Below are 144,179 nucleotides of genomic sequence, written 5' to 3'. Positions count from 1 at the left end.
ACGGAGAGCGTGCTGGAACTCAAACTCAAACTCAAACATGCGTTTAGGTGATAAAAAACAGTGCCGTTCACATGTCTGATGAGGATTCAACACTGTAACACTGTAGAAAGCTCAGAAAACTTGAAATACCATGATAGCACCCCTTTAAATTTATAAACACTTGATTCAACAAGGAATTATTTGATCTTTTTTAAAAGAAATGTTGGTGATCTCCTTTGTTGTTTGTAAAGGATGAGTTTATTACACCTTCAGTGATTATTAATGGAAAATACCTCTAAACACAAACTAGAAGTCTGCAAGCAGTTACTAATTAAACCTTATTCTGGTCATTCAAAGAACCTAATGAATCACAGTCAATGGTGCCTTTTACCACTCTCCAGTATGTCCCTAGATGACTGGTCAATGCCTGACACGTTTCAGTCGTTGGTGTAAAAACTCTCCTTTACCTATTAGTTTAAAACACATGTGGAAGGAAGAATGAATAAGAAAGAGCAATATTGAAAAAGAGAATACACACGTCTTCATCAATATCTCCCTCCTTGTTAAGGTTTAACTGCCTTCTTTAAGGTAAGCCGTTACTCAGAGATAGGGAAGATACTCATTTACCATTTTCTGACAAAGTTTCATTTTTCCAAAGCTTTACTTTTAGGACAAAAACCATCATTGTCTGCAAGAACAAAATGTCCTGTTCTCCTTTACAAACGTCCAAGGCCTGTGAGGAGTTAAGTTTTGAGATCAAAGCGAGCATTTCAACTGTATGGGCACAACTTGCAGCTGCCACTAGAGATATGACTTTGGATGCAGGGGAATTGGCCTTTGGTGGCAGTTGTGGCTTAATGCCTGATGGCCCAGACTGCTCCTTTATGCTGCCAGCAGAAACACTCCTTCTCCACCATGGAGGCACACTGGGAGCAACAGAGGCATTATTTCTGCGTGTAACATGAGGATGAGGATTATGTTGTTGAGGTGTGACACAACAGAGAGGCAAGCCACTGATGAGACTATTAACGCATCTGACATTTCTGGAAGCGTATTTCAGAAGAAAAACAGAAATGGTAATAATTGGATTAGCCTATATTTTGCCCTTGTGAAAATGCTAAATGTATGCAAAGTAAATTAGGGCTGGGAAAAAAAAACTGCTTCTACTGTGTTTCAAATGAGGCACAACTTCTCAAGGGCAATGTCTTTATTTAGTTTAGAGACCCCGGCAGCAGAAAGGATGGTGGAAAGGTTACCAGTCTTATTAATTTCGCCATGAAATCCAAATTAGTATTAAAGATTCTGTTCTGAGTCCAAAATATCTGTAGGCTACACATTTTAAAAGGAGTTATGGCATCAACAAATACAGCTAACGAATTTAGCTCTCATAGGTCAAGAATCGTAAGAGTTATGAATATAAATTCGTAATAAAACTCAACAAAGGCAAAATAATTTCCATCCAGCTGGAATATATGCATCCAAAGAGTTTTTAAGATAATCCTGGTGATGAAAAACTGTGGAGTGAGCTTGTTGTTACTACAATCACCAGACACGTCTTTCATCACAGTGGAAGCTGTCCATGAGTCGAGGTGGGTGTGTGTTCACCCTCTTGACAGTGTGTCATCCAGGCCTGGATGTTGTCTTTCATGGCACATCTGCAGTCACCGGTAAAACTGAATAATTGCTTAACCTAATCAGAAAGGTGTTTTTTAAAGAGAGTTGTATCTCCCCCTGCTGTTACTGTAAATGCACTGTAGCAGAACCAAATCTAACCTCGAAGCAGATTTCTGCTTCTGGATGCCTCACTGTGATTTCAGAACAGTGAAGTTATGCTATAAAACAGATGTCAGTGAACCATGGATGTTTTTTTGAAAAAATAAATATAGACAGTGTTTTAGTTGCAACTCTGTGTGCACTGAATGAATAAATATTATGAAAAATAACATATTTGATGAGTGAACTAAAGGCATCTTTTGTTAAAAACAAAATTTCTAAAGAAGCATTTTATTTAACTTCTTTGATATATTCCTCTTCTCAGGAAAACACATCAGTTCATGTGCAGTCATTTAGTTTATTGAAGATGTAGATGAACTTTCAGCACAGATCATGTTGAAAGTGGTTTAAATGTTCATTTAGTAAAAACTGAGCATGAAGGTAATGAAGAAACGGTGGATACGGAACAGTTTGGTTCAATTCATTCAGAAACTTTCATGATAAATTTATGATAATAATCATGATTTATGTATTTATGTATTTATTTAATCAATTTATAGGATCTCAAATGATGAACAACTGCTCCACATGTCCATGGTTTATCGGGTGGAGATGTCTGTCTGACAGCAACGTTACACATTGCTGCCTCATTTGCTTCTGTGTGTCACTCTGTTGCTTTAAAACACTAGAATCATGCAAAATGAGTTATGAAGCCAATGCAAAAGTTTTGTGTTTCAGTGTAAATAGGAGAAATGTCAGGAACTAACCAAACAGACACTGAAGCAGCATAAATCCTCAGTAGAGTTGTGGCAAAGATCCTTTGATATCTGCGTCGTGAACCCTAACTGTACTGTTTTTCCATCCATCCATCCATCTTTTGCTTTCAAAGCAGGAAAGCCCAGACTTTCATCTCCCACTTCTTCCAACTCCTGGAGGAAGTTGCCCAGGTCATCCAAGAGACACCACCAGCATGTTTTGGACCTTCTGGATGACCAAGCTGTAAACAAGTTCACCCTTATATTCAGACTAGTGACCAGAGAGGATTAGCAGACAGACGTGACGACAACTGAAGAATTTCCATTGCTTTCCAGTGCTGAGAGAGAAACGATGTGAAATTCTCGGTTGAATGCTACGTTTCCATCCAGTACTGCCTGCATGTGCGAGCAGGCTCTCTAACACATTGCTACTGAAATAATGTTGTATCAGCTGGGAATAAAACCATCTTATCAGTGTATGAGGTAAAACTTCAAAAGTCTTTTCAACCAGTTGTGTTTTTTTCTTTCATCTCAGGGGATTTTAGCTGTTTTTAGCCTGTAAAAGCAGAAACAGTTGATCAGTCATACAACGTTGTTTTTATACAGGAGCCAAGAGATACTCTCAAAAAAAGTCCAGATGATTTGATCAAGTCTTTTTTTTTTCTGTAGATGCTGTTCTCACACTTGCTTCACAGCAGGCGGCTTTCTGCTGCGGATGTGCTCTCACCTGCGCACATGCTCAAACATGCAGCGTCTGCAGATGTTTTGAAATATTTGCTGTCATGTTCATACATTGTCCCACCTGCTGATGATCCAGAGAGATTACCAGGGGCCTCTGCAGGAAAAACAGAGATAATTCAGAGCTGCAGATGTTCGCCTCCTTATATGCAGCCCGCTCTGGAATATTTCTGTCTTCTGATCATTTTATTTTCATTTATTTAACCTTTTAATTACCCAGGTAAAATCAGTTGAGAACAAATTCTCATTTACAATGATGACCTGGGCAGGAAAAAAGGAAACAATACAGGCAAATGGAGGAGGGAGCAAGTTTCAATCCTTTGCTGCAGCAACACGAAGCCAATTCTGACCTAAGACAGTCCGGACTTTTGGAACAGAGTAATGAAGTCATTGGATCTGAGATGAAAGTTGCTTTGGGAAAGATGCAAAAGGGTGGAGAAGTATTGGAGCGATTTCCTTAACAGTGTCCTGACGATGAACAAGAGCAGGGATGAAGACGCCGAGTGTGGATGGAGGGCCAGCCAATACATTTATACAAATTACAATAATGAGTAGAATATGGTGCACCAGTGGCAAAGCGAATAAATGAGTAGTAGAGCGCATTCAGGCAGTTGAGGGCACAGTTTGAAGCCATTTTGTAGATGATGTCACCAGAATCCAGCATAGGGTGTATGGTCATTTTCACCAGGATGATTTTAGCAGAGTTTTACGGTATAATATGGAGCCATCAAGGCCTTAAGAAGCTGTTCTTTACTACTATGGACTGAGCTGGATTCACTGTATCCAGTTTAAATAAGAGCAGCACTTTTAGTTTTTTATTCAGTAACAAAACACAAGGAATGAAAATGATCCCATAAGACTAAATATTGGCTGATAATCTCAAATAGTCAGACATTTTAATCGTCAACATTCAGAAGATGTTTTTCCGTAGGCTGTTGTTTGTTCTTTTTTTTCCCAACTTTCCTTAAACTAAACATTTACAGCATTTCCACATCTATATCTAATGTCAGAAGTTTTAAATGGTTATATGCAATAATTTACATTTAAGTCTGTGGCTTTATGATATTAAATTCTAACCTTTAAAATTTTAAAGTTTTGTTGCAAATTAGCTAAATATATGATGAAAATAAAAATGTGCTGAATTTAATTAAGTAAACACATTCCCAATGGGAAGGCATGGGTTCCTTATATTTATTCTGCTACAGTCATTTGTAGACACTTTTATCCAAAGTGACTTACAAACACACTCATAGCCCGAAAGTCACATCGGGGGGCAACCTGTGGTTCAGTGTCTTGCCCAAGGACACTTTGGCACATAGTCAGGAATTGATCTCCCAACTTTCCAGGCGCAAGCCAACTGCTCTTGTATGTATGTATGGAAATGTGGTTAAAACTTATATGCAAAACTGCCATCAAATCTGACAGAAGTAGTAACTAATTCAAAGATAAATTGTGTCATATCTCTGTGACAAGAACCAAAATCCTTATAAATGTACTGGTTACTAATTAATATATTTTATGTCCAAACTTTTGCCATTATAGAGTAAAAAATGGAAATAACAAGAATCTTATTTAAAACAGATGGAATGAACCATCACAAAATTGAAGCTTATGTTTGTATTATTTACAGTAAGAGCATCTGAAGTATGTTAAGTTTTGTAAATCTCTTTGTCTGGATTACGGAAATAATACAGTGTGATGATCGTACTTATTACAGCTGATGGTGATGCAGGTTTATTTTCTCTATACTGTCTAAAATCAAATAAATCCAGAATCCCACCAGTTATCTCCAGTCTGAGCCCTCTGAGATGTTCTGTCTCTCCCGTCCTTTCAGATCGGTCTACTGGATGGGTAATGACACCCTGAGGGTGTCCGCTGCCCTTTTTGCTGAGAACCGTAGAAGACTGTGCCAGGGACTGAAAGCCAAAGACGATGTGGTGCCAAAGTCGGTGGTGGTGCTGCAGGGGGGAGAGCAGAAGCAAAGGTACTGCACAGACACAGACGTTGTAGATAGGTTGTCTTTAGGTTGGTATTTCTTTACCCGTCCATGTCCCCTCTGCATGTCCAGGCTTGGGTCAAACAGGTCAGTTTGGAGATTCGCTGCTGCTCATGATCTCTTCATTCTTACATAAACCTGCAGCCCGTCCTCCCAAGCTGCACAGAAGTCACTTTTTCTGCCACTACAACATAAACAAACAACTGCAGTTTTGTTCAAACATGAATCCTAATAATCAAGGCTTTTCTTCAAACTTATTCGCATTTCTTTTCCTAAATTGATCCAGTCAGTGAACCATCTGATACTTCTCACTTTGTCCCTCTAACGCAACGTCTGACACTGAACTGTGCAGGAGTCTTTCTTCCACTGGACGTTTGGAGTGACTGAGCCTGACTGCTACGGAGCCGTCGATGTCGACTCTGGGAAATCCATCCTTTTTGTTCCTAAACTGCCTGAAAGCTATGCTACTTGGATGGGAGAGTAAGTCACAGTAATCCTCAAAGAGTTGTGTACACTGCCAACACTCATCAGCAGCTAGTCCACGAATGTAAGCTGTAAATGTCATTTTCCCACCTTTACTGCCTGTTTGTATTTAATTTCCAGAAAATGCAGCCAACAACCACTTTAGCTTTTTTTTTTTCCACCACACAAAGCTCTTGTTTTGAGGCATGTTTCAATGCAACTATTAAATATCACTTTTGTAAGGTTCATACAAAGGAAACAACTCCATTAAAAAGAACTGATCACAAATAGTTCGTTACCGGTATGCTGCAGAAAAATAACTGATGAACAAATCTGATTTGTGCATTTTCTTACTTTTTTTTAAAGTGTTTTTTTCAAACAGTAAACTGATGCAGAAGCAGGACTTTGCACAAATGCTGGTCCAAACTCTCTCTTGTCATGATTTAATGCATAATATCAGACAGGTGAGCTTATTGGAGACAGTTTGGAAATGATCTGAACCCATTTAACCGTCTAACATAAAGCCCAGAAATGAACTACTATCTAACATTAATAAGCAAATATCAATTTTCCTCAGAAGCTACATCAATGTCTTATTCATTCTTCTTTTGACCTCTAAGCTTTATTTAGAACATTTACATTTTTATCAAATTAATATTATATTATATTATATTATATTATATTATATTATATTATATTATATTATATTATATTATATTATATTATATTATATTATATTATATTATATTATATTATATTATATTATTAACTAGAAATGAATTGTTGTCAATTATTCAGAGAGTAGTAACAAAGACACCTTTGTTTACACTTATCTTTATTTACATTGTCTGAGTTTTTGTTGTTGGATTCAGTGAGTGGAGCCAAAAGAAAACAGACCTGACGACTGTCTTCTATAAACTACTCACAAAGCCAGAAAGTTTTTGTTTTTTCAGTTTTATACATGTGAGTGTGGATCGTATCCATTTCAGTCATTTTAAAACATCCACCTGCACAAATTTAATTTCCACTTGTGTTTTCTGTCATGAATGGATGCAGACACTCCCCTAAAACTTAGCAACAAACTTTATATTAATTCTTTGTGTTGTAACATAGGTGATATTATATGTTGGGAAGGAAGTAAACAAAAAAACAAAACAAAAAACAAAACAAAAATAAAACAAAAAAACAAAAAGCCTGTAGCACTTCATGCAAGGATCTGCATCCAAGTGGACAGTCCACCAGCATCTCCCTACGATGTCCTCTACTGTTTGATTTCATGCTTGTGTTGTTCTCCCTCATATGTAAGTTGCTTTGGATAAAAGCGTCTGCTAAATGACTGGAGAATAGAAAGAATAGAATAGAATTCATCATTTACAGGAAGACCATGTTTACTGTACAAGTAAACAGGCCTGAAAATGAAAGAAGTGAAAAATATGAGCCATTTTACCGTAAGTGTTAAGTGAAAGAGACACGTATTCAAAACAGAGAGACAAACAACAATTCACACTCACTCCATGGGACAATTTAGAGTAGCAAATCAACCTAACATTTTTTTGTTTTTTGGACGATGGGACAAAGCCGCAGTACCAGGAGACAACCCACAGGGACAACATTCAAACTCCACACAGATAAAAGGCCACCGCTTGTGTCCCCCTCCCACCACCATTACCACCACCACCAGCCGAGGCTCTCCAAAGTCAGAAGAAAAGATCCTTCAGAGGTTTTTTTTTCCAGAAATAATCAGCCAGCCAGCAACCCGAAGTGCATTTGATCACATCATATCAGGGCTTTGGAACACAACTTCTCTCTCACACACACACACACACACTTTTATCTTCAGCAGATAAACACACACACTTTGCACAGTGTACAATGCTGCTTTGAAATTTTCAGGAACATGACAATGATTCAAAGATTTATAGATTATATTTTTCCTGGTTTCTTAAACCGCCCTGTGGAGGCCTGTGAGGCTGTCCTTGTCAGGGGGTGTGGGTTCTTTGGGGCATTTTTCAGGTTCCACCAGAGGGAGCCAGAGGAACCATTTTTCTGGAGGGTATTTTCTCCACAGGTGTGCAGGTCTGCACACCTGTGGAGAATTAGAGATCATCTACCAGCACTATATCTGGAGCTGATTGCCAGTCCTTCGTCGCTTGAGCGTTGAGCCTCTGTGGTAAAACCTAAGCCCTCCAGTGAATTCCTGTATCCTCTAACCTTTGAGAAACTTTACAAATTCTTGTTTTGTTCCCCCAGAGACACTCCTTGTGGACTCTCCCGAGCTACCTGTGATTTCCCTCCCAGCAGCCAATCATCTCCAGCAAACACTCCCTACCAACAACCTGGCATTCTCTCCACTGGCTATCCTCCGGATCCGATCAGCTTGTCGCTGCCTATCTGCCCTCCACCGAAAGGACCCTCACTGGCTCCCACTGCCAACATCCATCCTCTCGGACCTCCTGACACCACCCGAATTCACGGCAACTCCGAAACAAGTAGGACACCTTCACTTCCCTGAGAATTATTCCATCATTTCCATTACTCATAAATCTATCTTTGCAGAAAACCCTGCCTTCGGGTCTTTCCGGAACCATCCCCTCAGTTCACCAAATAAACTTATTCACATTCTCCAGATTGCTTGATCGTGCATGTAGGTCCAACATCTTCACACCATGACAGTCCTGTCACAGAAAATCGTATTTCTTCTGACTCATTGTTTTACAGTCCCACCAGCGCAGTCTTACATAGCCATCACACACAATCCACAGCAACAGTTATTTATATTCACAGGCCCTTTTATTGGGTACATATTTGTATATCAATGACATGTTAACACAAATGGCTTTTAAGCTAATTTCACGTAGTCATGTAGATGCCGAGACAACAAGCTGAAGTTCAAAATGAGCATCAGAATGAGGAAGAAAAGAGGTTTAAGTGACTTTGAACATAATATTCTTATTGACATACAAGCTGGTCTGAGTATCAGAAACTGCTGATCTACTGGGTTTTTCACACAGTACTACAGTACTCTTCACAGAAAATAATCCAACGAGAAAATATCCAGTGAGCAGCAACTGTCTGGACAAAAATGTCTCGTTGATGTCAAACTTTAAAGGAAAATGGGCAAACTGGTTAGCAATGCTAGAAAGGCAACAGGAATTTTAAAAAATCACTGGTTCCAAACAAACTATGCAGAATAAAATCTGAATGGATGATATGTCTAACCTTGATGCAGAAGCAGAAGACTAAACCTGATGAAACTCTTGTCAGCTAGGAACAGGAAACTCACACAGACTCACCAAAATGTTTACAACACATTGTTGAATCTATGCCACCAATAATTAAAGCAGCTCTGAAGGATGTGTACCTAATGTACCGGAGGGTGTATACACCTGTATTTACTTTAAATTGATAACCCATCAACAGGAATCAAAATAGTACAAACATCACAAACACTGTTTTGTTTCTATTCCACTTCATTTCAGTGCTGCGTTGCTATGAAGATGTGTGTGATCTGATAAATGTATTATCAGATCACACATGCGACATGCAGAATGACAATGGAAAGAAATGTAAAAAGGGAACATCCATTCTGACCTTCCTTGCTTTACAGAATATTACATGTGTTTAAAAAAAATACTGATTTTTCTTCACATAATCCTCCCTCTAGACATAAATTGTCCACTTTAGTAAAAAAAAAAAAAAAAAGTGCAATAAACCATAGTAATGATATAAATTATAAACATGAAGGAAGATATTTTTCCTCAATGCATCCATTATCATAAGTAAAGACCGACTATAGAAATGAATAACAAATAAGATAGGATAATTAGGCACTACTTTAATAAGTAACAATCCATCCATACCGTACTGTATGGTATCAGCTTTTTATACTAATCATGGAGGTGGAACCTATGCTAGGCATGGTATACTCTGCACAGGTGGAGAGAGGTTGCCAGTTCATTACAAGGCCCAAATGAAAGTCCAATAAGTTAATCTGAAAAGTGAATTTATATAAATATATTTAAATCAAGCCTCATTCAAATCTAACCTCACAGGATGAAAACTATGTGTATGTATTGCTGCATAGTCAGATAAAAACAAGCCAACATGCAGCATAACCTGCCTGTTCTGTGTTCTATTCATCCACCAGCCTAGACTTCGCTCATTTACACACTACTAACAACTTCCTCACCTGATTCTGCCAGCGTTAGCTGAAATTCTCCTGCGAAAACACTGCTTGTGTTTGTACGTCTGTTGCACCTTGCTGTATGAGTGGCACGTTCTGCATCTGTCAACAGGATCTCTCCTACAGGGCACTTTAAGGAGAAATACGCTGCTGATGAGGTGCAAGGCATCTGTGATGCAATGTGTGTGACTCTCATGTGAGTTTTTTTCTGTGCAGAAATTAAACTTTCGTGTTTAGTCATAGAACTGTGACTGAAATCAAAATGCAACACAGTCTGGAAGAAATAAGAAGTCTTCTCGGCTCGTATCACTAATGCTCATCGTAGAAGATGTGACTAAAGTCATTGTATTGTGTCATCAGCTAAAAATAAAGTTAAATCAACATGCAAGGCCATTTTAAATATGACTTTTGACTCCTGTGTGTGTGTATGTGTGTGTCTGCGAGTGACTGGACATTTAATCCACGTGCATATATTTCCATTCATGGACAGTCTCCATGGGGCAGTCTGTCACATTGTTAGCTGTTATCTGAGAAAATGTGGGCAGTATTTGACTTCACAATAGACGTGACGGACTCCTAACATCATGAGGGCGACTTTCATTTGGAATTTAATTTATAGTTGTAACCTGCAGCTCCATTTGCTTCATTTTAATAGCCAGTTCGGGAAAATACACTCATGTTCAGGCTGAGCTTTCCTGCCTGTTCTGAGAGTTTGGGGAAATGTTTATCAGTGTCGACAGCAGATTCCCAGCGGAGCGATATTCTCGGGTTGACAGCTCTGGAGTTATTTTGGAGACATATTTGAAATAATGAATTCAAAAAGAGCTTTTAGCAGTCAACAAGTTGAAGGGAAGTTTTTTGTTTGGAAACATCTCACATACATACATTTCCATATTTGCACATCATCCCTTGATGACTCATCCAGCTGATACTTGTTGTTTTTTTTTTTTTATTAGGCTATTATTTTGGGGTGGGTGGAAAGGGGGGTGTTTCATCACCTGCATTTCTTAATTAAACACATTTTAAGGATAGATAATCAGTTACTAAGCTGCAGTAAATTAAACACGCACATTTTTACTCACTAAAATTCATTCCCTACTCCACTATAAAAAAAAAGAAACCATTTCTTTACTGTTTTATCAAGTTTCAGTTTCTATTTTATCCATTCAATATATATGAAAAAAAAAAAAAAAAACTCTTCCTCACCCACCCTCCCATCTCCTCTGGTTAGGGTGGTTGGCTGTTCATCTCAAGCTCAGATCCTCTACAGGAGTCCTGGGAGCTTGAGGGTCCGATGCAGTATCTTAGCTGTTCTTAGGACCACGCTTTTCTGGTTGTCAACGCCTGATGTTTTTCCAGGCATCTCTTGGAGCCACTTCTCCTGCATGGGGGACACGGCTCCCAGTACTCCGATGACTGTGGGTACTGCTTCTGCCTTTACTGTCCAGGCCTTCTCCATTTCTTCCTTGGGTCCTTGGTACTTCTCCATATATATATATATATATATATATATATATATATATATATATATATATATATATGTATATATATATGTATATATATGTATATATATATATGTATATATATATATTTTTTTTTTTTTTTTTTTTTTTTTTTTTAAATTATTTCCTTTCAGCACATTGTTGAAGTCCTGTCCAGCCTGAAGCCAGCAGTACTGACAACTGACATTTAATTTGACTGAATACTTTATTACTGATAATAGGACTGATTTCTCAAGATAAAGTTAGGAAGTATGATGAATCTGTCCATCAATCTATATTCTGTGCTCGCCAGAAAACAGGATGCTGGTAAAGCCTCGCCTTAATCTCCTTCCTGCATCTTGCTCTCTGCTTTTCTCCAACTCATTCATGGAAGAACAAAAATATAAACTGGATCCTTTCAGTTTGTTGAATCAGCTGCTGAAGAAAAGTGCAGGCTTTTACACATTTGATTGTTTGTTGCTTTACTGTTTTAAATGTGTTCTGAGAATAACTACAGCCTCCATTTAATAAGCAGTCCTAACATTTCAAGCTCTTAGCAGAGGTGTAATTATTTGTTTATTCCTCTCTTATATTTCCTGGAGCGAGGACAGAACACAGATAGTGGGAACATCAACCGGGAAGCCTCCTTTGAAGGAATTACTTGGTATGTTTAATTGGCATTGGTTTGCATTAACATAATCATACTTTGTTTGAGGAGGTTGGCAATTTTCCATTTATAACCAAAGATAAAGGAGCCTGTTATGCATACTGATTGTAGTTGATTAACCTAGTTTGAATATCATTTGAAGAAAGAAATCTTGCTGTTGCTTGGAAGTTAGTTGGCGCTGTCCTTGGCACTGGTCTTTGTTCTTTTCACAACTGTGTATATTTACCATTTTATCTTCTTTGTCTTGGCCTGGTAACTTCTGAAAAAGTCTCTTAAACTTTGCATAAACTTTTACATCCAGTCATTGTGGAATGGTACGTAAAAAAAATCTGTTATTATATCATCAAGAAATTCCGTTCTAAGAGCTAAATGTTTTTTTAGTAAAATATCCTCATAGACCCTGTCAGTTCCACCTGCCCTGAGAGGTAATTATGCTTCTGAAATCAGAAACAGCGTCTTCTCTTAAGGTTGCGTTATTTTCTTCCTCTGAGTCAGAAATCAGTCTGCATGGAATTAATGGACTCCGTGCTCGCCGGCCCGTCTTTGGCATTAGAGTTTGCACCCTCCAGATGAATTGACATTTCCTGAAATGAGGAGGAATGCTTTTCAGGCACACCTCCCGGGGAGCAGAGCTTGATTGAACTCTCAGTCCCTTTTTCTTGCCACAGCTAATAAGGCGCTCTTTAATGGACTTTTTTATTTATATCAAATTTTTAAAAAGTGTGTTAGTGTGTCTACTGGTTATTGCCACCTGGTGTTATTTGGCAGATTCTATTACTGTACATTTTATAAATTCCCTCCAGCGCCTAACTATCTCATTTACAAATAAAGACTAAAAGAAAAACGGAATAAATTGGCCACCTGCCTGAAATAAAACTTCATATCAAAACTTCTTTTGGGTTAAACCTGTCTAAGCAGATCTACAGTTAAATAAAGTAATTTTTTTTGGCCTTGATCAGTTTAACATGGTTATACATGATATACACAGGCTTGTTCTTTTTAACACAAATATCTAATCAGCCAATCACATGGCAGCAACAAATGCATTTAGTCATGCAGTAATGACCAATACTAGCCGAAGGTCAAATTGAGTATCAGAATAAGAAAAAAGGGAGATTTAAGTGACTTTTAACAATGAGTGGTTCTTCTGAATGTCCAACAAAGAGAAAAACCCTCGTTATTGTACAGGTATTATACAGGTACAATGGCTTACAAAAGTATTTTTATACCTCTTGAGCTTTTCCACATTTTGACACATTACATGCCACAAACATAAATATATTTATTGGAATTTTGTGTGAAAGACCATAAAATATATTTATGTATGTGACGTGTATTGTGTCAAAATGTGTCAAAGTTCAATGGTATGATTACTTTTGCAAGCCATTGTATACTGTATCTGAAACCACAACACTTTCAACCTTGAAGCAGATTAGCTAAAGCAACGGGTGACGCCTGTCAGCCAAGAACAGGAAACTGAGGCTAAAGTTCACTTAGGACGTTGTCTGGTGATGAGTCTGATGAGTCTTGATTTTAGCTGCCACATTCAAATGGTGGGTCACACTGGTGTAAACAACATGAGAGCATGGATACTTTGCCTTGCACCAATGGTTCAGGATGGTGGCATTGGTGTAATGGTGTGGTTTTCTTTGCACAGTTTGGACTGTACCAATTTCTGTTTAAATACCAAAGCGTCCTTTTGTGACTACAATGTACCATCTTCTGATGCTCCATCGAGCTAAAATCATCTCCAACTGGTTTCTTCAACATAATAATGAGTTCAGTGTACTCCAGTGGCCTCCACATTCACCAGATCCCAATCCAATGGAGCAGCTTTGGGATGTGGTGGAATGGGAGATTCTCATGGATGTACAGCAACTGTGTGATGCTTCATATCAATATGGAACAAAATCTCTGAGGAATGTTTCCATCACCTTGTTGAATTGGAAAGCAGCTCTGAAAGTAAAAGGGGTCCAACCCAGTACTAAGAAGTTGTACTTTACATGTTCAGAGACTGTTCCAAACCCCAGCTTGCTTATTGTTCGAGCTGTGTTCGCAGACTAAAATGGAGCTGGGGTGGCAGGTAGCTCAACTGGTTGAGCCTCCCTGTGTACAGAGGCTGCAGTCAACCCTGGCTCCTGTCCTGACCTGTCTCAGTCTCAGGCTCAACCTTCCTGTCTAATTCGATCAAGAATATTGGTTATTTTAAAAGTTGAACTCTGACAACCCTGGAGGAAAGTGATCATAGTCACATAATCCTCATTAGTGTCGTGTTAGGCCAGTTATTAAAATGACTAATTTTAGTCAATGATATCTAAAGTTTATTAACATATTTCAAATAGAGACAAGATAAAAGCATTTCCACTGTCTGAATGGAAAAGGGATCTGGCTTTCTTCCAATTCCAAATTCTGGACCAAGGACAGAAAAGTACATTTTTTAATGACAACAATGCAGATATACAACTGGGAGTACAAAAACATCCACAAACCCAAAGGTCCAAAAAAAGTTTCTAATGTGTTGGTAGACTGACACTTGCACACAACACACCAAAGGAGACCACTGATGATTATTTTCACACTACATGGATATGCATACCTCTTCACTCTGTGTAGGAAACAGTAACTGAAAAACTCTCCACCTTGAACTGAATAATCCTTTGTATCACTCCATCCGCATCACTGCGCTTACTCAATAACTGAGACTGTGTGCATATCAGTAATTCGACTCATACCCTTCTGTGACTTACATCCAGAAAAACAGTGTATAAGCTTTCAATGACATCTGGAATCCATTTCTAATCCACCTTGATTTAAAGCAGACATCTGAGGCTGATGCTACGAAAACATTTCCATAAACTCACAAAGAAAAGAAACAAAAAAAAACACGGAGATTTGAAAAGGGGGGAATTTATTATAATTATCATAATTATTCATTTTTATGATGATCATAATCCTTTTACTTTTGTATTATTACATACAATGGTGTACTGGTAGCAGCAGAGGTTCTTTCTATTCTATTCTATTCTATTCTATTCTATTCTATTCTATTCTATTCTATTCCATTCTATTTTATTCTATTCTATTCTAATACTTTATTTATAAGAATGCTATTACAGAGTCCACCAGATTATATATTATCTAATGAATGAATAGAGAAATGATCTCAGAAACACACGTCTTAACTCATTTTAACTCTGTGCACGATTTCATCTCTCGTGTTTGTTCTGTCATTGATTTATTGCTCTGTAGCCATTGTTCCCACATCCTGTGTTAAAATGTTTTGTATTTGCTTTTTTCTCTCTTCTTTTCCTTTTTTGAGAAAGGAGCTAAATTATCACTGTGGTTTTTCAGACGGGTAGCCAATCTATTTAAACACTGCGGACTCGTACAAAACCATTCTTGCTGAAACCAACATGGATTCTACGGGCAAATTTATTGCAAAACACTCCTTTTATGCTGGGGAAAGACCATTTCACTTGTCACGAGCCAAGTCTGTAAGTATACTTAATGAGCAGAACTTGATAAGCTTCACCTCTCAAGGACCAAACCCCCTCCCCCACACACCCCCACCTAGCCAACCTTTATGTTACATTGTTGTTTTTGTTTTGCTTTTTAGTCTGCTTTTTTCCAAGGTGGAGAATTATATTGATGCTTTAATGTCAGATAGTTTATTTTTATTTTCATACAGGTTTCTGAAATAAGACTTTGGAGTAAGGGGAATTTCTTCTTCTCTGCTTTAATTTTGGCAAAAAATCTTGGTGTTGCTGGCTTTTGAAAGATTGAGTCAGTTTAGACAAATGATTGACAGCTAACATTTGCTGCACTTTTCTAGTCTTGCTGGCTGTACTTTAAACTACAAGCAAGCATCACATAACCGTTTTATAATTTTTATTCATTGTTATGCACTCTGTACAATTTTAAAGCCTTCAGTGCCTTTGCTTTAATCATAGGGTAAGTATCTTGCTCAATAACACCTACATACTGTATAAGTACAGCTGGTTTAAACTGGGAATCAAATACTCAACAAAGAATTACAGCAAAGCTTGGCAGCTAAAGTCTCATGCTGCATCTAGACCAAGCGGCAATCTCCGGCGGTTAAAAGTGCATAGAACTGCAGTTCCCCCTTCATCCACTAGGGGCTCCAAGACAGAGCAAATCCCCATAGACTCCCATGTTAAAAAGGCCAACTTCACAGCAGAAATAAAAAGGTTTACAGCCTGGTTCAAAAATCCATTTTCAGTTTATAGGTCAGGTTTACCTTCATGACATCTGTGGGGGGAGTGAATTTTTTCTAGCTCACCCGTTTTAAAGTAATTTAATCTCTAAATTCTGCATATTTAGGGGCGTGTCCTTTTGATTGACAGGTACCGATCTCCGGCTTCAAGTATGAAGAACATAGAACAACTGCAGTTCTTAGCCAGTTAACAACGTGACTTAGCTTTAGCCCGCTTACCTCCATTACCTGGTTAGCTCCTGATTGTTGCACATCACCTCAGAGGTCGATAACTGCCATAGATAAAACCAGTAAAAACCAAAAGACAAAAACCCCTCAACCTTTTGGTTAAGCTCTGAAAGAGGCTTTTGTTTCTTTAGTCTTTCTTTACTACACAAGAGAAAGGGATGCAGCACCCCTATCTGATTTGATTACTTCAGATTACATGATTACATTCTAAATATAGCTAGCAGCATCAAAGTGGCTGAAGATCATCTTTGCTAATCACTCCCTGACCTTTTGTCTCGCGGTTATGTTTACAGAGTACCTCTTCTTGTTAGTGGAGTCATCTGAGTCCAGCATCTGCGTTGGGGTTTAGTTGTTGTTTTCTTTTTGTTCAGCTCTTCTTAAATTACCATTTCGTTTTCATTCCCACCAGGGGCAACATTTCCACTGTCATATATTATTGTCATCCTGGGGCTCCAAATGACAAGACAATTTGAAGATGGAGATGTGATAAAAAGCTGGAATTGCATGCTGACTTATTCAAAACTTGCTAGAGATTAAAAAAAAAAAAAAAAAAGAAAAGAAAGAAAAAAGGAAAACACCTTCATTATTACATCCTTTATGTAGTCTTTTTTTTTTTTTTTTTTTTTAAAGTGAACTTTCATGTTCATGCCAAGGTGAAAAGATAAGAAATCGTATCTGAATGCAGGACAGCAAAGGCAGTTTAAGGAACTCCTGAGTTGTAGAGATGAGACTGTGGTAAAAACATCTGATAATCCACTGGGAGAATATTGAGACGCCAAGAAAAGAAAATTACATGAAAATGATAAAAGAGTCAACTTGTATCATTTCCTGCAACAAAGAGTGTATGTACAGTAGAAACTAGCTGCAAAATAAGCAGCAAGGGAAGCAATCAGCTAAAGGAACTGGATGTGATGGACAGGAAGGGAGCAGTGCAGAGTGTTAAAAGGGATAAATCTACAAAATAAAAATGGAAAAAAGGACCAGTGACTATGGAACAGACAGAAATCCAACAAAAAACCAAACTGGAACCCACTAAACAAGACACATGCATGTGTCATCCATGTACGCTCCTCCAGAAGCACAAGTACACACGAGACACAAACCCAGTGTTATTTGGAAATAAATTAGACCTCATCAGGTCTGCGGTTCTGTCCCCTGCAGTCTGACATCAGTGGAGAATATGACTGCTACCCTAAAGACACCCTGGCTCCTTCCTGGCCAACAGCAAGCTCATTCCAGACCAAAGGGTCCTAAAATCCATGGCTGCCATCAAACCAGGTTATCATCAGCATTAAAGTATTAAAAATTCTCTGCCCCAATGGAACAAACACAGCACAGAATGAGCTGTTTAATATCAGACTGAATTTTTCTTCTATTTAACATTATTCTTCAGATACTTTCTACTTCAATGTAGCTTTCCACACCGTTCACATGTTTCTCAGCCTGCTTAATCACTTGGAATACCTTTCCAACCATGTACAGAAAGCAGACAACAAAGTCTCATACTTACCATAATGCAGCCGCCTCTCTATAGACAAATGAGACTTCCTCAGAAAGTCCCTGGAGATAAATGGCTTTGCTTTGAATTTGTTTAACATGCACAGCGGCCAAAACAATCAGGCTGCAGCTGCTCTGCAGGGCAGGTGCTAAAAGAAAAATAGTAAGCTTTCATTCCTTTACAGCAGGGTTATTCAGCTCGGTCCCATGAGGGCCGAAGTCCTGCAGCTTATTAGCCTATCCCTGCTTCAACACACCTAACCAAGGCGACTAGCCCTGCTTTGGGGCTTCTTTTTTTTTTTTCTTCTTTTTTTTTTTTTGCTCTTCTGTAGAAAGTAAAAACAGTTTATCTAATATGTGACTTGTTTTAGGGCCCAAGATTTTCCTAAAATCAAAATAAAATAAATAAGGAATTATTCAGACTTTAGTGTCTCCCAGGTCATCTGATATTTTAGTAACTCATTAGTTTTGTCTTAATGGAGACAATAGGGCTGTTTTCAGCATCATCACCATGAAAATGCCTCCTCAGAAGAATGTATAGAAAGACTAAATGGATCCATGTCCAGAAACATGTGGAGCACCATACCTATGGCTGAAACCACACCAGAGGACTTCCACTCGATTCTGATTGTCCTTATAAACATTTAAATATAATTTAAAAGACTATCTGGTTTTTCTATATTATAATAACTAGAAAGTCTAGTTGTAGGATGAATTTTACATTTGACTTTGATAATCTCTGAATGTAGTGTCAAATTTACGGTATATTGTGGCTAAATAATACATTGACAAAGCAACACGCTGAATATTGATCATTTTTACTCTGTCAACTTGCACAACATCAACATTGAACAGACATAAATAAATGCAAGACTTAAAAGTAGGTCAAGTACAGGTGTAATAAAGAGGACTGCTTTCCATTTGAAATTCAGCAGATTTGCATGACAGAGGGGGAAATAGCACTTATTTATACACATGAGTTTAGCACCATTCAGGTATTTGTTTTTATATTGCAAACATTGTAGCTGTGTCCAAACTTTTGGCTGCTACCGTATAGTGTTTTTGCTGTTTAAAAGCAGAAACTAATTTACCAAAATGATGTCAGGAGAGTCTCTAATCATTTACATTGACAGAATATCAGTGAAAAGACAATGTAAAACCAGAGATGTTTAAAGTAGAAGTACAAGTAAAAATAAAGTAGAAGTCCTGCCATGTTTTTGGATCTACCTCTGCATTTAGAGCAGACGTTTTCATTAACGGGCTCATCTACCTTGCAGTGGCGCTGAGCTGATTATATTCACCTGGTTTAGTGACTGGTTGGAAAGAGCTGCTGGACAGGACGTCTACTGTCTACTTCTACTTTCTCCTTCTACTTTCTACATCTCTGTGTGAAACAAATCATTTGTCTTAGAAGGTGTGAAGTGGACCAACATAATGAAGGTCTACATGGGCTCAGTCTGCACGCCCCACTGCTAGGCTTCGATGTGCACGATGTGGGAGGTTACCCTGTGGTGAAAACACTTAAATTCACTGTAGTCTGAAGTTTGGGCTAAAACAGTGAAGGCACTGAGACATTAGAAGATGGAAACTCTCTCCTGTTTGTTGAATATTGATGCGTCATCAATAATACAGGCACCGTTGGAGCAGTAGTGAGAGGGGAACATAGCGAGGTCAAGCTGCAGGAACAAGTTCAGGAAGAGGCCAGTAGAGAGGGGAAGATGAAGTGTCTGAACTCTGAATGCAGATGATTCATGCTGTGGTCGGGGAATTTACAACACAGTTTTGACATGTTTGTAAGGAATTGATACCCCACAGTGTCTAAGATTTCACTGCCATTTTTTTCTTTAGACCAGCATTTAGAAAATATTGATTTTACTCAGTAATGATTAAACAAGCTTCAACAATGTTCACAATACTTTATATGTTGCTTGAGGTCTGTCAGTCAGTCATTTTTTAACTGCTAGTCCAGTTAAGGGTCGCAGGGAAGCTGTAGCCTATCCCAGTAATCATTGGGCGAGAGGCAGGGTACACCCTGGACGGGTCGCCAGTCCATGACAGGGCCAACACAGAGAGACAAAAAACCACTCACACTCACACAACCAATATTCACACCCAAAATTTAGAGTAACCAGTTCACCTAACATGCATGTCTTCAGTCGGTGGGAGGAGGCCAGAGTGCCCAGAGAGAACACGCTCACTCCACACAGAAAGGCCACTGTTTATTATCAGGGTAATAATGGGGGCACATTTAAGAATGCTCTTTTTTTAAGTAACTAAAAGGTTACTTTTAACAAGTACCCATTATTTTCAGGTTTAAGTAATCAATAGTTACTATAGTGAACAAAAGCAACTGTAGCTAGTTACTTTTTTAGTAACTAGCACAACACTAGCACAACACTGCAAATAAATAAAGTGCTTTGATCAGAAGGTATCTTGATGCAACAGGTTGATCAGCTCAGACCCAACTTTAGACAACTGATCCATATCTGTATTAGCAGGCCAACCATAAGCTGCACATGTTCTTGCATTAATATTTTAAAAAAAAAGTATAAATATGACCTTTACTATGTTCAGATGGCTCAGTTTATCAGTTGTAGCTAAAACATAATTAGCCGTTTACATCAACAAGTAAACACTTTGCTTGTTTTTACTGAAATAATAACCTTTCATGAGCAGAGCTGAAATGAATCCCCGGAGCTTTTCAATTGGCTATCGGAAATTTATGTTGTGGTCTTTTCCAGAAAATAAAAAGAAAAAAACTATTGTCCAAAAATGTAAAAACGATTAGATGTTTTTTAAATTGGTCCTTTGCAGCCAAAAGCATTGTGTGGTTGCAATGTCCTGAAGCCCGAAAATGCATAAGACAATGCATATGCATGCATCCACTTCCAATTTTAGTGAGAAACAAAGCAGCCCAGATCAAGAAGAGGAGGAACAAAGGGTTAACATGGACAAGTTTTTGGAAGAAAAAAAACTGTCCACATTGACAGAAAACACTGACACATACACACCTTTACAATAATTTATACAATAATTACCAGGAAGTTTTGTACATCTGATACAAAAAGGTAAAAGAAACAAACCCTTGTGTTTTGCAGAATCCCAATTGGTTCAAACACGTGTATGTGGAGACTCTGTCTCCTACCTATTGTCATAATGATCCAACCAATCGTGTGCCTTTGCCCTTTAAAACCAGTCTACAGGTCAGTAATGAGAACCTGAGGGTGTCTGCTGCTCTCTCTGCAGAGACCTGCAAATGGCTCTGACAGGAGCTGAAAGCCTGAGGTAGAGCTGTCCCATCTTCTTCCTTATATAATAACTTAACCAGAGTTGAACAACTTTGCACTTCTTTGTAACTACAAAAATCATCCTCATGAAGCTGCTCGCTGATTCTTTCGTGTCTCAGTCTGACAGCTACAGAACCCTCAATGTGGCCAAAAGCAGTTAAAAGCAACCTAAAGAAGGAGCCGAAAGGATTTTATGCACAGTCACATCCAAGAACATTTCTGCATTTAAGTTTAGGTTTGTCTTCTCTATGTGATCCTTATTTTTCCAGCTGTAAAATAACCTTTATTTCTGTTTAAAGGATATTTCCAAAGGTAAACATAGTTAATAAGGTATCAAATATCTGTCAGTTTGTCTGAGTTGATCATTACAGCCACTGTGGTGTTACTGTGTTTTTCTGTGGAACTTTGTTATATCATCACGGCATCACTGGCTGCTTCAAATATTCCTTTTATTAGCAGCTTATAGCAAACATTGGATGAATCACAAGATGAATATGTTCGAACAAGAAGCAGCATTGTATTAATTTAAGTGATGTACCCATTTTCAATGTACTACGAATACTTTAAATATTGAACATAGCTGTTACATGTACACAAGTTGTGAATATAATATTTCCAAAAAATACCTATAAAAGTGATGCACTCCTTATTGGAGTTTAAAGCATGTACATGTCAATATGCCTGCATCCTTTAAGGCTGGTAATAATTTAAGTGCTATTGATTTTAGTTTGGCCCAACAGCTCAGAGGCTGGCAGTTTACACAGCATTAAAGTCATATATTTGCAGTACAGTCACACGGATTCTCAGCTATCTGGAGGTGTGCAGTGATAAACACTAAATCAGCAAGAACCTCAGGCTTGTCTCATTGATGTTTTCTCCTGTGTAAACACTTTGCTCAACACTCCAGCAGTTTACCTCACAGTTAACAAACTTTAAAGGAACGCAACGGCCAGGAAGACAGCTATATTAAGTTGGTAAAATCCTAAAAATAAAGTCAACCAATCAGTTATTTGTTCTATCTAGTAGAGAAGCCACACCTTATCTGTGCAGATATAATTTATTTAAGTCTGTTATACTCCTGCTGAAACATCACTCTGCTAAATAACCTTCAAATTGTTTTGACTCTGTCGCCATCACATGGCTAGTTTAGGAATTACATCAAAGAACACTGCATATCACTGAAACATTTAGCGGGGAAAAAATGCTTTCATTCAAATAATAAAAACTACTTAAACAGCAGGTGTGTTGTATGCGAGAATATACTACTTCCTGGTTTCAAAAAAGAAAATATCCAATTTATGGTGTTATCCATCTGTTGATTGTTAACAAGTTATTTATTTGTGGTTTAGAAATCAGTCATCTGGCAAAAGTTCTGGTGTGAATATTGTTTCCTCTTGCTTATCACTCCCCCTTAGGTATTTTGAAAGAAGAAGTCAATGAACTGTAAGAGAACAATGCTCTTTTACGCTCTGAATACATAGTTCAATATATCAGGATCAAAAGCTATTTTGAGTCAGATGCTCATCACATGTCAAAATGGAAACTTGTGGACGTAATAGTGTGGAGAGAATTTAGAGAAGTTCCAATGGTGATAAGAGCTGACATCCTATTTTCAAAGTGTTTGTTTGAATAAAGACTCCCTTCACGTATAATACAGCAATAAAAGTTGTTAAACCATTAGTTATGTTTTGTTGGTGGTGGTGGTGATGTTTTAGGGTACACCCTGACAGGTTGCCAATAAGTTAAATAACAACTAGTAATAATTAACCTGTTCATATAGGGATTTTTAAAAATGAAAAACATGGAAATTGCTGAATCGGTAGTAATTCATTGCATGATTTAACAATTATTTAACATTTAACATCTTTTTTTCCCTGTAGTACGTCATTAAGCAGTTGAAGTCTGGAAAATGAGACTATGATCATTAGAGGTAAGTGGGGCACACTACAAAGTATTTGCATGAAAGCACTGTGAAACTTGAAGGCATCGTTCCACTTGCACGGCTGTCAAAAACTATCAAAGTGAATTGTGTGCTGCAGTGTGGTGATGAAAGATGAAGGACAAAATTTATATATTTTTAAAAAAATAAATAAAATAAAGCCAGTTAGAGTGAAAATCCTACAGACAATGTACATGTTTCCACAGATCACTGTTTTATATTTACTTTTTTTTTTTTTTTTTTTTTTTAATTTTAGTACCATTTTGTATCACCCATAGACTATCTCTCCAGTCCTCCTCCAAACACCCACTTCACCCATTTCCAGATGTTGTCTGTAACTGGACAGTTGCATCATCAGAGATCTGTGGTAAATGCATTACCTTGATTTTACTAATTCACTTTTTTATTAGCATGAAATTTTAATCATATCAACCTTTAAGTCAATATGAATAAAAACACACATTAAAAGATATTCGTAAAAAAACAGGGAGACACTGAAGTGGTGGGAAACAAACCAGCAACCCAGAGAAACCCACAGAAAACTACTTAAACTCTAGAATTTATTAGCCTGCAGTTATTTGTGAAAGAGACAGCTCTGCAAGTCTTCTGAACCCTGTTTCTCTTTTGAAGCTGATATGTCCTGAAAACGTGAAGGCAGCAAAGCGCCAGATCAGCTGATGTAGCGGTATAAGCTCACGTGACTCCAGCAGCACATGACAGTCTGAACCCAGGCATCGTCATGGCTGCAACACCACGGTGAGTTCACTTTAGCGGCAACACTTGAAAACGTTATATTAGTTAAAGTTATGTAGATAATGGATGTATATTTATTACAACAGCCGCCATGTACGGATATTTTTAAGCGGAGCGCGAGCCTTGTTGCTAAGTTACGTGATTTACGTGATGTGTGGATTTGTCTCATGCAGGAAATTTGATCTCACTATTATTCATCTCAGGACAGTTTAAACATATTTTATGCGCCAATTTCAACTTCTTCAAACAGAAACACATGAGTTATAGGCAACAGTTTATTGCTATGCAGTTTAATGACCCGAAAATAAGCTAATGTTGAATTACTGGTGCGTTTACTGTACGTTTCTTCTTTATCTTTAACATTCCTGCGTTACAATGGATTATGGATTTATCTCCTTCTAAAAGTTACTGCTGGTCTATGACATAAATAACCATGTGATGCATCACTTCTTTTTTCTTTATTAATGCAAATGATTGAGTGTGAGATGAAAAATAGAAAAACAGTAGATTTCATGTTCAAATTTTCTTTGTCCTTGTGGATAAGATGAAGTACAAACCACGATCAGCCCAAAATAGGTCTTTTTCTGCCTTAAAATAACTAGGATCACAAAGCTGAAACTTCTTATATGTCTTTACTTTTACCGTGTCAACCTTCAAGACATTTTCATGCATTGAAATCTACAAACTACTTAAGTTAAAAGTTTGTTTTGTCGTGAAACAAGAAAAATCTTTTGCTTGCTGTAAACATGACTTGAGGTAAACCAGGCAGTAATTATGATAAAACTTTTATTGTTTTCTGGTAATTACTACTTAAACACATGCAATAATAAACTATTTAATCTCCCAGAATAATGTGAGTTGTCAGCATGTACAGACTGATCTCTGCCAAAGAGGAACCGATTACAACAACTAAGACAGAGACACTGCAGAATATTATGTAATCTTGTTTCACGTATACTCAAAACTTTGCCTTCCAAATTAGCAGTTTAATTAGTAACTTGAAGACCCTGTTTTACATTTCAGTTTATTTTTATGGACTAAAACTGGAATGTGTGTGTTGTTACACAGTATAGTGTGTGTGTGTGTGTTAGAGGTATCTATCCCATCTATGACACAGTTAACTCTGTGTACTCAGCTAACAGTGAGTAATATAGAAATCCTCAAGCCATAAAAGTGTGTGAGGTTATGGATTAACCTTTGCTTCAGCCAAAGTGGAATTAGACATGTTGTGTTTTCTTTATCTTATCTGTAGAGCCAGGGACTGAAATTTCTATCAGAGACCTGTCCTTTACAAGCTTGACTATCTCATGTCAGACCTGCGTCTTAACAGAGGCAAAGCTGTGGTTCACTCACCTCTTCAGACGGAAATCTACTGAACGAATACTGAGGATTACTTTCAGACTGGCTTAAATATTTTATTTTTTTTTTTAAAAAGGTGGGGGGGGGGGTCTTTACCTGGTTTGGAGCAAATACACTTGACTGTGTGTATCATCAGCTGTTAAAACAAACTGGATTGTTTCTGGATTCCTGCTGCAGCTGAATAACTTTGCTTAAGAAGTTCTTTGTAACAAGTTACAATCTGTGCTTTTTTTTTTTTCCATTTCAGCAGGTTTGATCATGTTCATTCTCTAAGATGACCCTGGTTAACCTGTGAAAAGCAGAACATCAACAATGACTTTCATGTCGTGTTTGTGCTTTTCAGTTTATTTCCTTTGCTGAAGCCAAACCTTTGTCTGGTAGAATATTTGACAACAGCAAAAACACAGATGTTACATGTGCCAGATAACTAAAGGCTGACACGCAAATACTTCTGTTGTGTTTTCACATCTTATGGGCATGTGGCACGCATCTTGTGTTGTTGCAAAGTTTCACGGCCCACCCGAGGCCTGGCGCGCACACTGCATCTTTTCTCGTTCTGTTTGTGCTTTGACTTGACCTCAGTAATTACTTCCTATCTTTTTCCTCTGTTTTTTTTTTTTCTTCACTGAAATTAAGTCTGTAGTTTTACACATCCTGTATATAGGACACACTATTGATAAGGATAATTTAAGAGTACGGTAAATGTGCACCTTGTTGAGACCATAAAGTCCAGTGAAAGTCACCATTATACTGTGTCTGGAGTTGACAGATATCCAGTTTGACTTTTCATGGGATCATTTAGTCTTCTCACTCTTCACAAAAACAAACTGTCACTCCATCATCAGCATATAAAAATCACATCAGCAGTGTGCAAATTCCTCTGTAAACCAGTTTGCATTAAAAAAAACAAGTCATGTGGTTGGATAAAGTTTACATGCAGCTTTTAGGCCACAATGCAGGAGAGCGGGTTTGTCTTGCAGCTTGTGGGAATGTGGAACATTTCACTGGTAGATGTTGGGATGCTGCAAATTTCTAGGAGCAAAGCTCTTAATGTGTTTGACTTTAAAAGAAAAAAATAATTAGTTTTTTTTAAAGTTGAGCCCCAAGACATAATTAAACACAGTAAACCACTATAATATGCAGAAGCTCAAGGTTTTTTCATGAACTTTAAGCCACCCACCCCACCAACCCCCCCATCTGCTTCTGAAATGACAACTAAAAGCCTTATACTGGCTAATTAAAGCTAATACTTTTAAGTTTATCTACGAGGTACTTCCATGGTCATTACTGTCTTTTTCCTCCTTTTCCTGAGCTGAATTTAAATTTTAAGACTTTTAAAAGATGGAAATAAAAAGAAAATCTTGTTGAAAATATGACACCAGGTGTCTTTTTAATGTCAAAGCAGTTTTTTTCAGCAGAAATAAAAGTTTTTATCGAACGTGACTGGTCCCAGTTGTTGCAGTTCTGGTGATGCAGACATGTTCGTTGATATCATCTCAATTCCAGTGAATCCAGAATCCCACCAGTTATCTCCAGTCTGAGCCCTCTGAGATGTTCTGTCTCTCCCGTCCTTTCAGATCGGTCTACTGGATGGGTAATGACACCCTGAGGGTGTCCGCTGCCCTTTTTGCTGAGAACCGTAGAAGACTGTGCCAGGGACTGAAAGCCAAAGACGATGTGGTGCCAAAGTCGGTGGTGGTGCTGCAGGGGGGAGAGCAGAAGCAGAGGTACTGCACGGACACGGACGTTGTCTTCAGGCAGGTGAGTTGTCTGTAGGCTGGCAATTCTTTACCTGTCCACGTACGTTTATGTCCCCTCTACATGTCCTGGCTCAGTCTCCTCTGTTTGTTGTGTCTGATCTGTTGGGGGGGGAAAGCAGCCAGAAGATGTTTGATCAGAGTAGATAAAACCTCAACAGTTTCATGATCTCTTCATTCTTACATAAACCTGCAGCCCGTCCTCCCAAGCTGCACAGAAGTCACTTTTTCTGCCACTACAACATAAACAAACAACTGCAGTTTTGTTCAAACATGAATCCTAATAATCAAGGCTTTTCTTTAAACTTATTCACGTTTCTTTTCCTAAATGGATCCAGTCAGTGAACCATCTGATACTTCTCACTTTGTCCCTCTAACGCAACGTCTGACACTGAACTGTGCAGGAGTCTTTCTTCCACTGGACGTTTGGAGTGACTGAGCCTGACTGCTACGGAGCCGTCGATGTCGACTCTGGGAAATCCATCCTTTTTGTTCCTAAACTGCCTGAAAGCTATGCTACTTGGATGGGAGAGTAAGTCACAGTAATCCTCAAAGAGTTGTGTACACTGCCAACACTCATCAGCAGCTAGTCCACGAATGTAAGCTGTAAATGTCATTTTCCCACCTTTACTGCCTGTTTGTATTTAATTTCCAGAAAATGCAGCCAACAACCACTTTAGCTTTTTTCCACCACACAAAGCTCTTGTTTTGAAGCATGTTTCACACGATGATTCTAAAAACCTATTTCTTAGTTTATTTGTCATAGACAGTTCAAAGTTAGAGGACATGCAGAACCACTGATAAGTTGTATATTAAGTATATAAGAAGCTAATTCACAACTCCCATCCCTTTTGTAACATTTACGGAAAGGAAACAGTTCCATTAAATATGCAGATATCGACAGCTGATATGGGCCTGCTGCAGAGAAGTTGCTGATAAACAGTTCGGAGTTGTGTATTTTCCTGCTTTCTTTAAAGCTAGCAGTAAACTGATGCAGAAGCAGGGCGTTGCACATAAACTGGTCAGACCCTATTATCATGAAGCTCTGTGCAAGATGAGATGAATCAACTTATAGGACAAAATGATCTGGAGATAATCTGAACCTTTTTCATGCTTTTTTTTTCTCCTATAATATCTAAACTTCAATTCTCTGAAATTTAATTTTAATTTTAAAATCAGTTTAAGAAGTTTATGAAATCCTATTCATGTTATTACTCCAGTTTTAGTTGCTTTTTCCAGATAACTAAAAATGACTATAAAGCTGATTTCCACACAAGTCTGGCTGCATTTGAATGTGAATACAATTAATTAAAGCAGCTTTATGTTAAAAACTAAAGTCCAAATAAGAGGAACTTCACAATGTGCGGCCTTTACCCGGTTATCATCTTCGTCCAAAGTCTTTCTCAGCTCCAGTGTGATGACTGCAGGTACTGGTCAGAGTCCTCTGCCAGCTGCAAGTTCCTTGCCGATAAGCTTTACTGCTTTCCTAGTTTATTTTGTTATGATTCTGGATACATTATATTTAATCATTTATAAAGAATTATTGTCAGTGTGTACCCTCAGTCACCATCTTCAGTTTCCACAGTATTGTTTTTTCCAGACTTTGTCCAGAATTTTCCCGTTTTCTGGCAAAATAAAACCTGCTAAACATTATTTGCACCTGATTCTGCAGACTTTATCTTAAATGTATGTTAATTTCATTTGGTTATTTAAGTTTTTCTTCTTGCATCTGTCGACAGTATCTTTCCAAAAGAGCACTTTAAGGAGAAATATGCTGTTGATGAGGTGCATTACACCTGTGACGTAAGTCTGTGTTTGTTTTTTACAGCCACTCTCATGCGACCTTTTCTGTGCAGTAATTGAACCTTCATGGCGAGTCGTAGAGCTGTGATTCACATCAGAAGACATTAGTGCCTCCGTATAACATATTAATGAAGGACGTTATAGCATGACCTTATTCAAAAGTAAATGTGATTAACGTCCTTGTTTTTGCAGATAATATCATCTCATCATTTTAATAATGGATTCATGTAGAAATAAACATGCGTTTAAATTTGAACCAATCTTTTGTGTGTCTGCATGTGATTGGACATTTGGTGCATGTATTTCCACAAGTCTCCACGAGGCTGTTTGTCACGTTGTTGGCTGTTATCTGAGAAAATGTGGGCCGTGTTTGACTTCACTGTGAATAACTGTGACAGACAGAAAGAAGATCAACGGGGGGGCCACTTTCATTTGGAATTTAATTTGAAGTTGTAACCTGCAGCTCCATTTGCTCCATATAATAGCCAGTTTGGGAAAATACGCTCATGTTCAGGCTTGACTGCCTGTTCTGAGAGTTTGGGGAAATGTTTATCAGTGTCGACAGCAGATTCCCAGCAGAGCGATACTCTCGGGTTGACGGCTCAGGGCCGATGTTGGAGACAAATTTACTATAATGAAGGCAAAAAGCGCTTTTAGCATGCAACAAGTCAAGCTGCAGCTTATGCATTTTATTTTATTTTATTTTATTGACATCTGTTTTGAGACGTTATTTTAATAAACACATTTTCAACAGTAACCCTTAATTGGACTGTAGGATTAAGAAACTGAGTCTAACAGTATCTTAACTCTGTGGGATTAAATCCAAAACATTCAGGGATGTTATCATCTCACACTCTCGTCCACTAAAGCTAAGAGCAGATGTTGGTAAAATGATGTTGTCAGCTGCCTGTAGGGACACAGAAGTTGAGTATTTTCTTCTTGTCAAAACCACAACATGAATTATTCTGACAGTTTTTCTTTTAATATTCCCTTTTAGAGAGATGTGGCTGCATACACACTTTTCCATCTGCTAAGCTAAATAACCTGCTGCACACACTTATTGGGATGATTGAAATTGAACCCTTCAAAGCCCAACGGGACATGTTTGATACACTTCTCTTCTGAGCAGAAGAGAAGTTTTAATATCTACCAGGAAGAAAAAGACTAATGGCATGTCACATAGTTATAATGCAAGATACATGGTAAGCCTTTATGACTTAACATTTTAGTTTTGCAGGACTAGTATTGTAACGGTAACCAAACTACAACCAAAAGTCCGTCTAGTTCATTTAAAACGTTTAGATTTAATGTCCTACGTGGTGTTTTTCCTGTTATATTGCATATTAGTATTAAATTACAACATGTGGTCGCTGAACACCATATCAGAGATCTGTTATGTATCTCAGGCTGTTGGGAGAGGAGTAAGAACATCTCGCGAGTCGTCCAGTGTGATGCTCTTTACAGACAGCTGGAAATCTGGCATAAATGAAAGCTGCTGCTGTAACTCCTCTAATTGTTTCCTTTGTGCACTCCTGCAGATTGTTGATGTCCTGTCCAACCTGAAACCAGCCTTCCTCCTTACACTGGTAACCTAACTGATACCTACTGACAGCTGATGAGGTTGAAATTTGTTAGATTTACCTGATCACAGCGTTATGCTTTGAGAGAATTTACCTATATAAGCAGAACATTTCAAGCTTTTCAAGCAGAGGTGTAATTATTTGTTTATTCCTCTTATTTTTCCTGCAGCGAGGACAGAACACAGATAGTGGGAGCATCAGCCGGGAAGCCTCCTTTGAAGGAATTAGTCGGTATGTTTAGTCTGCAGTGACATAACCATACTTTGTTTGAGGATGTTGGTTAATTTTCCATTTATAACCAAAGATAAATGAGCTTGTTCTGCATACTGAGTGGAGCTGATTCACCTTGTTTAAATATCATTTAATGAAGAAAAACATCTTGCTATTGCTTGTAAGGGGACATGTTTGCTCTTTTCTATCTCTTTATCTTGACTGTAGTTTTTTTTTTTCTCTCTCAGTGATTCTTACCTGCTTCTGTGAGGTCTGCTGTAGTTTGTACAAACCGTTTGCAGCACACTGCATTTCGTCTAAGTAATGTTTCACCTTCTTGTTTCTTTTTAATCAGCTTCCAAGTGAACAACAGCCTTTTACATCCAGTCATTGTGGAATGGTATGTAAAAAAAGAAAATCTATAATATTATGATGAAAGTCCAGTCTAAGAGCTAAATGTTTTTTTAGTAAAATATCCTCATAGACCCTGTCAGTTCCACCTGCCCTGGGAGGTAATTATGCTTCTGAAATCAGAAACAGCGTCTTCTCTTAAGGTTGCGTTATTTTCTTCCTCTGAGTCAGAAATCAGTCTGCATGGAATTAATGGACTCCGTGCTCACCGGCCCGTCTTTGGCATTAAAGTTTGCACCCTCCAGATGAATTGACATTTCCTGAAATGAGGAGGAATGCTTTTCAGGCACACCTCCCGGGGAGCAGAGCTTGATTGAACTCTCTGCCTCTTCTTCTTGCCACAGCTAATAAGGCACTCTTTAATGGACTTTTTTTATTGATATTATTTTTTTAAAAAGTGTGTTTAGTGTTTCTACTAGTTAGTGCCGCCTGGTAGATTCTGATATTGTACAAATGCTCTGTTGTCTTTAGTGCCTTGACATTTCAGAGGTTTATACATAAAGCGCAGTATGAACCAGGTGCCTGCTTTGAATGAACAAAGACTACAGTCACTTTAATAATACTACATATTCCAGAGATAAATCTGAATTTCCTATCTATTGAAGTCATCAGAGCACAGATTTTACATGTTTGTTGTTCTGAGCCACTGTGTTAGTAATGAAAGAATCTGCTGGTTACTTATTGTTGTGTTTGTGGTTGCAGTCGTCTCATTAAGACTGATATGGAGCTGGAGGTCCTGCGCTACACTAACCGGATTTCCAGTGAAGCTCACAAAATGGTAAGATCCTCCATGCTGAGACGGACCACTTGTAAGGATTTATAAACATCTATGTTATAAATAAAGAGAAATATCAAAATTGCAGATGAGTTTAATGTCTCTGAAATGGTGTGGAAATGCTGTAAATGCATTAATACATGTGGAACATATACGATTGCAAAATTTTTTAGTTCACATCTGAGTACTGTCTGAGTTTTTTTATATAAACACACATTCATTTTGGTGCAGTGAGGGACTTGACTTCTGTTGGAGTTTAATGCACAGATGAACCCTGATGATGATTTTGTGACAGTGTCTAACTTCATTTTACCCAATTAAATTTAAGTTCCTTGAGTCATTATTGTGATTTTTCTGCTCAGTTTATTGTAAACTTTATTAAATTAAAAAAAAAAAAATCTTTTTCATGCCACAACATGTATTTGTTACATTCCTGCAGTTGAAAGGAAAAACAAAATGCTTCTTATTGTGTGTGTGTGTGTGTGTGTGTGTGTGTGTGTGTGTGTGTGTGTGTGTGTGTGTGTGTGTGTGTGTGTGTGTGTGTGTGTGTGTGTGTGTGTGTGTGTGTGTGTACTTACACAGCATTTACCTTTGCACGTGTGTCGGTTAAGTTGACAGCATCCAGTTTAGACTTTTGCTATGATGAAAATGGAAACTACGTCGCCAGATGGAGTTATATTAATGATGTTTCAAAGGCCGAGCGGATCTTGGTTTTTCAGTTCATTCTTGTTAACTTGCTATCAGATTGATGGAGACTAAATGTTGAACACTGAGATTAATTTCTAATGAATTCATGACAGTTCTACCCAGTGCTGTCATACTTTCTCTCATCATTCCACCCCTTTTCCCTGCAGATCATGAAGCATGTGAAACCTGGACAGAAAGAATATGAAATGGAGAGGTAAGCTGTGTGATTTAGTGTTCGGACATCTAGAGTCACATTTAGTAATAAACATGGAAACACAGCGTCTCACAACTCTTGTATTGTTCTCAAACACACAATATTTAAATGCTGAAGTGAACAGAATTTCTTCCTACCTTGTAATTTGGGTTGACATTCAGTTGATATGACGCTAACGACTAAATCAGTGTCTGGTCAGATTCATTTCACACTTTTCTAGTTTGGTTGGTTACGTACTACACAGTTCCATTTAGCACTTCTCTTTCTAATCAATATCTTTGGTTGGTACAGTTTTGTTTTTTTGTGTTTCTCCTGGTTGCCAGAGGACACTTCAACATACTGGTTCAAGCCAGGAATCACACTGCTTTTTGTCTTGCTAAAAAATAATGACCGCAGCTCAGTCTTGCGTTCTTAAGAGAAGCGAGCAGCAGGTGATTCTCGACTGGCAGTGGGGATTACAGAATGCTGGGTTGAATGGAAACAGTGGAAATGTCATGACTCCCACTCCCGCTGCTACAACAGTTTTATTATTCTATCAGAAACACATCAGTCAGGTTGCACTTTGAAGTCGGTTGGTGTGTTAAATCATTTCCTTTGCTTCAAACATCCACAATGCCACTGACAGAAAAACAGCCGTACTCCATTCTGTATTTATTGGGGGGGAAAAAAAGAGAGAAACTAAGATTAAAGGTAAAAGACCCCTTAAACCCTTCATACTATCAGTTCTGTGTTTACTGAAAGTCACTTTCTGTTTTACAGTCTTTTCCAGCATTATTGCTACACCAAGGGAGGGATGCGCCACACCTCATATACCTGCATCTGTGGAACGTAAGATTTCATCAGTCCATGTTTAACCTGTTTACCATCTGACTTGGTGTCTTTATGATTACTTTCTTTATTAAGCTACCAGACCAGCTTTGCTAATCGCTTCCTGACATTTTTCTATAAAGGTCATGTTTACTGAGCACCTGTCGGTGGACATGAATAATAATAATAATATGCTTAAAATATGAGTTTGAAACATGAGACTGGGTTCATATTTACTCCCACTTCTCTGATGTTTTTGAGATTTTTAATAATTCATTACTTTGTTTTCCAATAGGGGCACTAATTCCTCTGTTCTCCACTATGGTCATGCTGGGGCTCCAAATGACAAGTTGATTGAAGATGGAGACATGTGGTGAGTCATTTTATAACTTTAGGACATCATGGGCTGTTGTTGTTTTTATTTATAATTTTTTTCTATTAAAAATATTATTAGTGATCTATAGTCAATGAGATCAAATAGCCTTTTCATATGTTGTTGTTGTTTGTTTTTTGTTTTTTTTTTTCTTTAATGTGTTTTTGTAAAATGTATTTCCATCTATTCCTGCTCCACCAGAAAATGAAAGCCAAAGCATTTAATCAGTTGTGCTGTTCTGCCCCCTGCAGTCTGTTTGACATGGGTGGAGAGTACTACTGCTACGGCTCAGACATCACCTGTTCTTTCCCAGCCAACGGCAAGTTCACTACCGATCAAAGGGCCATCTATGAGGCTGTCCTCAAATCTTCCCTTGCCGTCATGGCCGCCATCAGACCAGGTGATCATCATCACTTTAAAGACACATAACTTACATATTAAAAACTCTGTGATGAAAACTAGTGAAAATATGATGCTCCTCTATATTTGTTCTTCACATGTGCCCAACTAAACAATAACATGAGATCATGAAGTAATGGTCATAAAGCCCTTTAGTGTTGGGGGGCTTTTTGCATGATTATATGAGCAGAACCAGTATGACCAGTTTGTTACTGCAAACGGATCAGAAATCCCAACAGTGGAGCTTTTGCAGAGGAAACAGAAACTTTAACTGTACTGAAATGAACTTTGCTGATCTTGTTTTGTTGAACACCCCCCACATTTCACACCCTCCCTCCGCCACAGACGCTGTTTTGAAATGAAAATGGTTATCGCATCAAAGAATAATCGAAGATCTGCGTCTTCGTAACGTTGCTGCTGCAGTGAAACCAGAAGCTTGCTGGCGAAACATTTAACACAAGCTGCAAATATCATTACTACGTATGCTTAGAAAACTGTTAGCATGAGGCTCCTGTGAATATAAACTTGATCTGTTATGAAGGTGATATTACTGGTTTAAAAGCAGAGGGGGTGTCTGTGTCCCACAGACCAGACTGGCAGCTGGTTCCACTGGAGAACAGTCTGAAGACTTCTGGAAACACGTAGACTTCCAGTTGGTCTCTTTTTACTCTATTTTTAAGAGAAACAAAAATTTACTTTAATCATTATTACTTTATTCCAGTATTCCATACTGTAGGTGAAAAATCAGAGTTGCAATTTTCTTTCTTTTTTTTTTTTTTTTTTTAAATTTTTTTAACTTTTGTCCAACCCACTTCCGCTACATGTTCACTTTTCATTGCTGCTGTAAAAGCTGATTGTTTGCGTTCTTGCTGTGAAGCACAGATCTAAATGGCCGGTGATATTTCGTTTGAAAAGTTGTTAACAATAAAGGGGAGAAAACAGATCATTTGTTTTTGAAGGTGTGAAGTGGACCGCCATGCACCGCCTCGCTGACAAGGTTCACCTGGAGGAACTTGTGAAGATTGGCATCCTGCAGGGCAGCGTGGAGGACATGATGAAAGTCCACTTGGGCTCAGTCTTCATGCCCCACGGCCTCGGACACCTGCTGGGCATCGATGTGCACGATGTGGGAGGTTACCCTGAGGTGAGAACACTTTAGTGTAGTCTGGAGTTTGGGCTAAAACAGTAAAGAGATTGAGGCAGTAAGAAGATGGAAACACACTTCTGCTTGTTGAATATTTGTGCATCAACAACTAGAAAAGCAGTCAGAGATGCAAACCTCCGCCAAGCACAATGTTAAAAACTTCCTGGATCCAAACAGTGATCCGGATCATCACCAAAATCAAATCAGTTCTTCCTTTTCACATTTCCAACAACTCCTGAAAATAACAGGAAAATCCGTCCATAACTTTTTGAGTTATCTTGAACACAAACCGATAAACGGTGGGTCAACTTAACCTCCTTAGCGGAGGAAATATCACAGAGCAGAAGTGAGAGGGGAACATGGCGAGGTCAAGCTCCAGGAACAAGTTCAGGATGACCGCAGCAGAGAGGGGAAGGTGAAGTGTGTGTATGTGTGTGTGTGTGTGAACTCTGAATGCAGATGATTCATGCTGAGGTCTGTGAATTCAGTGTAAAGGCTGGGAACTGGTGACTTCTAGTTTCCAGTGAAGCTGCTGAATTTTCACTTAAAGTGCAGCTTTTAGTGAACAGAGACGGCGTCTCTGTCAAGCTTTCCAGACCGTTTTACCTTTTCTTGTCCAGATGGATTCACTTTATCACCGAACCTCAAGTCTCACCTGAAAGCTTAAAAGCTAAGTCTTTATCTTGTGCCTTAACGCAACCTGCAACCTGCCAGCATGATTTCTGATTCATTCTTGTTTTCAGGTGATTTAATCTTTATCAGAACTGGTTATAAAAGCTCCTGATGTGATGTGTTGAAGGGGGTTGAGCGCATTAACGAGCCTGGACTGCAGAGCCTTCGCATGGGCCGTCTGGTGCAGGAGAGGATGGTCCTCACCGTGGAGCCTGGCATATATTTCATCAACCACCTGCTGGACCAGGCCCTGGCCAACCCCGCTCAGAGCTGCTTCATCAACAACCAAGTGCTGGCTCGCTTCCGAGGCTTCGGAGGGGTCAGTGTGCTCCAGCTACTTTATTTGGACTTATTTGTGGTATCGTATTGAACAGGAGGCAAACTGTTCTGAGTCCACTTTATAATCCAACTTGCAAGGTGCATAAAAGCCAAATGTGCAAACTGATAAGAGCTGTGAAGATTAACTACACAGTTTGCTTTTTTTTTTGCTAACTAAAACCATTTTGCTTTTTCTGTTTTAGACAGAAAGAATTTACGCAGCTTTATACGTGTTTGATTGTAGATGAAGAGAAGTCTTTTGATATCTACAAGGGGAAGTGACAAAGAGAATTGTGCATTAACACTTTATAGAAAATTCATAAAGGAGAATAGAAAGTGCTTTTCTGCTGCATGTTTTACATCAACTGAGCCGGCTTGCCTCCTGCTGTGTTTTCGGCTGTTTCACTGACCACTGTGTCCCGTGTGTGCAGGTCCGCATTGAGGATGACATAGCGGTGACAGCAGACGGCATAGAGCTGCTGACCTGTGTCCCTCGCACCGTGGAAGAGATTGAGGCTTTCATGGCTGATTCTGCAAAATCCTTCAGCCCAGTTGTCAGTTCCCAAAAGTGAAAAATGATGACGAACGTCCGTAAAAGCTGAGCTGTATGCTGCGGTCTCATTAACTATCACATCCGCATCAACAAAACTGATCATGATCAAATATTACACGCAGTAAGTACAACATTATGCAGCTTTCATACTGATTTCATTATTATCCGAACACCTCTAACGCACACACCAGACCCATTCATTCATCATCCAAACCATTTAGTCCCATTGAGGGTCGCTGGGGAGCTGGAGCGTATCCCAATAATCATCAGGCGAGAGGCGGTCGCCAGTCCATCACAGGGCCAACACAGAGAGACGAACAACCGTTCATGCATAGAGTCACTGATATGCGTTTCTTTGGATGATCTGCGTGGTGGGTAGTGGTTAGCACTGTGTCTTTTCAGCAAGAAGGTCGCTGGTTCGATCCTCAGCTGGGGGAGGGCTCAAACGGTGACCTTTCTGTGTGCAGTTTTCATGTCCTCCCCATGTATGCGTGTGTTCTCTCCGGGTTCTCCAGCTTCCTTCCACACACCAGGCTGCAATTACACCTTATCAGAAAAGTAATTTTTTAAAAGGATTTAAAAAAAAAAAAATCATACATGGTTTCTTTGTAAACTTTTATTCTGGCAACACTAATAAAACTTTTTGATTTTCAACTGTGTGCAGGTGCAGATTTTGTTTCTTTGCTCTTCATGAGTTACTAAAGTATTACGAGAGTGGACTCACAAAAAAATGACACCTTCATCCTCAAAACACTTTTAACCTGGAGGCAGTTCTGGATGAAATGATGGCAAAGCAACACGGAGAAACTTCTAGAATATGATAATCACATTTCACAGAAACCTGTAGTGCAGTCAGATTAAATGATGAAGACTTCTGATGAGTTGTATCTATCAGCTATAGAAACAGGCTTGTTGGAAACCATCCCCACAGTATGGTGCGGCCACCACCGTGCTTCACTGTGGGGAGGGTGTACATTGCTTGGTATTAGTCTTCATTGGTTTAATCTCTAATGTGAAAACAAAACATGAGGCCATAAATCATAGTGTTGTGCATTCATCCTTATTAAAACATGGGTCAGTCATGATTTAGTAGATAGTCAAGACTGTTCTTGACAAAGTTCTGGCAGATACAATAAGAAGACAAGAAAAAATCAGTAATGGTAGATACAGCAAAAACAAGTAATAAAATCAGCATGTGTAAAGGTGTCAAGGCCAAAGACAACAGATGGGTTTTAGATCAAGGCAGAAAAGAGTCCTGTATAATGTGGAGTGGCACTGAAATGATGGTAAATGCACAGTCTCTGAACTCAGAAGGGTTTCTGGTATTTGAGGTAAACTTAACATCTAAGGTTCTTTTTTTTTTTTTTTTTTTTGGTGCAGAGTTCACTTCTTGGATTCAATCAGTTCCATTTTGCATTTAAACTTCTGCAAATAAACCAGACTTTCTGAACAAACTAGGATGTGAATGAGAAGGGCTGGTGTGAATGCACCCTTTAGAGTCCCAAAGTCAAGTCCAAGTCTCGCCAGGTTTGCCATCTGTTGCCTGCAGAGGGCTGTTGTGGGGCTAAAAGAGGTTTGTATTTGTTTGCCAAAAAACAGTGAAAGTCCTTTTCTGTGTTCTGATGTCCTGCTAGTTTACACCTTCATGCATTTGCTCCAATCAACAGACAAGTTTAACATTTGATGAATAATTTTGCATTTCTCAAATGTTAGAAATCACTTCCCTTAATTTTGACATTTGATTTTTAAAGTTCTCTAGAAATTTTTATAATGGATCTCTTTCAAAGCAGAACTGGAGCTTTAAAATAATCAGCATTCATGACGTAGCAATGAGATTTTTCACATCTTTTTAAAGATTTTTTTTGTGCCATATTCTGGTTCCTGCTGCCTCAATGACTATTGCTCAGCTGCTCTAATGTCCTATATTGTGAAAGTCTTTGAAAGCCTGTTACTGGCTTATTAAGTCTTAGCATTTCTCTTTAGCCTCTCCCTGAGCCGTCACCTTATCGTGGTGGAGGGGTTTGTGCGTCCCGAAGATCCTAGCAGCTATGTTGTCGGGGGCTTTATGCCCCTGGTAGGGTCACCCATGGCAAACAGGTGTCTAGGGGAGGGACCAGACCAAGCACGGCTCATAGACCCCTATGACGATGACAAACCTGGGCAGAAATGTTCCCTTGCCCGGACGCGGGTTACCAGGACCCCCCTCTGGAGCCAGGCCTGGAGGCGGGGTACGAGAGCGAGCGTCTGGTGGCCGGGCCTTCGCCCATGGGGCCCGGTCGGGCTCAGCCCGAAAGGGTTACATGGGCCCCACCTCCCGTGGGCTCACCATCTGCGGGAGGAGCCGTAGGGGTCGGGTGCAATGTGAGCTGGGCGGCAGCAAGGGGCGGGGACCCTGGCGGTCTGATCCCCGGCTGCAGAAGCTGGCTCTAGGGACGTGGAATGTCACCTCTCTGGTGGGGAAGGAGCCTGAGCTTGTGCGCGAGGTTGAGCGGTTCCGACTAGATATAGTTGGACTCACCTCGACGCATGGCTTGGGCTCTGGAACCAGTACCCTCGAGAGGGGCTGGACCTTCTTCCACTCTGGAGTTGCTCATGGTGAGAGGCGCCGAGCAGGTGTGGGCATTCTCATCAGCCCCCAGCTTGGTGCCTGCACGTTGGGGTTTACCCTGGTGGATGAAAGGGTAGTTTCCCTCCGCCTCCGTTGGGGGGACGGGTCCTGACTGTTGTCTGTGCTTATGCGCCGAACAGTAGTTCAGAGTACCCACCCTTTCTGGAGTCCTTGGAGGGAGTGCTGGAGGGTGCTCCTTCTGGGGACTCCATTGTTCTGCTGGGGGACTTCAATGCTCACGTGGGCAATGACAGTGAGACCTGGAGGGGAGTGATTGGGAGGCATGGTCCCCCCCCTCTGAACCCAAATGGTGTTTTGTTATTGGACTTCTGTGCTCGTCATGGATTGTCTATAACGAACACCATGTTCCAGCATAAGAGTGTCCATATGTACACCTGGCATCAGGATTCCCTGGGCCGCAGTTCAATGATCGACTTTGTAGTCGTATCGTCGGACCTGCGGCCACATGCCTTGGACACTCGGGTGAAGAGGGGGGCGGAGCTGTCAACTGATCACCACCTGGTGGTGAGTTGGCTCAGATGGTGGGGGAGGAAGCCGGTCAGAGCTGGCAGGCCCAAACGTGTTGTGAGGATCTGCTGGGAACGTCTGGCTGAGTCCCCTGTCAGAGCGAGCTTCAACTCCCACCTTCAGCAGAGCTTCGAACATGTCCCGGGTGAGGCGGGGGACATTGAGTCCGAATGGGCTGTGTTCCGTGCCTCTATTGCTGAGGCGGCCAGCCGGAGCTGTGGCTGCAAGGTCGTTGGTGCCTGTCGTGGCGGTAATCCCAGGACTCGTTGGTGGACACCAGCAGTGAGGGATGCTGTCAAGCTGAAGAAGGAGTCCTATCGGGCCTTCTTGGCCTGTGGGACTCTGGAGGCAGCTGATGGGTACCAACGGGCTAAGCGGCATGCGGCTTCGGCCGTTGCCGAGGCAAAAACTCGGGCATGGGAGGAGTTCGGCGAGGCCATGGAGAAAGACTTCCGGATGGCTTCGAGGAGATTCTGGTCCACCATCCGGCGGCTCAGGGGGGGGAAGCAGTGCTCCATCAATACTGTGTACAGTGGAGATGGGGAGCTGCTGACCTCAACTCGGGACGTTGTGGGTCGGTGGAGGGAATACTTCGAAGACCTCCTCAATCCTACCAACACGGCTTCCCATGAGGGAGCAGAGCTGGTGGACTCAGGGGTGGACTCTCCTATCTCTGGGGCTGAAGTCGCTGAGGTGGTCAAAAAGCTCCTTGGCGGCAAGGCCCCGGGGGTGGATGAGATCCGCCCAGAGTTCCTTAAGGCTCTGGATGCTGTGGGGCTGTCCTGGCTGACACGCCTCTGCAGCATCGCGTGGACATCGGGGGCAGTACCGCTGGATTGGCAGACTGGGGTGGTGGTCCCCCTTTTTAAGAAGGGGGACCGGAGGGTGTGTTCCAATTACAGGGGAATCACACTCCTCAGCCTCCCTGGTAAGGTCTATTCAGGGGTCCTGGAGAGGAGGGTCCGCCGGATAGTCGAATCCCGGATTGAGGAGGAGCAGTGTGGTTTTCGTCCTGGTCGCGGAACAGTGGACCAGCTCTATACCCTCTCTGGGGTCCTGGAGGGGGCATGGGAGTTTGCCCAACCAGTCTACATGTGCTTTGTGGACCTGGAGAAGGCATTCGACCGTGTCCCCCGGGGGCTCCTGTGGGGGGTACTCCGGGAGTATGGGGTACCCCCTTGTACGAGCTGTCCGGTCCCTGTACGACAGGTGTCAGAGCTTGGTCCGCATTGCCGGTAGTAAGTCGGATTCGTTTCCGGTGAGGGTTGGACTCCGCCAAGGCTGCCCTTTATCACCGATTCTGTTCATAACTTATATGGACAGAATTTCTAGGCGCAGCCGAGGGGTTGAGGGGATCCGACTTGGTGGCCTCAGGATTGGGTCCCTGCTTTTTGCAGATGACGTGGTCCTGTTGGCTTCGTCTGGTCGTGATCTCCAGCTCTCGCTTGAGCAATTCGCGGCCGAGTGTGAAGCGGCTGGGATGAGAATCAGCACCTCAAAATCTGAGACCATGGTCCTCAGCCGGAATAGGGTGGATTGCCCTCTCCGGGTCGGGAGTGAGGTCCTGCCTCAAGTGGAGGAGTTTAAATATCTCGGGGTCTTGTTCACGAGTGAGGGAAGGATGGAGCGTGAGATCGACAGACGGATCGGTGCGGCGTCTGCAGTAATGCGGGCTCTGCGCCGGTCTGTCGTGGTGAAGAAGGAGCTGAGCCAGAAGGCGAAGCTCTCGATTTACCAGTCGATCTACGTTCCTACCCTCACCTATGGTCATGAGCTGTGGGTCGTGACCGAAAGAACGAGATCTCGTATACAGGCGGCTGAAATGAGTTTCCTCTGCAGGGTGGCCGGGCTCTCCCTTAGAGATAGGGTGAGGAGCTTGGTCATCCGGGAGGGGCTCAGAGTAGAGCCGCTGCTCCTTCGCATCGAGAGGAACCAGTTGAGGTGGCTCGGGCATCTGGTCAGGATGCCTCCTGGACGCCTCCCTGGTGAGGTGTTCCAGGCACGTCCCTCGGGGAGGAGACCCCGGGGAAGACCCAGGACACGCTGGAGGGATTACATCTCTCGGCTGGCCTGGGAACGCCTCGGGATCCCCCCCGCAGAGTTGGCAAATGTGGCTGGGGAGAGGGAAGTCTGGGCTTCCCTGCTTAGGTTGCTGCCCCCGCGACCCGACCCCGGATAAGCGGCAGAAGATGGATGGATGGTTGGATTTCTCTTTAGATTTAACACTTTAAACTTCCAGGACCACTGAGTCCTGTCAGCTGTACTCATACTCTGATGACCGTGCAAGTAGTGTGAAAAGAAAAGAGATGATGGTGGATTATTCGAATGACGTGGAGTAAGCAAATATAAAAAACAAAACACATACAAAAGCTGTGAGCAGCTTATTGAGTTTCCAACCTGTCAATATGCCAGGATCCTCCGAGGCTTATGGCACTTTAAGTGCTATTGATCGAAACGTCATACAACAGCTGAGAGGCTCACAGGTAACACAACAGTAAAGTCATATATTTGTAATACGGTCACACGGATGCTCAGCAGTGAAAACAAAATCAGTTCCTGAGTGTTTTCTCATTGATGTCGTCTTCTGAGTCAACAGCTTTGAAAGAGCAAAACACTGAAAAAGACACCGAGAAATGTTTCTATATAATAAGGTAAATTAACATTTAAATGAATATAACTAAAACATTTGACCACTTAGTTACATGCAGTGTTTTGTGTGTGGGAGGAGATACACCTGCATGGTCCAGTCTTTACTAAGGTATTCAGACATACTAAAACATCCCTGATGGATGTGTTTTGACAGATGCTTTACTGGCATGAATATAAGTAATTAGTTAAGTTAGTGCTTTTACAGGGATACACTTCTACCTACCAGTCTTTTTTCTTTGTTAATAAGTGATAAATTCCTGCCCAACAGATGAATTATCAAGCATTAGTTTGGGGTGTGAAAACTGAATCATTTGCAATGATATTTTTGCTTCATGCTCTTTTTACAGAGACAACCAGTTGACTGTTTGATCATTTATCAATGTTCATAAATAATACTCAAAATCTCACCAAACAGAGTTGGACACTCAGTGCATGTGGAGAAGAAAAACTGAACTATAAAGCACCATAGTACGTAAAAGTTGTATTTATCACATTTTCAAAGCGAGAAAAAAAACATTTAGTTGTTTGAATAAAGACTCAGTTTAGTTTAAACAGAGCAATAAACACTGGATTAAGAGGTTGTATGTATATCCAGTAGCCTGTAGTTACAAATAAGAGCAGCAGATTAATAGTTATGCATCAGCTGTAGGTGCCAGTAATGAGTTTACACACGTCTCCGTTCAGATGTCCTGCAGCTCTTTTCTACATGTAAACCAAACAGACTATCAGGAGCCTCAAAAGACAAAAGCTGCTCTGATGAATTTCCTTTTTATCAAAACTTCTTCCTACATCTGCCCTCTGTGTTAAATTATGTACCAGCCAGTAATAAATGCATCACTTCTGAAGGCATTGTAAATGATAAACTAAGTAGTCTTGCATGATAAAATGCTTGGCATCCTCCCCCCCGTACATCATGAAGTCTAAAGAAACAGAGTGATGATGATGAGAAGGGAAAGCATGGAAGTGATGTGAAACGATGCATTGATGTCAGGGAACCATCAAAGTGAATGGGATGCTGCCGTTTAAAGATTTAGGGGCTGAATACATTTTTAAAGAACGGGGTTGATTAGAAGACAATAAAAATCCTCGGAAATAGCTGGATCTTTGATGTGTGTTGCATTTGAGGAAATCTGTGCAATGTGAACTTTGTGAGGATATTGGTGGTGTGTCATATTTATTTAGAACTGAAACATCTCCAGAAGTTTTCTTTTCTCTTTCTGTATATATGAGTGTATATATGTGTGTATATGATGGGAGTGGGGAGGTTACATATGTAAAGCACTTTGTGCTATGTTTTTAATATATGAAAAGTGCCTTATGCATAAAATTTGATTGATAAGTAATATTAGGCCGTTCCAAAATTCTCTTAAGAGTTGATGAGATTCAGCCGGTTTCTCCATTTTTAACTTCTCTTCATTGGTTTCCTCTTAAATCTGGATTATAATGTTAAAGTTTTCTCCTAAAATATCCATCATTTGATGACCAGGCTGCATTGTAAAGCTCATAGCTCCATATTTTCCTAACAGAGAGCTAAAATAGAGAATGTTAGACAGAGCCGTCAGTGATCAGACGTTGCTTTTACAGAACCAGCTGTGAGTTTGGGTTTAAGAGGCAGTGAATGTTTACCTTTATGTTCAGGCTTGAAACTTTCATTTTAAATAAAGCTAATAGTTACGTCTGACATTGATAAAGCTGAGCAGTCCTAATCTTTATGCTTCTACAGGCTGCAGGGAAGCATTCACTGAGCAACTTTCTGCGTTCTTCAGTTGCCTCTACATCCAACATGATTAACTTGTGTTTCTCTTTATTATTTTACCTGGTGTTCCAGCTTTTTGGTGGTCCTTTTGCCCCTTTCCTGTCCTTTCTTCCTTAACCAGTAAAGGTATATGGCTGTTCTTCCTGGATTTGTTCCTGGCGTTTCCTGTTAATGGGGAGTTTTTCCTCACCACCAGCTGGTGAATACTCTGGACAGGAAATTAGATAACACCAAAGGGTTAATGTAATCTTTTCTTTTTTTTTTTAAACAAGACTTTTTTTATGAATTAGCTTCATGTGAGCACTGTTATAATTAACTAAACTAATGCTGACTTGTCTTACAATTCATTTGATTTAATAAGCTTATGACTGGATTACTGTTTATTGGATCATAATGGGACTGACTGGACTGTATCTTTAAAATAGCCTTGAGATGACTGTTATTGGGAATTATCCATTATCCAAACTGCTTAGTCCGATGAATGGTCGCGGGGAAGCTGGAGCCAATCCCAGCAGTCTTTGGGCGAAAGGCAGGGTGTTATTGGGAATTGACACAAAATAAACAAATTTAATTATTTCAATGAATTAAATATAGACTTTTCAGTTGCATCTAGTATGCAGACTGAAAGCAAATATTTTCTAGAGAGAAATTGTGAAATATTTCTCCCCAGAATCCGGTTTTTCAATGGATTTGGATGTAAAATATGGATAAGCACAACATTTTAAGAACTATCATTAAGAATTTTTGTGTGTAAAACACCTAACGTGTGTTTTGCAGCAGGTGACAGAATGTTGACAAGAAAGCGCCTTAACTGCATGTGAATGTTCAGGACAGTCTTCCTCTCGTGTCTGTTGTATCTGTGGTATACAACATGCTGAGACACTCGGCACATGTCCTATAAGACACTTGGGACATGTGCACATATTTATGAGAAATGACAGAAGGTTGCTGTGGTGCAGCGCTTGTGACATTGTCGGCGATAACCTGAGAAAATGTTGACAGTTTGGCTGCTGCCTGTTATGTGCTCAAGTCTAAAAGTGTTCAATTATTCACAAAATCTCTGGGGAACATTCATTTAAATTTTTATTTAAATTCATAACCTGCAGCTCTGTTTGCTTCATTTTAAAGCCATTTGGAAAAAAAAAAACACACACACACACACACACACTCATGCGTAGGCAGCGCTTCACTGCCTGTTCTAAATTGTTTGGGGGAAATGTTTATTTGTGTTAAAATCAGATTCCCAAAGGAGCAATATTCATGGGCTGACAGCTCTGGAGGGATTTTGTTGACAAGCATGTTAACAGATTTAAAATAATATATTCACAACCCGGTTAGAAACAGATTTTTGACTGCCAACAAATTGAGGGGAATATGTACTCCAAATCATTTCAGGTTCCAATATTTTGTCATTTCCTTATTCACACTTTAACCTGGAGTAATTGTTAAATAGCAAGGTAGTATAATTTGTATTAAAATATTCCCAGGAAAGATCACATTAGGTTAGTGTGAGATTAACTTCCTGAATGGATTTTTTAACCTTACTTATTATACATATACGTAAAAAGTAATCGTGCATCTGCAGTCAGAAATGAGTTATTTCTACTGGTTGTGTTATTTTCTTCCCTGAACCAGAAATGAGTCTTCATGGATTTAATGGACTCCGTGCTCGCCTGGCTGTCTTTGGCATTAGTTTGTACCTTCCAGATGAATTGACATTTTGTGAAATGAGGAGGAATGCTTTACAGGCACACCTCCTGAGGATTGAACCTTCTGCCCCTTCATCTTGCCACGGCTAAAAAAGCACTTTTTAATCCATGTTTTTTAAATTTGCATTTATGTTTCTGTTGGTTATCACTCCTTTCTATGATGTGCTATATTCCATGATGGTATGAATTAGCAACTTCTCCTGTTCTGAGGCATTAAGGATGTTTTCAGATAAAGGAAAAAGATTCAAATCTGTTACCTGCCAAAACTTAAATTTCCATTTTAGTTCAGGAAGGTTGAATTTGCAATTGCTTTAAGTATGGTTGGAAACTTTGTTGTGGACTGAAACTGTTTAATTCATCCATCCATCCTTTAGCTGGTTAATCCAGTTCAAGAGTTGCAGAGGGGAGTTTGAGGCCTATCCAACCTGCTCTGTTAGTTGAGAAGAGGGGCACAAAATGGACAAATTGCCAGTCAATCACAAGGCAGCACAAAGACAAATGAGGAAAAGCCATCTGGAGTCTAAACAGGCCACACATGCTGGAGAGCCAGAAAAGCCCCAGACAGGGGGCTTTTATCAATTATAGATAAAATTTCTTAAATTGTTGCTGAAGAATCTTTTCACTTGCCTTCTATTTTGGTCAATTAATGACACCAAAAACTAGACAGATTCATTTCAAAATAGACTCAAATTCACCCAAATAAGACTGATATTGCATCATCCCATTTTAACAGTCCATCCATCCGTCTGTCCATCCATCCAGCCATCCATTATATTCTTAACCACTGAGTCCATTTCAGGGTTGCAGGAAGCTGGATCTTAATCTCAGCGACCATTGGGCGAGAGGCAGGGTACACTCTGGACAGGTCACCAGTCCATTGCAGCATTTTAACGGTCATCTCATTAAAACTGATGTGAAGTTGTGTAACTCCAACAGGATGTCCAGTGGAACCGATAAAAGCACTAGATCACTATCAATAAGACAGACCGTATGTAGAAAAGCTCAAGATGGTCTTTGACCTCGATGACAGAAAACGTAATTTTCCCATTTAGCTGAAAATCGGCTTCTTTTAATGGTGTAAAATAGTTATTTAAAACCAAAGGAAATGACATGAGCTGCTGTTTGCATGTTTTTAATGTGAAATTAAAAAGTAAACGGAAAAATATTTTATGAATGTGAATGAAAAGTGTCCCACACAAACCTTGCTGTACGGGGAGCATTCTGTCCTGTGCTGCTCTCTGACCCGCCTTGTCTCTTTTGGTCTTAGCAGCTGTTGTTTCTGAAGTCTCATACAGGTGAGCAGGGAGGATCAAATGCATGTCAATGTCATTCTTCACAAAAAAACACAATACAGTTAGTTACATGGAAACAAGGCATAAAAATGTGTGACTTTGTTGAGAGTTCCTGCCACTCCTGGGAAAATTACTCTGATTTTATAGAATTTGATCATTCATAAAGGAGCTCTTTGTGCTTCCTTCAGTTTAGATCAAAACTGCCACAAAAATAAAGTCTGATCAACTGAGTGTAAAATGTTTAACCGACACAGAAAGTCGAAGATAGCAGCTGTCAGTTTCAGGAATCTTCCTCACTGGATCAAACGTCTCATCTTGTTTAGTGTTGTGCTTTCTTACCTCCTCCTCCTCTTCATCATCAGTGCTTTGCTCTGTATGTCAAGATCCAATCGCATTGGCGGCTTCATCGTTTTCTGTGATCTGGCAAACACCACACTCACAGAATACATCACGTTTAGCTGACCCACATGCACGTTGTCTAATACACAAACCTTGGTGGTCTCTGTGGGGGCCGTTGGATACTTGGAGCAGCAGGTTTTTGCTGAGGAAGAGGAGGAAATTTTGGCCTGCTCTTTTGGCTTTACTCCTGCAGCTGCAGGCTGAAACCATCTGGCGACTCCTCTGATTAATTGATGAACATTTAAATACAAATTTTTTAAAAAAGATATGACAAAGTCTCATATTTAGGAATATATTCAGTATTTATATGTTTGGGTTTTTTTTGCTATGAGCAAAATGGACAAAGTGCTCGGAGTGTAATCCATGTGAAGGAGAGAGCCAGAGAGAAAAAGAGAGAAAAAAATGAATTACAAAATTTGCTCCAACCTGCTTCCTGAAGGACATTTTAGTCATTTTAGTGGAGTGGGCACCCCCACATCAGCATGCCGCTGACAAATGTCTTACATACTGTGCTGGAAAAACAGAGCGCACGCAGGGTGGGGGCCCCATATTTCTGTCAGTCAATCACAACACACACTGCTTCCAAATAAAAGGCATTTCACTCAAAGTGTTGTTTATATACTTGTCTAGTCAAATTCATTTTATTTTTTTGTATGATATATGTGAAATTGTGGGGAAAAAGTCCTTAAATGCATTTTTATTTCAGTTGGGTAAACACAACATGTTCAGTGTGACATACGAATTGTATTTAATATAAACTAAAGGAGTATATGTGTACATGTATGTATTCTTACATAACATGTAGCAAACATGTTTAACATGTTTCTTTACAACACCTGTAATGTTTTTTTTGTTTTTTGTTTTTTAATGTAAAGTACTTCGTACACAAAATGCACTATATGGTATAGGTTTGCACTATACAGATAAACTTGCCTTGCCTTATTGTAAAAGTGGGACCAAAGATTTTATGCCACGACATTTGTAACGAGAAAAGCATGGCCCAAGGCCTTTAAAAAGTGTCTGGATCCAAATGGTGATCCAGATCACCACCAAAATCAAATCCGTTCTTCCTTTTCACATTTCCAACAAGTCCTGAAAATTTCATGAAAATGAGTCCATAACCTTTTGAGTTATCTTGAACACAAAACAGATAAACGCCAGCAAAAACCTAACCTCCTTGATGGAGGTAATTGTGCCTTTAGCTTCACAGATGTACTGTACATTCAGCAAACGCATGTGTTCATGATTTCTGCATATGTGCTCAGTGTCCGTGGGGGCACAAGCGGCACATGGGTGCAGTCGTCTGCTCCTATTACTCTGGGATATCCAGTTTCGAAAAGAAAAAAATTGTTTGATCTTGTTAAATGGATGTGTGGATACCTATAATCAGCCATCTGACGACACATGGCATTTAGGATTTAGATAGCACATCTGAAAAAGAGGTTCGGGAGAGCCAAGCTGTGACAGCTCCTGTAAACTGGAATTACCCATGCAAAACAAATGCTGACTTGTAAGCAGCTGTGTCATTGCAGCTCCAAATCCACACTGAGTTCCTCCAGTCGCTTCAAGATGCTGGATGAGGGATATGTTTTTATTATCCTTGTCTTGTTCATACTACAATATGAACACAAGGATTAAAAAATGCATTCTCTGTGTCTCTTTACTTCATTTAGATGTGTCCTTATCACCACAGAAATGTACCCATGTGTGTGTAATTACACGTACAGACTGTTTGCACCTCCTTTTGAAACATTTTAAATATAGGCATAGTTTCTATGAGCAGAATTGTTCTCAGGTTTGACAGATCACATTGCAGGTGCTAAATTAATATATTTAGATTTTCTCCTCCCAACACACGCAAAACAGTGTGCAAATGCCCCATATTGAATATTCATTGTGGCAGATGTGCTAACTGAATGCAGATGTGCTATTATGCATCTTTAAAAGACGCAGCCTTCAGTGTGTGTTGTTAGTAAATCAGTTTGCACTTTTTTGTGTGTGTAATGAGTTTGCACACGTTTTAGTACACACAAACAATTAATAGATCCAGCCCTAAATGTTAAAAAGCTTTGTCATATGTCCCACAACGCGCTGAGCTGGCATATCCAGGCCTGCAGTGCGAGTCTTCGCACATGTAATAAGCATCAGAACACGACAGGTTAGCTTTACAAGAGTCAAATTTTTTAATCTAACCACCAGTTAAAGTTTTATCTTCAGAATTTAAACCACAGAATACTATCAGATAATAATGTTTTAAAACAGCTATGTTGTATAGATGGCTGCCTTTAACCTCATTACTATGTAGAGATTTTAAGATTCTCATGGTTCTTGTTAGATGTCGATGGACAGAGTAAAACTGGAGATTTGGTCGTTTGAATCAGACAGTACAAAATGTTTATCTGAGACTTGCATTTGGAAGTGATGGATGATCAGACTCTTTCCATTTTCGACATTGAAGAATGAATGTTATTTATAGATAAAAAATAAAAAAAATGGTCTGATAAACTGTGCCAGCTGTCGTGGGAAATGTTTCCATTAGAAAGCTGTAAAAAAAACAATAAAACAAACTCAATTGATTTTTATTTTATTTAATAAGTAATGTTGTTTTATGGACAATGTGTAATTTCTGGGTCCAGAGTGGGAAATAAAGTCCTTTTTACTCCATTTTCAATAAACATTGAAGCTAAGCTAATACTCCTGGATTAACCAAGACCAAGGGTGAGGTGATGAGGTGGTCAGAGGGTTGTCAAAACTTTTCTTTCTTTCGTAAATTTTACTTAATTTACCTTGCAGGTCCTCCAAAACATAAACATTTAACTTACAGTTAAGTTATGAACCAGTGTGGCTACATAAATTCAGATTGTACCTTAGGGGAAAATGTCCTACCCTTTTTCTGACAGTGATGCGGTTGACAAAAACAGTTTTTTTGCTCACAGCACACTGGTAATGTTGCACTATTACTTCTTTCTGTTCATTTTTCTGTTACAGAGTGCTGACAGATATTCCTAACACAGCAGAGAATTTGCCACACTTTCTTGTGTCTATATGTATAATAAAAATATCCTTTACCAAGACGCTATTTGAGTCTTTCAGACCTATAGACACATTTCCCCTGCTGGGCTTATTGACTGACTGAACCTGGCAGGAGAACCCCTGATGTGGACTCTGGAAATCCAGCCAAAGCTGCCTGAAAGCCATGCAAGATGGATGGAGGAGCGAGTAACAAGTCTTCAAATATGTGCCCACTACTATGAGCTACAACTTACAGAAAGGACCAAGATGTTGTACAGGTCAACATTGTGTTGGCGTTTGGCTACTGAGAGGAGGGTATTAGTCAAATCACATTCTTGACCTCTGCATCTGATCTCTTATCAGTCTGTACAGAAACATGTTTATTTGTTGTATACACCATTTAGATTCTTTAACAGCTATATTGCAGGTCTGCGGTAAAAATAAAAAAATCCACAAATTTAGAAACAAATAAAGAAAAAAATTCACCAACTTATTCATACTTGTTTTTTCTCATTAATTCTTGTTGCTTCTGTGAATTTTCTATCAAATTTAGTTCCGAATCAACATGCAGTTAAACAGCATTTCCTGGTTAAACTATTTTTGCACTGATAAATGACTTCGTTGAGTTGCAGGTAGTGTATACTATGTTTGATGTATGAGAGGAACTACACCTGTTCAGTGCTTGTTTGTGAGGACATGCAGTTGTGCTCATATGTATTCATACCATTTCATTAAAGAAAAAAAATGAATTTACAACAGTCACTCCAATAACTGGAGACTTGAAAAAGGAACAATAAGTAAAAAATTGCAAAAATATAATTTAGTAATATAAGACACTGTTTTTTCATTTAACTGAGTTGAAGAAAGAAAAAAAAACAAACAAACAAATTGGTCCTGGATAAGTTAGAGCACTTTTGTGTTGAACAGTGGGACAAAATACCTGTCAACAGATGCAGAAGTCTGACTGAGAGGAACAGAAAACACCTGACTGGAGCAGAAACATTAAAGGATTGTTCAACAAAATATTAGTTTATGAATAATGTAAAATGTAATAAATTATCTTATGTGTGCTTTTTAAAAAAAATATTTCTATTGAACCAGAATTAGAAAATAATGTAATGATTTTTGTAAAAAAAATTTATTTATTATCACTTTAGTCAATTTCAGCTTATTTTACAGGCAGCTGTTTTTTTTTCCTTCTTTAATGAAAGGGTATGAATAAATATGAGCACAACTGTAAATGCTGTAGACTATGTCGCCATCACATGGCCATTTTAGGAATTGCACAACAGTAAACCGCATGATGCGGAAGCAACGTGTAAGAGACACTTAATTTGTAAAATATTAGTATTTAGTACATAGAATAGTACTAAAAACGGTGGGAAAAAACAATAAAGAGGAAACAAAAATCATACAAACTTGAAAATATCAGAAATAATATACTATAACTTCTCTGGTGACAGTGAACATCATCATCATTGTATCTATGAAGGTTGGTTCTTCAGTACATCAGAGACACCATGAGCCAGCAGACCCACAGAGGATACTATATCCACCACCCTCTACTGTACACACAAATACCTGCACAGCTCCTTTACCTAGAATAATCTTTGCCATTCTACTAAAAGGCTCTCACCTGCATCTCCATCAATGACCTGGAGGTGAGAAATGCAAGACGATAAGTCTTTTCTGACATCATTGCTAAGTTTATAGACTAACCCATCTTTCTGTGTCAGTAAACCCTGAACATGTTATTCAATCAGATCTATAATGAGCTTCTCTCTTTTTTTTACTGACAAAAATCATAAAATCAGGCAGTCAGTGCTTTCATGCCTGAGGCAGGACATATGTCATCACTGTGTCCACTCAGGAGACATAAACACCCCAACACGTTACTCCAATTAGTCCTAAAAACCTGGAGGAGATCATTTGCCACTTGAAATCCATTTCTTGATACTCTGCCAACAGGGTTTTTCCTAAATATTTGAGAATGCAAGGCCTCAGATATTTTACAGATTGTACACACATCTCTGCGCTCCAGTGTCTTCCTTTAGACCCTAAAAACAGCTGTTATCATTCATGAAGATATCAAACCCTTCCCTCCCTCAGTAAAATGATAAGAAAAGCTGTCTTTCAACAACATTATAACGTCTTGGCACTAACTAACAGATGTGATATCTACCAATCAGGTCATCAGCCACACCACAGCACAGAGGTTGCACACAGGTTGCTCTAGTTCAGGTCTTCAATGGTATCCGCTTCAACACAGATAGCAGAACCATTTCGGTCCTTGTACAACTGGATCTCACTGCTATGTTTGACATGGTCAACTATTAACACCCCACTGGGTAGGAACAGGAACTGTGCAGATGGACACTACTGTCCAAAGATGTTTCTGAGATCATGTTTTGTACACAGATTAGACTTTTCCTAGTTTACCTATGCTGGAATGGAGGTCTGATGTACAGGAAAGATGCATCTGCGGCCATTTTGCTGCAAAGGAGTAAAAACAAACTACATTTGCACTGAGGCAACAGTTCGCAGGTTTTTCTGACTCACTGATGACAGAAATAGGGTTTATAATTTTCTAACATAAATAACTGATCAGTTGTAACGTGTTTGCTCTGCTTGATTAATTGGATTCTCTGTCTACGTTTAACACTTAAGCGATATCTTACCTTTATTTAGTTGCAATACCGCCTTTATCCTCTAGATGGATGACATGAAACACCAACTTTTCATCATCTGAAGGACTTACAAGAAAAAGCTGTAGTTTAGAGCAGAAACTGAGTGTAATTATGTTTATTATTATAACTCTCTGGAAAAAATTAGCTGATCAATATCTGAACTCTAAAAGAAAATTCACACGATTCAGTCATAAGTCTGCTGCTTTACTTTCACCTTTCTCGACTGCTTGTGGAATGGGAATGGCTCTCTGTACAAGAGTATTAATCAACTAAACATTTGAGATTTTCCTGAACATAAACACCAATACACATACAGTACTTGTAGATCAGAGGTAAGTTTGTAGTACTTGGAGGGAATTCATAACAGCTAAAATACAACAAATATTTGAGTGTTTCTGGATGACGTTTTGTACAGAGCTGAAAATAGCTGTTGTATGACAGAAAAAGATAGATCATAAACAAAAATTTGACCATGAACGCAAACCTTTGGAACACTATAACAAACTAATAGCTGAGGAATACTGTTATTACATGGGAATATTCTACATGTACTTATGGATTAACAGGGGGGGGGTACAGTTGTGGAATGATCATATCCCACATGGGGGAACAAAGGAAAAAGAAAAAGGTTTCTGAGCATCTGCTTCTGCCATCCAGCAGGCTATGAGGCCTACATTCAGTTCAGAGGTTATGATTGGTTCAGAGGCGGCGTAGCCAAGAAAGAAGCCGCCAGTGGCCGATAAACCAGCGTCCTCCCTGAGGAGCCACATGCATAAATAAAGAGAACTTTTTTTTCTCTTCATTTTCTGTGCGGGGACTAAAAACTATTAAAAAGCAAAACGACCTTTATCATTCATTCTGTCTCACTGTCACACACACACATACATACACATACAAATATATTACATAAGCTGCTTTTACACGTCATGGTTGCATAGAAAGGAAAACAGGTGGTTTGACGAAAAGGCATCATTAAAATTCAGATTTCTCTTTGCGACTCATGATGAATGACGGATACATAACATTATCAGCACCTTGGAAGGGTTAATGCACAGTATTGGTGGAGTATTTAAAAAACGGTTATGTGCTGTTAAGGTTACATCTCTTTGGTAGATGTGAAACATTTGATTATTGGTGAAACATCCACTTCATATGACATCATGCCATATGAATCTGAGTATTGTGGTGTAGAAAACCATACAAGAAAATATACTTTGTATATAAAAGGTTCACAAATGTTTTGCTGGTGCTCTCCTCTTTGTAATCCTCAGGAACCCTTACAGGTTAAAATAAGCTGCAAACTGTTTCCATGAAGCAAAGGACCGAAAAAGTGTTCAGGATCCCCGTTTGCTTCTGATTCCCTCCATTTCACCACAACTTCGTCCAGCAACAGGATTCATGTCACCAACAATTCATGGCGGTTATTTGTCTCCAAGTTAACCAACAAAAATATTCCTTCTTCACGTTCCATCCTTGGCAACCTAAATAAACATCCAATCCAGGCATGGTTCTGCCAGTCTAGTTTTTTCAGGCTGGCCAAGGGCCAGAGTGCCTTCTGAGGGTATCAAGTCTGGCCCAACATGGAGCTGCGGGACCCTGGTACAGAGTGCTAGCTGCGGCCGCGGTGGACGCTCTGTTTGTGAGCCCCTCGTGAACATGAAGCGCAGCATGTTGTCTTGTAGTAATCATACACACAGAGGCGAGCCTGGACCACCACGTTGCAGTTGAAGTACTTGTCTCTGCAGTTCTCATCTGCAATGAAAAAGGAAGTTTGATCTTACGTCATTGGTTTCCAGCAAATACATGCAAAGGTTTGTGCAACAGTCTTGAGCCACCAGTAAGCCTTGATATTTCACTCCCAAGAGGCCAAAATGTCTGGTAATACTTTAAAGTGGTCTCCAGCAAATGTTTTCAAGACTTTTTCAAGGTCTTTAAAGTTTTTCTTTGGACTTTGGCAGCTTATTTTCAGACAATTTTCAGGAAAACAAATTTTCTAGCATGCTGAGACAGTTAACGCTAACCTACAACTCATTAACACAGATGCATCTGACCCTTCTGCTAGCTATCAGTTGACCTGACTTGTAAAAAATATTTTGTCTTTTATCGTGCATTTTCATTCATGTTTAAATATTTGTTTAAACAAACCTGTTTTCTTTTATTTTGGCAACATATAAATAAATCAGAAGGTGACTCAGAAACTGTGCACAAGGATTAAAACAAGAAAGAGTAAGAATAAAGGACAGTGGAGCGTTGCTGTGAAGTGGGACATTCCAGCCTGCATGTTTGTGATGATGCTAAAATCATCTGGAAACACTCTCAATCAGTAGTATTCCAGACAACATGACAAAGGTTGACTGACCTATGTGAGGTATGCAGGGCTCTGGATTGCAGTCCTCCCTCTCAACTGGTCTCAGCTGCTCATCACAGCCCTCGCTGGACTGCATGTCGTCAGACAGGCAACGCACCTCCCGCACACGGAAACCTCCCTCACATGTTTTTGAGCACTGCAAAGGCATGAGTGATAGCAGTCAGCCCATAATAAAGAAAGCTCTCCTATCAAGGTGGTTTATACTGCTGTTATTGTTACTACTGTAGGTTACACAGGGGGGCCCAAAGATTAACTAGGTTGTGAATTTTTATAGTAAAACAATACTTGGACTATAAACTGAATCCAGAAAGTTACTTTTCCAAAACCTTCCCTCTTTCCTTTCCTGGAGATTCTACATATTTGTAAGCAGGTACATTTACAGATAGAACGTTGCACTCTTCTGAGAGATTTATTTACACATTAGGTTCACTTATAAAGCTAATTTTCTAAAGATCTAAATACTGATAGCAGAGTGAGTTGCATATCTTACTCACAGCGCTCCAGTCAGTGTGGTACCACTTGGCTCCACAGGCTTTGAGGCTGCAGCTCTGCTGACTGAGCGGCCGGTTCAGAGATGAGCACTCATACGGCGGCATCACCGTGACTCCTTCATCTGACTTCATTAAACATACCACTGACCTCTGCTGGCTCCCTGTGCCACACTCTGCGGAGCACTGGGTCACATAAATCAATAGCATTTGAGTGCAGTTATAAAAACACTAAACAGAGACACTGTAGATACTGTAATATCCCAGGTGTCCTGTCGTCCTCATACCTGAGTCCAGGGGCCTGTGAACCACTCGATGCGGTTCTCACATGGGCCGTTGTTGCAGACCTGAGAGTCTGCGGGCCGCTCACTGCCACATCCTTCCAGAGGGAGGCTGCTGATGTGGTTGGTCAGGCAGAGAACTCCCCGAGTACGTACACCCATCCCACATTCAGCAGAGCACTGTGGGGCAAAGGGCAGTAAACTATGGTGTTTTACTGAACAGCAACCTGCCAACCAAAATATGGTATATATATATATATATATATATATATATATATATATGTATTATATATATATATATATATATATACACACACATATAGATCATATATACATATAGATACATATATCTATATGTATATATGGCAAATTCAATTAAATTCAGTTTTGTTTGTGCATCACAAATTCACATCAAATTCACCAAAAGGTTCCTTTACAGACACAGTCCATTTCTCTACCATCCAATGGTAAAAACAAGAATTTATTGAAACAAGTCAGTTATATGAGTCCCATTAGTCCAATGAATAAAAAGTATTTATGCTAGTCAAATAATAAATATTATTTGCCTATCAAACATAACCAAAGGATTGCAAAAGCAGTTTCTTCAAGTTTGAAAGCTTGAAAGGTAAAACTGTTTCGAACTTCTTTCTAAATAATAGCTAAATAATAAGCAAATATGCCATAATCCCTTTAAACAGGCACCACAGTTTGATTAAAATGGGAAAATATAAGAAATGCTGTTTTTTAAGCTGTTTTTGGTGTTTGGATATTTAAAGTCTGAAATAACTTTAGAGTCAATTGCTTCCCCTCCCTATCAGTACCACTGTTTTCTAATGCTGTTAAACCATGTTAAATAAGCAATCAACTAAATGCAATTAACTAATTCTGTTTTCATTAAACTTAGCTAAAGTAGCTTAATGACAGCTTTGCAGTCCGATCAGTTCTGCTACAGTCATCCAGTTCTTACCTAAAGGCAGGAAAACATTGTGGCAACATCTCCGGCTGTTTCCTGTACAGGTTATCTGCTGTATCATAATTCAGTCTCTTTTTGAGTTCATTTCCATTTCTTACCCTCTGATCTGATCTGTTGTATCTTTATTTCTAGTAATACCTTGTTTCATTCATAATCCTGAATAGACACTTTATCAATGAATTCAAACCTATAGTGAACAATAAGGACCACTGTTGTTAGCAGTGAATGAAAGTTACTGTCTCCTACCCTGTTTCCCCACTCTGTGTAGAACCAGCTCTTGGCACAGGCTCCCATGTCGCAGTTCTCCACATCAACGGGCCGCAGATTCATGTTGCACTCCTCATCTGGAACAAAGTCGCCCACATTGCTCACGCAGCGCACCTCTCTTGACCTCTGACCCAGCCCACATGGCACAGAGCACTATGGAGACATGGCCTACTTGGTTAACTCTGCACTGTGTAGGTTGGTACTTTTAAAAGGTCTCTCAAGAGCATATCCTCAAGCTTTAGTTAGTGCACAAGAATTTGAGAAAAACACAATGCAATCCCAAATGCAAACAAGTTGGTAATCTGCAGAAGGCAAAAAAACCAAAACACAATGATTGATGCATTTCATAGAACAAAATCTTACTTACAATTAAACATAAAGAACGTGTCAAATATTTAAAGTAAAACATTCTTCTATTTCTTTTAAAATAAAAGCTCATCTTGAAGTTGTGCATTATATGTTAAAAGGAAAAGTTAGGGATGGGGGGAGCTAAGGGCTAGACAAGGAACATCTGGAGCAACATGTTTTAATAAAGTTCATTAACCGTCAGCATGATAGGATGATTGGGGATAAAAAAAGAGCACCTTTGAGAGGAAAAGTCTCTCAAAGGAGCACAGAGAAACATTTATCAAGGCTTATCAATCTGAAAAAATGATTGTCTACAAATTGTGGAGCAATTTTTGCATAATGTTTCCCAACTAATGAAGACTAAATATTTCATCATCTATAGTAAATGATACAGTTAATCTGGAGACATCAGCATTGAATACTTATGTTCATCAGTCCTTCAGGCAGCACTGCATAAAAATAAACACAATTCTCAACTGGAAACCACTGCAGAGCTCATAACATGTTTAGAAATCCCTGTCCATGAGCACATTTCACCGAACAATCCATAAATGCAGACAAAAGCTTACACCATTATCAAGCATTTTAAGCTTGAAAAACTGCTTGATGGAAAAACTAAGCAATAATGTAAACATTAGGGCTGTGACAATATGCTTTTGTCCTGATTCGATTCGATTCCGATGTTTTGGGTGCCGGTTCGATTTAAATTGCGATTCTCAAAATTCTTCAATATTGATGATTTTTGCAAATTAAAAACAATTTTATTTTTTTTTTTTATAAAACTTCTTTTTGCTCGTAATTTTTCTTGATTTCAATGAGGAAAAAACAACACAGTAGCCAGATCATCGTTCTGCTGCTATAACGCCCAAGACGATAAGTAAAAAGTTCAATAAAAACAATTAAAATGACAAAAAATTTATAGTGGATTAATTTTATTTATTTAAAATTTGTGAAGAAAAAAATCCCGATTTCCGATTTTTCGATTCGATTTTCCAACCCCTAGTAAACATGATACATGAATACCACTTTCTCTGGATCAAAGCTCATTTAAAATGGCCTGAGGCAAACTGGAAAACTGGTCAGATAAATCTGGCTGCATAGTGTCTATGAAACTGGCAACTTGAACACGGGAACTGATCTATCAATGCTGAGTGGTAAACCAAGCAACTATACTCTGATCCAGGTAACGTCCTTGTCAGGAAAGGCTTTGCATATTTCAGCAAGACAATGTCAAACCTCATACTACATCTACTGCAACAGCCTGACTTTGTAGCAGCAGAGTGGGGGTGCAGAGCTGGTCTGGTTGCAGTACAGATCCCTCACCTACTGAAAATAAACATCGCAACATGAAATGCCAAGAACAACAAAGGAAACCTCGGACTGTTGAGCAGCGAGCTAGCTGTACCAAACGAGAAGGAGACGGGGTTTCACATCTTGTTACAGCCAGCAAATTCAAAATGAGCTAATATTTTAAATGAATATATTAATTTGATAAGATTTCTGTGTTCAATTATCACTAAAAATATTGCTTGTTAATACTCGCAAATTATCGCAACTTGTTTTTACACAACCTTTTTAGGACCTAACAAAAAAAAAAAAACGAGAACTTTTGTTGCTGACATCGACGATAACACATAATTGTAAACATTATATGGAACTTTTTGTTTTTGTTTGTTTTTTTAAGATGCTGTATTATGATGCCAAAGCTGTATAATTAATGATAACAACATAAAAATGAAGCCTGTGATTGAGTCACTCACAGCGGTCCAATCGGAGCGGATCTGCCACTCACTGCAGATCTTTAGCTGGCAGGTACTGGCTGTTTCGGGACGCTCCAGGTGTCGGCAGCGGCTTGTGTGGACATTGAGGGTGCGATTGGCGTAAACCTGGCGACACAGGACCTGCCGGTGCTGCATGCCCAAGCCACAGGTCTTGCTGCACTCTGACCATTCTCCAATATCCCAGCTGCTCATGTAAAAACACAATGATGTTGAATTCTTTACGTTGTTTTTGTAATTAGCTGCTTGTAACGTTATGTATGTGAGGGACAGAAGGAGATAACATACAGGGAAGTCTTTGTGTTCTTACACACAAAACTGACTGAAAATTCAGTAAGATGTAAAGAAAGTTGAAGAAAACAAACACAAAACAAGAACCAGCATTAGATCAGAAACACTGAGGTCAGATGAACATTTCACAGAAAGGATTGCAAAACGTGTATAATTCAGATACACAATAGTCTTCATCACCGCTCTCTGCCAGTTTTAATGCTAGGGTACAGATTTACTTTGCCACAGCTTGCAATCAAAAAATTGTTTCCTAAATACCACTTTGAAAACTATAAAGTTAGGCTGATTTTTTTAATAGGAAGTCCTTTCATTTTGCTGTAATCAGAAATTTGGATAAAATGTGATGAGTGATCCTCACAAGGCGGGACAGGGCTGCAGGTTGCAGGCCTCCTCCTGCGGAGATGGTCGGCTGCTGCTGTCACACAAACCGTCCGACACCTGGATATGGCTCAGCCGATGGACGCAGTGAAAGACTGAATATCTGACACCTGACAAGCAAATATTTGATTTTGACTCAGTATAAACTGTCCAGTTATACAGCAGACAAACATCTGAATCTTTTGTTTTAGTGTAGTATTGCACAAATGGATCAAAATCATGTGTGTTTGCATCTTATATTGTTAAAGCAATATTACATTCCTTTCGAGCATTTTCCTTCGCTATGAATTTCACACAAACAAATGCCGTCAAACCTTTTCCGCAGGAAGCGCTGCATTCAGTTGCACCAGTCAGTTTCCAGTTGTACTCTTTCTCACGTCTGGGTGGTTGTACTGCAGGTACCTGGTTGTCAGGGAGATGAGGTGGATATATTCCTCCACCTGCTGGATGAGAGTTTGCCTGTTGAGTGTTGCTGCGCTACTTGTAACCCTTGACAGAATGGTAAGGCAAATTACAGTGTGATTTTAGTGTAATGTGGTAACAGTAATAAGGATCAACCAGAAGACCTAGATTCGATTGGGAGCCAAAGAATTGAGCAGCAATAATGAGCAACACAAAGTTAACATTGAGTAGCAACTAGTGTATTCTCTTATGAACATGGGCCAATGGCCATTAAGAGATAGTAACATTAAAATTAACCCCAAAATAAAATAATTAGACAACCCTGGTGTGCGTGCACAAAACATACAAAAAAAATATTGTTCGTTGGCCCTTATGAGAGCGGGATTGTTGCAGGTGCACCTGGTCTTGACAATTAGTCAAAATGTAATATCTTGAATGTGTGGGAAAGTGTTTGTGGTTATCTTTTCCCATGGGTCCATCGGCTCGCCATCTGAATCCCGTCCAGTGACTTGGGCTCTTTTGTCCACTCCAAAAAACCTGACCATTGCTCTGTGATTAAGGCGGAGCATGTCGCCCTCTGTGCCTGACACAGTTCACAATTGACATTATGGAACTAGCCGACCTAACTCGTCTCGATGTCTAGTTGCTCGACTCTGGCTTGCAGCAGATATGGAAACAGCAGTTATTTCCCTGCCTAACACAAGATTTCTCTTATTTTTTCCGAGTCCTCTAAGCATGCAGATTTCTCTCAATCTTGTGGTTGAAGCATGGGAAAAAGGACGGAGAAAATAGCGCGCAGAGCCTCACTCCTGAGCTTACAGGCCACTGGAATTGCGTAGTCTCTGATTGGTTGTTGAGGAATAGGTATCCCCACGTGGGATTAAGTGAACTGAGTGATGCCTTCAGGGGCATGAGGATATTTAAAACTTTAACAATACAGTGAAAGAACAAAAATAAGCACTCGCTCTTTTATTAAAAGTTTTCTTCACCTGGGCTATACCCATTTCCATCACGCTATTTACAACTTTCCCTGAGGCCGATACACAAAATTCAGACTCACAGTAATATAACACAAGAATCACAAGCGGGTAAAGTTCAGATCTGCTGACGAGTAGGGAGGATGGGGTTGACTGTCACACTTTTACTTTAATTCCAATTCTCAAGAATTGGTAGCTACAGCTGGATTCATTTCAAAGTGTTATGGAAACCTAAAGTGTTAAGTCAAAGTTAAGGGACTTTTCACTTTTCAATATAAATCTGTTCCAAAGATCTGTACTGCCAAATACAACATGGGCTTTTATTACAACCACCCCCATTGCGGGTTGGTTGTAACAGTGCTATTTCAATGAGAAAATAAGCAACAAAAAGTTTTAAAAATTGTATATTTTAGTTCAAGTCAACATGCATTTTTAGCTAGAAGTTGAGCTAGCAGCATAAACATTAGCCTAGCAAAGAAAAAAGACTATTAGCTAGTAGCTCACCCTGTTGGTTATAAAATAGTAAAAAATGTTACATTTTAAACCATTGAGTAAAAGACTTAGAAGACAAATGCAGAAAAGTTACATTTTAATGTAAAAAAAATATAAAATGTCCACTTATCTCAATGTCAAGAGTCAAAATGCTAAATTAGCTAATTAGCTAATCTATGCCCACAATAAGGTAAAATTTAGTACAACTATATTTAAACAAACCTCTGTAGTGGTTGAGATGTGGCCATTTTTACAACCAATCCTGTTCTCTCCTACTTTAAACACTTGTAGATGTAGAAGCAAAATAACAACAAATGTAAATGAGATTGGAACCCTTCCTGCTCAAAGAAGATTTATTAAGCTAACTCATCTTTATCTCCACCAAGCTTTAACTTTTAATCATGCTGCAATGATAATTTGTTTATAAAGCTCTGAATTGTTTGGCAGAAAAATTCATTCAGGATCTTCTGGGTTATATGAACCAACCAGATCCATCAGGGTCAAATCTACTTTTTCTTCCAAGAGTAGAACTAAACTAGCCTGCCAAGCCAGACTCTCTCGCTGTACCAGCGTAGTCTACGGAGTCACACTCGCATCAGCAGATTTCTAGGGCCAGACAAGGAAGCGCGAAATAAACCGATCTGAAAAATGGCGGACATGACGTCAGTAAAGTGGCCGTCTACAATCTCCGGAAGTGTTCAGTAGAGCGAACACAAAATAAGAAAATAAACATGGCGTACAGTACAAAAGACTTAAATGACTTGTGTCATTTTTGCTGTAAAGACTTGAGGCTACATGGCGTTACTGGCAACTCAGTGTTGCTTTTTGAACCTAATCGTAAGTCAGAAACTACGGCAAAAAGAAACCAACTCCCACTACGCCCATGTGTCATCTTGAATGTTTTGAGGAATATGTGGTGACGCAAGGCAAGAGGCAAGACTCATCAGTTTGTTTCAGACCGATGCGAATCTCCGAGGGGAAGGACTCCAGACGGAGTCGCTCTGTAATGAATATATAGAGCACTCCAGTCTAGAGTATCAGGCTAGAACTAAGCATGGCGAAGCAGCGATCAGGTCCGCACCTGTGGAACAGACTCCCAGAAAACTGCAGGTCTGCGGAAACTCTCAGCTGTTTTATATTAAGGTTAAAAACTTTATTTCCTGCCTTTTATTAAAGTATTTCCTCACACTGCTCTCTGGGCCGCACCGTAATGCTTTTAATGTTTTAGTTACAGCACTCTGAACTGTCTGGTACATGAAATGTGCTATAGAAACAAACTTGCCAAAATGTGAACTTATTATTTTAGCTTTAGACAGCATATTTTCATCAACATTTATTTAATTATTTCAACTAAAGAAATTAGCTAATACTATCCTCAACAAGTAATCTAACATGTAAATTTACGTTCTTTAACTTATTTTCCTCCAGTCAGAAGTTTAATTTTTAGATCTCCCATTTGTCAGTGAATGCACCATCCATTTTTCTATGACCCTTTAATCCAATGCAACGACACGGACACTGTCGCCTAACCTAGCTGCTTTCAGGTGTAAGGCAGGGTACACCTCGAGATGCAGCTCTGTGATTTGATCAGTTTGGTGTTTGAAAGTGTGAGCTTGTTTTCTGTGTGCTCGTATAATCTCTCATGCTACATATCCTCTCTCTAATATCCCAATGCGCTTCAAGGGATTTTGAGAGTTGTCTAACAGTAATTTTTTCTGATAAGTGGTTCTATTTTACCTTCTGGTTCCTGAGTGGTGACTTTTTGCTCAGAGGGAAGAATGTACTCATAGTGAACACCAGGGTTTGGCTGCTGGAAGATCACCTATAGAAAAGTGGAGCAGACATTGTAAACAAATTTAAAATAATCAGTTTTTTATAAAATAATTTCCCATTCAACATGTTATATCTGAGAAAGTCATTTCTATATTAATAAGTGACCTACTAGCAATAATTTTGATGTTAAATCAGATTTTTTTTAAACTCACGTAAACATCCAGGATTTCATTGGTGGGCCCTTCAGCAAGGAAGGATTCCCCAGCTGTGCTACTGATCTCGTTGGGTCTGCGGTACGTGAACATGGTCCCCCCACCCTCGTACTTCCCGGGTCGGTCAATGGCCCAGTTTCCATTAATAATGGATCTCCCTGAACGGCTTCGCAGAGCTGGAAAAGACAGAAGGAACAACCACACAATGTATACTTGCAACTCTGAACTCAAGCGAGGAGGGAAATGTTGCACATGATTACCATTCCATGTAAAACCATGCTAACATGAAGACATCTGCTGTAACAGGGAAAAAGCTTTGTCACTGAAACGTCTTATAGCTAACGGAGAAAGTGCTGTCACACACTTTAAAAGGAATGTCTTTTACTGAGGTGAGAATTGGTTTGCGCTGGCAAATCTTTCATACAAACCAAATCTTCCTTCCAACCAAACCTTCCAAGATGTTTTCCACTGATTTCATGGACTTCAACGCAAAAGTCCATTAGAAAAGCATTAGGAGTGTAACATTAGACAGGCTTGTAAAAGAGTGTTTGGACAACTAAAAGCACTATTAGACATGTACAATGTAGAACAGATGCCTACCGAGGAGAAAAATATAGTGAAAATACTGCATGTGATTAAAATGTGGAATTTTGCAACCTCTCAATCTGGATTTTCTGAAATATTCCTCTTATTCAGTCCAAAAGGATGTTCCACAGTTTTGTTACCAGAAAAATCAAAAGGGATTCTTTTGATGGCATTATTTGTTTGTACAAATACAATGACTGTGTGAAGAAATGTTGCAAATTAACAAAAGTACAACACTTTTGTGTAGTTGAGATGTAGACGGTAACGACTGAACTCTTCCTGCTGTTTTTAATTAAAAAGAACAGTGAGGTTTTCCTCTAATGAAAGCATGTTTTTGCACCTTCCTCTGGAGGTGCAGCCGTCAACTGGATTTGGGGGATGTCAGTGCCGTCCCCCTCCTGCTCTGAATCTACTGCTGAGTTGGGACGTGGTGCTCATTAAACAATGTCTGACATTCCAACAGTCACTTTGAAAAATAACCTACTACTGTGTCCCACTGTTTAAGTTTTGCAAAAAAACAACATTATTATTTATGTACAGTGTTTCTAAAAAGCTCCACTGAAAGGTTGCATCACATTAAGGACTAGCAGAGCCAAACTGCAGACTGGACAAATCAAGAACAAAATAACTATCTGCTGATTTGCCTTTCAATCACCTAAATGTAATCAATTCTCGCAAAAAGCGGCTCCCCGCCCAGCTCGGCTTTATAGCTGTCACACGTCAACTTAACAAATGAAAAACTCTTCTTATATTCAGCATTTATTAATAAAATCTTTGGTGGCTTCTCATGAGCTCTCTTCTTACATTTAATCTGTAATGCAATACTGCTTGTGGTGGATGGAGATTCCAAGTTTTCTACGTATATTTTGGGCTGGGATTTAAGCAGAACTTTGAGGAAGGGTGCAACTAATGAATCTGTGAGCCCAGGTGGAAAATAAAATGCTCTATTTACACAGAGACATGAAAATTAGCTGTTAGAGGAGACCCGTTCTCCAACACTGTCAGGCTTCATAGTTACAGTAACGCTGGACACACTTTCCAGTTAATGTGAGTGTTACTATAGATGGCAACTGGGGCATTACCATAGTGTTCTCACATTAAACCACCACGTAAAACACCCTGTTCTAAAGAAAACTGACACATATTAAAATGCCACTATCGTAGTACTGCCACATCACTGTCAGCTTACAAATAGTGATCCAGATTTATTCTGACAAATGCTGCTTTCCATTATAAGTATGACTGCATCTTTCCAGCACTTCGTTTCCAGTAGCTGTGGGCGGGATCAGCTGTTCATCAACCCAGTGTGCATGTGATGAAAACACAACCTCAGTGTGTGTTATTCAGAATGACTGAGAATTGAGCAATTGTTCAGTTTAAACAGTAAATATATAATAGTAGTGAGTTGGAATGTATTTGTATGCATGATACAACAATGTGGGGATTTTGACTGTTTACATACAGTTGTTTAGTTGACATACTACATTTTTTAATATTCTGACAATCATATTGATTTCCAAATAATGTGAACAAAAACAAAAAGTAATGATTTGCCAATTTCATATATATTTCATTCACAGCAGAAAAGCAATGTTTAATGATCCGCTTGTCCCTTTGAAGGGGTCACCACAGCAAATCATTACACTGGTGAATTGGCACGTTTTACACCAGACACCCCTGCTGACGCAACCCTCTCCATTTATCTGGACTTGGGACCAACCCTCGTATCCTGGCAGCAGGACTCGAACCGCAGACCATCAGGTCACAAGACAAGCAGCCCAACCATCTCATGTGGTTCATCACCAATTCTTCAGTTTGTAAACATTTTAGAAGTGTTTTTTTTGTCCTCTGGGAGAGAAATATTGTAACTTTCATTGTCTGATACAGTTTAAGTTTAGTTTATTTGAAAGCGGACAATGCTATTTTATAAAACATGTGATTACACATGGTTAAAAAAGCCAAAATAGGCTAAAAGGTGAGTTTTCATCTGTTGTGGTAATAATTTAGCTGCTTAGAAGTCCTGGGTAATCTTTGTCATGTTTTGAGTTTCACGATGCACCAAAGGTTTTGACTGGTTGTAGATTGTGACTGCGATGTAGAGAGCAGTCAGGCCAGTCCAGCACCTGGACATTTCTTGTATTAGATCCACTACTGGTATAGCTTTGTCTTTTAATCACATACTCTGCTGAAATTGATGGGATATTTATTAAAAACTCACAATGTTACATTAACAAAAGTCCTTTTAAACTTCTTTTGCTGATTCTTCATCCCTTGCTCATCATTCTTTGTCAGAGACTCCACCTCTCTAAGGTGCTCTTTATGTTTTTGACTTAATGCCATTTAACTAAATTCATTTCAAATTCTGCTGTTTCTTTTTAGGGCTGTTGCTTACTTTTCCAAACTTTTGTGCCATGTTGCCCCCATTATATTTAAGATGAGCTTAGATTATTAATGAAATAGTAAAATGTTTCACTTTCAAGTGGTAAATTTACTTTGTACCACTCAAAGTTCTTTATCACTGCACGTCATATTTACCCATTCTCACACACACACACACAAACACACACACACACACACACACACACACACACACTTCTATAATTTATATAGTAAGTGCTTTCATCAGTTTTCTATCTTTACTTATAAATGCCATATTGGTTTATATTCAAAATAATGGTTGCATTTTGTTTTTGTAAACACCTTTCAAACTTTTAAACACTGATTTATAGTTCATTTAAGCATGTGTAAGTAGAATAAGAAAAAAAAGAGATTGCACATGTGTGTCATAAAGTTTTACACGTTCTTTCTGAAACAAAGGAAACCTGTGCCGTCCGTTACTTCGGCATCAGTGTTTGCCTTTCCAGTCAGGACCAGTTTGCTTGACATTTACCTGAAAATCTGGAGAGTGTAGTAATTATGAAGCACCCCTGCATTCATGTAGAGTTACAGTAAATGGTACTTGGACTCTACTCAAACTACTCAACATGTAGCATGTAGTGCATGAGCAGCTTCAAGTGGATTCTGGAAACAGTGAACACAAGTGATTGAGTGTATAAGCAGAAAATCACTGGGACCACAGGTGGACGTGAGTTTTGAAATATAAAACTACGAGCTGCAGGTACAGCAGAAGCTTTCAGGTGAGTTAAATAGAGACAGACTGACACCAACATAAGAGTATGACAGTGATATAAAACATTAGAAAGTAAACTAGTACTGAGCAGGAAAACCACCAGTTCCAGCGCTCTTATTGATTCAGTTTTCTCAGCAATGCAATTAAGGAATGTTGTTTTTTTTATCAGCCCACCTAGGTAGTTTCTGCTCTTCATCATCTCTGTCACGTTGATCTTGATGGCTCCCTCTGGGATCTCCACTATCTTGTGGTAGCCAATATTGGTTAAACTGTGTTTGAACACTCCTGAGACCAGCTTGCAGGTTGTGTTGTCGCCTCCACAAACGCCACACTTGTCCATCACCTTCCCTGATCCGAGATACTCATCACAGCCTGGACTCTGTGGAACAAAGACGGAGTGAATGAAAGAGGAAGGACTGATTAATGAGTTTTACCAAAGAGAAAACACCAGATCAAAGTATGCTCAAAACATGTTCAATAAAACAGTTTAGGGTTTAGGAAATTTGTGAAAGTACATGATCTATTCTAGAAATAACTAATTAGACTTAAAAGAATATATTTTCATGAAGGGCAGCCAAGTTCAGCTCCATAAATCCACATCATTGAGTTCATCAGCAGAGTAACTAATTTGCTAGGATCTTATTACTTTCCAGAAGGCAACTTTTCGGTGTGACATGCCTTTGAAATGAACCCAGATTTTCCTTCCTATTTCTCTAGGGTGTAAGTTTTCCGTGTCACATTAGTGGTAATAAATTACAGGAAACCTGGACACAGTAAAAATAGAACAGTGAACATCAGCAGTTCATAAATTCACTCAAACCAGCAGTAAAAGCTGCGCACCGTGAAAACAGGTGGCCCGGGAGCCAGAACTAGTTGCAACGTGCTGCCATACACTCAAACGCTGCGCTACAAGTCACTGCAGTGCTAAGGTAAGTCTAAAATAGAGCGTGTTTTCTCTCACCTGGCTTTAATGTAGGGCCACTAATTGCAGCTGACACATCCCTCTAACTCTGCTTTAACACAAACATACTCCCTGCAGAGATAATGTGAGATCAGGGATACTAGCATCAATAAGAAAATCAGGAATATTTCATTCAGAAGTCCTTAAACAGCATAGACTAACACCTAAATGCTGACCTATCCATGTGGTCATAAGGTACTAAACCTAAAAATGGTCTAAAAAAATTTACAGGAAGTGTGTAATAAGTCATTAAAAATCTGGCCATCTCAAGGGATTTTGCAAGTCTCAGGCAGCTATAAATCTACCACTGCAGGGCTGTGACAAGACAGACACATAGCAGTAAGAGGATAAACAGGTGGAGAAAGGTACAGTAAGGGGATGAAAGGAGGGAGAAAGAAGAGGTGGAAGCAGAAAAGGTGGACTCAGCTAGTTAGGGCGAACTGAGGAGGCCAGTCTGGCTCCATAGCAGCTCACTCTGCTCACGGCCATAACACAAACGCAGCCAAAACAAACATGAAGCGACTGCTGCCATGCGGGAAACGGTAAGTGATGGAAGAAGAGGAAGGCAAGCTAAGCGGGGCTGAGAAAAATTAAATAAACAAATAAAGCTGTTGAACACTTGTGAGGTCAGAGTTTAATGACGATGCAGCGCAGCTCGGAGCTGGATGAAGCTGGGATCACAGCCACTAAACACGAACCCAATGATACCGAGGGACGCTCTGCTACCACTCATGATCTCACTTTACAGATCAGGAGATGTAAAAATCAGCTAAGAGGCTAATAGCCTCTCCTTCAGAGGTACGGTACATCTACAATTAAGAGACAAATAAAAGGAGGACTTTCTGCTGACATGATTCTCAATGAGGACCCTCTCATGTGTATCCACTTTCACCATAACTGCCTTCATCCAAAAACAGCACAAATAGCTGTTTCACCCCCAAATATGGGTCTTTGGATGGAGAAATGTTTCGATAAAAAGACATTAATGCACAAGTGGAGACATGGAAGTGCAGCTTTGAAACAAAATCAAAAAACATCAAAGTAAATTCTTCTGACTTTGCATACAAAAACATAGGATCTTTGTTCGTCTGAGAAGAGAACAGCCAAGAGATTTTACTCCAACTGTGCCGCAAGTGTTCGAAAGTTAAACGGCTTCTTGATTTCTAGTGATTTGGGCAGCTGCATCATTAAAATCTGCAAACTTTGAAGACAGCCCTGCAGGCACATGCTGTAGAATGCACTAAGCTTGTAATCTGTCCCTAAATAATCTCACAGATTGTCACATCTACCCTCCTGGCTGTCTCAGACAAATGTGACCTTAACTGTGAACCCATCAAAATGAGGTGTTGTTGGTGTCGGGACACATGAGCGCATGCAGCTACAGCTACAGTTCAGAACATTGCTGGCTCTTTCCTGCACAGCTCAATTTAAGTGTGGCTGAAAAGGCCGCTTCGTTTCTTCAGACGGAGACCACAGCCATGCCTTTTTTTCACCCTCTCTCTGTGGGTGGTTTGTGCCATGTGGTGAAGGAAATCGTCCTGTTTTCAGTGGAAATAAAACTGGATTTTTATAATGTCACAACAGCACACCTTCATCTGGAAATGGTTTACGTGTGTCAGGATGGAGGATCCGTCTCCCAGTCAACTTGTGAACCTTGAAAACAACATCGTCTTAAAGCAAATCCTGATGGTATTTTCCCACACAATGTGGATGCGTTAAACTCAAGAGTTTCAGTAAAAAGCTTAACTTGCACACAGTAAAGCCACAGGCACTCATCACTGGAGATTTCTTGTCTTCCCAGAAAACACAAGAAGACATAAACAACAAGACAAAGTCGCAGTGAGGGCAGAGGTTTAGTCTATTTCTCATTGAAGAACAAGCTTGACCTCAGATGCCTTTCGTTCAGTGATGGAAAACTTGTGTAACAAAGAGCTAAAACAGAAGAAAGTCTGAGACATTGGCAGCCTAAACCTTAGTGCTCAGTGTTATGGTTATTTATCTGTCAAATTAACTGCTCGTCATAAGTTCCAGGGACCCTTTTTTTATGTTGTTACAGCAATAATTTGTTACTTTTTACCAGTCGGCACAACGAAATTAATTCCAGTACAACCCGTCCAAGAATTATACATACAACATATATGTGACATAAACAGAATCAGGCAGCCACGAAAGCAGGGCACATTTTTATGCAGAATGAGGAAAAGATGACATGCCACTCAGTTGCCCCTTTGTAAGGCACACTTTGCCAGTATCAAGGTGGACCCACCTTTACCTTGAGAACAAACTATAATTCATGATGAAAATCTTCCCGCCACATCCCAAATCTGCTCCATAGGACTGAGATCTGGTGGCTGTGGAGGCCACTGAGTCCAGAGAAGTCATTATCATGTTGAAGAATGGATGAATTGAGCTTTCTAGCATGGTGCATCATCCTGCTGGAAGTAGCCTCAGAAGATGCTACACCGGGGTCATAAAGGGATGGACATGGTCAGCACGATACTCAGGCAGGCTTCGGTGTTCAAACCACGCCATAATGGAACTTAGAGAACCACCGTGTGCCAAGAAGATATGACTTACAAGACTACACCCCCAGCATCCTGAGCCGTTTCCACAAAGCAGGACGGATCTTGGCTTTTTATGTTGTTTCCACTTAATTCTGACTCTACCATATGAACGTACTGAAAAGGAGACTCGTCAGACTAGGCAGCATTATTCCATTATTAACTGCCTAGTTTGGGTGAGTCTATGTCAGGCGTCCTCAACCCTGGTCCACGAGGGCCAGTGTGTGTCCTGCAGGTTTTCCAAGTGTCCCTGCTGCAACGCACCTGATTCAAATCAGTGTGTGTTTAACAGAGCTTGTCTGAGTTTGAGTCAGGTGTGTTCCAGCAGGGACACTTGGAAAACCTGCAGGACAGTGGCACCCAAGAACCAGGACTGAGGATCCCTGGTCTATCTGAATTCTTGCCACAGTTTCCTGTTCTTGGCTGACAGGGGTGGGACCCAGTGTGCTGTTCTGCTGCTGCAGCCCATCTGCTTCAATCCTGCAGGTGTTGCGTGCTCAGAGAGAAATGCCATTCTGCATAACTTGGTTGAAACCAGTGCTTACTACTGCATTTCTATCATATGCAACCAGTCAGGCTATTCTCCTTTGACACCAACAAAGCTTCGAAGCTGGATATTTTCTCTGTTTTGGACCATAAACAGAGAAACCACTGGCTGCTATTTTTGTTAACAAGCAAGTCAACAGGCATACATGATACAATGGCTGTAAGAGTTTATCTGTTTTTTCCTTCCTTCACTTTCATGCCTTCATGACATTTAAACCATGATTTGGTCATGTTCAGCCCTATTTTTTATTTTTACAAACAAAACAGTATTTAAGACCATTAATAAAGGACATTTTGTCTCATAATTTCCCACAAGTTAGAAAAAAATCATTTTGCTGCAGGTGTACAACATAAAACTTGTCAAAATATCTGCCTCTTTATTGTGTTTAATGCTTTAATTATGTTCAGCATCTGATGATGGGCACTTTGGCTCTTCATGCTGGCATCAGACACGTAACAAACCATTTAATGGAGTCTCTTATGTAAACAACAGCTGTCTGGAAATGGTGCTGCTGAACTACTAAAGCACCGTGGCCTTAAGAGAAAGAGGGCTTAGGGTCTAAACACTGCAGAGTTGACAGGATTATTTATGATATTTTAACCACTATTAAGTTGAAACTGATCATTTTTGTGGCAAGGTGAAATATTTCAAGCACAATAAAAGAGGTGGGAGTGCCAACATGAAATACTTTGTGTTGTTGATCAGGGTGTCAATATCATATTAAACTTTATGATTCTGAACCCAATTTAAATCCCATTTAAATATCATCTCAGGTGCTGGATGCCCTGCTAAGGTCTGGCAACAGAAGAAGCTTGTATATCCATCACTACAGCTTGGTTGGTAAAATCAAATACATCACGTCACAAAACTGACAGTGACACAATTTACAGTACAATTTTCTAATCTAAGGTCTGAAAGTCATTAGAATATAAGGAACAGACATCTGCCAGAAGTCTGTGCAGCACGGCGAGCCTGAGCATTCATGCAACAACATGGTGATTACTAAGATACTAAACAGCTAGGACAAACAAGCTACTTGGCACAATATGAAGACATCCATACTGAAGACTTTTTCCAACCACAACACAGCCACAGAATGGTGAGGTCAAAGAAAATTACAGCATCTAGAGATTCATGATCTCACAGTGCGGATGACAATAATTAAGTGACATTGATAACATTATATTGTATTTCCCATGATAAATTGTACTAACCAGACAGTATCAACTGTGCACCAGATTTATATATCAAAGTTAAGAATGATGTTAAACAGGAACTAAAAAATGCATTTTTAAAAGAACAAGATTAATTTGAAAAGAAATAGAAAAGTCTTCCTTTCATATTTTGATTGATTTATTGATTTATTAAATCTTTTTGGCTTTTACATGAAAAACTAAAAGTACTTGTGTCTTTCTTGTATTTATCAAATACGTTCATTTAAAGATACCTAACCAATGCCAGATAAACAGATATAAACTTAGCTTATTCAGCTGCTGACTTTAGTTGTGAGGTTCTGGTACCTACATTGCTGACTATCTGGTGCCTGATTGGCACAGTTTAGTATTAGCTGAAAAAAAAAAAGACATTTTTTCATGGAATCCACATAATCAATTCTGCTGCTCGTCGCATTTTCCGTACAAATGTTGCACTATTTACATGAGAAATAACTAAGACCAGGAGTCATTTTTAAAACAAAGAAATAATCCACCAAACATTTTTTGTGCCATGTAATATCAATGTTAAACAAATCTGAAGAACTGTTTAAAGTGGAACTATTATGTGCATTTCAGGCTAATTTATTTTTATTTCTAAGACCAGAAGGGCTGGGATTGATCAAGTTATTGCCACAAATCGCTTTATTTACTTCAGACCGACCCTCTCCGTGGGCTGTCAGATCAGCCTGTGGGCAAAACGAGTGGATTGAGACTCTTCCGCATTAAGCCCCGCCTCCCGCCACTGTGCTACATTGGGAGCGCGCACCGCACCTGCTTTCGCCGTCATTGTAACATCTCATAAACAGAAGGATTAGGCTCAAATAAACTCAATAAAATAAACAAAATACAATATCAACACATAGCATACAGCCCTACATGTTAGAACCTGAATCAGACCCTGAAAACAAAGTGGAAAACAGCAACCCACAGCAACGAGTGCAGCAGGATGTCTCTCTTTGGTAAACTCACCAGCCATCGTTGGAAATAACTTTATCCGACGTTTTCCATCCACCTGATGTATTTGTACATGCCCTTGTTAACCAGTAGAAGGTAAGCAATCACCGAACCTCATCCCCCGGGACGTCACAAGGATTTCCAAGTAGAAAAAACTCTCTAAAACGATGGGTTTTTCATCACCATGGAAACCGAACAGAGAGCGCGCTGGAACTCAAACTCAAACTCAAACATGCGTTTAGGTGATAAAAAAAAACAGTGTCGTTCACATGTCTGATGAGGATTCAACACTGTAACACTGTAGAAAGCTCAGAAAACTTGAAATACCATAATAGGACCCCTTTACCATTGCATGATGAAGTGAAATCAGCCATCAAAACTAAGACTTAAGTTTTCTGCTTTCAATCTCTGAAGCAACACCAAGACTCTCAAAGGGTTAAGGGTCAGACAGTCCATATGTTCCAAATAGACTGAAGCATAGACAGAGAAGGGCTTTACAGCTTTTGTGGGTGCTGCTGGAAACTGATTAGACGAACAGAGGCTAACAGAACTAGCCAAGCTGCTGCTAGCTGCCTGAAAGAGAGCATGCGTGTTAGCTGCATGCAGTTGGGACCCAGCCTGGCCAGGGAAACGTGCACTAGCCGCTGCAATACGACTAATATAGAACAGAATACTATGGCTAAAGTCAGAAATATATGATTTTGAAGAGCACATATTTTTAGAGGATTGACACTGCTGGAGTGGAACTGCAATGTTATTTTTTACTACTATGTTCTAATATATGTCAAATATTAATAACTAGAGGTGGGAAAATTGAATAGAAAAATCGTATATCGGGATTTTTTGCTTCACAAATTTAAAATGGATTTTTTTTGTAAAAAAAAAGAATTTTTTCAAATAAATAAAAAATAATTCATTATAAAATTTTTGTCATTTTTATTGTTTTCATTGATCTTTTTACTTTTAGGGTATTATATCAGCAGAATGATGGTTTAGCCCCTGTGTTGTTTTTTTCTAATTGAAATCAAGAAAAATGAAGAGTATAAAACTATTTTGTATATCGTTTTTTTGTTTCTAATCTACAAAAATTAGCAACATCAAAGAATTGTAAGAATAACAATATAAATCAAATCTACACCCAAAAAATCAGAATCAAATCGAATTGGGACAAAAGCGTATCGTCACAGCCCTACTAATAACACTATAATCATCATTAAAATAATGATTTGCACAGCTTGATCAGTATGTTAAAAGTATTGCTGTAGAAATTGTTACCATCTGTGCAAAAGCTGCACATACGTACATGCAATAAAAATTTAGGGGCAGTGAATAATTGTTTGTGGCAAGTGTGAGATATTTACGTCATTGCTTAACAGTAAACACGCACAATGTCATGATAGAGTTACAAAGAAGCTTAACATCTTCCCCAAAAGCTCTGGCACGAAGTTACACTTGCTTTGCATTCATAAAGCTTTTATTCTCATAGAGGGCCTGGTTTGTGGCTCCACACTAGGAATGTAAACATAAAATGTTATTATCATGCTTAAATTAAGAGCAGTGGTAGATGCAACACGCAGGCTTTTAACTTCAGCTCCAGCAGTGTATTGGCGGAGAGAAAACGTCTTGGTGTTGTAACTTCTCAAAGCAGAAGAGTGTTCAACTGTTTATGAACGCTGTTACTTTTGTAGAAGTTCAGTGTTTTCTGACATTCAACACAATGTTGTGTTTTTGGCCATCAGTAATATCAGGAGTCAAGAGCGCTTGTCACACAGATCAGAAGTCAGAGAGAGTTCACTGAGATCCTGTTGTTAGCTATACATACAGTGGGAATTTATCAATGCATTTTGTAACTTCAGGAAGCTTTTCCATGGAGTCATTGAGGGGGTTTTCTTTAGCTTTCCTTGATTTTCAATGCAGGAACGGGGGGGCTACTTCCAGGGTAGAAATTTCAACTCCCAAATTTGCTGTTATATAGATTACATGGAACCCAATGTTCACTTAGGGATTTTATCTACTTTGTTTGATCTGTACAGAGGCTGCACAGTGGTATAGTGGTTAGAACTGTGGCCTCACAGCAAGAAGGTCACTGGTTTGAGCCTCAGCTGGGGGGAGGTTTGAACAGTGGCCTTTCTGTGTGGAGTTTGCATGTTCTCCCTGTGTATGCGTGGATTCTTTACAGGTACTCTGGCTTCCTCCCACTATCCAAAGACATGCATGTTTGGTTGAGTGGGTATTTTAATTTGTCCCTGAGGAGTGAGAGTGAATGGTTGTTTGTCTCTCTGTGATGGACTGGCAACCTGTCCAGGGTGTACGCTGCATCTTGCCTGTTAATTGGTGGGATAAGATAAGAAAATTAACATTTTGGACAACTCTTTTATCAACTTCAGTTGTTTTTTTTACAAATAAACTTGACTTGCTTTCAGGGCGGGGCCTGCAGCACTGATCAGTCATGATTTTTAGACTTTTATTTCCATATCTCAGTCTCTATGTCATATTGAATTTGCACCACAGATAATAAAATGACTGTAACTTGTACTGCAGGAATGCATTGACTTTTTTTTCACTTTGACTAAATTTCATTTAAACTTAGTCATCCATGTTTATTCTGTCAGTTTAGAAGATCCAGCAGTACAAGGACTGAGAAAAGACTAAATCTGTGCAATAAAACACAAACTATTAAATCCTTTTTCACGTTATTTTTTATTCTAGAGAACAACTGAGTTCAGTATCTCAGAATTCAGCTAGATGTTGACAGTAAATGTGAAAGTTCAAAACTACAAAGACAGCTAAAAAAGTGAAGGCATCAGTCTGTGTTTAACGCGGTTGCTGTCAACTGGTGTTTTGGCTGCTAAGATGGAAAAATCTGAGACTGACAGACACATCCTGACTTAGAGCAGCAGACTACTCAGCCTGCTGCATCCACTCCGTCAGCAGCATCAGCAGCATCCGCATGTGGGCTGCAGTTCTGGCTCATACTTCCAAGCTATATCGTCTAAAACAGAAACCTGATCTCCACATTTTGTTCTACATGAAAAATTTGCATCTGTCTGACTCCTCCATCGATCCCTGGCATTCATATCACTGCCTGTTTGTGGTTTCTTAGTTTCAAAATCTCACAAAGTAGAAATGCTTACAGATCTACGAGGAAGTAGTAAATTCCATTCAAGTGCTTTCTTTTCAGTTCAGGAGAATTACTTCTTGAAAGTTTGGCATAAAAATTTATACATTTAAATGTAAAACATTTGTGGAATCAGTCTAAAGCAGCTGGACATCTCTCTAGACACAGTATGCATCCCAGCATTTTTTTTTTATAGCAGTTTGGGTTACAAATGACAACTCTGAGACCTTACTGTCTTACCACAATAACTCCCATGGCTACATGTTGCAGAGCCAAATGCTATGAAAAAAAGGAATGAAACGGGGGTTATGAATTAAAGGATGTTTTCTTAGTCTGGAGACGTTGCAGTGGTTTTAGTCTTAAGCCACATGAATCCACATTGGACTCCCACCAGAACCTTATAACCTGTGTCTTGGCAGTTTCCCACTCAGCTTTTCTCCAAGCCACGAAGAAAAAAAAAACGAAGCAAAAAGAACAATACTGTGAGACATGGACTGCTTCAAAACATGTTTACGCTGTTTCTCTACATACTACCACAATTACACTCCTGTAAACAAACTGTAGTTCAGTAATATATTGAAGGTTTTTATGCAAAAACAAACAAAAACAAAATCTTTAAGTAAAACTCTGGGAAGTATGACTAGGATATGAATGATTTCTACTACTAATGTAAAACTGTATCATGGGATAGAAGCAGTGCAGTATTTCAAAACCTATTTATGAGCATAAGGTTAAAGAGGGCTGTTTGATGCGCATGTTGGGGATTTCTTCAGCTCTTTATACATAGAGAGGTTGTAAAGTTCATTGGCAAATGGCCAATGAAGTTATCATGATTAGTTCAGCTGTGACACTCAAGCTCATCTGGAAATGCTATATAGTCCGAACTTGGCTTCCAGGATGAGAATACAGCATCATTCCAACAACAAAGAATTTACAGTGGAAGTAACCTCAAGATGTGATGCTGTGTCTGGAAATGACATTACTAAGATTTTACAATCACGCGAACAAAAAAGGAGCTCCAATAAGAATATTTCAATCTATAACTTAAATTTATATACGTAGTTCCATTCTGTAGCAAATCGTTCTCAAAAGACATTTTTAATATGAGGGAAAGAGAATAATTCTCCTTGAGCTACACTTAATGACAGGTTTTAAGATTAGATTTAGATGAATATTAAATGGAATCAGTTCACGTTGCGGTTACCACGGCTACGAGCATCTGCCTCCCACATGCTGGGATGCGGTGTAACTGTAACTGGTTTTAATGAGCAGGCGTAGGACACACTGCTTTTACTTCAGTCAGCACTTCAAACACATCTGTGTCTATGCAAGTAACACCGCCATTGAGTTTCCATGTGACATCCTGACTAATGAAGTGACTGAAACACCCACTATGCCTCATTTTGTTCTTTTAGCCATTTCCAGCTCTTCTGTTTCTTTTTTTATTGTCAGCATCAAAAACTTAAATCTGTTATTTGTTAAATGGTTTAAACCTTTATTTAACAAACAGGTTCAAATAAACCATTTGCAATGTTTTCACAAACCAACTTTATTGTGATAGATTCCAAAACAACAAGGGTGTTAAACTCCAGTCCTTCCAGCAGGTTTTTGTTGTTTCTCTCTACCAACAAAGCTGTTTCACATCAAATGGATCGAGCAGTTTCTTGTCAACTATTTATGAATTTCAGTCAGGTGTGTTGGAGCATGTAGACAACAAAAACCTGCAGGATACCCGCCCTCGAAGACTGGAGTTTGACATCAGTGCACAACAGATAGATAAATTGATTGCAGGTAAGGGTGCCAATATTAGGTATAAAAGGATCATCCACCAATTCAACCAATTTTCTGATGCAAAGCTGGGCTGTGAGTAAACTCTTTGTGCCAAGTTCTTATGAGAATTAACAATCAAAATGAGATCTCTTTCGTGGCTGAAAACTAAACTTATCTGGAGCCCTCAGACGACATTACACTAGAAACTGTCATACCACAATGATCAATATAGAACAAAGTTCTTTTGGATCGACAGAAAGATGGTTACCATTTGTCATGTGACCAGACAAGTTTATGTTTCAGGGTCAGAACATCAGGTTCTATAAGCTAAAGATGAGAAGAAGAACATCCAGACCATGAAAGGTGCAAATGTCAGTGTTTGTGGTTGTATGGGGGTGAGTCAGAGTTCATGGTATGAATTACTTGCATAACTTTGAGGGTACCATATTCATGTTGGAAGTTTGGAGACATATGCCACCTTCATAAAATCTAAGTGGTTATTTTAAGAGGACAATGCCAGACCTGATTCTGCAGGACAGACTGTGTACTGTCATGACTTCATAGGTGAGTGTGTGGTTGACCGGCCTGTCTGCACTTTACATCTGTCTCCTGTTGAAAATATTTATCAGGTTATAAGCAGGAGAATTAGAAAACAACTGCAAAACTGCAGTATTTATCATCCTAAGTTCCCAGATGAAAAAAAAGTGTAATTAAATGGGCAGATGACAGATGGCGATTACACAGGAGTATGTCACAGCTTGTTTAAATTATATAAACCAATGGATTTAATTAATATGTACTGGTACTGAAATTTAACAAATTTGCATATTAGATTTAACTAATTTTGCGTTTTAAAAGAAACTTCCCAACTCTTGAAAAGAGTGTTTATGAATTTGACTCAATCTTATAAAACTGATTAACATGTGTTAATGATGATGATAAAGACAGTATTTCACCACATGTTATCAAACATTAAACAATTACCAGCTTTATTGTGTATTCACAGAATGGAGTGTGTGACTATCAAATCATAACTTATACATTGCTTCAAGATTTCACTTGTGGCTGTGGCACAATGGGAGGACTAACTATAGACTGACTATGGCGTCTAACCACAAAGACAAACCCAGTTTTGGTTTTCAGTTCCCAAAATGAATCATTGTTTAAATCTAAGGATCTTAAACCAAAACAAGAGCACAGAAAAAGCAGAGCTAGCAGCAGGAAATAGAAGAGCTTTCTAAAGGTGTAAATATTTTACTTTAGTTTGTGATAAAAGCAAAAGACCAAATCATAGTGAGGTTTGGTCAGGCGGTTTCTGCATGTTGCCCTCCAAGATCCAAGCACAAGCGTTTGCAGCTTTGTAAGTAATGCCGGCAACAGTGGCAAGACCTTTGATCCCAACAGTAAAAAGAGGCCTCATCCAGCCCACAAACTGCCCTCACAGCCGCGAGCAAATGCCACTGCGTCTTCGTTAAAGGCTACTATGCTTGTAAAACACTCACAAATAGCTTGGAGTGTGGTGAATCTTTAGCCATTAAAACGTTAGGAGTTTCTCCTGACATTACTGATCTGATTTGGACGGACCATTTTGGGAACAGGATGACAGACCAGCCTCTGCAAGGTGGTGAGTTTAATTCCCACAGGGAGTAAAGTAACATCAAGGGTTGTGTCGACTGTTGTTGCATCTATTTTCTCTTTTTGCAACAATATTCCATCATGCTCCTGAAATGAAATGGAATTAGATTAAATTATTCAAGATACAAAAAAATCTAAATTTATTTTAATAAAGAGCTACATTTGTCTAAGTTATATTAAATATATTGGCAACTATATTTACTTGACATTGAAAAAATCTGTTTTATTCCAGCTGTTAGCTGCCATGTATTATGAGTACTGATTACATTATCAAAATGTGAAAGGCAAGTAGTTTAAAGTCCTATAAAGCCATGACAGACATCTTCATCAAGACCTTGGCACTTCATATTCCGGTTTATATGATTAACTTTAGCTACTTCGCATCAGTCCCATTAATCTTCGGCAAACACCGGTCATCTGAAGCCCAGCTGAGCCTCAAACAGCAACAAGATATTTCAGATCTTCACTGTATCTCTAATACAGTTCCAAGTACATCTTTATGGTCCCAGGACAGGCTTAAGTCTCCAAGCCTTGCACTAGATGAGAAATATAATCCCACAAGCAGTCAGTGAATGTGCTGTGGAAAAATAAACAGCTCAGAGAGCAAGCAAAGCCACAGTGAAAACAGCAATACTGTAAATACTTCCACTCAGCAGATGGACCGCAGGATCACAGAGCTGCAGCAGTCCTCCAAGTTACTGAGTGACACTGCCCAGCGCTGCTTACGACCACAAGAAACAGATTGGAAAGGAGGCTCGCTGGCTGTTTACATAGGACTAACTTTAATACCTGCATTACAGAAACAGGAAAAATTCTCTTTTATTTTGCATGTGACATCAGGAATGTCAAAACTTCACTGTTCACTTTTCCAGACAAACTCAAACTGAGCAGCGCATCACATCAAGTGACTCTTACAGAGATTTATCATCATTTGGAAGCCCCACTCTCCCCCAGGTTCCTCCTGGACCCAGCAGAGGTGATCCTACCTGTGACCGCGTCTTCCCCTGCACACGCATGTGGAGGCAGACAAGCAGCAGAAGAGCCAGTCCTGACAGCATTCTCTCATGTGGGAAATGTTCGACCAGTCACACAGGCTTCCACACCAGTCTGGTGGCTGCTCCTGTCAGTCTCTGTTGCTCAAAGAAAGTCAGAAGAGCCCTATAACTCCAGAAGCAATCTCTATGAGCTCTCCGTGTAAACTGAGCTGGGGGAAGTGCAGCGAGGGGAGAAGAGGGGGATTTTTTTTTTTTAGAGGAGAGACACCGAGAGGTAGCAAATGAATTGGAGGGAGGGAAACCAGGCAGAGTGAAATGAGGCAGCCACTACTCACACTGACTTGGAAGTCAGTGAGGAAGTTTGGGGGAATGTTTTCAGTGTGACAAATAAGTGAGGAAGGAAACTCTACAGAGAGTAAAATGATGAGCTAAGCATAACCACTACAGTCAAAACTATGCTATAAGAAATACAAACCCTGACGTGGAAAATGTTCCAGACGAAAAGCAGACTTTTGTTCACAAACAACAAATCAGAAAAAATATATTCAATGTTCAGCTTGAAACAGAAGCTGCCCAGCTACATGCTAAAAGAACAACTGTTGCAGCCAAAAATACCTGACTCATCATAGTGGGACTTCACTATTGTTTCCACAAAATTAAATCCTAACCCACTGGGGCTGACTGGGGCTTCATCCTTGCATGTCACAGTTGGTTTTCTCATGACATACTGACGGGCTTAGGACACTGGGGACATTGTGGCTGGGCCAGGTTGTACAGAATGAGCATTCTGCAAAGACAGCCTGGAATAAGCATACAGTGAGATAATTGAAAAAAAGTGGAGTGCTGATAATTACTTTCAAAGTTACATCATTTGCTTAGCTAACTCCATGTGGCATTCAAGTCTCAGATGATGTCAGTAAACACCAGGTGTGGAAAAACCTTGTAGGCTGCAACACCAACAAACATCACAATGAGGACTGCAGAGTTCTTCATACAAGTTAGCCTAAAGGTTTTTGATCATTTCAAATGAGTTCTGGATAAATAAGAAATGTTTATATTTCCAGGAGAGCAACATTAATGCAATTGGAGAAAACTGAAAGACTATGGCACCAGAAGAAACTTCTTGATTAAAGGCCAGAACCATCACAGAAGTAACAAAAAGGTCAAAAAGTTACCCTAAAAGTCCTGCAAAGCTCCGTAGCAAACACTGGAGTATTTTTCTAATGGAACCACTTGAATTTGTACTATATAAATACAGTCTGGATGGAAAAGTGACTACAAATAAAGAAAATAAAATATCTTCAGAGTTAAACAGAATGCAGTCATGAAAATATCCAACAATGTGGAAGAAGGTATTCTGATCAAACATACATCACTGCAACTGGAACCACCGACCAAAAAAATGCTGTTCAAATCCAGCCCCCTCAACGCCCTGTCAAAAACCATCTCCACAGTGAAGCATGGTGGTGGCAGCATCATGCTGTGGAGACAATGTTCCTATATCTGGACCTGGGAACTTGATCTGAATGATGGGATCTGCTAAATACAGCAAATCCACTTGAGAACAACAACAGTATGAAAGTTAACCTTTCATTACAACAACAACCCTTAGCATACTGCTATAATCACACTAAAGTATTTTAATGTAAGATATGCAACTGTCCTTGACTGGTCAAGCAAAGTTCAGACCTCTGCCTGAATGAAAATCTGAAGGATGACTTAGAAAATTAAATACATCCAATTTACAGAGATGGAGCAGTTTTGCCTTTAAAAAGAAAGACACAAATCTCAATTATTTTTATTAAATATCCTAATAAACTTGCATTTTTAACTCATCCTAAATTGTTCTTTGAAAAGTTTGCACTTCATGGGGTTTTATTTAAACGCACACTTAAAGTTTCGTGGGTTTTTTTGTTGTTTTTTGCATGTTGCAGTGTTGATCAAATTGTACAAAACCCAACAAAGAACCAAAAATATCTGTTTGTTGCCATGTTCCTCGAAGCATTGAATGTAACAAAGGACCGGCAACATCGGGTTACTGAGGTATTTTAGAGCTAAAATTTGTTACATCGTGGAATAAAAGGTTGACTTTAGGTGAAGTTATTTAAGGAAGACACGACCTCAAACACACATACATCTAAAATAAATGTCTGGCAGTCAGTTTGGTAAGATGGCAGATTATGATCATTTTGCATATTTTGAGATTGTACTGTTCTTTTTCTCTAAAAGTAGTTCAGATGTTTGCTTTCTGTTCTGTTTTACCCATTGTGCTAAAATTTAGAAAGTCACAAACTGTTGCTCTTCAGACTACAAACTCCATCCTTACTAAACTGTCTAGACCAGCGGTGGGCAACTCCGGACCTCGAGAGTCCTGCAAGTGTTAGGAGTTTTCCTGCTGCAACACACCTGACTCAAATTAATGTTTCATCAGCAGACTAGTTTAATTAGAGTTTAATGTCAAGCTCTGCACTACTCTGCTAACTAAGTCTGATGTGCTGCAGCACGGAAACACCAATGTCTTCCAAGACTGCGACTCTCATGGACCAGCGTTGCCCGCCACTTGGCTCGACTTTCAAGAGCCTTTTGGGAGCCTAAAGCCTGAAGAGAAAGCAGAAGAAGAGAGAAGACACATGGTAACTCTTAATCTTCAATTATATAATTCATCTGCTGTGTCATGATGTGATGTTTTATGTGTTTTCTAAGTTCTGGTTTCCTGTTTTATTTTGTAGTTTTCCCTGTTCAGTTCCCTTGTGTCTTGCTTCCTGTTTTCCCTGCAGTTCATTAGCTCACCTGGTTTTCATCATTTATTTAGACTGACACAGAACAAGACACAGGTCTTGTTCTGTGTCAGTCTGGATTTATAACCATGGTTTCCATTCTTGTTGCTGGTTCATTTTGTTAGCTTCATGTTCCTGCTTCTCCATGTTAATTTGCGTTCAGTTTAGTTTTTTTGGGATTAAAAATGTCTTTTTTTCTGCATCCCTGGCTCCCGTCTCTGCATTTTGAGTCCACACCTCCATGCGCCGTGACATGCTGTTGTTGTCTTCCTAATAAAGCTTTTAGACGCTCTGTATGTCGCAATAAGTCAATTAATTGACCGATAAGGAAAAAAGTGCACAATAAGTTTGCCGGGCGCAATAATTTTTATTTGTCTTTCTTTTCTCTCCTGAGTGGCACCTTTCTTTTAAGACCATATTAACTAAACACGGCAATACAACAAACTTCCTTCTGCACATCAACTGCAGTTTTTTCCAGCTGGGAAAAAAAAGATCTTAACAAACAGGCTAGATCCATCTTACCGACAGTCCACTATTAAATTAATTGATTAAATACAAACAGGACAGTTTAATATGGTATGCACGCAACAGCGTGATTGGTAAGGCGATGCTGCCCTTTAATATTGTTAAAAAGGCAACATTTTGAATAATGTTGCAAACATTTTACAGCCAGCATTAATCGTCTGGATGAACATACATGTTACAAAAAGCAATTCCACAACTTTACAAATGTCATGACAAAGTGAAGGCAATCAAACACATTCAGTTTTACTATTCCACCTCTGATCAAGTCCAAAGATGTCCCCTTATATGAACTTTACTATACTCCATGTAACTGTGTTACATGGTGTTTAGAGACCATATGTTCCAGGGCTGCTTATTTATTTATTTTGACTGAAATGGAGATCTCGATTATTTAACACAATTATCTAGCATTTTTAAACAACGCTGCACGTCGTGGTGTTCTCGACTCTGTCTCGCGCATTACAACCATCTAATGCACAGTTCCTAGTTGTTTAATCCACTTTTACCGCTTTTATAGAAACTATTTAATGTTGCCCTGTACGTACGTTTAATGCCAAACAACCACTGTCAGGCTACAGCACGTTTCTCTTATTCACCTGTTAAAAGACGGCTGATTTGAACCAGCTGATTAACAGGTTGCTATGGTAACGCCCCGTAACGGATAACCACATTCCCAAAACCCTTGGAGAAGTCCTGATCTGTTTCAGCAGACTGGGGACTGGATGAGCATAAAAACTAGTCACACATCAAGCTAAATGTTCGTTAGAAATCAAAGTATGTTGATCTTTGTAAGGGTGAACTTGCACTATTTATGGCTTTATTGTTATTTTAGTTTAAAATCGTCTCAAAATGACAACAATAATCACTTAGCGCAATATTATCGTTTATCGCAATCATTTCTGAGACAATTAATCGCATGGCAAAACTTGTTACCATGACAGGCCTATTAGACGCCATCAGAAAGGTGTTAAATTTATGACATGGTTTGACTCTGAGCAGCAGGGGTCTCAGAGTCCTTACACACACCTAATCAGAATCACAAGAGCACGTGCAAATTCATGCAGGATTTACATTTAGCAATCACATGTACATTCTGGTAAGATATTCTTTAGACACAGGATATCTAAGCAGCTCCTCACACAGCGTCATACCTATACAGCTCTTATATTGCTTTTAAACAAGACCAGACGTCCAGCGAGCAATGACCACCCATTGGGAGCTCCGGACCACTGCCATTCCAAACAGATAAGGCATAAAATGTGCATAACTGTCCCGTCACAACTGACAGCCACCCAGATAGAAGCCAATCACTGTCAGCTGCCGTCTGTCTGACTACGGCCCGGTGTGACCACTCTGCACTAAAAATGCAACCTCATTTCCCTCATAAATCTGTACGGGAAGCCAGCACAGTTGGACATGATGCTCTGAAAACATGCTCCAGTGCAGAGCTTAGCGTGCAGCCGCCTAACTCATCATACATGACATCAAACTCTCAGTCCTTCTTATGAGGCATTCATTCATGTTAGCATGTCATCTGTCACCATCTTTGTCAACTTCAAAGAACTGTTGAAAAGTTGCATTCTCTCTAATCTCCTGCTTGACCCCACGTGTTGGCTGAATGTGTGTTGCTCATGTTATCACGAGTCAGCATGTAGTAAGAAACACATTCACACAAAACGGCTGAGGCACAAGTTGTAAACAAAGGATTTGACACTGAATGAGCATTTAAACCTAAATGAAACATACAGATCAATCCACACAGCAAATACAATATATCATTTAACAATTTGGGGTAAACATCCTTTGGCTCAGCAAAGGAAAAATGTTTGTGCTGATGCCAGCATTTAAAAGGTAGCCCAGCTGTGGTTTAGCTGAGATGCCAGAATATGTTCAGGAAATGGACGTTTAGACACTTTGAGCTTCCTGCGGTTGTGCTGTCATGTAGCAACATGTAATTTACTGTTACTGGTTAGCTAAACACATTGAGTGTTAGTTAAAAGATGAGGAATGTATATTTTATCGAATTAAATTTCACATTTTTCTCAAGCACAGTAGGAGACTGTTGTAAACCTGCAGTATGTTTACAGCAGTTTATTACAGTCAACGGAGATCCCATCAAATGCAGACGCATTGCTTTCTAGCTTAAAAGAGACGCCGTGAACTCCGTTAAACACTCCCCTGTCCTTCCAAGAAAGACTTTATGAGCTGTAACAGAGCCCAGCTGAGGTGTGGGGTGCAAGACAAGTGTCTGACCCCCCTAAATGCAGAGAGCTTCATCCTGTTGAAGACTCGCAGGTCACAGTGAGCCAGTAAGGCCGATGTGGGCCGCTGAGAGCCAGTAGGGGAGGACACCAGCGTCTTCTAAGATCTAGGAAGTCGAAGCCAAATGAATACATCAATCTGTCATCTCCTTCACAACTTCACATCCATTTGTCTTAAATGTCTTCCAACTAGAGTTGCTACATTCAGGCCTGAATGTAGCAACTGACCCAACAACGTCTGTTTCAGATCCATGGGGGGGGCTGCGACTCTATATCTGAACCTGACCTTTGAAGCCCTGTGGACGAAACCTTGAGGTATCGGCGTCTCTAGGAACAACTTGTTTGCTTTACGAGTAAATATACTGGAGCTCCATAAGGCACCAGTAAAGAACTTCTGTTGTGCAAAGTTAACAGAGGTCATAAAGTTTTGCTTAACAACAATAAGTGCATTTAGCCATGATCCCTGTGAGGTAGAAGCAGACGCAGCAGAGCTTCCTGAAGACGAGCAGGACCTTTGCATCATTTGTTCCTCATATCTTTCACTGCTGAATTAGAAGTGCATGTAGCTTTTTTTGCTCAATCTTTAATGCCCTGTGATCATTTTTGCTGCATCAATTTAAATAAGTTTAAATAAATAATTATTCTTCCTATGAAACTGGAAAGAACTGTCACATTTAATCAGTTTAAGGATCATTCTTTTATCAAAGCAAATAATATTGTTTTTACTTTTCTAATGCAAGTTTTTAAAATAGTTGTTAAATCTTTAGACACAAAGAGAAAATCATGTTGCAATAGAAGTCACTTAATATTATATTTTGAGGGGTTTCTGAGGCAGTATGAAAAAAAAAAAAAAAACAATTACCAGTTCAAGTTAGATGCATTTTGTTTTATGTCAACACAAATCAAGTAAACATATAAAGCTAAAAGAATAAGTCAGCAGACAGATTACTGTGCTTTTCATCTGTAAAACAGTTGCTGTAGCAACACCACCAGAAGCTGGTTCAGAGATGCATAAAGATGTTTGTGGTAAGGTTGTCACACACAATACCTGAACAGGCTGTAAGACAGTTGGGATGCATTAAACAGCTCCCAACAATGATTTCTTTCCTCTTTACAAAATATCAAGACATCTCAGAGTTAAACTTGAATTATTGAGGTTCAACTGATTAAGAAGTGAAATCCTTTTTCACAAATCAACGCAAATAATCCAGATGCAGGTTTTTGAGTTTATATTCTTTTATATGGGTTGATATTTTTCATGATGGGAGGATATTACATGTAGGATGAAAGGCAAGGAACATGAGTTACCATGCTGATGGGCCCCAGTAAGACGTGAAGCAGCTTCATAGATAACTCCGGGTTAACATCTTCGTCATTCAGGCATCTGACTTTTCCCCATCAGAAAATATTCAGAAATGAAATGAAAAATCAGACAACAAAAGCCCAGATCTGTTGAGCAGCTACAATCCTGCATCCTGCAAGAACGGGACCGTCATCTCCTCAACACCACAACTGGTCTCCTCACTTCCCAGATGTTTACAGACAGTCACTAAAAGAGCAGGATAAATGGTAAAATGGTAAAAAATGACTCTGTTCCAGCTGGTTTGAGACGTGTCACTGCCATCAAATTCAAAATGAGCAAATACTTTCCACGAAATAGTAAAATGTCTGTTGTTAACATCTGATGTTTATTTTCTCTTTCAGGGATAAAATATGGATTTATGACATTTGCAAATCATAGCATTTTATATACATTTTACACAGTGTCCAAACTTTTTGGGAATTCGGCTTGTTGACATATGACTCATGACGATAAATCATTTCAGAGAACTAAACTCAACGCATTTGTGTTCTGCAAGCAGTTTCTATTTAGTTTAAACAAATAAAACAAAGAAGTAAAAGTATTTACTCAAGAGGCAAACTTTGGGAAGTTTCTTTTACCACTTAAAATGGCCAAAAACAGACAGGGATGCATTATATCAAGTACAAATGATTAGCACATTAGCCTGTCATCTTCAAGCGGAAGACTTAGAATTACTTTGCTATTCACTGTAGATCCAATAGTTGTTTAAGGTGGTCAGGGAGAACTATAAATTCTTATTAATCTAGGAAAAAGAAGAGATAGAAAAAATCCTTTTTTTGCTTTTTTTTGTCCAGTTGCAGGTGATAAAAGGAAGCTTTTTTTTTTAGCCACCGGCTCTTGAAGTTGAAGTTTTAGGACTTCTCACCCTCACTTTGTAAATAGAGACAAAAATGGAGCCAAATTCAGTCATAGATTAATGTTACGATCACAAAATACTCATCTTATCTGTTTCTGGAAGTGCATCGGCTGTGGGAAGGCTCTACTGACATGAACACATAACCATCTGCCGTGAGTAATGATGAACACCCTGTGAGCCTGCAGCTGGAGCTGAGATTGAGCTATCTTCTCCAGTCTGTGCCAGGCAGGCTGTATATCAGTGCACTCATCCTCCTTTTAACAAGTCTGCCTGTCCACCACAGCAGGGAATGCACAAAACAGATGCAGCTGACAGAGGACGGACGTGAGGAGTGGTCTTGGCTGTTGTTTGGGTCCAAGCTGCTCCCTGTGTGCTGGGAAATATTACCAGTAAGAGATGGAGGCTGCGTCTGAGGAATCAGGGTAGCATGCAGTGGGTCAGATGTACCCCCATTTCAAGTTTTATGTTCATGGGAAATTAATCATGGTCATTCTGATATGTGTTGTATCACTGGAGGAAGACTTCTCCTCAACTGGATCCACCGTCGCCGGCAGGGAAGTGTGTGGTGAGAGGTCCCCCTTTAAAAACACACACACACAGCCCTCTCAAATGCACATCCTTGGCATAAAAGGAGAGATGTCACAGCTGAGTGGACTTCCCACCATAAAGGGATCTTTCTTTCACAGTTTGTGTGACACATTTTTCAGTGTCTCAGAGTCGACTTTTCCAATGTGTACATGTACACGTGCAAATAATAGCAAAACTAACTGATCCCTAAAATTCACAGCTATAGGTAGATCAATTATTTAACTAAATGGTGCGGTGTTTCCCTTCTTAGTTTGAGGCTTGGGAGATGTTTTTGCGGGACAATGTAGTTGTTTCAACCAAAAATAATCACATATTAATAGCAGAAGTTTATGTGTCAGATGAGTCCCAGTCAGGTCCATATGCAGGTGGACTCTGACACAAGTTTTGTTATTTCACCTTTCTACCAAAACATACTCAAGATACAGTTATTTAGTCAATATGGGCTTAAAGTGCAGACTCAGTTTTAATTTGAGGGATATATACGTCAAAAGACAGAGGAAAGGAATTACAGCTCTTCAATATTTTGCAGTCTCTTTTTCAAGGGGCCAAAACTGATTAGACAGTTATCTCTATAGCTATTTTATGGACTTAAAGGGATATTCCCTTATCAAGCCATCATCAATTAAGCAGATAAACGTTCTGGAGTTGATTCCAGATGTGGCATTTGCATTTGGAAGCAGATGCTGTGAACCTACAACATGCAGTGAAAGGAGTTCTGATGAATGTGAAACACACCATCCTTGAGCTGGAAAGAAAGAAATCCATGAAAAAGGTTGGGGTGTCCATGAAAGAGAACAGATGTTTGTAGGATCCTTTGGGTAGTGATGAAAACCCAACATCCACATGAGAAAACTCTCCAGGAAGCAGGTGTATCAGTATCTAAATCTACCATAAAGACAAGCATTCAGGAGGGGAAGATACAGAGGCTTCACCACAATGTACCAACAATTACTCAGCAGGAAGACTAAAAAGTTCCCATTCGACCTGACCAAAATCCTTTTTTAGGTGTTTTTTGGACAGATGAAACTAACTTTTATCAGAATGATGTGAGGACAAAAGCATGAAGAGGGGGTGGGCAGAAAAACCCACAATTTTTTTTTTTTTTTTTTTCAGCTTCATGTCACATGGCAATATCAATAATCTTCATAGTGAATTAGGGATAAAAAAAATTGTTGACAAAACATCTTTTAGAGACAAAAAGCAGAGCCCAATAAATCGCCAGTTTGTCTGCAAATGCACGAGGAAATCTGTGTGATTTATAAACAAATGCACTTTAATGACATTATTTGAAAGAATTTCAATACTTCTATCTCTACAGTAGGCGGCACGGTGGCACAGTGGTTCGCACTGTGGCCTCACTGCAAGAAGGTTGCTGGTTTGATCCTTGGCTGGGGGGCAGGGATGGAGTGTGGCCTTTCTGTGTGGAGTTTGCATGTTCTCCCCGTGTATGCGTGGGTTCTCTCCGGGTTCTCCGGCTTCCTCCCACCGTACAAAGACATGCATGTTAGGTTAATCGGGTACTCTAAACTGCCCCTAGGAGTGAATAGGAGTGTGAGTGGTTGTTTGTCTCTGTGTGGCGAGATGTCCAGGGTGTACCAGCCGCCTTTCGCCCAGGGACAGCTGAGATAGGCTCCAGCTTCCCCGCAACCCTTCATTGGATTAAGCGGTTAGGAAAATGAATATATGAATATCTCTACAATACAGAATATCATGAAATAGCTCAAGGAATCTGTGGAAATGAAAGGACAAAGGGGTCAAACCTAAACAAATATCAGTGATCTCCAATCCTAAATACGAAGAAGAACAAATGTTCTTAATCCATAGTTAATATGAACCAATGAGCAAACGATGACTGTAAGAAACGGTTGTCAAGAATATAAAGTTATGATTGCAAATCCCTCTTCATGGTTTACTTTGCAAAAAAAGAAGCTTTCCTGAACTTAATCCATAAGTTTTTTCTTTTTTTTAGGAAAAACATGCCATGAGTTCTACACGAGAAAAAAGGCCAACCAGACCAGCAAAGAGTCTAAAAGCTGTGAACGAACGATGCTGGCTTCATGGCATCATCTTTCACAGACGTGCCCACGTCTTTGCCAAAAAAGTTTGTTCTGCTCACATTACAGAGACACGTCCACAGAGGAGGAGAGCACACACGGACACGCTCAGACTTGAGCGTGTCCGTGTGACACAGAAATACAATATTCCTGTACTGTTCCACCCTTCAGGACATATTTGCAGGAAGAACAAGACTAACACCTGAAACTTTTGGTTGGTCAGTCTCCTCAAAGTCAGGATGTCCACGACACTGCAAATGTTCATGTTAATAAGAGGACGGACAGCGTGTGAACTGGGCAGAAAGTGGGGTCACTCACTGAAGACGAACGCTTCAAACATTTCATTCAGGATTATGATATGATAACAGATATTAAACAAATGACAAACTTTCAGAGTTGCACATATTCAGCAGAAATGGGAATATCACCATCAATCTCACCAAGGTCTTTTAAGCCTACTTAAAAATGTAAAGTAGCCTTTCTGTACTGCACCTGACGTGTTCTGACCTGTTGGATTTGCTAAGTTTGATAAACCGGTTGGACACTTATCTATGATTTAATGAGGAATCAGTGTCTGGTGCAGCTCCAGGTCAGCAATGCTTGACAGTGAGTGTGTAATCAGCTTGTCCAGAAGCAGTGTGTCACAGAAACTCTGATGCATTTTGGTGTGGGATAAGTTGTAGCTGACAGGGATTTCACCTTAAAGTCTTTATTACATTTATTTTTCACATTTATATTACTGTTCCAAAACCAAAACAACTTTCTGCCAGAAGACTTAAAGCTAACTGAGAAGACGATGCTCCCGGAAGCAGACCTTTTTTTTTTTTCCCCATTGTGGTATCGCCATGACAACCACAGAAACTTGACTGTTTGTGCCAACCTTTGAGCTAGAGCATAATCTTCATCTCGGCTTGTCTCTGTTCTTGCTGTCATATAAGAACAGAAGAGAGCAGCCGTTCCTTCTGTAATGCCAAGTTTATGAAAAAATATGTTAAAAACATGTGGTGAGATGTCGTCTCGTATGCTGTTGAAACTTGACTTCAAAAAGGATTTTAGTGAGCCTGTTAACAGCGCTTGTACTGCAAAGTATCAAACACACAGTGAGTGAAAATAATTGCGGTACTTCATCATCTACAGAGCAGCTGCCTGGCTGAGCGGAGAGCAACACTGAAACAGAGCTCGCATTGTGCACCGTGCAGCCAGAGAGGACACAGCAGGTTAGTCACAGACAAGCTTACCACACCTGAGCTGGAAGAGGCAATCAACTGTGATGCTACTCAGAATCAGCTTGAAATGTGGTCCAACCTGTTCTTAGAAAATACTTCTTTATATCTCTGAGCTGTATTATAGAAATGTGGTACAGTTATTATCATGTTATTATTAAGACATGACTGAGCAGAGGCCACCAGACCAGCTGGTGATTCACTGATCCGCACCAGTTATTAGCAACACCTCAAACCTTCACGTTTTCCTGTGGTTTTTTCCTTCTGCATGCTGCTGCAGACCCAGCTGATGAATGACTTCACCTCCCTCTGACGTAGTCCTTTTCCTAATCTCTCTGTTTGCAGGATGTATTCTACATGCTGTGATGTGAATCTGCAGGCTGCACTTACAAAAAACCTGCAGTTTAAATAAAATATGTGTTTTTGACTTGTTTATACAGGATGGATCGGCTTATTTGTCCACGTTCTTGGAGCTGTCGTTGCTCTGCAACATCCAGGGGCTGAGAAACCAAACTTTAGAATTTTTTCCATCACGACTCAGCAGATGACAGCTCTGCTTCACTTCACGCCATTCTGTACATGCACCGTGGCTGATAAAGCAAATAAACGCAACATAACATCATAGGAGGAAGCAAGGCCCAAAAACAGAGAAAGTAACAGTGTGAGACGTGAGACATGAGTCAAATGAGCACAGTGTAGCGCCCTCTGAGGGATACTTCCAGCAGGATAATGCACCATGTCACAAAGCTCACATCATCTCCAACTGGCTTCTTGAACATGACAATAAGTTCAATGTACTCCCAGTATCTCCACAGTCACCAGATCTCAGTCCAGTAGAGATGTGGTGGAATGGAAGATTCCCATAGTGGATGTGCATCTAACAAATCTGTAGCAGCTGTGTGATGCGATCATGTGAATATGGAGCAAAATAACAGAGGAATGCTTGAAACACTAAGCTGAATCTAAAGCATAACCTGACAGCAGCAAGGTGTGCTACAACTCCTTTACAAGCTGGTTCAGGAAAAGGGATTTTCAGCTCTTACAGACCAATAACCATTCGGCAACTTCCCGATTCATCAGAGATTAGTTCCATCATTGATAATAATTCAGTCTCTCAGACTCTGAGAATACAAAAGCTTCTTTATTAAATCTTGTGTTTGAGACGAAACTTCAGGTGGATTACTGTGCATGAGAAACGCACACACGGGTGATCGGATTATAATAAACTGCTCTCTCTCCAACATGTTTCTGAGAGTTGATCAAAAGAGCAATAAGATTAAGCAAGCAGACAAAATTCAAAGCCAGTCATAAGCTGACCCACACAGCGACAGCATCCTGCTCTGGTGAAAGAGAGCAGCTCCAAACTGACTTTCACTTCCTCACCTCACAAACCCTCCCTAAAGGCTGTGCTGCCCTCTGCTGGTCACTGCCCGACGGGCATCAGTATCGTTTGCCCCTGCTACAAAGAAATCATCCAACATCCAAACTGCACAGCTGAAGCTGCTTCTCTTTCCGTAAAAAAAGATAATATTCACTTCAGGGAAAGCAATCATCTGAACATACAAATGAACATAAGATGCAACGACAAGAGCAGTTTGAGGGAAATAAAGCTCAGTTGACATTTTTTTTGGGGCAACACACGATGCAAAAGAAAGCTTTATATATTCAGATGTTGCCTTGATGTTAAAAACAAAGTGTTTGCGGCCTACCATGCATTTTCCTGCCAGACAAAGAGAAGTGTCGTTCTTTCCACACGGAGTCCCGTCGATCACCCGTTCTGAGTGCTGCACGTAGAATCTGAAGCCTTTGGCCCTGCAGTTGAGTTCACAAATCTGCTCTCCTGGAACTGAAAGGAGACCAAGCAGCTTGAGACATCTGCATATTGTGAGAATATGCTGGTGATAGCAAAAAGTAAACAAATTTACAAAATGACAGCCATGAAATAAAGTGAGCGTTCATCTTTATGTTGGCATTTTACTGTGATTATGTGGCTAAATACAAAGACGTTTTTATATTAACCATGAGTTTATTATTCACAAAAGATGAAAACATGAAGCACTTTTGTAGAAAACGGTTTAAAAGATGCACATATAACGTTGTAGGTTTGTCAACAAAGGTTGTAACACAAAAATAAAAATCAATTTACCGCCAAAATAAAGTACGCGATTCCTCAAAACAGCGGGCAGCATTGTTTAGCATGTTACTCATTCTGTCAGTATGCACGGCGTGTTTCTCAGCCACTTAGCTCTTTTCTTCTAAATACAATATCAGTCAATCAAAATGCAAACAAAGCAGAGAAGAAACACAATAACTTAGAAGTAACCTGAATTCTGCATCATCAACTTGTAAAAAAAAAATGCTTGATGCTTTTTATCAGAAACAAAACATTCAGTTTAATGTTTGAGAGACGACAAGGTAAGCGCCAAAATGTTGAACTCTTCTCCGTTCTGTTCATATGGAGTCAAATTATTCAGGTTTAACCTCTTTGTCTGGGATGATTTTATCTTCAAAGTCGGCATTGTCTGTCAGTAAAGGCTGCAGCAGTCCGACAATGCTCAATACACATCTGTTAGACGTGATATCGTTCTTTCCATTCGGCAAATGCCAAACCATCAAATCATCATGACTGTTGCCTGGATACCGCAGGTGAGAAGGATCAGAGTTTGTATGAATGAGCTTTCAGGCTCTGTGAAAGTTTAGTTACCAGTAATTTCTGTGTGACTTCTTGTGTTTCACATGTCTGATAGATTTTAGTAGGCATGCCTGTACCAGTGCCAGTGTTTTTAATTTTTAAAAAAAAATAAATAAATAAAGTCTTTAACAGAAGACATTCATCGGTTTTACTAAAACTTTTTGAACCCTGTTGGTTTTACCATTTTAGTACCTATCAATCCTGAAGAAATTATGTCATTTATGTGAATAAAACTGCTTATTCTGAACTGCGTCACGTGAATAAATGTCTAAACAGAAACCCACAAACCTCCCTCTGTCTGGTCTTTTCTACCAGCACCTCCAGAAGGACCCTGATGCGCTCCCAAGTCAGCCAAGAGATAAATATCTCTCCACTGAGTCCTGGGTGGTTGCTTCAGGAATGTCCCACTGTCCATGGCGGTGTCTGCAAGGTATTCTGACCAAACATCTAAACCATCTTTCAGTGCAGAGGAGCAGCAACGCTATTCTGAGCGACTTCTGATCAGAAAGTATCCTAAGATTTAACATCAATGCCCCTCTGGAGGAAGCTCATTTCTGCTACTGTTTACAATTTGACTTATCAATCACTACACAGCAGCTTTAAGGTGAAAGTTGGATGTAAAAGTGTAGATTTTGCTTTTTGGATCATTTCTCTGTTAACCTCAACCAACCGGTGAAACCGCTGCATACAGTTGTGCTCATATTTATTCATACCCTTTCATTAAAGAAGGAAAAAAAACAGCTGCCTGTAAAATAAGCTGAAATTGACTAAAGTAATAATAAATAAATATTTTATGAAAATCATGACTTTTTTCTAATTCTGGTTCAATAGAAATATTTTTTAAAAAAGCAAATAAATAAGATAATTTATTGCATATTACATCACTCATAAACTAATATTTAGTTGAACAATCCTTTAATGTTTCCACTCCAGTCAGGTGTTTTCTGTTCCTCTCAGTCAGACTTCTGCACCTGTTGACAGGTATTTTGTCCCACTGTTCAACAGAAAAGTGCTCTAATTTGTCCAATTTGTTTTTTTATTTCTTTCTTCAACTCAATTAAATGAAAAAACAGTGTCTTATATTACTAAATTATATTTTTGCAAAATTTTAGTTATTGTTATTTTTTTAAGTCTCCAGTTATTTGAGTGACTGTTGTAAATGAAAGGGTATGAATACATATGAGTACAACTGTAGGTGCAAACTTTCGCTCGCGACTAAGAACCAGATATGATTACTTTCCTCCATTTGAGGCGACAAGTTACACCTAACATAGATTAGGTTATTCCATTCTTGTTCATGTGCACATGTAGAATCTAAGTGGACACAAGCACACTGCTTACCATCATTAAAAGGTTCCCACTCGTACAGTCTGCCCATGAAAGGCTGCTTGTTGTAAGAGGAACACTGAACCGCTCGGATGTGTTTGCTTGATGGAGGACAGGCCTGAGGATCAACCAGAGAAACACAAACACATGCATTTATTTTCCATTAAGATGTAAATCTGAGCCTGTCTATCTGCAACGGCAACAGCCTCCTGCTGCCACGGCCTGTAGCCTCTGAAAGACTGCTGCTGTCAATCACTGATGTTTTAATGGTTTCCACCCCTCGACTTGAAGTCATCCTTACTTGACAAAAGGTGTTAAATTCCAACATTTGTGGGAGCTCTGCGGTGAAATTCAACCTCCTTTAAGTCTCTTTATATATCCTTTGTCTAAACAAGCATTGGGTCTGCTTGACTTTGCTTGAATGTCTGTGTCAGGGAGACAATATACAGACCCAAACACGGTTTTTTCATTTTTAATGCACACATTCCATAACCTTGGCTCAGATAAACACAGCTCATCCTCACACTTGGTAAATGTACCCAAGTCAGGAGCTTCAGCATCATTTGTAGGCTTAAGTTGCAATGAAACAGCATGCGGCCGTGTTATGATTCTTACTCTAAAAAAGCATATCTATTCAACAAAGTGCACAGGATTAACATAATGTAAGACATTTAAATTCCAAGCAGAGTTACAATAAAAAAAAAAAAGAGCAAGAATCATCTAAGAAAACTGCAAAGCTGAGTGGAGATTAAGACAAAACACTTGTAAAAAAAGCATCAATTTATGCTGGATGACTACATGCACATTAGGGCTGTGACGATACGCTTTTGTCCTGATTCGATTCCGATTTTCTGGGTGCCAATTCGATTTAAATTGCGATTCTCACAATCTTTGACATTGCTGATTTTTCTAGATTAAAAACAACATAAATGTGTAAAACTTCTTTTTTGCTCATCATTTTTCTTGATTTCAATGAGGAAAAAACAACCCAGTAGCCAGACCATCTTTCTGCTGCTATAATGCCAAACAACACAAGTAAAAAGATAAACAAAAACAATAAAAAATAACAAAAATGTTATAATGGATTATTTTTATTTGTTTGAAAAAAAAAAGATTTTTTTAACAAAAAATCTATTTTAAAATTGAGGCAAAAAAATCTCAATTTTCAATTTTTTGATTTGATTTTCCCACCCCTAGTGCACACGGGTGTATTGAGACCAGCACTGCTTAAAACACACATTTTAAGCAACAATTGACTAGCAGAAAAAGGCCTATTATTTCTTCACTCTTAAATGGGTCGTTAAAACCTCTGATGACTCAACAGTTGAGGAAATAGCTTGTCTCTTGTTCCACCACTGGGTGCTGACGGCGCTACAGCGAGTAAACGCATCACAAATAGATTCAAGCACATTTTTCCATTTTTCACAAATATGTCCAGATTCGCAAACAAGCATCAGACTGATTTTCTGGCTTTAAAGAAAATAATTGACACTGCTAAGCGCATGTAACCAAGAAGAAATCACAGACTTGCATACATTACTGTTGCAGATCCTGTAGCGAGCATGCTCCCCTGAGCAGAAGGAAGAAGGCAGCGGGTTGTAAGGTCTCTCCTGGTGCTGCTGAAAGCCGGAGTTCTGGCTGCCCGACTGCCCCGCTTGCTGAAACCCAGCCTGGTTTGCTGAGGTAGGCTGGTAAAGTGGGGCCCAGACTTGGTTTTTTCTGGGCTGATGAGCTCTTGGGTGCACGTTGGGTCTGCTGAAACGATGGAGTTTGTTGAAGTTGTTAAGGCTGCCTGACCTGTGGGCATTGTGGCCTCCAGCAGTGGGGTGGTGGGACGTAGCCGCGGCTGAGCGTCTCTGCCTGTTGCGGCGAGGTGTCTCAGAGCCCTGGCCTCTATCTGTCTGCAGGGAGGCAACAAAAGGTGCTCTTCCATAACCGTACCTCCCTGGGATCATTTGAGCACCCCTCCTGGAAACACAAAGACACAGCTAACAAGAATACAACACTGAACATCCACCTGCCGATACAGCAGAAATCATTCATTCATTCATTTTCTGAACCGCTTAATCCAATTCAGGGTTGCGGGGAAGCTGGAGCCTATCCCAGCTGGCTTTGGGTGACAGGCAGGGTACACCCTGGACAGCTTGCCAGTCCATTGCAGGGCCACACAGAGACGAACACACTCACTCCTATGGGCAATTTAGAGTAACCAATTAACCTAGCATGCATGTCTTTGGATGGTGGGAGGAAGCCGGAGAACCCAGAGAGAACCCACGCATACACGGGGAGAACATGCAGACTCCACACAGAAAGGCCACTGACCAAACCCCTCCCCAGCCAAGGATCAAACCAGTGACCTTCTTGCTGTGAGGCCACAGTGCTAACCACTGTGCCACCGTGCAGCCACAGCAGAAATCATTTACATTTTATAAATATAGTTGTTAAATGTGGAAGTTTACGGTCTTTCATCTGAGCTACAACTAGTGAGAAGCACCAGCGTGCCACCAGTTGAATTCTGGGAGTTTCTGTCGTTATTTAGCGTCTTAGAGTCCAACTCAAACAACTCCTCCAACGTTCAGCTGTCAGTTCTATTTGTAGAAAAAAAAGAAAAGAAAAAAAAAAGCACAACAGGAAGCAGGTCACAAAGCTGCCAAGCACAAGCCGAGCCTTTGACTCCAACCATAAAGGACTGACTTTCCCCTGGGAGGGCAGTCAGACTGCCCACAGCGTCGGCTCCAAAGTGTCACTACAACATCAGGCTGCTCAGTATGTAGCGCAGTTGCTGCTAAATGGAAGAAAAATACTGTATGATCCTCAGATGACATTGTCATTTCATTGATAGTTACTTCACTGTTATTTCCATCTATCTGTCTTTAGAAAGCTACGATGTTATTAAATCACGACAGATCATTCCAGCGTCGAAATTAAGAGATAGGAAATGTTTATGGTAGGGCTGTGACGATATGCTTTTTTCCCGATTCGATTCCAATGTTTTGGGTGCCGATTCGATTTAAATTGCGATTCTCAAAATTCTTCAATATTGATGATTTTTGTAGATTAAAAACAAAATGTTTTTTATAAAACTTCTTTTTGCTAGTAATTTTTCTTGTTTTCAGTGAGGAAAAAACAACACAGTTGCCAGATCATCATTCTGCTGCTATAACGCCCAAGAAGAAAAGTAAAAAGATCAATAAAACCAATGAAAATGACAAAAAATTTATAGTGGATTAATTTTATTTATTTGAAAAAAAAAAAAAATCAATTTTTTAACAAAAAAAATCGATTTTAAAATTGTGAAGAAAAAAATCCTGATTTCCGATTTTTCGATTTGATTTTCCCACCCCTAGTTTATGGCGTCATATAGTGCTTAGCTCATGGGGATGGGATGTATAGGTGTACCAGTACCAGAGACATGCTGATGTGTAATCATACTTTATCGGCTATTGCTGTTTTTTTCATTGTGAGCTAGTAAAAAAGTGTGTTTTAATGTGTTGACTGCAGCACGTCGCAGATGGGTGTTTATTCAGCACAATGAGACGGCCAAGTTTACAGATTCCCCTAAAATAAAAACAAAGATCCTTCTTCATGCCTCTGTTTGCACTTAGAGCAATTATTTTCAACTATGATAAACTGAAAAGAAGTAAAACTGCGGTGCCCCCCCCCCCCCCCCCCCCCCCCCGCCCCGTCACCCTACAGTTGTAATGGTGGTTGTGTCTGGCAGTTATTGTACTGACATCTTGTGACATCCTCTTTCCACTGAAATCTCCTCTTATTAGAAAATAGGACATAATTTTACTCCTGACCACAGTCAGCAGACTGTTTGTGGCTCATATCTCTGTGCAGCCTGATCTCCCGTACCTCCGCTGATCAGGTCTGATCTGCTTCTGCCTCCTCTGCTCTCCGCTGCTGCTGTGGTTAAAGGCTCCATCGTGATGCAGAGAAGCTGCAGGCTTCAGGGCTGAGATGACGTAGCTTGGCTGTTGCGGCTGAACACCGGCTCCTCTGGAGGGGGACGGAGTGTGCACAGGCAAACAGGGCCTGATCTGTTCCTGTACTCCTTTTCCACAAGTCTGGGAGCAGGATGACCAGGGTCTCCAGGTGCCCCAGGAGCCCTGAACTTCTCCCCGCTCGGACCGGAACTCCTGTTGAGCCCTCTGAGGAACCTGCGTGGAGACAGAACAGGCTCAGTCGGTGGCACCACTGATAGGGCAGCTAGCTGTGAAATGCACGACTGATAAAAAAGCCTCCATCAAGAAGAGTCTCATCTCTGCAAATCACTGCCTTGTAACGGCGGTGACGTCATCTCCTTACAGCCCCCACCAAAATAAACGTGCGTCCACAGTAAAGCCTTATTTTGGCTGATTACTCTGTCTGTTAGTGGCTTGTCCCCCCTGTTGGATATCTGAAGTTCTCACTGCAGACTCGTCCCCTTTGCATGAGCTGCAATCACTGCACTCTCTGTTTGAGGAAACTGCCAGCAGGAACCACTTTGTCTCCAAACACATGGCATACAAGCACATAGTAAAAACTCAGCTGCCGTTGACTTTCAGTGGATGGCAGGAGAACATAGAAGCAGCGGGGAGAGTTTGGCATGAAGCTCCTCTGCTGTCAGTCAGCCTGGGCAGCTATTCAGAGCAACCCCCCCCCCCCCCCTCCGTCCTCCGCCTCAGCCTCATCTACTGCTTCAGCTTTTGTAACTCAATGCCACTGTCATCTCCGGGTCAGCAACAGGTCACACAGCTGGACTCCGAGTGGAAACACGTGGAGCCGACTTGCAGCGGTGACGCCTTCACACGCGGGATTGTTATCTGCCTGTCGGGACCTTCCACTGCTTTCTTTCATGTGGATCCTGCGGCTGCAGGGTTCAAGAGGTAGTTTGCCGACACCTGACATCTGCCCTTTTCTGTTTTGCTGGAATCATCAGAAGCTTTCACTGTCCCCCCCACCCCTTGGCGTGGTTTCTCGCCACTGGGAGCAGTGTTCGGTTAAGCTGACCCTTCACACAATCTTTGGAGATGAGAATCTGCTCGCTTTTGCCAACAATGCAATTAAACTGGCAAAACAAACTAAAGAAAAATCACGCAAAATATAAGAGGTCAGCTGGAATAAATAAGGAAGTCGTGTCAGAAAGGTGTTTTTATTCTCTCTAGTTGCTGCTCAACTCCAGCTTTACCTTCCTGTGGTCTGCTGTGTGCTGGCCGTCCAGCAAGCGTGACCAAGACAGCAGCAGCAGAAGAGAAACTCTGCGAACAAACAGAAATGGGGATGCTAAAAACACTCTTTTGTCTTTCAGTGTTGATGCATGCAAAGAGAATTTAGGGGGAAATAAACGAATCAAAGCAGAGAGTATTCATTTACCTGACAATCCAGCAACAGGCTTCCTGCATGGTCACTTGTTCTTCACAGGTGGACACTTTGGGTGCAAAGACAGAAGTTTATATCAGTGTCATTTATCTATTTGCAAAATCACATTTACATCATTCTCCATGTCATGAGCATTGATTTGATTAACCTTTGAAGACAGTAATGGACTTTTTATCCTTTCAGGAAATGTTTCCCTCCTTGTTCGTCATATTTCCCCCATATGATTATTTTTTCGTTTGATGAACTTCCAAATTTCACTTTCATTTTCATTTTTTCTTATATGTTACCAGGATTAAAGCATAAAATATTTTTCTCCCAAAAAAAAAAAAAATACAATAAAAACATTTTTTCTGACTTTTTTTTTTTTTACTCAAAACGCTAACTCACCTTCAGTCCTAATCAGAACAGACCAAATCATTAATTATTCAAATTGTAATCAAGAATATGGAAAATAGTAGATTTTTAAGATGTTTTTCTTTTTATTAAGACAGCTACACCATGCCATTAACTAACATTTAAAGTGTTAAAATAATTTGAATTATTACATGTTTGGTACTTGTGATAAGAACTAAAGTTGATGATGAGATCCAAACAAAAAATGCCAGAAAAATATTAATCACTAATTTCACTAATGACAGGAAAGAGTAACTTATAAATGTGACACTTAAAAATAAACTAAGACTGCATTAAAATCAGTTATTTTGCTAATTTTAGATATATGTATGACTCATTTTTAAATAAAAACCTCCATCCACCAAGATCTATGTAAAATAGTGGATATTTTTTTTATTCTTTTAATAAAAAATTAAAAAAAGTGACATCCCGCCATTGAATTGTCATTTTAAAGGTTAAAATAACTTTAATAATTATATCTTTATATGTTTTAAACGGGACTGAGGTGGACTGAAAGATCTGAGACCAAAATGTGCTAAAAAAAAAAACACATTTAGTGTTTTTGCAGCAGTCATTGGAGAACATTTTTGTCCCCTGATGACCTGAAAAGGCAGTAAATTAAAGCTACCCACAAAGGTTCATAGATTTTTTTTTTTTTTAAATTGTCCACCAAATCACTCTGCCTGACAATCCCATAAACACTGACCCCAGAAAAAAGAAGTCAAATACTTCTGCCCACTTGACCATGTGAGTTGACCTCTGACTTCTTTGGACCTTAATGAGCAACCACCCCCCATGCTGAAACCCCCTCCCTAAACGACAGCAGGTCTGTGGTCCAGCGAGAGGAGTCCTCTCACCTTTCACCTCCCAACATATAACTCTGCCCCGCTTTGCAACTTTACACAAAGTTAACAGAGCCAAACAATAATGGTCCAAAACTCTGAGGAAAGCTGGTTCCATTAGCTCTACAATTCCTCTCTCTTAATATTTAAATGTTTGGAAACATTTATTATCATCACCACAAAGGTGAAAGAACGCTGACAGACAGCAAAAGTCCACATATCAGCATGTCTACTTACCTGCAGGCTGCTGAAGTGTGTGTGTGGGGGGAAGTATTTGCAGCTTCACTCTGCTTTTACCAGCGTGTCCGATCCAAGCGCAGGGAGTGGAAACATGAATCCAGGCAGAAACGCAGAATTTCTCCCTCTGCAGACTTGTTGCTGAGCCATGTAGATCAGTTCATCCAGACGCAGCGCTCCCTGCTCGGCATGGTCATTCCTCGCCTCGCGGTTCTGCTTTTACGCGCAAAAACACCGCGGAGAGGAGGACGGAAAACACCCTCCGCTGCGCCCCCTGCAGCACCCCACTGCTTTCACTCCGCGCGTGGGCTGTCATGCAAATGCGAAGATGAGAGTCTAGTAGTTCTCTGCAGGTTGGGTAGCAGGGCGCGTGGATAAATGTCTGCGCGTAAAAGACAACTTGCCGCGTGTTGAGTTTTTCTGGAGTTCATGCAGTGACTTCCTGACATTCCCTCTCTTTCCCTCAGCGACATGCCCACGTTGAACATCAGGAACCCAGAGGAGAAAATATCCTTTGTGCTCTCAGTGGAACTGTTTGACATCCGCCAGTCACAGCAGCAACTGGGAGATTTCAGACTACAGATCATCCAGTTAACCAACCAGTATCAATATAAAAAGTCATTCAAATTATTTTTTTTTCCTCTTAAATCTTTGAGACAGCCATGACCAGGTGTAAATAAAAAAAATCTAAATCTGAATAAACTACAAGACTTAGGCTTGCATCAATGTATATGTTCTGAGATGAGAATCGTATTTGATTCATGATTCTAGTTCATTTAATGACTTAACTGTGTACTAATAAACTGAAATGAAAGGAAGAAATACTTTATTACTCTAAAGAGGGAAAGTCGGTATTGTAGCAGATAATTAGAGGAGGTTTTGTTCCGGAAGCTGATGGCTGCTGGCAGGAATGATCTTCTGTATATTTCTGTCTAACAGCGGACCTGAAGAAGCCTCTCACTGAACACACTTTGCTGTTTCTTCACTGTATTGGACATCAATGAAATGAATGAATGAAAGGAAAAATACTTTCTTAATCCCAAAGGGAAATTCAATAAGACAGCTAATCATAAATTCATAAACTGTTGATGATTTCTCTGTGGATGAATGTGATAACCTGAACATTCAGATCATTAGTTAATATTACTTTATTGTTGCTTAGAAGCATAGAAAGTCACATAAATAGAAAACAAGACCATCAACAATAGAAAAAGATAGAAAATAAAGCTGTATTTGTGCAGTCGGGTGCAGTACTTTTGCTGCTGTTTAAGTCTGTTAAAAGACGTGTTGAGTGTGATGTGTGTGCGTTTGTGTGTGATAACAGCTTGACAATATCCACCAAACCGGTCCATAAAAAATATTTAAGGCCTCAAGTAGAAGGAAAATTAAAAAAAAAAACCTCAGGAGTGTCTTCTGAACTGTTAAGACGTTTTCTCAAGGCTCCGATGTGTTTTTATATCTTTCTGTGAACAATACTCGTGAGAAATACTGTTGTTTACTTTGATTGAACACAATTTGTCAGTAAACATACAGATAAAAGCTTCATTATACTCTAATAAAATGAAAATGCAGCAGAATCAGCTGGAGCATCTGTGTTAGTCCACTGTAGGTAAGGTAATATCATACTCTTCCACAGTGGGATGGAGAAATTGATACCATTCAGGAATTTGCCTTTAATTCCAGTGTTTCCAAACCTCTTACTGGGAAACGAGCATTTAATTAAAGTATTTTTAATGAGCTGAACTTAAAGATTACACACTGATGAATGCTTGAGAAGAGCATGTTGGAGAGCAGAGAGCAGCTCCTGCTGTCTGAAACAGGATGGCAAAAAATAATAAAAATTAAAAACCAGAAAAAAATAATTATACTATTGTAAATTGATTAACTTTACCAGCAAAAAATTATTTTTAGAGGCTGTCTTGTTTTTTATTTGTATTTTTTTTTTGCTAAGCAAGGCCACAATAAACAGGACACCGAGTTCATTCCAGAAGAAACTAATAGTCGGTCCTGTGAGGTGGAATGAACTGGCAGCATTTCTCTCCCATACACACAATCTATCAGAGGCTTTTTGTCCACATCAACACTGCAGCATTTAAACGTGTGTTTTTGTTTATTGTTTCATCATTCACCAAAAACAGATTATCTATCTAGATTGTATTACCTGTGCCAGTTAATCCACTTTGTTGTCTTCAGTCATACTTTGTACATTTACTTTAACCTCATCTGTATACTATGACTCACAGTGACGCTAGTTAATGATCGGATAACGATAGCTGAATGAGTTAACATGTGGGCTCTTTGTAAAAATAATTCTGGAAAACACGGATTTACTGAAACTGGGAGGTATGTTGACCCAAAACCAGTGGCTCCAACAGATATTTAATGTTCCTTTGACAACAAAATGGAAGGAGTTTGGGAACTAGAGACAAGCTGCTGTAGTTTTGAAAGTGACATGTTTTCCATTGTTGCTTGATGTGTTTCAGCTGCTGGATTCCAAAAACTAATCCGATTATGATTTGCCAGATTTCACAATCTTTCTGTTTTGCTTCAGTCCCTGTTAAATGAGTTTCAATCAGCCTTTCTGATTCTTGTTTATTGCTGTTTGTGGGTGGTGACTGGTTGTGTTTGCTGATGGCTGTTTTCAGAAGCCAACAGAAGTTTTGGACAGAATCCCGGCTGCTTTTAACGCGACGCTGCCTTTTTCTTCTGCATACAAGCGTTTCCCTGGAGTCTTCCAAGTGTTGTAGAGGTTTGTTGTGTCTAACGAAGTGACATCTAGAGGCATGCCTTGCAAACTGCAAATGAATAATACCAATTTACAGTGCTCTTCAAAGCTGAGCCATGAAAAAGTAAAAGCAAAAGCTTCAGTCTGGAGTAAGTGTTTGGTTTGTCCTTTCTAGGCTACTGTAGTTACATAGAAAAACACAGAGGAGACATGCAGTATCTTTGAATATGACCTGCTTAAAGTAATGCAAACAAAATCATATTTTTCTAGACAAACATAAACATACCTGTGATATTAAATCACCTTCATTGACACGGCTGTATTTTTATCATATGTAGCAAAAGTTACATTCAATAACAGACTAAAACATAATCTTTAATACATAATCATGTTGCTTTCCAAATGCAAACTTACAAATTAGCTGTGAGATTTTCCCCTAATGGTTTTATTTTTCTGAACACATGACGTAACCTTTCTTTTTGCCCACATGAAAGACTGCTTAACTTTCACCAAGTGATTGATTATGAGTTATGAATGGCCAAGACAATCTGACTTTATGTATTCAGCTGCTGCCTCAGCCACATGGAGCTGAGTAAAGACTGCTGTCAGTGCTCCGTCTCTGTGTCTGCATGCCGTCACTAGTCCCGGACTTCTGTCAGTCCTTTTGGGACTAAACATCTCTTGCAGTGTTGGCAGCTGTAGTCCCATAAACTGTCAAAGTGTGTCAGCACAAAGCAGTGGCGCTATCAAAGTTGTTGAAAAGAAACCAGCTGAAGCTTACTGGCAGCAGAAGCTTGCACCAAGTAGTTTCCTGCTAAAGCAAAACATCAATTCTTGAACGTACAACAGTCCCAAAACCTCATGCAGGGTTGGAATCACAGGAAATGCACTGAATTGTTCTTTTTTTTTTTAATATAAAACTGATGGTAGATTTAAGGTAAAAATCACTCAGGATGAGGAATGAATTCAGGTTTCTCGAAATAAGTTCACCAGCTAGAGTTTTGAAACGAACGCGAACAGTCAGAAAAACAAATCTACTGACGGGAAAGACAAAAGTTCATCGAGCAAATCACTCGGTGATTGTGACAGTTTGACATCAAACACCTGTGAGCAAGGCACTGATCTCCAGTGGTGCGGATGACATGGGACAGCAGTGCCTGTCAAGTGTGTGTGGAGCATTTGGCACGCCATCTCCCTGCAGTCACTCCTCTGGGTTGCTTCTGTGCTCTCTGCTAACCTGCCTGATTAGAAAAAGGGTTAAAGCGTTTTTGTAGGATGGGTTTAATGAGGAAACACGTGAGAAACAGGTGAAGCCTCTACACCTTCAGGGACATTCCAGTCTTCAGAATTCACACCACTTAGAGGACCCTTCATCATTTTTAGACCTTACTCACACTCACACACCAACACACAGGAGAGCAGCGGCCCACGAAGTGCTGATAACGCTGTCTTCCAAAGTGAATGTCGAGGTTGATTCATGTTCATTCACAGGAGAATGCTTGAACATGAGATGAAGCTAACCTGACTGGAGGCCTGAAAGACACAACTAATTCTCTCCTGTAGTAACATTTAAGATAAAAACAACCGCTCAAACTAAGACATTTGTTAATGCAGAATCTTTTAATACTAAGTACAATACAGAAAATCAGTGGTAAACAAAAAGAAATTGTCCTTTTTGTGCCTCTTTCTTTCTTAAGTCAGGCAGGACACAGTGAGAGGATAATGGATGAGACTGATTACCGGACAGAAAAATCATTCAAGTCTCCAGAAAAGAGACACTGGTCATTTTCAGCTGATGATTGTGACACTACAAGGAGTCATTAAGAAGTCTTTTAAAGTGCAGAGGATGCTCAGTAGCCATGACGATGCACAACAAGTCGATAAGTTCCTCGAACTTTTTTCCAATTACGATTCGGCTCTCGACTCTGAAGAATCAAACTGTTTATTTTCAGAGAAAAAAAACCTACATTCGGTTTAAGATGTCGATGGATTGACAATGCTTCAGACATCTTTAACATAGTCTACATCCATCTGAAGAAAGAGCCTCCATCTGATAACCAATCAAATCACTTGGTGATGACATGTTATAGATGGAGACTGAAATGGGAAAAGCAGTGGGAAGCAACATCCAGCATGTGTGCATGTGTATGTGGTCTATGAGTGAACCTTTGGTCCTTTTCACTTGGTCTCAGAGAGCTTTGCTAAACTGGCTTGGCGGAAGGCCGCTCGGTCCCTCATCTCCAACACACAGTCTCTCACCATCTCTGCAAACATGGACGGCCAGAGTTTGTGTAAAGCCTCGCCCTTCAGATTAGTGTCTGACGCCCTTTGGACCAACTCCTGGAGGTACTGCTCTATCATGGCAGCGCGCTCCGATGACTCCACAGCACCCTCCTGTAAAGGAGAGAACGATGTTCATGATGTTTCAACAGCAGCTGAGAAAAATAGTGTGACAGTTATGGAAATAGACTGCTTTTCCAAACTAGCTCCAACACAGACACCCTCACATCATCCTCTAGAATCCCCTGCTTAAGCTACAATATCATGTATTACACTGCTGATTTCTGTGGACAGCAGCAGTTTTCTCTGTACTGTGTTTTCATATTCATTTACATATGGTAGATGACACCCAAAGCTTCTTTGCTCAGCAGATAAGACATTCTCCGTCATATGTTTGGCCTCATCTTTCACTTTACTTAGCTTTTGCTGAAAAGATTATTCTGGCAAATTTGCTGTCAGTATTCCTAACTTGGATGCAAATATGGTGAATTTGAGCCACTAATATTCATATAAATAATTGCAGAAAATAAAACATTCTGTTTAAATAAATATTTGGTCATAAAATTCAAACCAGATAAAACCCCCTGTTAAAAGCAAGCAATCAAAGTGAAAGCAGTGACCTGCACAGGGAGAGGAGTAGTAAGAGTGATGAATGTCATGCCTAACACAGACTAGTGTCCCATCTGCACCAACTTGTCAGTTCCTTCAATTCAACCTCAGAGGATAGAAGTAAGTTCCTTCCATTTAAAGCAGGATGAAACTGCATTAGTGTCATTGCCCTAGTAGCTTTAAGATTTATCCTCCCAGCTGCTGAGTGAGCCATGTTCAATCCCATTTATGCACTGCAGTGGAATTAAAGAATAAGCGAAGATTTAAGTAATGCATTAGAGCAAGTGTAATCATCTTAGTTGTGTTTGAGAACCCCCAATTGTGTGGTTTATACTGAATGTGATTACTACCAGTGTGGAAGATCCAGTTCTTCCATTTGCAGAGTACAGAGATTATTGGAGGTGGTAAACACTGTTGTTACAGTATATGTGTGGAATTTGCATGTTTGTCCTGTACATATGTAAGGTTCTTTGTGGATACTCAAGCTTCTTCACACAATAAGAATATGAATGTTGGACATTTTTAAATTGATTTTAAATTAATTGAGTGTTTGAGCCAGTGATGGACTGGCGAGGTGTCCCGGGTGTACCCGGCCTTTCGCCCAAAGACAGCTGGGATAGGCTCCAGCGTCCCTGCAACCCTTCATCTGACTACGCAGTTAGGATAATGAATGAATGAGTCTGTGAGCATGATGGTTTGACTCCACTGTGCGGAGCAAACTCATTTTACTGGAAACCACAGAACAATGTAAAATTAAATAACATGCAGTGTTGATTGGTTGCAGTGTTGTTGGTTCATCTGTCCAAACATCTGTAATGACTAATGACTGTTTGATAACACCTCTGAGATCCAGTGTCACACATCGAAATTTTTACTGCTAGAAAAGGTGTGATGATTCCTCTGACTCGGCATAATGATCCCTGTGTTAATGAAGTTAATCATCAATGGTCACTAGAGCTTATTTAAGCCAACATTAACACTTATCTCTGCTTCTTTGAATATACAGTGTGACCTACATTACAGCTGCAACGTAATCTGCACATAATCTGCACCTCAACAAGATCTTGAAGGCTGGTCTGAAGACAGATGTGGATGTTTAAATTTGAATTCAATCTTGATGAAGTTTCTGTCACAACTGGTTTAGTAAAACCTTTGTAAAACAAAAATAAGAGTAACCTCAGGGCTCTCTGCACTGCAGTCCCTGCTTGGGTAGTTAAACAGCGCTCTGCTCAGGCCTTCTCCTAGGAGCTTCCCATTATCCCGCAGCTCCTCGGGACTCAGCCCTGCCCGCCGGCCGCGCCCCTCCAACAGGAACTGCAGCTGCCGCTTCCTTCAGGGTGTAGACAGAGATGGGAGCAGAGTGAGTATGACAGAGAGAAGATAAACTCAGACAGCTGAGGGAGAAAGACGGGCAGCAACTAAGTGAAACCAGCACAATAAGAGAAAAGAACACTGTCACATTATTACTGTTGAAAAAGTTACATAAATAATTACTTAAAGTGCATAATAACAAACAGCAGATACTTCACAAACACTCTTTCAGCATTAACAGGGTTTTTGTTTAATTCTTGTTGCACAGCAACAGTAGGGATACACTCGTACAAAGTCTTTAAATGTGGTGTCAACAACATCAGATGTTGCAGCCTATCAGTATGAATGCTCATGGGATTCATTTCTGCAGCAACATGTTCACCGGGTCAGTGCCAGGATGCTGAGACGTTCGCAGGTGGCTGGAGGCAAACATTCCACACAGGACGATAGAGCTTGTAAAGGGTGTGTGTGTGTGTGTGTGTGTGTCTGTGTGTGTATAAAATATGGAATTGTGAAAAAAATGTGATTGTATTTTACGGAATGCTATTTCTGGCTAAGTCAGACAAAGCAAAAAGCTGCAAACAGAAATATAAACCCTGTGTGTGTATGTGTGCTCATGTACATGCAAATACATGTAGGTCGTTCTCCTTCTCATTCTTTCTTCTTTCCAACAGTATAAACTTTGTAATACAAACAATTATGCAAAACAAATAGAAAAATAAAATAAACATCCAGAATATCAAGGGGAGCATTATATCCATGATGCTTCCCTTGGCAAAGTAAATTTGCCCAGCAGAACACAGGATCCAGAAAATCCATTTTTCCTGCTTAAATGCTGGACAAGACAAAAAAAAAAAAAAAAGAAATGTAAAACCTGATGAAAAACAAGTCGACATTTTGGAACTGAGCCAAAAAAGCTATCAAAGCTATTTATGTAATCCATGGATGTCCGGCTCCAGTCCTCAAGGGCCACAATCCTGCAAGTTTTCCATGTAACCCTGCTCCAACACACTTGAACTTCATTGGCTGTTGGATCCATAGAATGGAAGACGGGTGTGTTGGAACAGGGATACATGGAAAAACTGCAGGACTTTAGACACCCCTGATGTAATCTCACCATCAAAAAGTCAATTACATATATTTAAGATCTGCAAACCAAAGTGTTTAGTAGGAAAAACGGTTTTTATGTGGGTTTCTGTTTGTATTGTGTTGTTTTACCCAGATACAATGTTTGTCATTAACTTTATTTGTATTTTATATCTGTTACTTTTATTTGTTTTTATTGTCTAACCTTTTTAACTGCAATGTTTTTCCTCTTGGGGATCCTTCATGCTCAGTCAGCAGGGCTGTAGCTGCAGTGATCATCCTTGCTTAAGTAGCTGTAGGGACACTGCAGTGCAGCCCGATAACTGTGGTGTGGACCCCCGCATGTCCTAATCTTGGCAGTTTCAAGTGGAAACTCTGTGGTCATGAGTGGGCTGGCTTCTGGTGTGAACAGATCCCCAAAATATCATTTCCTCACAGTAGCATCAAGCCAGATGTGTATTTTCTTATTAATACACAATTACATAGACAGACGCTAGAAGTTAGAATGCAAAAATATGATGGGGGGTGTGGGTGGTTGTGGTGGCTGGGTGGGTGCATATGTGCTGTGTGTGTGTGTGTGTGTGTTTGTGTGTGTCTGTGCATGACTGCATTTTGGAGAAGGTGATATCATAATCACGTATGTTAAAAACTTTAAATTTTATGTTTGAGTGTGTGAAGACTTTTTTTTTTTTGTGCCAAAACTGTTTTCATGTAAAAAGCTTTGTACTACTTTTTGTATGACAAGTGCTTTACAAATAAAGTTAGATTTGATTTGATCTCATTTGATACTGTAATTATCTTTTGTAAAATAATGTGCAAGACGAATAAACTAAGCTTTCCCACCAGGAATCAGGGGAACAAAGTCTAGACTGTCAAATTCAGCTTGAGCTTCTTGACCTAAAACTGTAGATTTTAAATGATTATACGAGATCATGATGGCGTTATTGGGCTTCATTTAGAACCACAGACAGGACACCTTGCAGTAGCAGCATCTTAGTGGGAATGGACCCTGGGAATGTTACGGCCTTTCTCCACTTACTGACCTCGGCAGGAAACGCGACACCTCAGCAATCAAACAATACAACAGCACACAACGACAAAAATGGAAACATGAAACATGAACTCTGCAACGTTCTGTCATTTTCTATTCAGGTTCACTCATTGAGTTTTCCGTTTTATAGGAATTTTTTAGCACTTGGACAAATAAACTAACTAAAACCAGACCCCCCTTTACCGTGTGTGAAATAGTCTGCAGTCCCGAGGCTTTCTGGAATAAGACTTCAAATCTGTATTGATATTCTATACAGTGTCCCAGATCTTTGGGGGGGAAATGAGATTGGGATATATTTGTAACTCCTGGATGTAAATGATGTTGCAGAAAAGAGTCTGAATGTAGTCTTCCGTGATGATATGAAAATAATCGTAGGCTTCAGGCGGTTGTGATTATCTTACTGTAACAGGATGAGTTTAAGTCAGGCAGTTGTCAAGTTCACTTTGAAAATAATTCAGCGTGGGTAAAATAGGACCCAATGACCTCTTTCATACTCAACATAATGCTACGGTGCTCAGCGAAAAGTCATAAAACAGATTTTACGGATTTACTTTTTTCATTAAACATGTTCTTTTTTTTCCTCTCCGACAAAATTAAACCTAATTCACAGCCACACATAATTGTCCTTGTCTTAAAGAAATAATTCAGCAAATATTTTCTTTAATTAAGACCATCACAGTGAAAGCTGAACCAGTCAGATGATTCAACGTCCCAATATGCCAGAAGAAACACAAACACTGTTTTTTCATGATTCAATGCCCTTCTATAAGAAGTTCTTAAGAGGCAGAGAATCATCAGGACTATTCCTTAGTTGACCCAGAGCGACAGTCCTCAAACGTTTTTTGGCTGGGGAGTCAGAGGAATGTTTGTGTCCAAGTGCCAAGTACCCACCCTTACCAAGGAGACACATAGTCTAATTCCCTTGGCTCCTCGGTGCCAGGCTCTGTCTCACAGTTCTGCTCTAACCTCCACACACACACAAACGTATTCACCCAAAATGCTGCACAGAGGCATGCACACACATGTACAGAAGCCTACATAACCAGAAGATTAAGGACATTGAAGAATTCACACATTCTTGATACATCTAAACAAACACTGCACACATTCTGAAACACAACACACGCCTGTCATTGAAATGTGGTTAAACCATGATTGAGTTCTCACCTGGACTCCTCCAGCAGGAGGAGGAGCCGGCAACGTGGAGTTTCTGTAGCTGCTATGTGACCCAGAGTCCCAAACACTCGCTCTGCAGCAATCACATCATTCATGGTCACCTGTGGTCGACACACAAAGCAGCACAAACAGCTTAACTGAGTTCTCTTCTTTTATTGTGCATCTCAACGCAAGACATAGCAAGTCACAACACTGTGTCTTGTGTAGGTTATTATGTACTTTTAGCATATGTAAGTAGGTACAAAACATGGAAACATGCAGAATGAAAACAGGCAGCAGCCATGTGTTAATTTAAAGACAGGTTTTCAGGTCAAGCCATGAAGGAGTTCTTTTTTTTCATTTGTTATCATTTGGCTCAGCTTGTGTTTCATCCACAAATGTAAACAACCAGTTTCCATATTCATGTGCAGATTTTATTTTGCTCCACAAATGAACCAAAAGGAATTCCTTTCATTAACTTTTGTCCAGATGTATACCTTACATCATATGGTTTTGCATTGTAAACAGTGCTGTTATTTAATGGTGCCTTATCCTTAAAGGCCAAACAGAAACAGCTGTCTTCTGCTTACTGCTGCTTGTTACTGGAAACCAACTAATGCATTGTCTTGATTTGGCTTCAGGGGGTTCTACAAACTGACATTGTCTGTCTGGTTTAAGGTATTACTTTGCACAGGTGAGGTGGTTTTATCTTCTGTTTTTGGTACAAATCTAAATAATAAATGATCAGCAAAGAGTTCTAATGTTGAGGCAATATCCTAAAGTAACACAGTTCATTTTTATTAGTAATGCTTATGAGAAAATGTAGCACTTCTGCTTCATTTTGTTGTAATTTCTCTCCAGAACTTCAGTACTTTCTTGGAGTCAGGTCAGGAGAGGTGTTCGCAACTCCTCATTTAAACAAGCACCAGAAAATCTATCAGCAGCCTGGCATCTCATCCCATCAAACAAATCCTGTGCCAATATACACCTTAAAAGAAGGAATGACATTCTGAACTCTGATCCAATGGGAGCAGCTAATTCTTACCTCCTGGCCATTGATCCTCTGGAGGTTGAAGTGGTAGAGGCGATAGATGATGAATGAGCGCCACAGAGCCAGACTGACCACTGGATTGCCCTCTGGGTGGATGGTCAGCTGGTCCAGACGCCTCACCTGAGCCAGGGCCGCCAGCTGTGGGAGACGACTAATGTTGGTTTCCAGGAAGATCAGATGCTGTGGAGAAATAGAAAAGGTGTTGGTCACATAGAACAAACTATAACTGTTTATGTCTGTAAATCACTCTCTGATTGTGGCATGTGCAAAGATTTACAGTCAAGGTTAATCCTTTAAGGGTTAACCACATGTTAGAGGTAAATTTGCAGTGACTTTGATGAATATATTTTTTAAAAAGTGTAAATAAGCCTGTCTGAGCCATCGCTAACAACTGGTTTGGGTATAAAAAACCCAAAAGTATTTGTTACAACACTGCTGTTTAGAATTTCAACCTTTTCACTGTTGTTACATTATTACTAACATAATGTTTTCTCGACTATTTGCTAAAAAGCATTTATTCTGTTTATTCTTGTCCAAAGCAAACGGAAAAACACAGAATCATTTTTCGTTGGCCTTTTTGTTAGTGTGAATGTTAAAGGGTTCAGGGAAATGTTCATAATGAAGAAACACTGACAATGCAATAATGATGTAAAATATCATTTTAGAGGCCCACAGATACACTTTTTTTAAACAGCATCCTCATTTATCTGCAAAGGTCTGATAACTTTGGGAAAATGCCCAAATGGTTTAACATGGTGCCAAAAAGTGCATTACCTCTAAAAGAGAACGGTTACACAAAACAAAGAAGCCAAAAATGAAAGACTATCTAACTAAATGGAAGCTGGCAACTTGTATCAACACAACTATTTGCATGACATGTCTAATCAGTTTTTTCTATTACTTTCCTTTTTGATGAATTATATCAACATCAGGCCTCACCGACAGATTTGGGAACTTGACCCTTATTCTTGGCAGTGTAGGTACAATGGCGTCAAAGCTGATGTAGCGGAAGGTTATAACAGTGACGGCACCAGCTGTCTGAACACCCCAACCCCTCTCCAATGCCTCCAGGGCTCCAAGTCCGAATAAACGCAGGGTGTCTCCATCCAGCTCTGCCAGGTGACTGTCAGACAAGGACAAGCTCTGAACGGTGCCACTCCCTGTCTCCACAAGCCTGCAAAGTATGCACAAAAACACAAAAGTACTGCTTGTAAGTCAGTCTTGGGGTGAATTCACAGAATTTGTTACCTTGTGAAACTTGAAAACAGACTTTACCCTTTAAATGCTGTTTTATAGATATTTGTGTAAAATTAAGGCATCATGCTAGGAGACAGAAAAGGGTAGAAGAAAACTCACTGGTCTCATCGGTGTTCTGTCTGAATTGCCTAATTGTTGATCTCTTTTCTTATACACAACAGCTAAAGTGCCCTTTCCTGATAAGAGAGTCGTGAGAGTAGAGAATCTGTGCTAGTCTCAGGGAGACATAATCTCCCTGCTCACGTCCATGTGCTCAACGTTCTTGGTCTGCTGACACTCAGGGGACTTTAAAGCATAGCAGGGCATCAGATGGCTACTAGCTGCACGCTACTCAACACTGACCATTCAGAGTTCAGCCCAACAAACTTATGAGGCGTATTCGTATTTCACACTCACACAATCACTCTACAAGCGAGAGCCAAAGTGGTTGAAAGACTAATCCTTTGATTGCACAAGTCTAATCCAAGATTCTTGTGGAGACCAATTTTTTACAAAGCTTGTGTTTGAGGAGAAGACAAGTGCACAGCAGCTACACACTGTAACAAAGCCAGAGTTGTTGCAGATACTAAAGTCCGGATTTGACCTCACTCTACAGCAGAAATAGCTCCTCACTAGAAAAAAGCCAATCAAACTTTAATTACATAAATTAAGAAACTGTCTTAGTAAATAAATGAGGAGAAGGTGACTAAGTCAATCTAGTTTTGACTCAGTCAAAAGTAGATTGTAAAATGCAAAGAAAAAACATGTAGAAGGTGATAATACTGTTTTGATAAAAAGCACATTGATGGCTGATGTGTAATCACTTGGACTTTACACCAGGTCACATCACATGCATTAGCTAAGTTGATGGATGCTACTTTGGCACAGAGTTAATTTGTCACATTCATTATTGTCTCACACATATTTGGACAATCAAGGTAAATCAGGAAAAGTCCAGGATGACAATGGATCATAAAGTGTTAGTACTCCTGGATTAGGCACTGATTAAATAAAGGGCGTGTGTGATCAAACTGATTAAGTTGAGTATCTTTAAAGAAAAGAAGAGGAGTTTGGTCACTCAGCAACTAGGTTTGTGTGAAACTACAGCGCATTGTGAATGAAGCTAACCTATAAATGCAACTAATTATGCATGTAGATGACCCGAATCACTTGGCAATAAACTGCTCCGTGACGCGCAGATGTTGTGTTTCTCAGTAAAAGTAGGTATTTTGAAACCAGTGGGCATTCCTCAACCTTTAGACGAGGTTGGCTGTAAATCACTGGGGTTTTTTTATGAGGTTAAGACTAGGAACAGAGTTAGGGTTAAGGTCAGTGTGAGGTTAGGGGTTAGGGTACATCTAAAATTTACAACCTTCCACAGAAAAAAAAAAAAATCAAAGGAAATAAGATGAATTTCTTTGCTGGGAAATCAGGTCAGGTTTATCAACGTCATCTTAGGGATCCTATTCTGTTTCTCAAATAATCAGTTCAGGTCATCTGTTAGGTTTTTTTTGATCAAGCCAAACATTAGAAACATTTATCACATTTTTTACTGCTTTGTTTATGCAAATAACTCAGCAAGTGTGTTTTTATGGATCTTTACATGCGTAAGTACAACCAAAGTTTTTCACAGAGCAAAAGAAGCAAACTGCATAAATGGTGATGGCAGTTGTTTGTTGACACCAAAGCAAAGGGGGCCAGCCGGGAGGAAGTTACAAGTTTACTTACAAACACATGATGGAACGATACAGCTGGATCGTGACATCACACACAGTACAACAGGGTCAGAAAGAGGCCATCAGAGGTTGTGCATGCAGCTCTGTCTGGTACACACCAATGTGTTATGTCTGCATACTTGAATTAAGTAAGCATGCATTGCATGGTTTTACATACTTATTTCTTGTTATCATAGTGTGTTCAAAGCTGTTATCCTTTTTACACACACTGTAAACTGGTGATTTAGTATGCATCATGTGCAAAGCAACATAATTAACTATCAGTAAATGTGGGGAATCCTACGAACGCATTAAAATGAGTAGAAAATACACAGCAGAGCCATTCCGGCAGTTTTCACCAGCCGCTAACACCAGCAAGCATTAGCATTTCCCTTAATACCATAATTATGGTTCAAACATCTGTAAGAGTGATGACAGGACACCAGAAAGGTCAATTACTACTCTGGTTCCTGGGTACTTGAAAAACTCGTGAAACCCATGCAGAAACAAACAAACAGCTAAAAAAAAATACATGTTTAAGTGTATGCATGTTAAAATTGGACTTTAAATATCTGATAGTATCAATTAATCCATCTACTCATGAAGACAATAAACTGTAAATGCACTAAAAAAGGAAAACACGTTGACTCACAACAAGTAAGCCTATAAAGCATAAAACCAAAACTGATAGCAAACAAAATTTCACACAGCTAAGTCCAAGTATGCCCTGCACACGTACAAAAAGAAATATAAAACAAGATAGGGAGGCGCCAGACAATGAAAGGCAGTCTAAACATCAGGATTTGCCACGCCTCCAACGTGAAAGATTTCCAAAGGTCGTAAATCAGGAGGAGCTGGAGAGTGGTGCGGGAGATGGAGCATTACATGTGAAGTCACATGAAGAATGAGCATAACTTCTGTTTGCCTGGAAGTTTGCCAACAACTGGAGGCTGAAAGGTTGCCAGGTGGCTCTGAGCTCAATCATGGCATCAGCCCACCAACAAATGCAGAGTGAAGAAGATAGGATAAGACAAAGAAGATAAAGTGAAGAATCTGTAACATTTACAGGGATTTTTCTCTGGCGGGAACAGACTAAGAGCCTAATTCAGTTGAGGCTATATTACCTAATCCTACAAGACTATTATAAAGGGCATCTGTCATCTCTCAAAAACTTAATTCCCCATGAAGACATAGCTTTCGCCTACAGCTGGCTAAATAATGTGAGACAGTCACACTGTCTGAGCTGTCGTTACAACACAGCATTCCACAATTTCATCAAAAGTGAAACATTTGTTGGTTTAGTGTTTCATGTATCATATATGAACTTAAATAGATGTGCCTGAAACCCACCTGTTTGCAATCTCAGCCCAATTCTTTAATAAATCAAATTATGATTAGCAAAAGGGCCAGTCCATCTCTTCCCATTGTGACTAATCTCATTATTGGATTCTGTCTCAAAACTTTTCGAATGAAATTCACCCATTTTGCATCTCTAAAGTATTTTTGGTTAAATAAATTGCTTGCAAATGAATGAAGTTGGGCTTGCATCAGAGTCACACTTTGGCAACAACACATGTTACGGTCTCATAAATTTTTATAAGCATAGCAACACTATCAAGCTACAATTGGCATTAGGATTTACTTCCCTCTCATTCCAACTTGTCACCAAACTGGGGCTGCTAATATCAAGCAGAGATGATATCATGTGTTTTCTTTCTACGGTGACAAATGTCTCCCATCCAACCAAAAAATCCTGTCCTCCGTTTAAACAAAACAGAAAAGCTGATGTATAATGGAGACAGTAGCGATCAGATTGTATCCACACAGATGCAGTTTTCATTTTAAAGTTTTTAAAGGAAATAGATTTCTTACCATTAGCACCAATTTCTTTGAAATACTGACTGGGACGGAGCCATTTTCTCCCATTACTTCATCACTTTAACTTTTGTTGTGAAGCAATATTGTTGCTGTATTGTACGACTTAACTGTGACCTACATTTATCTGTTTTTAACCATTTTATGAAACAGATTGTTTTCTTCAATCATAATGACTGAGCGAAAGTTGAGAAATAAAGAGTACCATACCAAATTTAGGTATGGTGCACACACAGATACATCAAGTGATTTCCAAGCAATCACGGAGCTGATCCAGATGCATAGATGCGCTGGGTCCAACCCTCAACCCAGCAAGGAAGCAACAAATCTGCTGCCACAGAGAGGTAATCTGGGGCAGTGGGATTATAAATGACCTGGAAGAAATCATATGCTCTCTCTTCATGATAAATAAGAACAAATCCTCTCCTGCTGTAGAATTCAGATCCTTAAGGACCTGATGTTCATTGTCTGACAGTCAACTATGAATGATAATTCAAAGCTCAGAAAAGAGGCAAGTGCATACATCATCTCCTTTTCTGTTCTTTATGGGGGAGGATGGTGCAGTTTCTCTCAGAACATAGTACTTCAGAAGCCATCTGTGGTGGGCTACACTCTGAAAGCATTACAACCTTTCTATAAACCCACACACTGCTCAGCAAAACAACTTTTCAATTTCCCACCCACATCTCATTTTGAAAATTTTACCCTTTGAACTTTTATTCAAAGATATTGCTTCTACTTCATGTTAGTGGCTGCCAAGCTTTGGAAACTCCCTCTGGTCTTCTGTCATACAATACAAGTCAAAGTAATAAAACTCACAAATCATTGACATATACTGGACTGAATTGTGTGACTCCTCATTTTTTACCTCAACCCATCAAGCTGCTGCCCTGAAGTTAAAACAGAACCTGTAAAGGAAAGCCACTGTCAGTGGAGAATTTTGCTTTGAGCCCATTTTCATATCCTGGTGCAGGAAGGAAAGCCCTTCCCTAAAACATATAATAATAGTTGTTGACACGGCTTACAATTTATTTCAGCTTTGCCTCTCATATCTCTCATAACGTTACCTCTCATCCAGACCTGACTCACCAGTTGTGTGAGAGAGTATTACCAGACCTGGATGTTGACATTAAAGACAGACATTTCTGAAGATCTTATATTTGCATGTAACGTCCAAAGAAGTCAGAGGAGTAGCAAGAGCGGCCAAGGCTTCAGTGCCTAAAGAAAAAAAAGGTCACTGTGCCTTCAAAGATTATTCTAGGATGGTGCATGTCCCTCACTGATCTCGATACAATTCTACATACTTTAAATTAATTCAAAGTGAAAGTCTGTCAGTAGAAAAAAAGGAGCAGTGACACAACAGTGAAGATACAAAAGTCAAATCAAAAGGAGGGGGTTATGGCAATATGAGACTCTATCTTTGGGAAGCAAGAGACCCTGCCTGAAGGAATAGAGGGGAAGTTTAGAACATTTATCTCTTACTTGGGATCTCGTGGGCTGTTTGGACGACTGTTGGTGCGAAGTCTGCTTTCTGTTCCTCCTGATGGTCGCTCTGGTCCTGAACCTGGGCTTACCCGCCTGTTGAAAACATGCAAGCAGTCCTTATAACAATACAGTTTATTAGCTTCAGAACACTGATTTTACAACCAGCATTTAACCACGTCAACATAAGATTCATTATGGGAAATATAATTTGCTTTGGATGAATGTTGACTCCTGCAATGCAACACATAGTAGACACATCACATGGCGAGCACCTCGGTTCATCTGGAGAAGGCTCCTGTGCAAGGCCATTGGTCTGTGCGGGGTTGTGAGCAGGGCTGTTCTCTGGACTAACGTCCTCCTTAGCACCGTTTGCCGGGGGCAGCTCCAAGCCGGCCCTGACACCCTCCCACTGCTGTGCTGCATTACGGATTGCAAGACGCCGCTTCTCCTTGATGAACCGAGGCAACACACACACACACACACACACATCAGACTTCAGTACACAATTCTTCAGAGCACAACAAAAAAATGTAATGTGTTTTGACTTTATCACAGTTTATTCAACAATGGTGAGAGGAATAAAACTAAGCACAGATTTTACTTCGCCTCAAAGTTTTGAGTAATCTGAAATGATATATCCATGTATTTTTCTAATTTAATTGCTCCTGTTACTATGTTACAACACTTTGATTTAACTGTGGCTGGCTCTACCTGCACAATAAATGAACAATGAGCATCTCTTTATCTCTGCTGTATTTCCATTCTTTTATTTCTTGGCCCAGTTCTAGTTTCAGTGAATTTAACCGTGGAAGGTGCCACTACCTGATACAGAGCTGGGTCAGTATCAAGTCACAGTGAGCCTTTGCCATGATATCATGGTGGTTCCACACATAACATTTTTTCAGCACCGGGGATTAGCAAGCATTAGGTTACTGAAGTACTGAGTCAATCTTTCAGTGCAGGAGGACACAGCAGGTGCTTTGGCACAAAATGATCAAGAAATACTGCAAAACAGATGCATGTGCAACATAAAACATCCTGGATCAAAGAAATAAGATATCTTTTGTGAATACTAGACATACAGTGCACATGTGGGCTGATTACGTCTCCCTAACACCCTTTTCTGTCTATAAATAATCACAAAAGTGTATTTAATGGCACAATAAAGTGCCGCCTTTTCACTGCTAAGAAGCACTAAGGCTTATTGGCTTGGAGACATATGTGCAGAACTAGCACAAAAAAAAGAAAATTCTAAGACAAACAGATTTTAATTATTGCAATTTAATAAAAGGTCAGAAACCTGGATATCATTAATGTAAATTCTTCATGTTGCAAATATAACTTCAGTACAAATCAAATCTTTTTACTAGTGATTTTGGAATTTATCAAATACTTGTTTGAACCCTTCCAGTAGACTCCCACCTTTTACAAAAAAACAACTAAATACTAAGTCTCAGCTTTTGACAGACAGGTTAGTTTTTTCTTCTTCTGTTACTGTGCACTGTTAAAGGTACGATGTGACATGTGTTTGCTGCTCCCTGAATGCTCTGTGCATTGTAAGCAAAGATAACGGTGTGGTACCTTATGAATGGTCTGCTTGTGACTCTCCTTCTTCTTTTCCTCTTCTTTTCGAGTTTGTACACCTGCCATGCGCCGATCCTCGTCCTGAAAAGGATAGCTGGTGCAATCAGAGTGTTGCTCCATTCATGAATGCTGAATTATTCAAGAGAGAAAGGGGGGAGAGCCACAGAAGATGCTGTCTGGAAGGCTCTTCTCTCCACCAGAAATCAACGGCTATAGAAGCTGAGTGAAATTCTCGCAGAAGCCAGCTGCATCACAGGATTATCTGTCTCATTTTTAGTCTCAGATAAACTGAGCCCAGCTGTTGGGGAAAGCCAAAACTCCCAGAATGCAACGCTGCCAATGCAATCTGATTGTGCCTGCTAAGAACAGGGGGTTATTCAGCTGTCTGAGACACACTAGCAGGAACTATGCTTGTTTTTGATCAACAGAGGCTAAATGCTAGCCTAGCTTGAACTGCTGCTAGCATTTCAGCAGGTGTAGATATATTTGTATACATTTAATGCATTTCATTTCTAATTTTCAATTTAGGCTTTAAAGCTGTATTTCCAGTATTTCCTCCTTAACTATGAATTCAATTATATTTCCTTTGTTCTGATAAAATAGTAATTACTTTTAAAATACATAATGACCTTTTTATATAAATATACTTTTACGATACACATTTATCAAAAAGGACAATCAACCAGCAGTCGGTCTGAGTTTTTGACAGCTTAGTGACAGCATAGTGCCGTGGAGGCATACTGTACTAAATCAGGTGGGTTAAGGAATAAATCAGATCCTGGTTAACAGGGAGACTAAAGTCAGTGACAAAAAGAGGGAGAAGTAAGTCATTTTTCCAGGATCAAAAGCTGAAGGCAGCAGTATGTGAAGGTTATGAAACCAGCTCACATGTATCTAAATTATGTAAAAACATGTAAATAAATGAAACTGTAACAATGTCTTTTTTTTTTAAATTTATTTTACTGTATCAGACCAATGTTTTGACGGCAAGGTGTGTGGTACTCATGGATTCCTCTGCAATACAAGCTCAGACCTGGGTGCTCCCAGCTTGACAGCTTCTGAAAGCATGCTGATATTTGACCGCAGCACATTGCTGGCACAAAGTATAAAAACAATGACTTCATCTTTAATAAGAAAATCACTTTTTTTTCCTATTGCTTACAAATAATGTATATTCCAAATACTTAAATCTTATTGTAATAAGTCAGTCTCTGATTGATTGGTGGCAGAAAACATGATGAATTCTGCACTTGTGTCCAGAGAGCAAATAGCACAACATCATTAAGATGTATATTGGCCTGGGGATGATTCGGGCAGTGAACAGAAGATGAGTTTTGTCTTTAAGCAGGACATAATGGTGAATTACAGTGATCTATTAAAACAAAGTCATTCTTATAAACATGTACAGCATGTCTGGATCATTAACTGAAGACAGGACTCACACAAGTAAGTCATCTGAGACAGCCCCACATTTTAAATCTAAAACCCAGAAACTTTTTTTTAGCTCCTACAGAAAATATTTTTTATCTTGTAATGAAAGAAAAGAAAAAGGCACAACAAAATTGTCATGAAGCTAACCCTCACGCAACCTGGAATAACTCCGGTGGGAAATACTGAAGGGGAAATAATCTACACTGTTATGAATATATTTCATGACTTCTTAACTTTGATAAAGTACAGTGAGCTTTAATTTTGGAACCCAGCTGCCACATGCAGTCTGCAGTTTATCTGTTTTCAACACCCACAGTCAATCTTTTTACTTACTGTGATGCGCTTCATGTCCAGCTGTCTCAGGTGAAGCACACAGCGCAGGACGGCCTGCTTGTACCATGTCTCCAGGGCTACAGGATTCCCATCCAGGGTGAGCTCAGAAAGGGAGTGTGACTCTCCAAGGCAGGCTAGCTGATCAAAACTAAAAGTAAAAAGAAAACGTTCTGTAGGAAATTCAAGTTGTGCATTAAAATATTTCCTGTTTAAAGATTTTACTACAAAATTGATGCAGTACAATGCATTGCACACACAATTATGTCATCTGAGACAGCCCCACGTTTTAAATCTAAAACCCAGAAACTTTTTTTTAATCCTGTATAAAACTAAAAAAAAAAGAAAAGGAAAAGGCACAACGGAATTGTTATCAAGCTGACCCTCTGGCAACCTGGAATTACTCTGCTGGGCAATACTGGGGGGAAAATAATCTACACTGTTATGAATCACCCTGTGGCAAAAGGCAAAAAAACAAAATCAACACAGCAAAGGCAGGGGAGATTGTATCAATGCTAATTTGTTGTAATAACGCTGGTGAATAATTTGCATGGAACTACCCACAGGCTTACTGCACTACCTGTTGTAAGCCTGAGATTTATTTAAATGCTGTGAAGGATCAGATAATAACCTCTGATGAACCCACTTAGACCTAAAACTGACATACAGCACATTTTTATAACTCTGCTTCCTTTTGGGTTGGCTGGAAAAACAGTAAAAAGTAGCATTATTATTTATACTTTTCAGTCACATTTCTAGTATAGATCCAATAAAAACTCTTAACATTGTTCAGTCTAAGAAGCACTATTCTGCTTTATTATAAATTGCCATGATGTAATAACTTTGGTAGAACAGAGACAAATAAATAAAGAAAATAGAAATAAAGAAGGTTTAGCTTGACCCTGTCAATGACCAGCACCAGAATGCAATAAAAGATAAATGACAAGTGTGCATGAATATAACCAGATTAAAAGAGTCTAATAGGAAGTGAATATCAAAGATGTGTGTGTGTGAGATAAAAGTACAGACTGGAACCTCATTTCAGAGGTGTCCCAACTCACTCCATCTTGTTTTGCCTTCTGTAGTGCTCCTAAGGTGCTTAAATGAACTCAGACAGGACTCATGAAAAATGCATAATTATGATTTATTGAACTAATATTTTCAGACATTCATGGGGAAGTTTCTCTCCAAGGTCCTCTGCTGGGTTGGCTGAATACACCTAACAGATGAATGTGCTCTGCCTCTACCTAGCAACAGAGCACAACTCATCCCCTTTCAGCCAACACTTTCACACACATTGCATTTCTAAGCTGCTGCTAAATTAATATAAAAGGCATTTATGACAACAAAAGCTGTAAAATATCTATTTTAAATAAGGGAATTACATACTACACGTGGACCTGAATATGAAGTTCTAAAGGAGTTTGTTATATGATTGGATTTGTTGTCTCTTCTTTTGTCCTGACTGTGTGGTGCATCAGATGCTGAATCACAGACACTTGAACAGCAAGGCTGGCATAAAATGTCAGGTCAGATCTATCAAGGTGACCATGGGCAAGGAGGCTGTCCCACCCTGAATTCAACACAGCTTTAGTCAGTGAGGAGGCTGTTCTGCTTCACCAAGTTAACTCTGTGACATCTCAATTACTATACTCAGTTAGAAAACAGCATTAGCTAATAACAGGAAAAAGTGTTGGAAGCAAAATGACATTAGCCAAAAAAAAACCATGACCTGGCCATGATTCCAGTTATCTCAACCTTCAAATGTGTATTTAACACAAGTAAAACTTCTTCTCAACTGGCCTCTCTCTTGCATGCATAACTTTGTTGAATTTTAACATATTCCTTCAGCAGAATGTTAAATATTAGTAATTAACAGCCCTTCATGTTGGTGTTGTCTAGGTTAAAGAAACTGCTCACTACGGCAAACCTGTGTGACGCTGTGAGTGTTTGTGTGTGTTCTGCAATGTGTGCCAGGAGCTGCCATGAGCCAGAGGACGTGGCACTGTTCTGCCACCATCCCTGTCCCTGCCCTGTGGGAAGGAGGGAGTAAAGCAGTACAAGCTCCTACCTGATGATGTTGTTGCAGCTGAGAAACAGGCGCTGCAAGCAGGGCAGGCGGTCCACCTCAGTCTACAAAGAGAAAGAGGGAGAGGGAAGACAGAGAGATGGATGGATGTGAAGAAAGGAAGATGCTCAGGAAGAGGGCACTGCATCGTTACAGCTCTGTATCCCTCTCCATTCCCTCAGTCACCTTGCAGCTCTCTGCTCCAGCGTTCAGCATCCCCATCCACCCTGCGCATGCACACACACACATACACACACATACAGAATGCTGCCTTGTCTGCACATGGAGAGGAGGGGCAATGGAGAGGGAGAGAGACTATGAGAGAGAGCATGAGGAGAAAAGGGGGTAGGGAAGGGAGGGAGAGAGAGAGAGTGTGTATGCTGCGCTAATGCAGTGATGCCCTGCTGCAGGAGGCTAGCTTAAAATGCTAACTGGAAAAAATAGATACAGCAGCACACACAGCAGGCACAGTCACAGTACTGCGCCACATCGGGCAAGAACATTAGCTGGAGTAAATTCAATGAACGCAAATTGGAATGAGGGGGTGCTTTCACAGACGAGCAAGCTCAAAATCAATGCACACTTCAGTGAGAGGGGGGTGGGGGGAAGAGCAGCAGCTGGCCAGATGGCACACTGAACTGGACACACAGGGACAAAGACAATGTCATAACCACAACCACTAATCAGATTCCAATGAGGGGGCATGTTATGTTCAGTTGTATCAAGATCAGGGCTTTGTGTATGTATGTGTGGCCAGGCAGAGACTCACATGCTGGAAGCAAAGAGGACACTCCCAGCAGCAGTCTGAATGAGCTGCGTCAGCATCTACCCATATTTCAGCCAACGCCTCGCATCCTCCCTCAGCTTTTCTGCCTCTCTGTGCTTAAATAACACATTAACCTAGCTCTTCTGTAGAGAACAATACAACACTGCAGCAGCCTAAAAGTAAATCCAGAAAGTCCACATATACTTATCCAACATTTGACTGTCATTTCCAGTAAGCTGACAGTAGTACAGAATGTATCCAAAGCAGCATTTACTGTAACTTGTTTCTTCATATGAATAAGTTGTGTTTATATATTGTAAAATTGGCAGATTTATATTTTGAAAATTAAAATTTTTGGAAATGTTTTTTATTTCCCTTTTGCCCGCAATTACATCAGTGACTTTAAAATATTTTGTGGATGTTTTATGAATAAAATCTCATTTGATTTGAACAGTTAATCACTTCCTATATTTCAATAAAGGCAGCACTGATTGTGAATTAAACAGGCTTCATAAAGTACAAAATATTAAGAACGTTAGGAATACACATGGTTGTAGGAAACTGTGTTAAGTAGGACAGAGGCTACATCAATAACTCTTTCACTCTGCATAGGATAAATCATTTGTGGAAGTCATTCTCTTCAATATTTATTGCTGTTTGTTTACAAATATTTCACAGAATCCATATTTTCTATCAGTGAAATATTTCCCGCCACCAGCTGTGACATAACCCCATTGCATCATGGATTTGTCAGGAGTGTTTATCAGGATGTGAGGTTCTTCCAAGACATATCAACTTTAGTTTTTTTTTTTTGATACCAGGAACATTTTCTTATGATGATTCTCCAAGAAAAGTCAGGAGATGCAGTTAGAAAAAGACAACTATTGCTTACTCTGCTAAAACTTCCTAAAGGTCTGTTTCATGGACTTTGCCTATGCAGCAGTCGTAAGAGCAGCTCATCTGGAAGCAGTTCCTTGGACAGTCTCCACTGTTCCATTTAGCTGCCACTGCAAAGTAATCATAGGGCTATGCAGCAGTAAAGAGAGAATTTGTAATACTTTGAAATGAGAGCCACCTTGCATTTCTTTCAAACCACTGAGACCATCTCTTAGCTATAAATTCAGTTTGAAATCTCAGTCACCTGTGAGCTCAAAACTGCTGTGAAGCCCAGACTGTTGTAAGATACTCTTTTCCATTCCTAAAAAATAATTAATAAAATAATGAATAATAAAGCTCATAATATATAGAGAGATCCATGGCTGGTTTAAATCTTTTTTTTTTGTATGTTTGTTTGTTTTTGTTGCATTTTTCTTTTTGTTTTGTTGCTAAAATTGTTGAAGATTTATCTTTTTCAACATACAGCGCCTCTGTTCTCCTGAAAATCATACTCATGTCACAGAAATAATAAATTTTTTTAAAAAGGCATGAAAAAAGTTTAATGTATCTGGCCTATTTGCAAATTAGTAATGTACACATTTCAAGGTATATTTTTAACTATCATCTCCCATTGTGTCAGTTTCAGGGGCTTCCCTGAAAAACTGTCTCAAAATAACAAACACAGCTAACAGACAAACAATCACAAAGACTAAACATCATTGGTAACATTGTATTTATGAGGACAACATATCTATACGGTTAAAAAGAAAACAATCCAACAGAAGAATTTGAGTCCACTTTTATTTATATTTTTTTTCTTTTTGTGACATTGCAGGGGCAAGACTGCTTTATTTCCTTTAAACCTGCAAGTCATGCTGTCAGTGTTAACCAATACTGAGGATCTACCACATTCCCAGAGACTACGCAAGCTCCTGTATGGTTGCTGGGAACACAGCAGCCACTGCACACTGTCTTGGTCTAAATATAGCAGCCCTGTCTCAGACAGAATGATGTCATCACCAAGCTGATAAGCTGCATAACAATTGCCCACCAATGTGGTCTCTTTGTCAGACAACCTGATCGATCAGAACCAATAAGGATTTGTTGCGAGGCTGTGTACAGCTGTGCGGCTGTGTATGCACATGCCTGCATGCCTGTGTGGAGTGTATTTATCTACGTGCCCGTGCCTTCACCTCTTTATCCCGGCTCCACCCTCCTCCGACTGACAGCTTGCGTGTCTTTATTTTTCACACTTAAACACACTGAGCTCCGGTGGAGGTATTACTCCACAAACATAGAGAAAGCACTCATCAAAGCTTTCAGTGTTGCATGCAACTACACACACAACAAAAGGGCATGAAAGCTGTTGAAGTAGACACACACGCAGGTAAATGGAGATTGGTTTTCTCTCACTGTAAGCTGTTAGTTTTGGCCTTTTTTCTTCAATAGAATAAACTCAAAGTGGGATCTTAGTTGTCACACATTTGGCCTCTGCTATTGTGTACTAGAACTGCAGATACTCTGGCATTAAGTGCACATTCCAGCTGTGATTGCATTCATTTCAAATGCCGCGTGTCAATCAAAACCTTTTGGTACTGTATGTATATTTTAGAGTGGAAATGTTATTTTTCCTTGTGGATATTTTTATCTGTAGTTCTCTTTATAAAGATCTTGTGTGTTCTCATGGAACTTTTACATATTTTGGTGACTGATATTACTGTTAACTGACTAAAACCTGTGACAGCATTTAGGAGGTAGAGCTGACTAAACACATGTTTTGAGCAAATCAAATTACTGTTAAATGAAGCTGATTAGCTCAAGAAGCTCAGAACAAGACAAAGACTTCTGCTTAATCATAAAGCCAGCTTGCCTCTGGCTAACACCTTTTTGCTTTGTCTGTTTTATCCTGTCTCACATTGACTGCTTCTCTTTTTTCCACACAAATCATTGCTGCTGCCAAAAATATAAAATGCTTCACTTACTTACTGCCTAAGGTTGGCACAGTGGAAAGGCCCACCTCAGAGTAAGTGTAAATACGAAACCTTCTCAAACATGACTAACAGATGATTCACAACTAGGGAGTAAGCATTACATAGATAGATAGATAGATAGATAGATAGATAGATAGATAGATAGATAGATAGATAGATAGATAGATAGATAGATAGATAGATAGATAGATAGATAGATAGATAGATAGATAGATAGATAGATAGATAGATAGATAGATAGATAGATAGATAGATAGATAGATAGATAGACTTTTACTTCACAACAGAAGATCTGTGAAGTAGATGATCTCCCTTAGAAAGAAAAAATCACAATACAAAGATGACACAAAACACAATATTCTGGCTCGGAATAATGTCACGCCATCATTGCCGTCCTGGTTTAAACTTTTGTTGTCCAAACTCATATTTATTACATATTAGCATTTTGTAACTTATTTTAAACTGGTAGATGTGTTTACTTTCATTTAATTGATTTAATTTAACTGATGGAAACACTTCTTTAAACTGTTTTAACACAATGCATTTTTAAACTCCTCTTAACCCTTTAGACACCTGAGTTTTTAAAGTTTTAAGGAATGCTGTAAATGATAAAAAAAAAAAAAATGGGCCAGAGTTTATGATAGTAAAATTATTCATCCAGCTTTGTAATGTGGCATTATTGACTGGCAGCCATATCAAATTCCATAACTTCCACTATGAACTAATGATTAATTTAAGTAGAGTTGTCATCTCTTACATTCAGGTATCTTACTATTATGGATGAATATTATTATTACCAACATCGTGATTTACAAGATAAGCATAATTTTCACTGCTTCTAGATAACCAATCGTCATAGATGTCCTCCTTCACCTCAGGTTCACATGTCTGCCATCTCTTGGTAGAAAGCAGTAAAAGATATAATTCCTCCTTCTGGCCTGGTGCTTGATGCAGTTTTGTGAAATCCTTGATTTTATTTGGAAGTAAATTATTTCTTGCTTTGTATATTATTTGTGCTCTTTTAAACTGAATCAAATCTGGACATTTCAGAACTTGTGTGTGGTTTCTATATCCTGCATTATTTATCAATCTAATAGTTCTTTTCTGTTTTCTATTTATTGATATGTATTGAGTGTGACTTACCTTTGCATGCATTTCCCCACACCTCTACACAGTAACTCATGTGTGTACAATATAATACGGAGTCTTCAGTTTTAGTATGCAACTTGTTTTTATTTACTTATATTAAACCACTTTTTCACTCCATTAAGTTGTTCTTTGATCACATCCAAGAACTGCTGCAGTTCCACACCTCAACAAAACATATTTGAGCTGTCTGCAAATAACACAAACTTTAATATATTTGATACTTTGGAAATGTCATTCTTATAAATCATTAACATTTTTAGTTTCCTGATCAAATTCAATAGAAAGGTTTTTATAAATGTAAGAAAGACTGGGGCTGCTGCTAATATTGACAGAATCAAAAATACCCAATGATATAAGTTCAGCATTTAATTACACTCACACATGTGTCAATAAGAAAACATATTTTATTGGACAATTGAGCTCAAGTTATAATCAAGGCCATAAATTGTTCTGAGAGTCACTGATGGCCTTTATATCTGGTCAAGAATTTCACATTTTATCTGTCTCCCCCTTCATAAAAGGGAAAAAACTGAGTACCTGGAGGCTGGTTATTTACTTTCTGTCTGATATAAATACTTGGCAGAGAGCGATCACTAATAACAGAGGCAACAGAAACTGCTGATGGGTAGTATTTTTCCTCTCTCATGTATCAAATAAAACATTACATCCAATAATTAGGAGCTCACAGCTCGCAGGCAGAGGACAGGGTGAGTTAAGGGAAGGGCTTTTAGTTGATTCACAGCACTGTTTGGCTTTTTTTATTTTCAACCCCAAAAAGCAAGGAAGGGCTTAGGGGATTTGCATACAAATAAAGGGGCCTGTTTTGGCATGCACTCCTCTGTTTATCAGATTAAAACTATAGAAACCGAGGGAAGTGAATTCCCATGTTTAGAATATCCAGTTTCTCCCTCACTGCAGCAGAGAGAGTCAGTGGGAGGTTATGGGTGGTGAGCTATGTCTCCCTGGGTAACACAAACAAGATACATTTCACCACAGGCTTACATATAAAGATCCTATTAACATGACTCCTGTGTTTGTTATATTGTGACAGTAAAAACTGACACGTGATCCTGTAACAGAAAAACAGAAACCAGCCGAAGGATCTGGTCAAGGAAAATTGAATTGAACATCAAAGATGAAGGATGCCAAAAGCATCTTTATCCCGTGATTTTCCTACATCTTGTCAAAGAGACAAAGTCTATGTTTGTTATTGTGATGCAGAAAAAATATGTTTCTCTTCTTTTTCGTATTAGCAGCAACAAAAACTTTAATCATTTTACCAGTTAGTTGTTGTGCTCACAGTGTGGAACCAGAATGTGATCATTACAGCATTTAGTTGATACATCTGCTGCCTTCGGGAAACAAGGATCTATGATCGCATCCGATAGATTAATAGTTACAGCAAACCAGTTAAACTCAGCAAGAAAAGCCGCCAAAAACATCACAACTCTGCAGCTAATTAGCAGCTTCTACAATATTTTTGTTTTGAATTGTTGGAAGAGTGAAAAAAAACAACATTTAATATCATAATTTAAGTTCCTTTTCTACTTGTCGACTGTTGTAATCTAAACAAAAACAAAAAAAAGGAAAGCACAGGAGTCTTTTCCTTTAGTGTTTGGTAAAGAGATCACTTACCAAAGCAGAAATGCGGTTGCGCTGCAAGTTAAGTTCAGTCAAAGAGTCCAAGCCTTGCAGGTTTTCCACTTTTGAAATGTTGTTACTGGACAGGTTCAACACTCGCAACTTGCTCAGGTGAGAGATGTTTTCTATCCTGCTGATCTGAAATCACAATGAGAGAAAGACAAAGGAGTAAGAGGACAAAACCATTACAAAGGAAAATAATACAATTTGTGTGATCCTTTTAAACTCAGACAAGACTGAGGCTGCTGTCTTTGAACCTGAAAAGCTTAAAACAAAATTACCTAGCAATGTAAATAACCTGAATGGCTTCCAGTACTACAGTGAGTATCCACGTTTGAGTTAGTCTTGACCAGGATTTGTCCTTCAGCTCTCATTTAAAGCAGAGTCTAGCCGCCCCTTAGTTATGCTGCCATGGGTTTAGACTGCTAAGACATGTCCCATGATGCCCTGAGCACTTCATTTTTGTTTTCCTTACTTTGGCTTGAATTATTATGTCTGTAAAGTGCCCTGAGATGAGATTGTCGTGAAGTTGTCCCATACAACTGAACTGAATTGAATTGAATTGAACTGAATTTAATTTAATTTAATTGAATTGAACAATAAGGAAAAGCGGAATGAGGATAAACAGTAATAATGAGAGTTGTACATCTAATGATCGCTAGATGGCTCAAAGCCAGTTCAAATGATAAACAACTGTAGACAAAACAAAACAAAACATGCTTTAAAAATTTAGAAATCTGTTTGGTTTTTTTTCATAGCTACATAGATATCACATAAGTATTACCATTTCCAAACCTTAAACTCAGTAAGTATAACAGCAACAATCAGTACCACTGAAGATCTTAAATAACTTTCTTTCAGAAAGTTGCTATTCATCAAGCCATGACTTCCTTCTGAACCCAACAGAATTACAGAAGCAAACATGCAGCTCAGGGACAGTCAGTGGTGAAATCTGATGCTCCTCTCTTCACCTATCTGTCTGGGAGAAAATATTTTGGAGCACCTGTGAAACTTTAAATTCTGCAGTGTAATACCCCAATGGTTTTTACTGTGAGATGGTGTGTTTACATCCCACAGTGCAAACAAAGATGTGGGAAATAACTTATGGGGGAACTAAGAGTTCACTGTTTGAGTAAAAACCAAAAATTAACAAGGGCCTACAATTATAAATATAAAAACAAGACAGTGCCGGATCTACTAAAGGTTTGCTTGTACTAAAACCTGTGCAAACTCATTGCCCACACAAACAAGGAACTACCTGATTTACTAACGATGCTTATGGCGCAATTAATACTCAATATGGGGCCTTTGCACACTATTTTGCAAGTGTTGGAAGGTGAGATATAAATATATTAATTTAACACCCATCTTTATACCATCTTTATACTTAATACACTGTTCCCATCGTTCCACCAACAGTATTACCTTTTTCACAAATTTCCTCCCATAGCATTTCTTTTGGTGGAAATCAGATTTCTTTGCTGTAGGTCATTTAAGTGTTTACTGGCTTCATCAACCAACACCTCCAAAACCCTCATTTAAATAGGGAGACGACAACACATTTGCAGCTATAACCAATTTACACAATTACCCTTAGTAAACGCCTTGCAAACTATGGTTCAGCTCCATGCACAACACTCTAGATTCGACATGCAAATTACTACTCGTAAACTGGGATCTTAATAAATCTCCCCCATAGGGTTTGAACTTGACAAGTAAAGTAAGTATTTTAAAAAGAAAGCTCTGTAGAAATTTCTGGTCTGTGGGTCAAACCATAGGGGTTCGAACAGTGGCCTTTCTGTGTGGAGTTTGCATGTTCTCCTCATGTATGCGTGGGTGCTCTCCGTGTACGACAGCTTCCTCCCACCATCGGAAGACATGCATGTAAAGTTAATTGGCTACTATAACTTGTCCCTAAGAGTGAGTGCGTGTGTGTGCGTTTTTTGTTTCTCTGTGTCGCCCTGAAATGGACCGGTGACCTACACCCTGCCTCTCTCTGCTGCAACACACCTGACTCTAATCAATGGCTAATTAGCAGACTTGTGCAGAGCTTCACATCAAACTCTGCACAAGTCTGCTAATTAGGTCTGATTTGTGCCAGGTGTGTTGCAGCAGAGAGACTCCTAACATTTACAGGACTGTGGCACTCGAGGACTGAAGTTGCCAACCACTGATTTAGTTAAACCAAGGCAGAGGACTGACTGAGGCACAAACTAAACTTAGAATAGTGAAATGAATCAGAAAATCAAACCAGGTAAGCTAATGAATCGGAAAGCAAAACAGGAAACTGGACAAGAGAGAACTAAACAAGGAAAACTACAAACTAAATCAGGAAACCAGAACTAAGATACAAAACAAGAGACCATCATGACAGGATTGTGATAGGAATAAAAGTAGTAGTGTCTACATGTATAAAATAAAGACATAAAGAAATGAGCATGACAAGTTTTTTTGCAAAGACAAGACAAACAGGTTCAGTCTGGGTCAAGAGCAAGGAATTTACTTAACTTAATATCACCCTTCTATGATGTGTGATAGGGAAACACACGAGTTACGCTAACTTTTATATTTCAGCATTTTACAGATCCTGTGCAGAATTCTTCTTTCTGACTGCTTTTAAGTCAAATTGTTCTAAACACCAGTCTAACAGAAGAACTGGTTGCTCAACAATACCAGGTTTCATGATAAACCAAAATCTTGGTTACTGAGTATGGGTTGCAGTCAATCCCAAAGCAACTATAGCCTTTTGAAAACTTCCTTGGGAATGAAACCACATCCTGCTACTACAACAAATAGGAACTAAAGTTTGTAGTGATGTGAGCGTCCCAGTTTGAGGAGGGGAAGAGAAACAGATTATGGTGATCCACGGCTGGGAAGCATCCCCATAGATAGGAGACAAGAAGCTAGTGTTTTATGGGCAATTCATTCAGCAGCAATTCTGATCATATTTCATTGGTTACATCCCTTAAGAGTTTAAAAAATAATGCTGAGTACATGAGACTGAACTGTAATCTTAGTGCACAGGACGGAGGGGGGTTTAGGGTCTGTAGCTAACTAAAACTGCATCTTGTCTGTAGAGAACAATAGATTTATCATCTGCACTAAATGTGAACGCCAATAAAGAGAAAAGCCAGAATGTAATGCACACTTATTACTAACTGGGACAATTTTTTTATATGGTTGAATTTTCAATCATGTCATTGTGAAACTGTTTAAATGTGCAACAAAGATGCAATTAGGATCCACAAGAAGTGCCAGAGGGAGCAATGAATCCTCTTACAGGAAAAATGATAACATAACACTAGCAGTCATTGAACAGTAATTGGGATGCCTGCTCATGTAACGAGAAGCCAAACCAGTAAGGGAAGGAGTCTTACCAGAGCTCTGGAGTGGCTCTCTGAGGAGGAGCGTGGGCGGCACGCTGGCAAAACACTAAATTGACCAGGGGAAGCCTTTCTGTTCTATCTTTTTTTCCAAGAGCTGTTGAAATCCTCATTTGACATCATTTAATTTCTTAGAACTTCAGCTAAGCTAAGCTCTGTTGTGGAGGCTGAACAAACACTTACACAGAAAACTAATAGTAGAAAGATTCTGATCTGAGGCAGCTCAAAGCTGTTCCTAATGCTGAAAACATAAAAAAGAGTCATGCCTGTTGAATAAATTACTCTGGGGTCACTGAGAAAATGAACGTGGGAGTAGACCTGAAAAAAATGCCTGTGGATTCTGATGGTTTAATTCTTTGCCCTGTAACAGTGCTGGGAACAAAGGCAAATGCTTAAGATTAAAGTCCAAGAAAACACCCTGTGAGGCTTAAAACAAAATATATTTTTGAATGGTTTGAGAAAATATTAGCTTGTTTGTTTTAATACTAAAACGTATTTGTTATCTACCTGGCCTGAACATGTAGAACTTTGTTAGCCAGTGGACCATGAGCCTGAATGATCATGCCTGGCCTCCTGCTGTCAGGCCTGCTTAACTCCAGCATCGATAAAGCTGCATCAAATGGCAGTGATATTGTGTAGAAGAGGGGCAGCAGCCAGCTCCTGCTGAACTTTTCAGCTTAAATAAATTACGCATTATATAAATACACACACACACAAACACACACTTTAGGCTATACAGTAGAGAAACAGTACCTGATTGTCGTGCAAATCCAGAATGTTCAGTCTGGAAAGCTTTTCCAGGCAGCAAATTTTATGGATTCTGAAAATGATCAATAAAAAGACTATGTAAATTCCAAAACACACAAAATATAAAACAATTTGGAGGGCAGTTTTACCCTTTTGTTTTAAATGTGCTAAATAGTGGTCAGCTGATAATGGGTTTACAATAACAGATGTTGATATACATTATTAAAAGAACAAAGGGATGATAGAACCATGATCATTACCTCTTATAAGCAAGAAATCACTTAAACACGAACATTAATAAGGTCTAAAATAACGTCTACAATGTAAACTTTCATACTTTTCTACAAACAAGTGACATTTTGGTTCAGGAATGGCCAATAGAATTTTAATCAAAGTGTGATTTTGGACAAGATGCCATTAAATAGTGGCATCCTTTACTTTTCGGTAACCAGAAATGACCTCAGACATTGAGTACATCAAGATGGAAATGTCAGGGTTTAGAGAATGTAAAAAACTGTAGTGCTCAAATGGAAGGTTTAAATCTTTTCCACAAAACTCTCTTTCATCTAGCTCCCAACAACCTTTTGAAATACAAATTACACAGCAGTGAATACATTTCCAATTAGTTTGGCCTTTGAAATCACACACTTCTGCTGCTAATGTAATACCAGCAAGTGGATAAAAATGTACAAAACTCTAAATGTAAACAAGAGCTCTTACACAATCCATGGTACTTACACATTAAACTTTAAAGATTTTATTTAGAAAGGAATAAAGCTTCTCAGGGTTTGCCACAGCAGCACAAAATAATCCTTACAGTACCATGATTGCAAACAAATTAATCTCAAATAAATTACTGTTTGCTGGCGTATGTCTCCAGTTGCGGTAGCCAACCTGTTCTTTCCCAGCATGAGAATCCTAAGCGACCACAGAGCCTCAATGCCAGTCATATCAGAGATGTGGTTGTCATGCAGGTTCAAGAGAAGAAGTTGCTGCATATGTGATAGATGCTGGATCCTGGTGATCAGATTGTGCTGGAGGTTGAGAAGTTGCAACTCTTTCATTACATCCAGCATGGGGAATTCCTTCAGGGATCGCCTGGAATATTAAAAGAAATCATTTCCAAGATTAATGCATTTGACTCTAATTTTCATTTATTCTTTCTTTTTTTTAAACCGTTTAGTCCGATGAAGGGTCGCAGGGAAGCTTGAGTCTTTGGACGTAAGGTACTCTTAATTTTCATGAAGTATATTTATTTACTAATTCATATAACCATTTTAGTACATGCTATACATATAAAAGAATAGCCTTTGCTGAATACATATGGAGCAAATGAATTCTTTGTCAGCATTAAGTGTGCACTGGAGACAAGGACTGGGTATTCGAAGAGACTTTGCTGCTCTCTGGTGGAAATCTGGAATATTTTCTACTTCACCTGGAAGCTTAATGATAATTTCTCCTGAAAGTAAGGAGCCAGGTCAAATTGAGGTCGTAGAACTTAGTAATGATATAGATAAAAATAACAATATGAAAGACTTAGTAACAAAGACAAGTAAAACTGTTAAATATACAATGTCTTTAAGTTAAAACACTTTGTTCTTTAGTATAACATTTCCATTTTATATCTGCTGGAGAAAGAATAAAGCCTACCTCTCCCAGTCAATTCGCTGAAAATTGGAAGCAAAAGGCAACTGAGTGAAGGCAAAATCAGTTGCAGCAATGTGATTACATCCTGCAGAACCACCTAATATGGACATGAAAAACTGAATTCAAAATACTCAGAGCATCATTTCATAAAAATGATTGCCATGTTTACAGTTTACAAATATTAATTATCACATATTCATAAATACAATTTTCTCAGTTTCTCAAATTTACCTGCTGCTCTTTTATTTTTCACAGCCGCGTGAAGGTACGTGGCCCCTGCACTGTGGGTCGGTCTCCTTCGTTTGTCTGTGGCTATATTTGCAACATAGGAAACTGGAACACCACCTGCTAGTAGCATCACACTCTGCCGAAAATCTGCAGAGGTCTCACTGGCCACTCTGCTTCGACTGCATGGACGTAATCCATTTTCTGCAAAAGTGTCATTAAAATGTACAAATAGAGCATGACATTCTTTGCATACCACAGCCATTCATGAATGCTGAATCACACAAAATCCTCTTAGGCGATCAACGAGTGAGTGATTGAAGGAGTTAAGTGGGTCAAGCCTACCTGAGTAAGTATGTTTAGTTGTTTGGGCCGTGTTCATATTTGTTTTCTTAATAAAATCTTCAGAGTCAGTCTGTAAAACAGTAAACATAACAAGTAAAGCATGTAATGGAAAGCTGGTATTAAAAATGTGTGTGCCAAGACGTGTAAATACAATGCTTTGTCCCTGCATCAGACTGTTTCATGGCTTGAAAAGGTCTGCAGCCCACTCATCCCCTTTCATGGCATCACTCATAACTGGAAAATTCTGGACAATAGTGAAATGTAAAACAATATGACCTCAAATTACCATAGACAAATTTATTCACTATTTGATTGCAGAACCTTTGCCAACAGTAACAACAGTGACAAAGCATTTCACATCAGCTAACAACAATAATTAATATTTTCAAAGGAATTTAGTCTGTGGATTTACATGGCCATGGCAAAACATATTTTGCTATTAAATATCTTCTACTTTAATTATAGTGTTGGTACATTGTCTCTAACAACAAAGGCAGTAAAAAGAGTACCACAGCATTACAAAACAAAACTTCACTATTAACCCAAGAGTGTTTTAACCCGTTCATTGGCCTTATTTATCAATTTAAAAGCGCCAACAACTACCATAAACTTTTTCTTTATGATGTTAATTTACAACTTTGGGACAACAAAAAGCTTTCCCATGAAAAAAAAAAAAATCTAATTTGGACTGTATATATAGTTGTGCTTATATTTATTCATACACTTTCATTAAAGAAGGAAAAAACAGCTGTAAAAAAGCTGAAATTGACTAAAGTAATAATAAATAAAAAAATTATGAAAATCATTAGTTTTTTCTAATTCTGGTTCAATAGAAATATTTTTAAAAAAAGCAAATAAATAAGATAATTTATTGCATATGACATCACTCATAAACTAATATTTTGTTGAACAATCCTTTAATGTTTCCGCTACAGTCAGGTGTTTTCTGTTCCTCTCAGTCAGACTTCTGCACCTGTTGACAGGTATTTTGTCCCGCTGTTCAACAGAAAAGTGCTCTAATTTGTCCAGGACCAATTTGTTTGTTTGGGTTTTTTTTTTTCTTTCTTCAACTCAATTAAATGAAAAAACAGTGTCTTATATTACTAAATTATATTTTTGCTAATTTTTTGTTATTTTTCCTTTTTTAAGTCTCCAGATATTTGAGTGACTGTTGTAAATTCAGCCTTTTCTTTAATGAAAGGGTATGAATACATGTGAGCACAACTGTATGTTGCTTTGAATATGTATTGATAAGACTCACCATCGCCTGCACTCTCCCGGGTACAAATGACTTGACACTTGTAAGGTGCAACTTGCAGCTGTTGATCTGTAGAAAAGGTCAGAAGTGGTTCATTGAACAGGACAAAAGAGACGGGTGTGGCTTTTAAAGTAAGTTTAAACAGCATAACAGCTTCTATGAAATAAGTATTTAAAAGTGGTATTTACCACAGGTGTAAGAAACTCCAGTCTATCGCTGAAACTGGTGTGGTGGTGTTTGTTTGAACGCATGGTTTTACCCTCAGTCAGGTCGGACTCCATTTAGCCAACCCCTTCTAAAATAAACAAGTTTGAACATCTATATATATGTTCCTGCTTTAGTATCAATGTCAAGACATTTTTAAACAAATGTGTACGATAAACTTACCCGTGAAACTTCATTTTATCCTCGAATAAACCACGATAAATAAATGCCCATCTCCTCTTCTGGAGCTTGGAAAGTTTCCTCGAGGCTAAGCGGCCGCGCTCTCGCCATGGCAACGAGTCGTTGCCTAGTTACACTGACTTCCTGTGTCACTTAACAGCACTTCGTAGAGAAACCAGCGTTTTAGCTCTTTCTTTAAGTTGATTATCTGCTTCTTATTGTGTCTTCGTCTTGAAGAGCTCTAATGTTATCCTAGTTTATGCTGTGTGTAAGGAATATATTCTGTATAACGTGCTTTAACATAAACCTGCATGATATAATTGCTATATAAAATAACACTGGTTTGTAAGGGTTGTATTTGGCTTCAATATTTAGTAGCTACGTGTTATTTAATTGGCAGTATATTTATATTATGTTCAGTCATCAGATCTTTAGTGACTAGAAGCCCACAGTTAACTTTTGTTGTTTTTTTTGTTTGTTTGTTTGTTTTGTTTTTGTTTGGGGTTTTTTTTTGTTTTTTTTTTGTGGGTTTTTTTTCTCATTTTGGTATCACACTGAGGATCATCATTGCAGGACAGACCAACCAGACATCACATTCAAGAATACATCTATTAGTGGACAGATCTTTTTTCAGCATACCAGTATTTAGAAGCATGTTGAAAAATAAAGTTCAGTTTAGGACACCAGATAGCACAAAGTGCTGATTTAACCACTATCACTCAATACTCAATTAAAACAAAACAGAAAAAAAACTGTAATGAACTGGTTCCTGCTCCTGATTTCCAGCTCTTACTTTATACACCTGGTTAGAAGTATTCATTGCCAGAGGAAGAAATTCTCAGAATAACCACAAATACAGTTACTGAGAGTGGACCTGATTTTTATCACTCATTTGCAACAAGTAATGCTATCTCTGTTTTATTCAGGTGTGACAATAAGCTACAGCAGTGATTCGTGTGCACTTCTGGAATTTCTCAGACTGATGATTCATCCCTACAATTAACCCCCTGGACCCTACAGTTTGAAATGTACACAGTATTTAGTCACCATTAAATGGTAGATTCAGTCAACCTTTTGATATCAGCGTCTTCAAAATCATTTTAGATCTACAGAGGCTATAATGTGCTCAACAATAATACCAGATTACAAGTATTTCTGAAGAAAACAGCCTACAATAATGAATTTTGAATCAATATGAAGTTAATATATCATCTAATTAGAAGTTCTTTTTCATTTCATGAATTTCGTGAATGGTTAATATGTTAGTCCTGATCTTTTCCCACATTTTTGGTTCCTTTTATCTTATCCAAAGACACTTATAGCCCAGGTGATAATCAAACAGTAGCACCTCAGAGCACTAAATGTGATCAAATAAATTGTGCTGTGTATTTACAGCCTTCTTAGCCAGGCAGTAGTAAGCAGCTGCAGAGAGAAGACAAGTGCAGATCCATCAAAGGGACATCCCACACACTGCCTGTCACAGTCTATTCATGAAGCGCAGGCTGACACATATGATGGGATGTGATCATAGACAGTTTGAGCAACAGGGCATGCTAATAAAGTCAAATGTAAATTTCAACCACTTTCATTAATATTTGTGCATTTACTTAACATATTTTCTTCCAAAACAGATACAGAGCCAATGAAAGGTGTTATTTATGCATTGTTTACTTTATTGGCTCTGGACAGTGGTGCATCTCTTCACAGTTTTCTCTCCTTTTTTCATGTCTTTATTTTTAGGCCTATTACAGAATTTTGCATGGTCACAAAAATGTAAGAACCATGCAAAGTAATTTTAGACCTAATGTTATGCTGATTGTTGCTGGGAAAATATCAGCTGAGTTTTTTTTCTTTTCTTTTCTACCCTCAGTAATGTAAATATAAATATGGTGTGATAGCACCTCCTGTAGTGATCTGTTGGCAGCTGCCCAGCATGGTCTCTGCCCTGGCTGATTGAGGAAAAGTAGGTGTAGAAACAACAACATTATTAATAAACATATTCATGAGTTTAAAAAAAAAAAGAAAGGTTACAAAAAGTTAAAGTGCTAAAATGCTGTAATTTACTATTTATTTGGTCTCACTGTGAACTTTTTTCTAGAGAAAAAAAGAAAATTATTATGTAAATTATTCAAGTTCTGGGTGGCACTTTTAAGGTTTGAGGT

General features: G+C 39.4%; 3 protein-coding genes across 4 annotated transcripts; 1 reads left to right on the top strand and 2 right to left on the bottom strand.

Moving 5' to 3' along the window:
• Positions 1-23,878: 23,878 nt before the first annotated feature.
• Positions 23,879-37,628, top strand: pepd (peptidase D). 2 transcript variants are annotated; one of them, XM_079245359.1, is made up of 15 exons: positions 23,879-23,915; positions 26,849-27,032; positions 27,433-27,560; positions 28,768-28,831; positions 30,370-30,417; positions 30,581-30,642; positions 30,977-31,021; positions 31,735-31,810; positions 32,662-32,708; positions 33,468-33,536; positions 33,811-33,888; positions 34,140-34,288; positions 35,247-35,431; positions 36,231-36,422; positions 36,853-37,628. In XM_079245359.1, exons 1-15 carry the CDS (start codon positions 23,899-23,901, stop codon positions 36,991-36,993), a joined length of 1,485 nt encoding a protein of 494 aa, XP_079101485.1. In that variant the 5' UTR covers positions 23,879-23,898; the 3' UTR covers positions 36,994-37,628. The 2 variants fall into 2 exon arrangements, with proteins under 2 accessions (XP_079101485.1, XP_079101486.1); XM_079245360.1 differs by lacking the exon at positions 23,879-23,915 and adding an exon at positions 25,328-25,347.
• A 17,595-nt stretch (positions 37,629-55,223) lies between these two features.
• On the bottom strand, positions 55,224-103,164 carry thsd4 (thrombospondin type 1 domain containing 4; the record flags this gene model as incomplete). Its single annotated transcript, XM_079258290.1, has 17 exons — positions 55,224-55,366; positions 55,974-56,118; positions 56,477-56,656; positions 56,758-56,931; positions 57,971-58,144; positions 60,100-60,304; positions 60,767-60,896; positions 61,101-61,229; positions 64,395-64,479; positions 64,643-64,818; positions 68,532-68,736; positions 95,469-95,605; positions 97,793-97,895; positions 99,313-99,745; positions 101,636-101,940; positions 102,951-103,020; positions 103,136-103,164. The coding sequence occupies 17 exons, from the start codon at positions 103,162-103,164 to the stop codon at positions 55,224-55,226; spliced, it is 2,823 nt and encodes a 940-aa protein (XP_079114416.1).
• Positions 103,165-109,516: 6,352 nt separating this feature from the next.
• On the bottom strand, positions 109,517-141,914 carry lrrc49 (leucine rich repeat containing 49; the record flags this gene model as incomplete). Its single annotated transcript, XM_079258180.1, has 19 exons — positions 109,517-109,732; positions 111,404-111,557; positions 114,843-114,952; positions 115,876-116,061; positions 116,821-117,055; positions 122,190-122,285; positions 122,465-122,640; positions 123,774-123,857; positions 125,541-125,688; positions 127,609-127,670; positions 127,792-127,881; positions 134,023-134,166; positions 138,165-138,231; positions 139,053-139,256; positions 139,809-139,902; positions 140,037-140,234; positions 140,376-140,445; positions 141,637-141,702; positions 141,822-141,914. The coding sequence occupies 19 exons, from the start codon at positions 141,912-141,914 to the stop codon at positions 109,517-109,519; spliced, it is 2,493 nt and encodes an 830-aa protein (XP_079114306.1).
• Between the last annotated feature and the right edge of the window lie 2,265 nt (positions 141,915-144,179).

Source organism: Telmatherina bonti, assembly GCF_933228915.1.
Source record: "Telmatherina bonti genome assembly, chromosome: 1".
Classification (NCBI taxonomy): Eukaryota; Metazoa; Chordata; class Actinopteri; order Atheriniformes; family Telmatherinidae; genus Telmatherina; species Telmatherina bonti.
Note: the sequence above shows the minus strand (reverse complement) of the source record. Positions and strands in the feature narration are given on the sequence as shown.

Coding starts and splice junctions, on each gene's coding strand:
- pepd (XM_079245359.1), top strand. Junction 27,561..28,767: donor TATGCTACTTGGATGGGAGA/GTAAGTCACAGT, acceptor ATCTGTCGACAG/TATCTTTCCAAAAGAGCACT. Junction 33,889..34,139: donor ATTGAAGATGGAGACATGTG/GTGAGTCATTTT, acceptor TGCCCCCTGCAG/TCTGTTTGACATGGGTGGAG.